Source organism: Rosa rugosa, chromosome 1, assembly GCF_958449725.1.
Source record: "Rosa rugosa chromosome 1, drRosRugo1.1, whole genome shotgun sequence".
Taxonomy (NCBI): domain Eukaryota; kingdom Viridiplantae; phylum Streptophyta; class Magnoliopsida; order Rosales; family Rosaceae; genus Rosa; species Rosa rugosa.
Genome location: NC_084820.1, coordinates 17,206,141 through 17,350,319, shown reverse-complemented (window position 1 = coordinate 17,350,319; position 144,179 = coordinate 17,206,141). Strand labels below are relative to the sequence as shown.

At 38.7% G+C, this 144,179-nt stretch overlaps 10 protein-coding genes across 13 annotated transcripts; 6 read left to right on the top strand and 4 right to left on the bottom strand.

The window, feature by feature from the left end:
- Positions 1 to 10,106: 10,106 nt before the first annotated feature.
- Positions 10,107 to 15,493, bottom strand: LOC133721735 (casein kinase II subunit alpha-like). 2 transcript variants are annotated; one of them, XR_009852328.1, is made up of 11 exons: positions 15,096 to 15,493; positions 14,887 to 15,016; positions 14,308 to 14,502; positions 13,281 to 13,438; positions 12,360 to 12,450; positions 11,928 to 11,993; positions 11,418 to 11,500; positions 11,252 to 11,315; positions 11,087 to 11,155; positions 10,656 to 10,772; positions 10,107 to 10,373 (listed from the first exon to the last, which is right to left on the bottom strand). XR_009852328.1 is itself a non-coding variant. In XM_062148430.1 (10 exons), exons 1-10 carry the CDS (start codon positions 15,416 to 15,418, stop codon positions 10,713 to 10,715), a joined length of 1,239 nt encoding a protein of 412 aa, XP_062004414.1. In that variant the 5' UTR covers positions 15,419 to 15,493; the 3' UTR covers positions 10,422 to 10,712. The 2 variants fall into 2 exon arrangements, 1 of the variants encoding a protein (XP_062004414.1); XM_062148430.1 differs by lacking the exon at positions 10,107 to 10,373 and having other exon boundaries at positions 10,422 to 10,772.
- Positions 15,494 to 17,169: 1,676 nt separating this feature from the next.
- LOC133727427 (uncharacterized) lies at positions 17,170 to 19,362 on the top strand. The gene is made up of 4 exons (XM_062155008.1): positions 17,170 to 17,822; positions 17,911 to 18,068; positions 18,552 to 18,909; positions 19,050 to 19,362. Exons 1-3 carry the CDS (start codon positions 17,754 to 17,756, stop codon positions 18,850 to 18,852), a joined length of 528 nt encoding a protein of 175 aa, XP_062010992.1. The 5' UTR covers positions 17,170 to 17,753; the 3' UTR covers positions 18,853 to 18,909; positions 19,050 to 19,362.
- A 384-nt stretch (positions 19,363 to 19,746) lies between these two features.
- On the top strand, positions 19,747 to 23,605 carry LOC133721724 (uncharacterized). The gene is made up of 7 exons (XM_062148419.1): positions 19,747 to 20,265; positions 20,359 to 20,499; positions 21,657 to 21,755; positions 22,083 to 22,159; positions 22,315 to 22,423; positions 22,524 to 22,852; positions 23,154 to 23,605. Exons 1-7 carry the CDS (start codon positions 20,196 to 20,198, stop codon positions 23,244 to 23,246), a joined length of 918 nt encoding a protein of 305 aa, XP_062004403.1. The 5' UTR covers positions 19,747 to 20,195; the 3' UTR covers positions 23,247 to 23,605.
- Positions 23,606 to 23,748: 143 nt separating this feature from the next.
- On the bottom strand, positions 23,749 to 27,189 carry LOC133721713 (uncharacterized). Of its 2 annotated transcripts, XM_062148401.1 has the most exons (8): positions 26,770 to 26,884; positions 26,082 to 26,458; positions 25,662 to 25,899; positions 25,350 to 25,540; positions 24,951 to 25,186; positions 24,537 to 24,780; positions 24,340 to 24,447; positions 23,749 to 24,109 (listed from the first exon to the last, which is right to left on the bottom strand). In XM_062148401.1, exons 2-8 carry the CDS (start codon positions 26,328 to 26,330, stop codon positions 23,987 to 23,989), a joined length of 1,389 nt encoding a protein of 462 aa, XP_062004385.1. In that variant the 5' UTR covers positions 26,331 to 26,458; positions 26,770 to 26,884; the 3' UTR covers positions 23,749 to 23,986. The 2 variants fall into 2 exon arrangements, with proteins under 2 accessions (XP_062004385.1, XP_062004392.1); XM_062148408.1 differs by lacking the exon at positions 26,082 to 26,458 and having other exon boundaries at positions 26,770 to 27,189.
- An 11,393-nt stretch (positions 27,190 to 38,582) lies between these two features.
- On the top strand, positions 38,583 to 40,034 carry LOC133721703 (LOB domain-containing protein 38-like). The gene is made up of 2 exons (XM_062148395.1): positions 38,583 to 39,061; positions 39,160 to 40,034. The coding sequence occupies exons 1-2, from the start codon at positions 38,878 to 38,880 to the stop codon at positions 39,717 to 39,719; spliced, it is 744 nt and encodes a 247-aa protein (XP_062004379.1). The 5' UTR covers positions 38,583 to 38,877; the 3' UTR covers positions 39,720 to 40,034.
- A 46,950-nt stretch (positions 40,035 to 86,984) lies between these two features.
- On the top strand, positions 86,985 to 89,312 carry LOC133727426 (scarecrow-like protein 32). The gene has a single exon (XM_062155007.1). The coding sequence runs from the start codon at positions 87,575 to 87,577 to the stop codon at positions 88,964 to 88,966; it is 1,392 nt and encodes a 463-aa protein (XP_062010991.1). The 5' UTR covers positions 86,985 to 87,574; the 3' UTR covers positions 88,967 to 89,312.
- A 1,660-nt stretch (positions 89,313 to 90,972) lies between these two features.
- On the top strand, positions 90,973 to 93,316 carry LOC133727425 (uncharacterized). 2 transcript variants are annotated; one of them, XM_062155006.1, is made up of 2 exons: positions 90,973 to 91,142; positions 91,900 to 93,316. In XM_062155006.1, the coding sequence occupies exon 2, from the start codon at positions 91,915 to 91,917 to the stop codon at positions 92,899 to 92,901; it is 987 nt and encodes a 328-aa protein (XP_062010990.1). In that variant the 5' UTR covers positions 90,973 to 91,142; positions 91,900 to 91,914; the 3' UTR covers positions 92,902 to 93,316. The 2 variants fall into 2 exon arrangements, with proteins under 2 accessions (XP_062010990.1, XP_062010989.1); XM_062155005.1 differs by having other exon boundaries at positions 90,974 to 91,142; positions 91,896 to 93,316.
- A 1,057-nt stretch (positions 93,317 to 94,373) lies between these two features.
- On the bottom strand, positions 94,374 to 96,461 carry LOC133727424 (peroxidase 73). The gene is made up of 4 exons (XM_062155004.1): positions 96,104 to 96,461; positions 95,818 to 96,018; positions 95,378 to 95,543; positions 94,374 to 94,982 (listed from the first exon to the last, which is right to left on the bottom strand). The coding sequence occupies exons 1-4, from the start codon at positions 96,317 to 96,319 to the stop codon at positions 94,591 to 94,593; spliced, it is 975 nt and encodes a 324-aa protein (XP_062010988.1). The 5' UTR covers positions 96,320 to 96,461; the 3' UTR covers positions 94,374 to 94,590.
- Positions 96,462 to 116,762: 20,301 nt separating this feature from the next.
- LOC133715484 (RING-H2 finger protein ATL1-like) lies at positions 116,763 to 117,482 on the bottom strand. The gene has a single exon (XM_062142024.1). It carries the CDS (start codon positions 117,480 to 117,482, stop codon positions 116,763 to 116,765), a length of 720 nt encoding a protein of 239 aa, XP_061998008.1.
- A 23,868-nt stretch (positions 117,483 to 141,350) lies between these two features.
- Positions 141,351 to 143,682, top strand: LOC133727423 (uncharacterized). The gene is made up of 3 exons (XM_062155003.1): positions 141,351 to 141,743; positions 142,702 to 142,843; positions 142,951 to 143,682. Exons 2-3 carry the CDS (start codon positions 142,763 to 142,765, stop codon positions 143,425 to 143,427), a joined length of 558 nt encoding a protein of 185 aa, XP_062010987.1. The 5' UTR covers positions 141,351 to 141,743; positions 142,702 to 142,762; the 3' UTR covers positions 143,428 to 143,682.
- The last annotated feature ends 497 nt before the right edge of the window (positions 143,683 to 144,179 follow it).

Genomic DNA, 144,179 nt, shown 5'->3' with positions numbered 1-144,179 from the left:
GTAGGGTACACCTGCACAAAAAAGTCAATTAACAAATAAAAGAATAAAATGGGGGGTTTTGAAATTTGATTCCTAATCTACTTAAAATAAAAACGAAACAAATAAAACTATCTACAATGATCGACTTCCCTAACCTAGACAAATACCACTCGGAAATTACTAAGTGTAAAAACAGAAAATCCATTTCAACATGCTACAAAAACATGCCCATCTTAAATGCCTAGATAAGAGCCCAAATGAAAAGCCTCAGCGGATCAATCCATTTATCTAATTCATTCTAATGTGGACTTGGATCGGAAAAGTCCTTATCAAGCCCAATACTACTAATTTTCAAAAACACTCAGCGTAATTTTCTTAACTAGTAGTATTATCTAACCCTCGAATCAACTCACACATGCAAATTAACCATTACACATAGCACTTATAACACGTAATTTTCAGAATCGTTTAATCATTAAAGCATGATTTTTACCACTCTTTAGAACTAATTACTACTTGTTTAACTCAGCGTCTTAACAAATAACAATTACTCTTGGCAAATTAAGCAAACACACAAGAACACTCAGCGTGATTCTAGCATGCAAACTTATTAACCTAACTCTAAAAATTACCTAAACACGTAAAAGGGCACAAGATTGTATGCATCATCAAAGAATTCTCGAAATCAACTCAATAATAAACTGAAAATCTCAAAAATATTAATAAAAATATTCTGAAAATTTCATGTCTCCAATTACACAACTAGCAAATCCAAACACACAAAACCGAAACAAAAATTGTAAGTAGCTAGAGTCATAGTTACACTTTGAAGCGTTTTCCCCAGCGGCTTGGCAACAATGTGATGAACTCGTCTCTGCTATGGTGGTGGAGCGTCCTTGACTCAGCTCTTAAGAGCTTCGTAGATTGATGGAAGGATGGTGGTCACGGTCTTGTAGGTGATGGAGGTTTGAGGAGTGAATTGGGCAGAATCATGGAATAGTTTTTGGCCAGGAAGTGATACTCTTGGTGTCAAGAATGGCTGCTATTTATAGAGAAATTCTCCTATCTTGTGATGCAATCATGACCATTCATCTAGAGGTGATTTCTCCTCCAGATTTCCTTGATTTTCTCATGACAGAGTCTTGATTTTTCTGATCTCTTTTCCCCTAAAAGGCTCACAATATATTCCTTGGATATCTCTTGAGTTAATCATGCAATGCTCCTTCTCTTTCCCTTGAATAGTGACCGGATACATCCCTTATTCATCTCTAGTATTTTCTGATTTTATTCCTTCCTCTTAAATTTCCTAGAATTTTGCACCGCAAACTCCACCTTTCCCTCCTTTCAATTGCACTAATTTTTTCTTCCAAGAGTTGTGCACACAACGAACTCCTATAATCAAGAAAATCAGAAATTAATTAGAGTCTATAATCAATAAGAAATAAGATAATTAGGAATAAATATTGACTGTAAACACTCCCCTTTTATCTCCACGAAATAAGAAGAATTTGTGTGAATAAAAACTCCTTGAATTTCTCCTGATTTATGCAAGTCTTCTTATCCTTCAAGTTTCCTTGATTTCATCACTCAAGAGTTCTCAATGGGATGAACTCTCTTTAAAACAAGAAAATCAGAAATAGGAAAGTTCAAAGGAAGAAAGTTTCCTAAAACAAAATAGGAAATATTTCCTAAAATGAAAGAGGAAAGTTTCTAAAATGACTTATCATTCATTTCTGCTCTTTTTCGCCTCTTTTCTCCATTTCCAACCTTGAAGTACTTAAAAACAGAAACTATGTTATAGTTAGTAATTTTAAGAGAATAACTTAGCCAAATGAGAGAAAATACATATTAAAAACGTCACACTTTGTGCTCCTATCAGGTGGCTGAATTCTGCTTCGAGTGAGTTTTATACCTTCCCTTGTCACTCTTCGATCACAACAACAAATTATTCATGTTGTGTTGCATGAGTCTATATGCCGTAAATACAAAAGCTATCATGTGCTAAATAATATTCCTCGAACGAATTGATGAAGGTTTGAGAATAATTGTAACGGAAAGTTTGCCCGGATAAAGAAAAATACAGCAACACATTTTCTCCCAGTACGTAAAATTAAGGTTAAATTTTTCACTTTGACGTCATGAATTCCTTTATAAGTTGAAGAACGATATAACTTCCTCTTCTTCTTTTTTCCGCATGGTCATTGTATTGGATTATAAACTGTGTTTCATGGTGGTTTTTCCAACTTTTTTTCGGAGATGTCAAAGATTCCAATCTGGTATTCTGGTATTTATCTATCATCTAATTAATTCTTAATAGTAGTTGTGCATTATTCTGTTCCACAATGAATAAATGACCAAACCTTGTTGGTGACGTAAAATTTTTAAAAAATCAGTCACCACATGAACAACGAGTTGTCGCTTGAAATAATATGAGACGCTCAAATTTTATTTCTTTCAAATGATTGTTAGTTATATATAACATATGCATATACTTTGAAAAGAAAAATGTGGGAGTAGAATAAAGTGACAATGATGTAATGTAAACAACCCATAATGAGATTATGAAGGCTTAATTAAGGTGATCCTAAGAATCCAAATCACGTACATTTACCGCCATATTATTCTGTCCATTTGGTTGTGGAGCTTCCTATTGGAATATAACGAATCATGGAAAATATTAGGACTGATTTTTATACTAATGAAAAGTGCAGAGACTTTGAATTATTGACTAAGTACTTGATCTAAGCATAATTCTCTGGGAGGGATTAAGGTCTTTTAATTGGATTTTATTCAGAATCTTATTATGTTAGTGAATAAGCGCGAATTAGCTTTTGATCCGATCTCGGTAAGTTGATCTCAGTGATAATAGAGATCATCATGCATGCATAAGCATATGCATATAAATATATAAAAATAACCATGTATAATATAGAACACATGATTCGTGCGAAATTTTTGGCTTTTGTTTGTTTGGTTGAGCATTAGGATTAAAATTTTGATTAGGTCGATGATGGATCAAAACTATTGTTCTAGTTTGTCCAATCAAACTATGAAATCCTAGCTAGGGCTTGCAGGACCACAATGTTCTCATGGCTTCATGCGCAAATTACAAAACCACTTTGTAAAGTCTGATGATAAAATAGTGCTGGTCAAAAAGAAGAACATGGGTACGCGACACGTATCATGTTTACATGTTTCACCTAGATGATAAAACAATTGGATGGGAGGAACAGTTAGGGACAAATGCCAAGACAAATGCCTCGAAAGTATTGTGTTTAGGGATCTTGTTCCCTTTCATTGTGATCAACCTAGGGCTCCGTACGTGCCTTTTACCCTATAATCATATATACAAATTTTGTGAAGCACAACCAGCATTGTAGGGCCGGTGCCAAACAAGTCCTATATAACAGTATTAGGTTATGTCTCATCCTGGATGTCACATGAGGAAATTAGAGGCTAAATCCGAAACCCTAAGTGATATAAAAAGGGAGTCAATTAGGAAAACGTACATGTTCACAATGATCTTGCAAATTTGTCTTGCCCAATGGGAACGACTAAATATTATCAGGGTTAATTAAAAGCTAAATATAACAGTTGGAAAAGAAGAATATTTTTGATGGTTTGACTCAACAACTTTAGTCTTTTTTAATTAAAAATAATATTAATATATTATGTATGATGAATTAATATTTCATGCGGCAATGTCTAATAATGTATTTGAAGATTGTTGTTTAACTTGTGACCAGTATATCACAATACATTGCAATGTAGCTTATATGTCCAATGATTACTCTTTAATTCGGAGTGTTTAAAGAATTAAATTAATAATGCAGGAGAGGAAATGAGTAGTGATAGTAGTGTGGCTCGAGGAACAGAAGTACGCCAGTTATGGGATTATTTGGTTGAGATTTTGCCATGCAGCTTCTTCGCACTCTCTTCGCTATTATTAGTACTGTTTGTGCTTCATTTGTGTGATAAAGAAAGCAAAGGTGGCCATGATTATTACTTTGATTCTTGGACAGGGTCAAGGTGCTCAACCTATCTAGCTAGCTAGGTTTCTTTGGCATCGAGACCTTAAATTGACCCCGGCAAAACTGGATTTCCTGGTCTAAAAGAGATACGAAAGTGCAAATTTTTTAAAGCCATATGAGCCTCCTTAAACAGACCCTTGTTCCCTTCTCGTTACATGCTTTTATGCTCGGTGACATGCAAGCTAGAGGCTTGACCTTGTGTACCCCATGATGACCTAGAATGATCTGTAAGAACAAAACCCGATAAGGAAAAAAAAATGAAATGGAAGCCCACTAGACCCAATTTTACAGAATATCATCCGAATTTTAGCTACTCATTTTTACTATATATGTTGATATTGCCGTAACTTCATATTTTTATGTTTGGAAAAAAAGAAAAAGAAAAAAAATACATATTCTAGGGTTGAAGGCATTAGCGAATCCATACAGCAAATTAAAGGTGAACTATTCAAGCAACAAAGTCGTTTATTAATTGCCCGAGTTACTCAATTCATCCATTCGTGCTTCAGTTAAAGGTCGTAGCAATATGATCGATGAAACTTCATAAAGTGCAAGAAAGTAACTTGGTAAATTATCTACTCCTTTTTGGTTCTGTCCTGCTAAAGTAAAATTTCAGACTAAACTCCGAGGTGATCCACTGATATAGGGTAAATCGTATTCTCGTCTTTTGTCTATCTAATAACAATTCCATACTAACCTAGCTGTCCAATTGTTTGTCTTACAGCTTTGATGTTGGGGGAGTTAATTGGCAGAAGAGGGAGACAATGAAGGCAGAGAGATAGGGTAGATTAGTAGTGATATTCGGGCAGAGAGGGCCGATATTTAGACATATGAGTGGAGGGGGGTGTATTTGAGGAGCTGTCATTTCGGGCATTTGTTTCATTAGGGCATGATTGTACGGTAAGAGTCCGACACTAGGGTACTGCCCTGGCTCAGCCAAATCCCTAAGATTATTGTACCATGTCTCCTCTCCTCTCATCTATGTTTTTTCTGATTCAGACGTGCCTTAATTTGACCCATCACCCATCTCGATCTCATCTCTCAATCTATCTATATCTGCTACGTCTACATCTTTTGACAAGACCTTTCATTCTGCCACAACCAAAACAATGAACTCTAATTATTTATGAACTCTAATTATTTATATATACTCAATCACAAGCTATCTAGGTTAAGTCGATATGCATATCTGACAAGAGAACAATATACAATCAAAGCATTGGTCGAATGCATCTCAAACCAAACTATTGTAAAAGCGATTGAGTTATAACGGCCTGTAGTGTGGACTTCTCAGGCTAGAAAACAACTTGTAGGGTTTACTTCTGTTTATATACTTCACGGGCATATATGCTAAAAACACTCATGGACTGTAGGGGGAGTCTGATTTTGATTGTGGGAGATTGAAAATGGGAGTCGAAAAAAGTGTTTGATAAAAAATCTGTTTTATTTTCTGTCCGAGTTATGAACTATGAAAATTAATAGAAAGAAATAGAGAAACTTTCTACACTTAGGCCATGTTTGGTTGGTGGAAAAGAAATGAATCAATTTCCTTTCCTTTGGGAAAGTGTTTCCGGAGGGGGGGGGGGGGGGAGGGAACTAATTTCCCTCACTTTTTCCTTTCCTTTGGGAAAGTGTTTCCCTTCCTTGGCTGTCCCAAACGCAGGAAAGGAAAGTGTTTCCTTTCCCAATGCCCACTTTCCGGGAAACAAACATGGCCTTACGGTAAGTGTAAAAATAATAGTCTCATTATGTCTCTTTTTTTTTTTTTTTTTTTTTTTTAAATGGGCTGGTGCGGCTGCCCTCAAGCTTTGATTAATGAAATTACAGAATACAAGGGGGGACGTAGAGCCTAAACCCCAGATTACAATAAGCATAGAGAGAACATCCTGAAATAATACCAGGACTCTCAATAAAATCTATGTATTCTAACAAGCACCAATTAGCAAAGGGTGCACAAATGACTACTCAATTTGCTTTGACATAGCGGTGACATACCGGAAAGATAACTCTATAACGAAGAAGCATAATTACAAATAGCACAGCTTTCCCACTATGTTGCCGCACGGAAATAAATCCGGCGACACTTAATGAAATAATAACCTCATTATGTCTTTTTTTTTTATAATACAAAGAAATTACAATTAAAACCCTCTAAAACAACCACCACCAAAATTTATAAAGCATAACTAGCAGAAAGAGGCAAGGCACTGGTCCAAGCTTGTGCTGCTGTGAGATGACCAGATTTAACAATTGCTCAGCAAGAAAACAGTCTCATTATGTTATTAAACCCTAAAACAACATAAGAATTAAAATCAAAATAATAAAATTTTAAATGAAGTTGAACCCTAGCTTGTTATGAACTGATGCCCATCCATATTTACTTGGCACTTTAGCAGCATCACAATCTCACTTCATAACTACAAATTAATCTCCAAACCTTTACCACAATCACAAATGCCCCTAGTCAAGATGTGGTTCACTAGCATTATATATAACCTATGTAGCCTGCTTCTTCCAAAAGCTGGGAGCATCTTAGAGAAACATATAATATCTTTAGCAGATAAAACAATTCATCGATTCAGTTTTTGCTAACCTCATGCAAAACATAACCAAGTTGGAATCGAGATTTAATTTGTCCTAGTCGGTCCACTGTTCAGCATACAGCTGGATATAAAAGGATGATCATCGATCATCTTTGACCCGTACGCAGTAAAGTAAAACAAAAACTTACCTTACAGACAAATGTTTGGTTAGTAGATTACTGCAACCTGCCAAATGACAGCTAATTGTTTTCCTTTCTTTACTGCATGTAAAGACTAAAAAACAGTAGTTAAAGTATTTGATCATTGGCGTTATCCCTGTAAGTATGAACAACTGTATATATCCCTTCGTATATTTTTCTGCATTTTTCATTTGATGATGTATAAGAAACAAGACAAAGCGAAACAAAACGTACCGAAACAAAAAGCTTGGGATTATAGAGACATTGATGCATATATATCTATTAGATAAAATAAAAAAGGCATATATATCTATTAGATAAAATAAAAAAGACATATATATCTATATCTGTCTATTTTCCAGATAAAAACAAATGAACTTGCATGAATAAAAGATGGTAATTCTAGTAAAAAAGAAAAAATTCATACAACACTTTACATTCTATATTGCCTTTTTTTTTTCTTTTTCTTTTCGTTTCCTAGCCCTTTTCTATTATAGTTCTGAACTTTCGTGAAAGAAAATGTAATAAATCTGTAACCTTCTGTTCACACAAAACACAGTCCTGCAGGTTATTATATTACAGAGTATTTTATTCAAAAGAAATAAAAGATGTCATGTTAATTAACTATCACATACGATTATTCATAATATATTAGGTCACAGAACGATTACATTCATATTATAGTACTGCTCCTGTATAGAATTGGGTTTAAACTATATATATAATATATGTATGTATGTGTTTATATATATATTGCTCTTGGACTCACTTGGATTCTACCATCCTCCTTTTTTCTATTTTTGTTTTTGGTTTTTGTTAAGCTCTACCATTCTCCTGTATTTTTTTTCGATGGAATCCTCCTTCTGTGTTATTAGATGCAAAAATGTATTGAATTATCATAAAACGAAGATGTTAAGCGACATTGCCTTGTAATTCCAACAAGCAAGCCTTCAACATTTGAAACATATATAAGAACCATGCATTACTTAATCCACATAAATATGACACAGTAGGTCGATCTTTACGTATTTTGACCTAATTCAAAATGAAATCTTTCAAATTGATAGTTTATTCCTCTGCCGTGTTAGTAATGTTATGTAATATCTAACACCTGGAAAATAAAAATAACATTAGCATCCAAGCACTATTTAATTATAGTGTAACATGAGGCTGTAATGGTCCCCTTTATACCAGTTCCCAATATCGGATTATATGCCAAATGTTTCATAACCTAAGCATAAGCTCAAGTCCTATGTCTTAACTTTGTCTCCAATTATTAGGCTACACTCCATCCCCAATCCCCACCTTCAGTCAAGGTAGGTGTTTATAATAAACCACAATTTTGTCTTGATGCACTCTACTAATTTTGTTATGTGGGTGAGATTGTGAAACAACGCTCTTAATAAGTGTGGGACTCATTGTGAAATCAAGGGAGTAAGGGAGAAAGATATCCTTGGATAACTTTAATCAGGACATATCCCTTAAGCTATTGTTTGTGGGAGGGTTGGACCCCAAAACCCTAGAAACAGTTGTAGGAAAGGAGAGCAGGGAGAAATGACAGAAGATCGAGCAAGCAAATAAACAAAGGCTTAATTCTGTTTTACTCTTTTTCTCTTGTGTGTGTGTTTTTTTTTTTTTGTGATGACATTTTTCTCTAGTGTGTTGGAAACTCTAGGAAAGGGCAAAGCACAAGGACCCTTCAAAACTGATAAGGCTAGGGACACCATGCCCCTAAATCTAAATTTGGGGTTTAGGTAGCTAGATATATATATATGATGATATGTCTTTCCACTTTCTATTTTACTTGGTGGGGATGTGGGGGATCTTTGTCGTTCCAGGGTCAATCATATCCCCCTTCTCTTTCTCTTTCCCTTTTCATATGTTGACCAGAATCATCTTAAAAATTGATGGGAGGAATATGTACCCTTTCATTTCATTCACTAGCTGGTGGAGCTACTATCACAAAAATGTGTACTGGCTCAAAACTTCAATTAGATAATGCAGAGGTAATTGGAGAAAAGGTCATTGAATATCAACTTGACCTAAAGAAAGTAGAAAAATTAAGTATTTGGTGACATAAAGAGCTTTTGCAAAGCTCTAGATTATAGCAACTTCCATAAATATAAAGTACGTTGTCAACTCTTCATTAGAACAACAACTACTTACTGCACAAGTATGGATTATGGTGTCATTAAGAAAAGTTAATAAATGTATATCTCGATTTTTTCCATAACACTAAATTCCACACAATGCAAACTACACGAATCTAATAAACTCAAATAAAATGATAAATATCGTTATAGATACAACCGTTTTCAGTTCATCACTAGATAAAAGACATAACGGCAAATTGACAGTCCCATAACAAAATTGTTGAATATTACGTCTGCAATTTTGTTCCAAGATGCTGGTCATCAAATTTTCAAGGAAACCTCCAACCCATATATTTGCTAATTGCCATGACTTTAAAAGCTTTGCCAAATATAATTTCATTATAAAGAAAGACGTGCATGATGCATTTACGTAATGAAATTTGGATCCTTCTAAGTTTCGGTTACAAAAAGTTTTTGTCTTTGCCGCAATCCATGGATTCATTCATGATTCATTTAAGTGGGAATTACGAAGTTTCTGTTTCAGAGGACGGTTGGTACCATCCTATGGATCCAGTTAAGGGGACACTTAACGAGAGACTTCTCAAAGTGATGTGGTCGATGATCCAAGAGTTCGGTTTTGATAACATTTCCAATTTAGCTGATTTTTTGTAGGAATTTTCTTAGTTGAGTGCAAAGTTTAAACCGTTGAGGAATCTGCATAATGGAAGAACTAAGCACTCCCTTAGCTATTCAATTAACGGAACCATCTTAATGTTCAACTCGACTGCAGTCATTTAACCGACAGTGAGTTCTAAAGATTTATGCAACACTTCACCTATCTTGGATCATTTAAGAGATCCATTTGAGAATCTACTCATTGTAGCATACTTTTTTGGGAGATAAACTAAGCAACCGTTTATCAAGCTCCCGACCTATCTTTCCAGAAGAAAAGGAGGATTATGACTAAATAGATGAAACGGAAAGGGATCCCAGTTGTATCCTTTACAATTTACATTAATACAAGCAACTAGGGAAGTAATAGTTAAGATGTGACATTCTAAGACTCACAGTCGACAATGTAATGCTCTGATACTTCATGCTGAGAATACTCAAATGTCAATGAATGTATCACCATTCTATTTTTCTTTGGAAAAATGGGGTTTGGAACCTAATTATTATTAGAAGACGAATAGTGGGGAATATATAATACCTGAAGTAAGTTGAAAGAAATATCATGTTCTATACAATCCCCAATTTAGATACTTATCAACATAACATAAAGGCTAAGAAAGTGGATGATAAAATTCCATAATTCAAGGAAACCACGACTGTTAGAACTAAAACATCACTGGATTTGGGGAAATTTGTCAACAAATAATATCATTAGGTAAATTTGGGGAAATTCAAAAGAAGCTTTGCTTCAAGCATAAAGAATATCACTATTGGATGATCGAAATTTGTCAACAATTCTTTTTTTTTTTGCAAGCACAATAACTACAAATCTCCCAATTGATTGTAGAAGAATGGCGGGAACCAAAGCACGTAAACCTGCCAAAATAACAATACAGATCTTTCATTGATTGACAAAAAATGGCGTTAACAAAGCACACGATGATCTTTCATTGATTGAAAAGGAATGGAGTTAAATCCTGCCTGAATCAGATAAATACTACATTCACAGTTTGGGGCACACAAAAATGAACTTGCAAGTACACAGAAATCTAACAACATTAAATTTTAACCAAAAACCGAGTTTTATGACAAACCAAACACTGGCAAACCCTATATCTGAACTCAACCACCACAAGAAAAACTGGGGGCAGAAATTACAGAGTGGACTCGACCACAAAGAAGACACCATGATTCAACAAGCATCTTGAACTCAATCTATTGGGTGCGAGTTCTGCTGCTTTCTGCATTTCTAATTGGGTAGAAGTAAGGATGGGCCTGCATGACATAAATACAATTTGCTTAATATTTTACAATCGAGTTTAAAATATATTACTACTACACAAAATTAGCAGAGTGCCATATTCTAAATCCAGACTGTTGAAAGCATGAGATTTGGACTGGCTCTTTCCACTTCATACAGAACTACAGAGCCAGAACCCCATGTTCATATCTACACCATCAAAAGCTTAGACTATAGAGCTACTGCTGTAGCATCCAAATAACAGTAACAAATCTATCAAAGACAAGTAGTGGATCAGAACAGAGGAAGAAGAGGTCCTTTATTTTGTGCACAAGGGCTAGAAGTTTACCATTGCTTCTTTTGCAGTTGGCCTTTCCTGGTGATCATAACGAAGCAACTTGTCTACAAAATCGATGGCCTACAGAAAGCACCCAACAAGTAAATAAAGGCTATTGATAACTCAAAAATCAAAGAAAACTAATGAACATTGTCAACACCATTACAGAGAATTTACCTCAGGAACCGTTAAATGCTGATTATCAACATTAATGAATTTTGTCCATGGTTTCCTGCTATGCCTTCAGAAATTTAAAGCAAAAAAAAAAAAGTAAAGATTCCTGATAACCAAAAAATAAAAAATAAAAAAAAGATAACTAGGGGGAAAACCGGAAAACCACTACCTCCCCACAAGAGCACCAAGATGTGGATCCAACTCTATGCGATACTTGTGTAGATAAGCATTTAATTCATCAGTTCCAAGTACCTGTTTTAAAAGAAGATTTTGACACCCCATTAAAACTTTGACTACTTTCTCTTGTATATATATAAAAATACAATAATAATAAATAAAAAAGCACATGCGTACACACAAGTGCTTTCTCTTTTCCTGAAATATGTGATATTTTTTACAAGATACAAATTAAAAAAAATCATATAGCCTCACGCGTATGCACACCTGCATACTGAGAAAAATAAGATACATGCAACACAACACACCAGTACATTTATTGGCAATTCAATTACTAAGGCCTATGGTAAAGTATTCCACTCACAGAAATCAACAAAACTACTGATTGCTGCTAGAAGAGTGATGGCACAGGAAGCAATTGAACAGGACAGAGGCAGAAGACTGACCATATAATATAAATAAAAGCAAATATACAAGACAGATTCGTGAACAGCATATATACCTTTGCTATTTTCACTAGCTGATCATAGTTATCATGTCCATAGAAGAATGGCTCCTTACGAAATATCTGTACAGAACAAGAACAAGGCTCAAGCATAAGCATCACAAGACAGCAGTTCAATTCTTGACATGGTATCAAATTATGAACCTCCTTGCCATCTGCCACCCATGGATGAAGGCAAAAAGATCAAGATCCATGGTCCATGCAATACAAAGAAATTTTTTTCCTTTGCATCTAAAGTACTAATTGTAGATAGAAAAGCCATTGCAGATATTGAAGCACCCCGACCAAAGTAAAGATCATAAGATCATACTGTCAGAAGTGGTTGGCGATTAGGGTTTAGGGTTTAATATACCAGCAGAAAACTACAACAATGCAGCAGTATCTGATATATTAGATGACTAAGAAAAAACAAAGTGGAGAAATGCCTACCATTCCAGCAAACATACAACCGAGACTCCACAAGTCCAAAGAATAGTCATAATCTTGTAAATCGACAAGAAGCTCAGGACCTTTGAAATACCTGCAAAGTGAGCAATCAGGGAACAGCATAAGGTAACTCTGAACAAAAACAAACTGCATAACCAAAATTGAAAGCCAAGAGGTTTCACAGTGCTAGTTCAAATGTAGGAGCTGTAGTCAAACCATAAACCCGAAACATGAACCTTTATACTAATGGCTGGTAGCTATATCATAATTTAAAGCCAGTAAAATAATATAGCACATAATTTATCTAAAGATAAAAGAAATTTATCTAAAGATAAAAGACATGTTGGACAATTCTTTACTAGCTCTGTCTAAAGAATCATTCCTCTTTTCCACATTGCTGCATGAAACCAGATATCAATCAGATTTATAAACAGAACTCAACTTGCACTACTATTTTGTACACATAAAACCATCACTTTCATAATATGTACAAGAAAGCATCCCCACCTCATCTTACATGGATTCCAATCTAAATCACAGCCTACCTATTTGCACTAGTGTAGCATAATTCCCAATACCACGTCCACCAATATAACCCCATAATCAAACTGAACTTTAACTATGGGGTTGAGAGCAAGATTAGAATAAAATACCATAAGTAGTTGTGACAAAATAACGCTGGGAATAGTATTGATAATTATCAGGTTTGACGTATTTGTGACTTCAGATATAGAATTGTAGTTTTTTACATTTCAGAACATTGAATCAAACTTTATCGGTTATCGGTACAACATGGCTCTGCACGAGCAATGCTTCAAAAGACAAATAACTGAAATAAGGCATATGGTAGTTTCAACAAATATTACAGCCACACAAACAAACTTAATGCTGTTTCGTGAAGTAAAAGAAGAAATGGAGAACGACCTTGAAGCAACCCGAACATTATATTCTTTCTCAGGATGGTAGAACTCTGCAAGGCCCCAATCTATAAGGCGAAGCTTACGCTGCTCATGATCAATCATAACATTATGGGGTTTCACATCTCGATGCATAATACCTTGCGAGTGGCAATAATCCAAAGCCTACACAGAAATCCATAGAAGACAGACTTGATGAATCTTAGAAGCTGAAGAACTGAAATTTTGAGTTGGAAAATGACGGCACATATGGGGAACTAAGGAACAGATATGCACACTGTAAGAACCAGTTGGTTCCAATACAAACTACAAAATAAAAAATTAAATGAAGACCGTACAGAAACCTCCTATATTAAATTGTAAAATCTAAATGCTTTAAATAAATGATTATTCCCTTCTCCTTTTTCGTTTGGATCTCCTATTTACTCCCAGTGTAATTGAGTTGTGCATATTTTGGAGACTCTTGGTACCATCTTATACATGAGAACATGGAAACTGGAATCTGACTAAATTCTTTTCTGGAGGAAAATGGATTTCAAAATAGATACAACGCTGAAGATAAGAATCAAGTTTTAAAAACAATGCTGCCTAAACTTTAATTCCTTTAACCGCCTCGGCCCCATTCTGCCTAAACCTTTTTCTCCTATCACACCACCATGTCCTTACCATATTTCAACATCACAAGCAGAAGGGTAGCCCTGTAATCCAAATTTCATGAAACATGTAAGGTTACACATGCTTATTAGTCCCGAAACTTTATGGGTGGAGGTGCATAGGCCATTTCCAAAGATAAGTAAACTAAGTAGCAGCCAGCCTAATGTTAAAATATACTCAAATCCATATTAAAAACCAAAAACTAGATACAACTTTGTCTATAACTAATACCATTATATTCCAAATTTGTGTTAGGCAGCAAAGTTTCATTCTCTCCAGAGTAAAGTGGGTAGAAAAGAACCAAAAAGAGTGGTGAAGATGCTTATTTTAAGTATTAATCACCAATGCTATCTGTTGCAGAGCAAGAATAGCAAGCTTACCTTGAGAAGTTCATAGATGTAGTATCGTATGTCATAGTCTGAAAGTGTTGGATACAGAACTTTAAAATCTGTATTATTCACATATTCAAAAATAAGACTTGGCGTCTTTGATTGCTGGTCTCTGACGATATCAAGCAACTTCACAATATTTGGGCCTCCACAAAGATTTTGCAATATTTTAATCTCCCTCTTAATCTGCGCTTAGCACACAATGAAATGTTAAGTATCACGGCAGTGTAAAAAGCCATTACACAAGAAGACAACTTGTAATCTTAAAACCATTTTTGCGAAAAGCATATCTCATAATTCTATAAGCAACTTATGAGTGCAGATTAAGTAGCATGACATAATTCTATTTACCTGTTAAAGTATTAAAGATTATACTGCACTAGACAACAAGATTTTTGGTTACAAACATATCTACACTGAGCTCAGTTCCAGCAACCAAGCACAATAAATGCGAGTTGAGCGCCAACACGATTACATATCAATCGATACTCATTAATATTAGGCAACCAAATGACAGGAAAAATATTCATCTCCAAATGGCAACAATACAAAAAAGGTTCAAACTCTCACCTTCTTCTTTTTAACAGGTTTGAGAATCTTGATGATACATTTCTCGTTATCTGTACAGTGAACCCCCTCGAACACCTCACTGTATTTTCCTCTCCCAACCTTCCTCACCACCTCGTAATCGTCCTGCTCCCTGCACAATCACAATTCCATTGCAAATTGAAAATCAAACACACTTGGGGCATCCAAACCAAACAAGAAAGGAGACTGACCCCCATTGGACGGTGAGGGCTTCGTAGTCCCAGTACTCCTTGGGGCGGATGACGTTGACATCGGAGTATATCCGGGCCTTCGAGGCGGCGCCGGGGCGGCGAATCGATTTACAGATCTTCTGCGCCAGGGTTTCGGTGGGCGGGTAGAGCGGCCGCTGAGGGCGCGTGACTGGAGTCGCCGACGAAGCGATGCGGCGGAGGAGCGGCTTGGAGTGAGAGGCCGGAAGAGGGAGAAAGGAGGAACAAGAAGGGCGGTTGAGGTATCGAGAGAGGAGCTTGTGGTGGTTGGAGACGGTGAATTCCAAGCAGGGCCTTATGGCCATCAATCAAATCGCCCCAACACAAAGAGAGAAGAGAAAAGTGGGAAAGAAGGACCGATGCCCCTAATAAGGTTTTGCCCTTTTCTTTCTCTCTCTTTTCTTTATTCTTTTATTATCCATCATTGTTTTTTTGGGAATTTACAAATTGGTTTTGTTTTGTAGGGTTGGATTTTCAGTTTTTAGAGTAAGTTCACCCGTAGTCAAGAAATGTTAAGGTCGAAAAGTCAAGAATTCGACCAGTCAAGTTACTGTTCACTGCCACTGGACATGGGTTAGCACCCGTTTTTTCCATGACCGGTCAAAACTTTCACACTTTCACTGTTCACACTTTATTGATTATTTTACTGTTCTTACTTTACTGTTCATTTTTACTCGTCTGACCCGACCCGCCTGTTTCTCCCTCCTCCGGCGTCCTCCGTCCACAGACCCGGCTCCCCCAAGGTCGCCTCACCTCGTCCGGCCACTCCGTGGCGTCAGCCGGCCCAGACGCTGCCCCCAGGCCGAGATCGAAGCAACCCCAGGCGGAGATCGAAGCAACTCCGTGGCGTCTGTTTCTCTTCTCTCTCCGCAAACGTCACCACGTTTGGGTGTGGGCCGAGCTGGCACAGGCCTTGGCTGGGCAAGGAAAATATCATCCTCTTGCCTTTTTTCTTGACCGAAGTCAAGAAAGTTCATCCTTTGCCCGGTCAAGCTTCTGTTGGTGGAAGAGAGTTTTTTTTCTTGCCCGGTCACCACCTCACCAAATCCATGCTTTGCCCTGTCAAAGAGGAACCGGTGGACTTGCTCTTATGTGTTTTAAACAGCTCATTGTGTGTTGAGGGTGATAGAGAACAAAAGAGATCGTAGGTGTTGATATCAGTTTTATACTACTCAAAACCCTAATCATTATGATGTTTGATGATAACATATGATGCTTTGATGATGATATTTATGATGTCAACCCCATTTGTGTTTTTAATTATAGGATAGCATTTCATTGTCTTGTTGAAATGATTATTGTATAAGATTAAATTGAGAAAGAGAAAGAGAAAATATAAATCTAACCGTAGATATTTATATTTTCAAGTTTGTTTTGTTTTTACTCTTGGATATAAATGTAAGGGTAATTGAACATAATTTCATTAGTCAGTTAGGTGAACACTGCTACACATATGGATTATGGAACTATATGAATATGCAGTAAGACCTCATTTGGTTCACATACTGAAATTTATGGCCGGAAATACTATTACTTGATTGTTTCCATGATGATAAAAAATAAAGATCAATACACTGTTCGGTAACGGTGAAAAAGTAATCAAAAAGTAAATAAACTATAGTATTTATGATATTTTTCCTAAAATGGTGTATTTAAAGTTGAATGTGTGATTAATGATTATTGTTGAAAATTGAAAGGAAAACCACTTGTTAAGCAAATAGAGGCACTCAATTTTCTACCTATTTTTCATTGCATGTGGAACCATCTTCCCTTCCTTATCCTTACCAAACATGAATGTAGCATTCTCTCATTCTCAAGTGAGTCAAGTCTTAAATCTGCGAATTAAATGACACCTAATGATTTTCTTAAAAAGTTATATATTTTTTTAAAATTCTTAACTCACCCCACCGTTTTCAAAAAGTTATACATCAAGTCTCAAATCTCAAGTCTGCAAATTAAATGACACCTAATGATTTTCTTAAAAAGTTTTTTTTTTTTTAAACCCTTAACCCACCCCACCATTTTCAAAATGTTATACATCAAGAAGACACCGAACTTGAACCCCCAAACTTTAGAGGCAATTTACAATAATTCTCTCTTCTAAAGATGCAACTCCCTTATGAACAGTAACTCCCTATCGTATGATTTCAATGACTTTATTTCAAACAAAATTATTGGTTCTTGGTTTCCTGCGTTTATCATTGTTCTGATTTATGTTTTTGCTTGGTTCTCTGTCATTTGTGTACTGTGATTTGTTGGAATTTTTGGTCAAATGGTTCTCTATCACTCTTACTCAATCACTCTGTGTTTGCATGCTTTTTGGGATCATTGAGTCCTTTCGGGTTTTTGAGTTTCCTGTGTTTGCATGCTTCCTAGCTTACTGCTATACACCCTTTCTGAATGTTTCCTTTCTCAGAAGATAGAGAAATCAATTGCAGAGGGAGTCTATATTGTTCTTCTCGGTGTTCAAGTATATTTTTGTTCATCGGTTGGCCCAAGTTATACTGCAAGCATTAGCTTTGAATCATAAATTTAATTTCAATTTTGTTTACTGCTTTTTGCATTCAGAAAGGGTGTATAGTAGTAAGGCCAGGTTTAGAAATGTGATAGTTGTTCACTCTTCAGGTTTAGAAACAGTTGATGGGCGTTCAAGATTTGGAAACTGTGGAAAATTCAGATTTAAACCTACTTGATACCACCAACAACAAGGTAAAGTGCCAGTCATTCAAAACATTTCACAATAGTTTAACTACATCTTCATTATTATGCACTAAACACCTCTGCAATTAAACTTCAGGAGCAGCTCAAATACTGCAGAGCTACTCTGAAAAAAATTGTAGAAGAAGATGGGTGGTACTACCTGGGATGCTCGATCTGCCACAAACAAATGAGGAAAAAACTGGACAGCGAATTGCTCATATGCCAGCAGCATGATATGCAGCACGACCAATATATGTAAGATACTAAAATGTTCTTTATGAAGTGTTCAGCAAACAGAATATTCCACTTGAATTTTCAATGTTTGTTTCCATTATTTTTAGTTGGTGTTTGTTTAGTTTAGGTAACAGTTCATTATATATCCTCAGGTGCTACTGATCATTTACTATAATGTTCTTTGGTATGTTGTTTGGTCTAAAGCCTATGTCGCTTTGAGGGAAACTGTCTTCTGATAATTGATGCAAAACATTGGTGATCTATTGGTTCTATTTGTAACCTGCAATATAGTCAATGCGTAATCCACGATTCCCTTCTGTTTTCTATACTGCTGACCATTGACTATAATGTAGTTATATCACTTCAACAATCGTCCTGAGATTCAGATTTTCTTACCTTTCAAATATTCCTACCCTTCAGTTTTGCTTCATGTCAGTATCATATCTACTTGGTTTCTGCAATTACTTCCCCACATCCCTAAATTTGATCCATGTCTTAATGCAGCTTCAGAGTCACTGTTCTCATTGAAGATGAGACTGATCAAGCACATGCAGTCTTAATGGGCAAAGAAGTAGAAGAAATCTGTGGAATCTCATGGGAGGACTTGATTATCAAGAAAAACTGCAGAAACCAAAGAATCATACCACAAGAAAATTTTCAATTAGAAGGAGAGATCAAACTGCTGAAATTGAAGACAGGAACAAAAAGAGATTTCCTTATAAAGGGGGTGGGTATACGAAGATGTTCACAAGTTCACACCAACCCAAGATATCGAACCAACAACTTCCACGCCAAATCCTCTTAGATTTGGGAAGAAGAGGAAGGAATTATTCAAAGCAAAACCAAGCAAGAACCCAAAAAGGCAAGTCTTAAAATCATCGCGACAGATTTTCTTTCCACGTATTTTCTGCATTTTATCTACTCTGTCCATTCAGTTTAGGCATCCCTTAATTAATGACACAATCTTTTATACAGAACCTTCATGTGATTTGTATATTTCAGTGACAACTTTGAACCATCAGATCAGACCAGCAAAAATACATCGGCTCAATCTGACAAAGAAGACCTTACCTAGCCACTTCTGCTTTGCAATCCTATGCTTTCCGCCTTTTTGTGATGAGCACCAATATCTATAGTTTTTTATAATGCTAATGGTCCTTGAAAAACAATGTCATGCTGTGACATATAAGCACTGGTTGTCAGGACCATTCTCTATGTTTTTTGTAATGCTAATGGTCCCTGAAAAACAATCAACCAAGACAGCAGACCTTCTGTACATCAACTGATCAATGTACATAAAAGCTTTTTGGCTGTTCTTCTTTGTTTCTCTTTTTTTGCAACAATCCACCAATTAGTATTGCGGCCTAAAGACCCGCAGCATCGTGCGGGCCTTTTTACCTAGTCATTACACATGTTATGAGCCAAAAGTACCTATTCATCCATAATGACACATTCAGCTACATAACAATCCTCTCAAAAATTAGGAAGAGACACAAATTCTAAATAAGATTTAATGAGCAAACACTACACGTTTTAAGAACAATGAGTGAGTTCAATTACCAAAACAAAGATGTCACATGTTTCTTGTTTCGTTACTACATCACGAAGAGGCGTTTACGAAAAAAAAAAACATCTTTTTCTTTTCTTTTCCGGAAAATACGATAAATGTGTGCATTTTAAGCCATCTCTCATGTAGAGAGAAACACCCTGTTTACTGTGCAACGACAACAACCCTACCATTGGAGCATGCAAAACCCTGTTTACAGAATCATGTATCTTGACCACAGTTGGTGGCAACAAAAAGGTGCAATAAAGAAAAGAAAAGGCTTCTGCAAGTTTTCGTGACCTCGCTACTTGTAGTAGTACAGTTGGGTCTTCTTCTCACGTGACCTCTGCTCTTTGCTACGGATGGAAAACTTGAGGTTCAGAAACAAGACGGGTCAGACTTCTTATATAGAAACACCAAGAAGTTGCCATTACTATCTTTCCTGCCAAGAAACCAACGAAAGCGGGAAGGAAACTTATTAGAACGCCTAAAAAAAAAAAAAAAAATTCCTGCACACTCGTCCACACAGCCACCACTGTTTATATAACTTGGCGTTAGGGTTCAAACACACAGTTGTCACAGTCCTTTTCAATTTCGCAGCCATGGACGATGTTAGGGGTACCTCTGCTTGGGTCGCCAACCACTCTTCTCACGTCGTCGTCGACTCCTCAGGTACGTTTCTCAGAGCCAATGTCGTGTTTGGTGTTTGAAATAGGGGTGTGTTGTTTTCTAATGTTGTTGATTTTGTGTTTTTGATATGGGAAGGGATTGAGAAGGTGGCGGAGACTATAGACGAAATTCCGAAGGTGAACTGGGATTTCGAAGGGATTCACTATTTTGACAATGGGCCGCTCACGGTTCAGTACCTCTTTGTGTTGGATGCTTTGAATTTCTGCTTTTGGCCAGGTACTCAGAGTTATTTGATAAATTCTCAATCTTTCATTATTTTGAGCTCTATTTATGGATGCCGGTGGTAGGGATTATTGTATTGGTTGTGGAGTATGGTTTTGCTAGTGTAAAGTATCATTATTTCCTGAATAATGGAGTACAAGAGGTCAATGGTGGACTCCATTTGGGCAATTATGAAGGTTTTCACACCGATTGGGGATGAGTGAGAGGAATAGAACAGAGGGCAATAGAGATGTTTGGGAAACAGAGGGACTTTATTACATTACACAACAAAAAAGGCTCTGTTTTCTGTTTTTACTCCATTGTGTCGCCTATTATCATTTAGTACCTTTTGCTTCCCGGTTTCTAAATTCCCTTTAAGCACCAGCTACCGCTGTATGATCAATTTGGAACTTTGACGTGCTGCCAATATTAGTACAAGGATTTGAATTCTTTTGTATCAAAGCAATATATCAATGTATGTATGTTGTTTTGTTGTTGCAGTGAAGTTTCATACAGTTACTCGTGGAACCTATAATAGTTAACTTAGTTCATAGAGTTAAAGCTGATTAGAATTTTTTTTATATCACTACCAGCAGCATACTAGAAGCACCAATTTCATAGACCTAAGCTTACATTTGACTTGTGTTTATCGACTGAACTGAAAGTAAAGTCGTTTGCTTTATGAAAGGGAAATTAGGAATGTAAAACAAAGAATTGGATCTTGAAGGCTAGGAAAGCAAATTATAAGAGAGGCATGATATATCCAATCACCTATATGTGGTGCGAAAGTTGATTTTCATTCAAGGCATAAAAGAATATATTCAAGGTGCATGTCTTTTCATAGAGCATTAAGAGAATATAGCATTGTATATGCTCAGTTTGGGAAGGCTCTACAAACACTTCTTCCCCCAGTATGCTAGGAGGCTCTACTGACTCAGAGGAAAAGGGGATAAAATAGGAAACTAGCATATACTTGCTTCAGCTATCAGCAACTTTCAGTAGTGCAAGGTTTTTCTACTTTTTCTAAAGAGATGTTTCATCCTAATCTTAAGTGAAAGTTGTCGACGCATTTTATGGTGTATCTTTCTTGCAAATTTCTGTAGTTTGATCCACTAAGTTCACTGTGCTGATTGTTTTCTTGCTTTATCTAACTTTTTTTTTTTTTTTAACAGATGAGGACTTAAATTACGACAATTTGGCAGCAGGTCTAAAGGAAGCTCTACTGAATGACAAATCTGCATTTGATGCTGATCGTCTGCAGAAGTACACTGGTAGTGATCCTTTTTTAACACATATCTCCATGTCTATAGAGATGTTATTACAAATGTGCAGTATCACGTGCACACCCATTGAGATATGTCTCAAGTTTACTTTTCTTGTCTGAATGGGTAGATTAGATATAGAGGAGAAAAATACTGATAATAAGAGGAGACAGAGTTCAAATATTGGGTAGACTTTGGACTCCCTACAGAAATTTTAGCCCATAGTTCAAATCTGAGCTTTCTATACATGTTTAGCACTTTATATGTCCTGCATTATTACTTAGGCTGTGCTCTTTTACTGAATACTAATTTAATCAAAATGGTTTGTGTTACAAGGTCCTGAACTAAGGGAGCTGTTAAAATGGCCTAGGCCACTACCTTTGGAGGATGAGAGAGTTCGCTTGTTACATGAGGTGAAACTTACCTTTTAACATTTACGGAAGTTTTAGTTCTTTCATCTTCTCTCATTTTTTTAAAGACTTGACTTTTGATTTCTTTATTACTTGAGACTGAAACTAATGACGTGCAGCTAATTATAGCCATTATATTGTTAACTTCTGTGCTCTAGGTTGGATTCGAGCTTGAGAGAAGCTTTGATGGGAAAGCATCCAATCTTGTGGAGTCCTGTGGAAAATCAGCTGTTAAGCTTGTAGCTATGGTTACTCGTCACTTTCCTGGTATCTTATTTAGGGTTGATCCTTTTTTATTGCTTTATAGTTTGCAGGGTTTATTCTCCTGGAAACAGGTACATTGACTACCAAAAATCAACTTTTCCAGGCTTTCGAGACCACTCGGTATACAAAGGCCACCAAGTATTCTTGTATAAAAGAGCTCAGATACTTGCTGCAGATTTATGGGGTGCATATGGTGGCAAAGGATATGGAGAATTTTATGACATTGGGTCGATCACTATTATGGCCGACTATATTGTTCCAGCTGTGCTTCGGCAGCTTGGTGTGCTCAAATATAGTGAAACCCTTGCCAGCATGATCGAGAAGAAAAGTGAAATAGATCCAGGCAGTGAGGAGGAAGTTGAACTACGAGCTTGCTCCATATATGCCGTGGAGAAAATGAAGGACCTGATCAGTATAAAATTAGGGAGGAAGGTATGGTTAAATACTATTACCTGGATTAGTTCCATTTAGCTTGTTTACCGTTGTGCTCGGTCTGTAATCATTTTCTTCACGAATTTTTAGAATATTCTCAGGACTAGATTTGTTTTCTAAAAATTCAAATAAGTTCTTACTTAAGTCCTGCGCGCATCGTGTCTGATCCCAGCAAGTGACTTTTTGTTCCTCTGCATTTGAAACTGGTTAAACATGTCTCATTTCCAATCTGTTGATTGTGATTATCCTTTCTGTACCCTCTTTAGCCAATCCCTTTCTCACTGTAGGATTTCTTTTTCAGGTTCTGAGTATTGAGTTAGACCTTTGGCTGTGGTCTTTTGGCATCCAATGTCCTGCTCTGCAACACCACCGAACGCTCTCTATTTATTATTGAGTGTGACTGCACCATATACCTAGGAAGTTGGATAACTTTTGGCTTTGAAGTTTCAGTTAGTCTTTGGAGGAGAAAGATAAACAATTTCTGGCATCCTGCTTTCATTTTCAGAAAGGTTGCGGCTTTTCAAATTTTGCAGAGTCCAATGTAGTTCCTAGCTGACTACTCTTTCTTCCATCTGTGTCACTTTTTATATGTTTTAGCAAACATATAAATTTTAATGGCTTTGGAAATGTGTCGGCAGTTTATTATCTCATTTCATGTTATCGTAGAATTGCTTTGGTGAGAGACCTGGTGTTGATTTGGAACAGACTTTTTATTGGTGTTTTATAAGGCAATGAAATTTGGTGTTAATAGTGTATGTATCTCCACTTGATTTATAATCAGTAAAATCTACATGTGGAAATTATTATCTATATTTAAAATTAAAGTGTCTGAAATCTGCCCCTTGAACATTAGTTCTATCACTTCTATGTTAACAATTTGGGTATCTGTTAAAAAATAAGCAAAAGAAATGGGGATGGATTATTATATTTTCATACAAGGTAGCTGTTAAGTATAAGATACGCAATATATGAGAATTATGTCTTGTTTGGCCAGCTATCAGCTCCATTCTATATGTTTACTTGTGTTGCTAGCTTTATGATTGACAATCTGAATTCATACATGCATGTCTTAGTAGACATAATCGATATGGGCTGAAATGTTTGCTTTATTTCTCTGAGGACCTTTGACAACACTTATGTTGCTGAGCTAGGGTTCCTTGTCGTTGGCAAATTTCCATCGTAAGTACATTTTAGGACATCTGGTGTCCTCACTATCCGGGGACCAACCGGGACCTTGTTCGTTTTTGGTCGAATATCCTGTGAACATGCAAGATTTTCATTTTCAGAGAAAATGAGGTACGCATATCAATAATTTATGACAACAGTTACTGTTTACTGGATTAATTCCTTGTGAGCTTAGTTTATTTAACATGGTATATTTATTCATAGAAACGTTGTTTGATCAATCAGAATTTAGCGTCTATAGATAGCTTAATTGATCAAAGTAATAGTATGTTTTTGTTGGAATCTTGGCCAGAAATATATACCTGGTCAAAGATAGCTATTGGGATTGCTAGGGTTGCAACAGCATTGGGAGCATCGACTATTCCAGAAATTCTTCCCTCGCATGGACAGCATGACAGCAGAAGGTAGATCTGATTGTTACATGGTAGGCAGATCCTAGATCAGCAACGAAGAAGACTACAAACATGGTTATTGACATATGGAGAAAGAAAAAAAAAACCTGTTCTTTTGAGTATCCAAATTTAGAGAGGTAGTCGATGGCATTCAGTACTGCACGCTTGTAAGCAACAGTTGCATCTAGGTAGTGCTGCTTCCCACTCTCATCAACACTGATGCCCTCAAATACCAACCATTCCGAGAATCTTGGCTCGACGGGACCTATTTCAAAGATTGGATTCACATGAAGAGGAGTTGGCCCCATCGGTGTTAGGTATTCTTTCATTCCATCCCTTATAATTTCACACCTAATAACAAGAAATGAAATTTTATAAGGGGAAAGCTGCATTTGAGTGTTAAGATATTCATATAGAAATTTACACCTAAACATATATAAATGGCTTGGTATGTGTTTCAAATTCGATCTGAATGTTGAAAGCTAGCTACAATAAAGGCTAAGATGAGTGGTGAAATTTACTTGAGCTCCAGGAAACCACTCATCTCAATCGCACCACAGAATGCGATTTCACCATCTCCCTGTGAAAAGTGCATGTCACCAGTGCTAAGATTTGCTCCTTCAATGAATACTGGAAGGTATACCTTTGAACCTCTACTAAGATTCTTGATGTCACAATTGCCACCATTTTCTCTTCCTGGAATTGTTCTTGCGGCCTCCACTGCTATCTTTTCCCATTCGGGAGTGCCCTCTTTGATCTATGTAGGATGTAGCATAACAACGACACGTTAGTATAACTTGAATTTAGGCTGCAGAATACTATAGCTTTCATGCAGCTCGCAATTCTCCTATAGGAATTTGGTCTTGTGGGAGGTTTTTCATTGTTAGTTTGCCTCCCTACAAGTTTTCAAAGTAACATACCCCTCCAAGGACGCAACCTTTTGTTGATGGTAGGCTAGCCAAGGGCCGTTGGTGCACAACCTCACATAGTTTCAGAGACTTGATTCCATTTTCCTCAAGTTCTCTCTCCCTCTTATTCCATATGTTCAAGAGTTCCGTCGATGGTGCTGTTCCAACTATTCCAGGGTGTGTTAACCCTGGGAATCTCACTCCTACGGTGCACATACAAGTATGTAAATAGCAAAAGTTATAGTAGTATGTGTCTGTCTTATAGGCTTAGCGAAACACTGGGGTAGAGAGTAGGAAAAGGAAATAGGGTGAGATCAAATTTACCTGGTATTTGAGGAGAGTAGGCATATATCCCTTCAAAATACCAAATAGCTTTGGTTGCACAAGGAAAATGGTCAGTCAGAAATCCCCCTCCATTTTCTCTGTCGAATGTTGCTGTGAAACCCCATTCATCTCCTGGAAGAGGGCCCAAGTTGCATATCTCAACTACCAGAAGATCACCTGGCTGTGCTGGAATTCCAGCCTTGTCTGAAATCCTAATCGGTCCGCTGAGATAATGAACCTGGAGCAGTTTCAAACATTGTTGACATCTGACATCGTATAATAACCATACAATGTTCTTGTTCTTACTAATAGAAGATTATACATAACATAGTATCTTGTGATCAGGACGATTTTTTTCATTGGTTTTAAAATTTAAGGTTAGCATTAACTTTGTTAAATAGGATAGAACCATATACTTACAGTTGAGAGGTCTATGGTTTTTATGTCTACTGCAGAGTCATCATCATTAATAGCACCTCCAGTCCAGTCTACCATCTCTACTCTAAATAACTCACCGGTTTTGACCTCAGCCACCGGGGGTATGTCTGGGTGCCAACGGTTGTGAAGAGGTAGCTTTTGCTGCCATGGTTTGCTGCTTAAGTCAATAGGAACTACTAATCTTGGAGTCCGAGGAGCCATGGATGATTTAGGTTGAGAATCAGGAAGCATAGGGATGTATGGTTTATACTTATGACCGGCATCTATTGAGGAATAGGAACGGCGTTGTTGATGTCCATACAAGTGTTAGATGACAAACTGGGATAGGGTGACGAATTTTTCCAAGGGTCCCCAACGACCTTTGAATAAAAGACAAATACAACATAACAAAGTTCGCTTAATTGATTGATCAAGCATTAGAAGTTTGCAGATTGATTATAAATGTTTCGATGTTTGTATGGAGATTGATCAAATTGCCTTGTTCATTTTCTTTCTCATATATTAAATAACTTGTGGTCGAAGTCTTGGTGCTTGGATGAAAAACTTGGAGAATATGTTGTGGACTACTATTGTACTACCTAGTACTGATGCTTCCTAGAGAATTGAAGTTGCAGCTGCTCGGTAGAACTACAAAACATGCAGAACACACCAAAAGAAATGGGGAACTCACAATTGAAGGATTGGCATTCTTGATGTCCTCGGCAGTGTATTCCTTTGTGATACCTCCCCCGCTGAAATCAACCATTTCAACTCGAAAAACCTCTCCCACCGTAGCTTCTGCCACAGGTGGTATATCCGGGTGCCACCGGTTGTGAAGTGGAAGCTCCTGCTCCCATGGCTTCTTTTTCACATCTATCGGCACAACCAGTCTTGCTCCATAAGAAGAAGCCATTTTTGGTCTTGTTGAAGATGAGCAATGGTAAGATGATGGGTTGAAGATTCCTTGTTGTGGTTGAAGTGATGATATGCAGCTTTCATCTTAGGATTGAAGTTTGACAGCCATGATAGGCACTCAACTTTTTAGTTTCACTTGAAGTGCGTGGTGGACCTTTGTGCAGTGATTGAAATTTTGTCACAACTTCTTTTGCTGGGAATAAAGTTTTTAGCCGAGGTTTCGGAGAAAATTTAGCCACTCGATTAGGAACTGTGCCTGTACTTAGGAAACTTTATCTTCATTAAATTCGTTCACCATCTTAGACTCTAATCCAAGTATCTAACATCTAAAAATATTGAAATTCTGTACTTTAGATGCTAATAATATGACTGTTTTATGGTCAGAATGCTTTAGAGTCCAAAAGTAAGAACCATTTTGATTTGAGTAGCAAAGGGGATTCTATCTCAATTCTGCGGATGCTAATTGCGCTTATATTCTGTGATGGTCTAATATGGTTGCTTATTCATCGGCTAAGTTTGCGTCTGAACTGTACGTACTGATCTACTATATGAGAATATAAGCTGCTCTTATAGCTTGAATCCATCTTTTGATGAAATTGCTTCTGCTATAAAAGAAGTGCTGATCCCATCATCATTTTGAGATTGGAATTGGAATTGGCTTTCAAGCCAACCGCAAGTTGCATTCTGAGGACCCTACAAATCGGAATCTTTAGGATTTTGCCCACAATTTTCTTTATGATGACCTGAGCTTCTGTTTGTTCTGATAGGGAAATTGTTACCACCCTTTTACCCGGGGATGGTCCCAATTACAGCTGTTTGTAGGGTTTTTGTAATAATTTCATTAGGATTATGATGTGTCCACCATCTTGATTATGAAACCAGTGATGGTATCATTGGCATGACTAGTTTCATTAATTAGACTGATCATAAAGTTACTCCGATAAACATGGTAAAGTGAATACTGTAAAATAATTGTCAACATCAGAGCATAAGATAGGTGCAGTTATTATAAATTGCATGTATTTGGTGAAATCAAGTATTATGTTCACGTGAAGATTTAAAATTAAGACGTTTGAGTTTACAGATTCTATGTAGTCACTATCTTGTGATCATCATCTCATTTTATCAAAATTCGTTCTCAAAAGATTATACTTTCCCAAAACTCCACCATACTATTCTAGAGGATGAAGTACCAAAATTCGCCAAACTAACGGCCAGAGAGTGCCGACCTCCGAAGATGAGATAGTGAAATGCATCTGACCCTTGGTAGTTGTGAATTGCCTAGATGCACCTCCCGGATGAAATACAATTAAATTTCAATAGAATATATATTGGAGATTAACCTTATCTCCAAAAGTCCAAAGGTTATTGATCACCACCAACTACTCCATGGACGTACGGAATTGGAGTTTTTGTCATCAAATGGACCTTGTATCTATCTATCAGAGCTGAAACGATTGCAGAGCTTCTTTGTTTTGTAGTGGCGAGTTGCGACTGACGAACATACAGAGACTATATGTATGTGTAGGATAGGTATAGCTCAGTCCCCACCTCAAAAGCCACTATTTTGTTGCGGCTGTCGGCTGACCAGATCAAATATGGGAGACGCGTTAGTTCTAATTGGTCCCCTGATATCACCATTCACAGATCTCCAAACCCAGCAAGCTCTTATATGATGTGCTAGATAAGTTGAACGATGTATAGTTTTAGTTTTAGTTGAGACCTTGGGAGAAACCATGATAAAGCCGAGTCGAGCTTGAATTTGAGAATAATCGTTCCAGTATGAGAATTGTTGAGCTCATAAAATTTGAGAAAAACCATTAATTGCAGCCGAACTCGACCGTGTAAGTATTCATTTCAGCTCGGCTTATTTGTGATTTTTACTATGTCACTTGTACTTACATAAGTATTTGCCTAACCATTAACCGTGTTAGTATTTGCTACCGCTAAATCTCAGACATTAACATCACTCAAGATGTAGCCTGATTAGACGAATAGTTCAAAAGCCGAAAGAAAAGATAAACGTGATTAGATACAGTCATCTACACACTGTTTCCAAGTCAGGCTGAAAATGACCCTATCCAATGGCTGAGGAAACGTCGATCAATTACATAAACCTACGTACAGAGCACAATTATGTACAGCCACTCAGCTGGGTCCAGCTTATAGTATAAGTAATCCAATAAAAACGATCCAACGATAGTAGGGAGTTAGCTAGAGTTTCGGGTTTCAGACATAAACGGTTTGGATAATGAAATATAAACTGACAACATATTAATACAAAAAAGTGAATGAAATAAATAAATATCCACCCAAGAAGTTAACCGAAACATGCATTATCAAAATACGATAATCTCCCACTGGCTATTAATCTGGTGAAGAATGATGTTTAGAAACTGAAGGGCTTGCTATGGAAGAGGTGAAGCAGCTAATGGGTTTACTCTCGTTCATAATTTTTCTCATTGACCGCACAATGATAACTGCACTGCTTATTTCACTTGCTCAGTTTGCAACCTAAAATAATGGTAATTAGAGGCCAAGCCTCATTGGCTCATAAATCATATTAAAGAGGATACACTTATAACCGATTATATCCTCCTCGGTATAATAATATCATGCGCGTGAGAGGGATTGATGTTCCGAGTTTGAATTTGATCGGGCTTCAAATTACCTTTCAAAAACATTATCAAAAGTTCAAAACACGATAATCCCCCGTATAACAGGTTAGAGGGTCAATGGTCTCTCTGTTGCTCTTGTTCTGTGGGTTTGCTTGGAAATTGTCGGCACTTGCAAGTTGGAGGGTGACAAGTTTCATGCTAGTACTAGTGGATAAGGACTCCACCTCTTCACGTCTGCCCAGACTAGGACAATCCCTCACATTACTTCCCTAATTCTCACGCTTCTAATTATTAATTTCTTCACTAATGATCCGTATGAACAAGTGAATTACATTGCATATACAGGTAAATCATATCTGGGCATGTCTTATACTTAAAGTATCATACATCACTTAATTATAAATATCTAATTGAATGTGACACACAATTAAAACTTTCAGTATGTCGATATGAAAATTTTAAATGTTTCACAAATATTGTTGCAATCTTAATATTTGGAGGATAATGTCCAAAATTATCAATCAAACTATACATACATGTAAAAGCATTCACATGGCCTACTTGTCCATTTGTGTAACACGTCTCCTTCATTCACTCATATATGGTGACAGGGACGGAACCAAAAATTTAAGTTGAGTGGGGCTAATTTTACCTTATGTTTTCCTAAGTTCATATAAAGTTTATTTGTCGTATTTTGACTTCGATGAGTTCGTATGGATTTAATGGCTTCGTGCAGCAAAACTATTATGTTAGCTTCTACATCTACTCAGTACCCAGGGCATCGGTGCCGGTAGCATCAAGATTTGACTGAAATTTCAGTTTGATTGATTTTTCGTTAGTAGTTTGGGACTTGCGGCTTAGCTTCTTTTAATTTTTTTTGTGATTGGTCACAGTTTTCAAAATATACGTTTTGTCATTTCAAGAAGTACAAGGTTTTGCTTGTATCAATCTTTTAATATTTTTGTATTAGCATGTACTTACTCATATATAGTTGTTTTTCTCATGCAACTCTAATCTTCCATCTATCTTCATGCATTTACTTGTTTGTATACACTAAATATATATAAGATATTTTTTTCTCTAAAAAAAATGGGGGGTGCTGCAACACATCCCAGCACCCCCTTGGTTCCGTGCCAATGGTGATGTAATGTGGACATGTTGGTATACACAACTGGTAGAGTGGTCGGTTATCAAAATTGCATGTCTTTGCCTACATTTGCTCGTACTATTGATGCATCTGGTGTTTGGTGTCTATAGTGCATGAAACGCATCTCGATATATACCAGATATAGATAAACAAGGCTATGTAATCTCCACCAATCTACCATTATGGATTATATGATGACAGGGTAAAATCTTTATATTGTACTCGAATTATTACAAAATTCATTTTTTAGTACTTACAAATTTTTAGAGAGTCTAATAATACATGTAGTATCCATCCCTTAGCCCTTTATATACTTTTTTATATAAATATATACGTAATTGGTTTATATAATTAGCGAGCCGAGATACTTGCAGTTGAAAAAAAATCTGCTTCAATATCTTATGTAAGAAGGATATATTAATTCTGATTTAATAGTTTTGGAATCAGATGGTTTCTTCTAGCAGCCAAGTGAAATGAACCTTCTTTGCTTCTCCTATATTTTAAGGAAAGAACTGTATGTTATGTTTTCAAACCAGTACTATAATTTGATACCATTACCTTTTCTGTGGGTAAAGTACTTGTATGCGGCGACGATAAGATTCCACAATCAACTTCTGATTAGTTGCTAACTTCCGTTGTAGAATCAATAATTGATAACATCAGCTCCAAAGTCTTTGTTTTTGTTTAGCTGCAAAATGGCATTACAAAATTCTAAGCATCTCCAACAGTAGGAATTATTTTTTAGTTAAATTTAGCTAAAATTGTGAAATATAGCTATTGATTTAACAATGTTGCTCCAGCAGTAGTAGCTATTTATAAATAATATACTATATTTTATCGAATCATAAACTGACATGTCGACAAAAGAAGAGAGAGAAATATAACTTTTGTTTTAGCCATGCATGATTCTCTAGCTAAATATAGCTAGCCAATTTAGCTAAAGCTAAATTTAACTTAGTTATAGCTAGTCTATTGGAGTTGAATTTTGCTTTAAAAAATAGTTATATAGAACTAAAATTTGAATTTAACTAGTCTGTTGGAGATATGCGATACATAGGACTGATAGGAGTAATCACACCGTCCCGATATTTGTGCAAAAAAGTTTGAGATGCTTCGACTAAAATTATTATATATTGAAAATACATATTAATCTACTTCAAAAGAGATGTTGAAAGTAATTGAGTCGACCTCAATCGTAATTTTTTATTTTATTTTATATCCATTAAGCTAGATAAATGGTGAATAACTCAAAGCTAGCTCAAGCACTTATTACTACCTTATTGGCATCAAACAGTAACCTGAGAATAATTGCAAGTCAAGTCCATGATACTAAACTCTTAAACCTAGCTGCTCTTTCGCTCTGCTAGGGTTTTCAAAGACCTCCTTATCTTCGTAATACCTGCATCCTTCCACCATGACGGATCCTATCTCCAATCTCGCGACTGCCTTTGCTCTCAATAACAATGCTTACGTTGACCTCGAACTGGCCGGGGAGGCGGCTTTGCACGACAACCACCATTACATGGTGAGACAGTTACTCACACGGCGGTCAGATCTTGCCGGTTTCATTGGTTCGATGTCAACCATATGGCGTATGCATGGAGGCTTATCAATCAGATTTGTTGGGAATCGATTAATGTTTCAATTTGATAGTGAAACAGATTGTAATCGTTACCTACATGGAGGATCATGGTTTTATCGTAACATCATGTTGCTGCTAGCTCTGTATGACAGAATCTCGAATGTTGAAACAATTCCGATCCATTCCCTCGAACTCTGTATCACGCTACTTTACGTAATAAGCTCTCTCTCTATCTATCTATCTATATGATTGGATCTGCAATAAGTAGGGTTATGAGGCTTGACAATCTGGCGTTGAAACGCAAAGATGAGGAGCAGAGAATCAGGTTGATTGTTGATACCAGAAGAAGGTTTAGGATTTTCAGAAGCTTTTCTTTATCTGCACCTATTGAAATGGATGTTTCGATTGTGTATGAGAAATTAGAGGTTTGTATCGTGATTGTGTGCTGTTTGAGCACCCAACTGAGGGATGTGATTGGCTCTTTGTGAAAGAAGAGGAAGCGCTCAAGTCTGCAGCTCAGTTGAATGCCATGGCAGATCTGACCGTATTTACAGTTGCAGGCCCATCTAGGGTTCCATTTGGTAGCAGCAGAGCTGATGCAAGCAGCTCTCAGCTAGGGCTTCGACTGGTACAGGTTTTCTGTCTCTAGAGGCAACTGAGCGTGATCCACAACATCAAGGCCAAGAGGCCTTTATTTTGGAGCATCTCAACCAACTTGCAAGCTATCGGGCTATTGCAGAAACTGGTGAAACCCGGGCCTCCTCCTATGGAGCCTAAATGAAGCTTGGTTAGCAGTATATTGCATGGTTCACCAAGTGAGAAGTTTATTTAAGCCTGCTAACATGGTGGTTTTACATGCCGGACTTTGGGATTAATAATGCCAAGGAAGCTGCTATCATAGTTAGTGGGCAGAAGAGAACTGCAGAGCTGTCACTCATGCGTCCTGGTAAGAAACTGTTAGCATTACCAGCCCTGCTATGACTGGGGTTGATGAGCTCTCTTTGGCTTTACCTCAAAAGGATGATTGTTTGATCATCTCTCCCCAAAAGAGGAAGCTACGCCGCCCTAAGGGTTCAAAAAAATAAGGCCAAAGTTTCTACTATGGAACCTGAGAAAATTGCTTGAGTCAAAGTCAAAGGTCGGAAGAGATTTTTCAAGCTTCTTAAAGAAGAAGAGGTGAGTGACACCTCTCTTGTGAGAGAAAATATTGATCAAGATGAAGAAATGATGCCTTTAGCTGCTGAGAATGCACCAATTGAAGAAGTGATGACTTCAATTGTCAATATGGGGATGCCTGAGGTTGTGAAGGACTCAAAGGATATGGTGGAGGAGTCATCTGCGGTTGAAAAGGGCTTGATTCTAGTTGAGGAGATGATTACCTCAACAATGGAAAGCGAGGCTATTTTATCTTTTGCATGAGTGGGAAAGATTGACAAGTAGCTAGTAGCTTCGTAGGTAGTTTTATTTAAATTCGGAGTTATATAGTTACTTGTTTTTGCGCTTCATTTCGAAAGGTAGGTGTGCTTAGAGGTCACTTCTCTTTAGTGTGCTTGTGTGGTGTACTTTGTGTCATGGCTTTTTTCTGACAGTCCTATGGATAGGCCATTATTGTACTACTTGCTGAAATGCATAATGAGATTGACTTTTTCAACTCAAAAAAATCTTTCATTCCTCCTCGAGCTTTAATAGCATCTAATTATATTTTTGTAGGCATCGACATTTAATTTAACCCGATCATCCACATAAACCCTTTAGATACACATGCAACTAATATCATAGCTAGAACTCACTTAGTAGTTGGTACTTTAAATTTAATAACGCATTAGTCACTTCCAACCTACCCAATACCAAATTTAAGTCAGAGTTCATATGCTCCAAATCCTTCATATGTTTTAACAAATTTGTTAATGATATTAATATATATCCTTTATATATAATATAAAAAAATGAGGATTTCTATTGGGATTTCCAAACCTCTATATCTTTTAAATTATTGAATTACATATATATCCTCTTGCAAAATGACAATTATAGACAATGAATTATAATCAACTAGTATTTTCTTTACAACCCTTTCCGCCTAGTTTCAACACAAATTACATACTAAGAAATTGTTCCAAAACTTTTATTGAGTTCCTAGTCTAGACTTCGTTCAAGGTTTGGTTGGAGGATGAGAGTTTTGGGTGGGAGACGATGGTTTTTTTTTTCCCCTGCCTTGATGAGCTGTGTGTTTCTTTCTTTGCTTTTTTTTTTTTGTTCCGGGTTTTTTTATTTATATCAATTTCTGTAACGTTTCATTTTTCAGAAGGGTTAGAAACATAGGAATCATTGTCTAACCGTTTGATTTATGACCTTTTGATCAATTTCTAAGTTATGACAGTTTGATTCATGATTTAAAGTTCTAGAAATCTATTTTGGGCATTTTTCAGGTTTGCATGTAAAAAAAAAAAGAAGAAGCAAGGAATGGAGGTGTAGTGAGTGAATTAGAGGTATAATGAGTATTTTATTGTCTTGTATGTGAATAGTATAACTAAGGTTATTTGAGGAATTCAAACGGAGGTTTAGTGAGCAAAATTTTTTATTTAAAAGCAAAAAGGAGGTGTAGAGAGTATGAGAGGTCAAATATGAAAATTTGGAGGTCTCAATAGAAACTCTCTAAAAGAATCCCCACTTATAGAATCTTACTAGAAATTACTCCACTTAATATTAAGAAACTAAGGGTTGGCCATATTTAAAAATGGTCATAATCATGGGGAAATACATTGTGAACCACTTCTTTAGGGTTTAAATTATTTGTATGGCCGAAAAAGAAAAAAGAAAAAACATATGCCACAACTTTCTTTTGCCAAGAATTATATGCTACTACTTGAAACCTCAAAGAGAATAACATCTTTTAAAAATGTGGAGGAATTAACAAGCTTTTCCAAAGTTCTAAAGAATCTAAACCCTATGCCACCCCCTCCATGTTACTCCATGTTTGGTAGCATGACATATATAATCAAAATATGTATTATAAAAAAAAAAAATCCCCCTATACATAAATTAAAAACATAGGCAACATGAACCCCATACCACCCCACCCCAAGCAATCACTTACATGCTTAGTTTTAATTGCACCTCAGAATCCCAGCCCATAATATTCATCTATCTACAAAATTTTTATCTAATTTCAAAGCTCCTTCTGCTCCTACAAAATTTGCTCCTACTTGGCTAGAAATGCCAATGGCTTGTGTTTCCCGATCTCGCACCAAGAAGAAGAGCCCTGGCTCAATGATTAAGAGGGCTTAAAGTATCATATCCTTTCAACCTTTCCCCACTAGCAAATACTATATATCTGTACTATAGTTTATGAACCCTAATTAACTAATCATGATGTGAATATTTGCCCTTCATGTGCACGCCATACCATACAAATACAATATAGTCATGGACAATTAATAGTAATATTAATACCAAAAATTTTCTATTTGATGAATGACATATATTAGACGGAATCCAAATTTTTAATTATCAAATATACTCATTAAATAATGTGTCAGTACAAGTTATCTGTATTCCTGGAATATAATTTGAATGGTGAATGTGTAACTTCTAAAATTAATCTTTTTTGACTTTGTCAAGGAGAACTCAAATGCTTCCTAGGCCCAAGATAAACCCCTTCGGCGCATGTGAAAGTAATCTAGAGTTTGAGATTTTTTTATCAGATTGGATGTACCTGAATGGTCATTTGAGATATTTTTTTTTAAATAAGCGAAAATTACAATATAGCTGAAATCAGTTATGATATGAGCCTATGAGGTCTGCTCAAATAAAATGGCGCAGTATATCTTGGTCAAGGTTAATTACTACAGATTTAGATAAGTGAATCATTACGACGCACGTCATTGATGTAAGGAGTACGACAGTGTTTTGCATGCGTTATCTAATCAGCTTAAGTTTACGATAAAGATTGACAGAGTGTGGTAAGACATCACTTTGTGATAATATATATATTTTTTTTTGAGTTGAAAATATTATTCATTATGCAATTCAGCAAACAGTACAATGATGACTTGCCCGTAAGGGTAATCAGAATAAGTCATCACATAGAGTACATATCAAAGTACACCCCTAAACGAGCATACAACTACACACACACACACACACACCTAGCACACCCACCTTTTAGGATTAAACGCAAAAACAAGAGAATAAAACTACCCCAAGAAAGAATAAAGTAACCAAGAAGTAGTCCATCTCTCGTCGACCTTTCTCACTTAAGCATAAATTAAATCATTGGACGTGTCCTCAGAAGAGGTAGTCACATCCTCAACCAGAACAGAAGCAGAAGCCTCCACATTTGGGTTAAGAAGATCACTCAAATCTTCCATTGCCACCATGTCATCCTTTTCAGCAAACCCATTATTCAAAACCATCAGATCAGTAGCTCCCATTGGAACCTCCAATTGGCGAGCTTCTCCCTTAGCATCTTCCTCAAGCATTTTAAGGAATCTTTTCCAACCTTTCACCTTAGAATGAAGCTTTGCCACGGCCTCCTCCTTCTTTGCAGCTTTGTGTTTGTTCTTAGACCCTTTAGGGCAACCAAGCTTAGTCTTCTTAGGAGAGATCAACAAACAACCTTGCTCTTGGGGTAATGAGAGTTCAATGTCTTCATTCACCAAAAACTTGGGTGCAGGAAGGGGCAGGAGACGTTTTCCCAGTTTCAACAGGGTAACCTCTGTGTTCCCTTTTGTGGCCACTGAGCTCCACAACTGCATGAGTCGCCGATACCAGGATCAACATAGATCCTTTCTTCAGCAGCCCCGAAGCCTGAAAGCCAGAATTCAAATGGGAGAAGAAAACAGCCTGGTTCTTATGCTTGAGGGCTTGTGCTGCTGCAGCTTGGGACAGAAACCCCAGGTCACTTAGGATTCTAGGGTTGCTAGGAGCCCTAGGAATGTCGGAAACCCTAGCTACAGAATCAGGGCGAGGGTCTTCCACCGCTGTCACAAGTGACAGCCCTGCCATCTCACCAACCGGAGCCCCTACCAGCAGATCTTCCTGCTCTAACAAAGAGAAGACCGCATCCTCCACATCATGGATGAACAACCCACAACTTTGGCATAGTCCTTTCACCCTTTCATAAACAAAGGATAAGTCAACCACCACAGTAAGAGAAAGAAAACTTACAGTAGAACCGGAGGCGACGCCTTGTATCAATCACTAGCCGGATGCGCTGTTCTTCATCCGTGCGACGGAGAGCCACCTGGTCAAACCTCTCCATTCCCGATAGAGGATCCAATCATGGACAAGGCCAGTTTGTTGCGCAGCTTCGATGGCAAACCTCTTACTGCCATCCAGATTTCCATGGAATTATGAAGAGGAACAGAGTCGATGGCCGACACACGGTCGTACGACGCAACAACGAGCATGGTGCTGCGATAAAACCAAGGATTGCCATTGAGATATTTGTTCCGATCTGATTCACGATCAAATTGGAACACGAATCTCTCCTCCACAGCATGCACTGAGAGCCCTTGTCGCATCCTCCAGATGGTAGTGATGGAACCAACCAAACCAGTGACATTAGGGTTTCGAGTGAGAAGTTTCCCCACCATATAGTGGTGGTTATCCTGCAGAGCCGTCGCACCGGCTGCCCCGAGATCGATATGCGCCTCATCAGACAAGGCGAAGGCTACAACCAAGGTGGAGATGGAATCCGCCACGGAGAATTGTCAAAGACGTAGCCCGTCAACGATAAACCCTTGCAGAGAGGATGCTAGGTATCACTATGTGATAACTTTATTTACTTTCGAATAATACCAATGCTTTTATTTTTCATCTAAATTCATCCCGTTAAAAGATTAAGAATTTACTTTTGAGATAAAACTTTTTTCACTAACTTTTTTATCTGAATTCATCTGATGTGAATGAGTGATCATTCTGATTAGTTATGATTATATTAAGAGCTTTAGGTAAAACAAAGCATCTAATCTAACCACAATTGTTTGATTGATTAGTGGGTGTGACGCAACCCCCCCCCCCCCCCCCCCTCACAAGTTGAGGTACTTGAGGATAGCAAAAAAGCAAAAGAAAAATGAAAAAATTTATATGAAAAGGAAAGCCCACATCAAATATTCAATATATCCACAATCCAACGGTGGAGGAACATCCTGCGCGGAAACACGGAGCCGCTCCTCGCCCTAACTCCTTGGAATCTCCTCATCTCCAACAATCAATCCAAAACCCACCTCATTCCCCATTCTCCATTCCCAACTCAACCCCACTCCTCCTCTCTCCTCTAGTTAAATAAAAACCCGAAACCCACCTTCCTTCTTATCTTTGTTCCCATTTATATACCACCTTCCTCCTCATCTTTTGCACCTTAGCTTTTCTCAGCTCTCTCTCTCCCTCTCAAACCTCTCCCTTGACTCCTCCTCTTTCTTGGGCCAAAAGAAATCCCACTCCCAATTCTCTTCTCTCTTTTTTCATGTAATTCGATTCCCCGGTTTCGACTACCCCGTAAGTTTTGATATCACTTTCTAGGTCACCATCATCATGAGCTGCAACGGCTGCCGAGTTCTGCGCAAGGGCTGCAGCGAGTCCTGCATCTTACGTCCTTGTCTGCAGTGGATCGAAACGCCCGAAGCCCAGGGCCACGCTACTGTTTTCGTCGCCAAGTTCTTCGGCCGTGCCGGCCTCATGTCCTTCATCTCCGCCGTACCTGAACCCCAGCGACCCGGTTCGTACTCCTAAACAAATACAAACTCCGACCCATTTCCCCCCTTTTCATGGTCTCTAACACATCTGCTTTTGATTTGATTTGGAAATGTTTCTCAGTTCTGTTTCAATCTCTGCTATTCGAGGCTTGTGGCCGTACGGTCAACCCGGTCAACGGAGCGGTGGGGCTGCTCTGGACCGGGAACTGGCAGGTGTGTCAGGCCGCGGTCGAGACGGTTCTCCGGGGCGGGACTCTGCGGCCGATTCCGGAGCTGGTTTCGGGTTCCGGGTCGGGTTTGACTCCGGACGAGGCATCCGAGGCTGACGGGACCGCCTGTACGGACATGTGGAGGCTCCGAGATCCGACTCACAATTCGGGTTCTTCTTCCCGGTTCACCAACTCCCGCTCCAAGGCAGCTTCTTGTTCTCCGACGACCAAGCGCAAGAGACCGGACGACGAGTCGTTGAAGGTGCTGCAGCACGCGGATCTGGACCTCAGGTTGACTCCCACCCTCGCTTTCAGACCGAAGCCCAAACCCGAGACCCGACGACCCGGCTCCCCGTCCATGAACTCCGAGGAGTCGGTGGTCACCACGTGCTTCGAGTCTACCGGGTTCGCGGAGCAGTACCCGAACCGGAACGGAGGATCCGAGATAAAGCTACTCAGCCTGTTCCCTTGAGCCCTTAAAAACCAGACAAATTGGTTTCTTTGTTTTTGTTTTTGGTGAATCTGACGTTCACGTAGTGATCAATCCCATGTAAAATCCTCCTCGAGTTTCCTCCTTTTCCTGGGGTCTTTTTCTTTTTTTCCCGGAATCCATCTCCGGCGAGTTTTGCTTAGTTGCCCGACGGCACAGGATTTCTCTATTTTCATCTTACAGTTTATAGAGATCGAAGAGAGAAAGATGAAGAGCTTTGTCGGTGGTTCTTTTGTTTAGCTTCAAGCTAGCTATGAATTAATGAGTAGTACTATGTTGTTCTTGTGTGACATGAAATTACTGCTAATGTTTTCTATTTCTAGAAACTTTCTTCTAGAATTGTTTCCATTTCCAGAACTACTTAGATGGTGGCTTGCATCCATCGGAAAACTTATGAAAATGCAGATAATTTTCTGGTTTTGGACTTTTGGTTAGCTTCTTCCTCAGCTAACTCTTATCTTCAACTGCCAAAATGTGCTGTTGCTGAGTCAGAACATTACCCATTAAAACACTACCCACTTCTTTTCCATTTTTTTTTTTTTGTTTACTTTTTTCATCTTAATTCTTAATAGCAAAGCAATGACAATTTGAGCTTTTTGGAGACAAATTGGTACCGTGAACTAATTCATGCTCACATTAAACTACTCGCATTAATTTTATGGGCATGAGTAATTAGACAATGCAAATTAGTCCGTGAACTTCTATCTCTCTCGCCGTTGGATTTTTAAATATTTGTGTTTGTACGGGTAAAGTTGGGTTGAGCTCATCTCAACTTCAATTTCAATGTGTATAAATTTGTCACCTTTTGTAGTGAATCAAATAGTGCATATACATTATTACAATTTGGAATAGTCGTGTGTTGGAGTAAATTATACTTTCTAAGTGCGGGGGTTAATTTAATAGTCAAACAACACTTAAAAGCAAACTTACGTGCAAATTACGTCTCACCAACTTTTATAATTAAGATATTGTGAAAAGTAAAAAAACCATGCAATACGAATGTTTTATCATGTTATCTACGATTCTACATTATGTTAGTTAAAGCACATGCACTTACGTGCAAACTGCAAAGTACTTATATATTACAGAAAATAGCAAAATGGCTCCAATACACTAAGATAAGCGGACGAAACCTTCTCGTCGGCGATCGCGGCGGCGCATACTAGCTAGCAAAACTTCGTTGGTCCATAGACCCTTTCAGTATACCCATGAGGTTGCTTGTTGATTAAGCATATGTATTTATGAATTGTTGCATAGTTGGAGACAACTCAGAGGTACCTTCTCAGGTTGCTTGGATGATTCAAACTCTTAACCCAGGATACTGGAACACAACACTTGCCAAATACATCGACACATTTTACTGGCGCCAAAGTAAAACGGTGAAAACGACATGCACATCGGAGATGGGGGGCACAACGGACATTTCGCCGCAGAATTTACAATGATGAACAGGCAATAATACTGCAGCGGACCTTTCGGCAGTAAGCGGCCTTTGGAGACCGGATAGAGGCGTACTGGCGCGTAGGGAATTAGGGGCAACATTGTAAATCCGACCCCCGGTTGAGAAGGAATCAAAATTTTCAGGGGAAAGGGGGGCCCACCGCTTACGAGGGGGAGGTGTAGTTTGTGCGTCTCTTTCATCCAATGGGGGAGCCAAGACAGTACGGACCATTATCAGCGTCGATTTTGGCTGTCCTGTCTTATAGTTTTAATGGGAATTTTTATTTTATTTTGCCTTATTTAGATTTTAGGTTTGGTTTTCGTTTAGCCTCCCACTTGACCACTAACCTCCTCCTATCTTGGGAGAATGGGAATGGTTGGTACCCACTTCATCGGCATCACTTAAATTTCATTTTGAATGCTTTTTGTGAGCAAAATTTAAGTGCGCTGCGGACCACTTAGAGTTGAAGAGTTATACGTTTAGTTTTCTTTTTTTAAATGCAGAAAGACAAGATTGTTTTTTAAAATGTTCGGAAGAAGTTAGATAAAAGATGTTACGAGCGAGTGTTGTTGGGTGTAAGCAAAAATCAAGATATTGTGTAAGAAGAATTGCTCTAGATCAAAAAGTTCAAATCGACAATTATATCTAGTTTTGTGATCAGATTTGTTCATTATCTAAGTATCGTCATTGAGAAAACTCATAAAATCTAGATTGTTAGTATTAGTAGATCCGTAAATCGTTCATCATGATAGTGTAGGGAATACTCACAAAATATCATAAATATATGTGTGTGTGTCTATATATATATAATATCCGGTTGACAAAGTGAATTATAAGTTGATTAAGTACAAGATCGGAGATCAGTGACGAAGTCATGAGTTCGAGTCACCATAGGGGTAGGAGTGAAATCCTTTGATCTTCTTTTTTTTTTTTAAAAAAAAAAAAAATACAAGATTGGAGACAGAATTTTTAAAGTCGAATAGTTTTAAAAAATTAAAAAAATAGAGAAAAATATTGCTACTTGCTTTAGATTTATTCTGTTGGTAAGGAATTTGACACGCCAGCCCAAAATTTTAAGGGAAATTCGTCCAAACAGTGTCTGAACTTTTCCAGACTATTAATTTTCGTACCTAAACTTTGAAAAATGTCACAATGGTACCTGACGTTTTGGCCCCGACCCAATTTCCATATCTGGAAACAGTAAAATCGTCTACGGTGTTAAATTTTGAAGGATATTTTCGTCATTTTACTATTCATCTTCTCTGAAATCGACGGGCCACCACTCGATCGTCTCCATCCTCTTCTTCTCCTCCACTGAAACCATCACCAACACCTCTCTTAGCTATCAATGTTTTTCCTCCACCAACTCGATTCCTTTCCAACCATGTGAATACATTAATCTTTGGAAAGAACTACCGGAGCTACGAGACCACGATGGCGAAGCGGTGACTCAGCACGCCGGTGTTGTAGATTTCCGAGAGGCTTCCGGAGGGTTGGTCTGGTTCTTAGCCTCGACTGTTGCTCTGCTCTTCTTCCCCCATTGTGGTTGTCTCACTGGTTCTTGAGAGAACCCATTAACCGGCTGCGAGGTGGGTCGGATTCCGGCGAGGTGGGTGCGAATATTCCTGCCAATTTGATTGAAATTTTGTAACAGAATATGGAATCTTATCGTCATGAACAGAGAAGAAGATGTTCAGAACTTCAGATTGCTCCTAGGCAGCGCCCAAATTCCCTCCACCGCTCAACTTCAGTTTACCACCGGAACCGCCGCACCTTCCTTTGAACTTGGGCACTTCCTCATCATCATGCTCATCCTCCAATTCCATAACCTCGTCTTCCTCCTCTGGCTCAACCACCTTCCTTTCCACACTCTTTCCCCATTCCTCATCGCCGGAATCATCATCATCATCATCATTACTGTCTTCCTCGTCCTCCTCCGCCACCGGAGCCTCGAGAGTGGGCAAAGGACCTCGCTGCAAGCGCTTAAAGGTCTGGACGGTCTGTTGAAGCAATTCGATTTTCTCGGTGGCCAAATCCAAAGTCTCTTCGTCACCATCGTACTGAAGTAAGTGCTTGCCACTCTCCTTATTGAACAACTTGACACAGCCTTCGTACTAGGCCTTATCACTCGCCCAGTACACCTTAATCCTCTTGCCGACGACCTCTTGGCCGTACAACAATTTCTTGGGATTGAGATTGGGCTTGGATTGGAGAGGCGAAGGCATGGTGGAGCTGTTTGGACCCAAAATGAGCATTTTGGCCTGACAAGGCGTGTCTTGGAGAAATTGAGCAAAAGTCAGTGGCTCAAGCTATATATTGTCGACAAGTTCGAAATATATTATTTAGAGGCTCAATAAAGCCTACTATGGAAGATTATCCTAGCTGCAAGAAAAGGAAATGATGGAAGAATGGAAATGAAAAGTCAACTTTAGCACATTTTCCTACTTCGGCTAGGAGAAACCGAGCTAAATAAGGAAGGAGGGGTGGAAGACTGACCAAATTAACTCGAAATGAGCTGAAACTCTGCAGATCCATTCTAGACAGCCCAAGAATCATTTCGTATGAAGAGTGCCAGAGCTAGTTTTGAGTGGAAGGCCTTCAAACAATCAGTCCAATTTTCTGCAGAAGCAAAACTGGAAAACTGGACCTGTAAGAGGTCCAGGTCCAGCAGCATTTCCGGCCCAACCACATGGAAATAAATTCTGAAATTTTACCACAACAATCTACATTCATGGTGGATCATTTCATATGAAGAAGTAATGGTCAAAATCTGAATGCTTGGTGGAGATATAGCTGCAGCAAAATTGGTGCAGTAAGTGCTTAAACCTAACATTCCATTAGTGTTTAAGTGCTTGAACCTAACAATTCCATAAACTCATAAGTGCTCCATCATGATCCCATTAAGTGCTCCATTATTATTTGTTTAAATGCCAAATAGTGTTGCTTGGTAGCCTATAAATAGAGGCTACAACATAGAACAATGGACTCATTCATACATCAAAACATCTCTAAGATGATCTAAGTTCTCTCTAGAGCAAACCTCTCAAAGAGCAACTCCTTTCCTTCTCTTTCTCTTATAGGTGATCACACTCTAAGTCCTAGTCTCCTCAGGAGCCGACTATCAGTGCCACCAAACCCTCTGTCAAAGTGCTTCGGTCCTAGTCTCCTCGGGAGCCGACTGTAGTACCGCGACCACAACGGTTACGGAACCAGCCAAGCAAGGGTAACGCCCTAGCAACCCAGCCAAGCTAAAGTCACGCTTTAGCAAGTACTTCTCTCTACTTCCCGGTGATTTCGCTCTGCTTAACCTACAACGTTAAGTATCGACTTGGTGACACAAGACAAAGTCCTCCAGCACGAGGCACAAAGAATCCTGCGACGAGGTTGGTGCTCTCCTCGTCTACAGTCGCTCAAAAGAAGTCAGGTCAAGGGACACCCCCAACGACCGCACCCAAACGGTGCTGGCACGCCCGCGCAGAAAAGAGACTATTGACCAGCTCAAGAAAAACTGGAGCCAAACATTTTGGCACGCCCAGTGGGACAATCTGGATAACACTAGAGTCTTTTTGTGTTCGCCATCATTGGGATGTCAGGGGAAAATCTTTACCAAAAGAAATTCCTAAAGTGACAAGATGGCCAATGTTGCCACCATTGGCAATATTGACATTGATGACGAGTTCGAACCACTCATCATTCCACCAGATGCTAGCCTGGATGAGAGGCTTCACATCCTTACAGTGCATAGTGAAAATTATGGGAAGCATTTGGCAGCTTCGATCGCGAAAAGGGAACAACGAATTCGCGAGTTGGAGCAGCGAATGAATCAGAATGCTCGGAAAGCTAAAGAGCAGTCACAAAAGCTTTTCTCGAGCAGAGACAAACAGACTGCCCAACCTGCCGCAAACATAACATCTGAGTTCACAACCTTGCGCAAGGAGGGTTCCATCTTGGCTACCCAAGTCGGTTCACAGCAAGGAGAATTGAAAAGTCAAGAATCTGCTCGCGAAGAGGTGGTTTCTGAGGTTGAATTGCCTACAGATGACGATAAACCTAAACGCCTCACTGGAGAATCACAGCCTTACACAGAGGCTGCTTTTGGAGAAGATGATCCACAAGATTGTTCTTCTGACAATAAAGTTGTCTCTGAACAAATATCTGAATTCTCCACTGACCCAGCCATATATGTGGCTACTGATCAGATTCTTGGGGGGCAAGATGGAGCTCATGTTCATTCTGTTGATCACCAAAATGAATTTCTTAAAAATTCTAATAGCCAAGCGGTGATTAAATATGATCTAGGCGACCAAATTGTCGTTTTTGAGGCTCTTGATCATGAGAATTCAAACCAACAAGTGGTCGTCTATAATGGCCAATCTGTGGCTAATTCTATGCCAACAAAGATACTTGGGGGGCAAGATTACTCCTCCTACGAGCTAAATTTCTTCCAATTTTGGCACGCGAAGTATCTTTGTTGCTTTCCTTCAAGCTCTCACAAGGGGGGTTTTCATGCTATAAATTTTTACGCATCTGAGCTTGGAGTGAAGCATAGATGGCCTCCCCCGTGGCCTTTCTGGAGGTTAGCTAAACATAGTGCTGCTAACTTCTTTCTTTGTTTTTAATTTCCTGTCAATTTTCAGTTTTTTACTTTTATTTTCGTCATTTATCCAAAAAAAAAAAAAATAGAAAAAGAAAAATACAAAAAGAGTTTCTAATTTGTGTGTCGCGGAGGATGCAAAAGTTGTGTTCTTGCCTAAACAGTGGCTTGAACTTTCTGATATAATTAGAGGGCATTGGTTTTGGCCTGGGCACATATACAAGAGGCATTTAATATGCCTAATATGGAATCAGTCAAGTAATTTCAGTCAAGCTAATAAAAGTGGCTTTTGGAGCAACAACATTATAAGAGCAGTGCTGATTCAAGACCTCTTCAGTCAAGACGGAGACCTTTGACTTCGAGGTCTGGGGGGCAATGTTTGGACCCAAAATGAGCATTTTGGCCTGACAAGGCGTGTCTTGGAGAAATTGAGCAAAAGTCAGTGGCTCAAGCTATATATTGTCGACAAGTTCGAAATATATTATTTAGAGGCTCAATAAAGCCTACTATGGAAGATTATCCGAGCTGCAAGAAAAGGAAATGATGGAAGCATGGAAATGAAAAGTCAACTTTGGCACATTTTCCTACTTCGGCTAGGAGAAACCGAGCTAAATAAGGAAGGAGGGGTGGAAGACTGACCAAATTAACTCGAAATGAGCTGAAACTCTGCAGATCCATTCTAGACAGCCCAAGAATCATTTCGTATGAAGAGTGCCAGAGCTAGTTTTGAGTGGAAGGCCTTCAAACAATCAGTCCAATTTTCTGCAGAAGCAAAACTGGAAAACTGGACCTGTAAGAGGTCCAGCAGCATTTCCGGCCCAACCACATGGAAATAAATTCTGAAATTTTACCACAACAATCTACATTCATGGTGGATCATTTCATATGAAGAAGTCATGGTCAAAATCTGAATGCTTGGTGGAGATATAGCTGCAGCAAAATTGGTGCAGTAAGTGCTTAAACCTAACATTCCATTAGTGTTTAAGTGATTGAACCTAACAATTCCATAAACTCATAAGTGCTCCATAAACTCATAAGTGCTCCATCATGATCCCATTAAGTGCTCCATTATGATTTGTTTAAATGCCAAATAGTGTTGCTTGGTAGCCTATAAATAGAGGCTACAACATAGAACAATGGACTCATTCATACATCAAAACATCTCTAAGATGATCTAAGTTCTCTCTAGAGCAAACCTCTCTAAGAGCAACTCCTTTCCTTCTCTTTCTCTTATAGGTGATCACACTCTAAGTCCTAGTCTCCTCAGGAGCCGACTATCAGTGCCACCAAACCCTCTGTCAAAGTGCTTCGGTCCTAGTCTCCTCGGGAGCCGACTGTAGTACCGCGACCACAACGGTTACGGAACCAGCCAAGCAAGGGTAACGCCCTAGCAACCCAGCCAAGCTAAAGTCACGCTTTAGCAAGTACTTCTCTCTACTTCCCGGTGATTTCGCTCTGCTTAACCTACAACGTTAAGTATCGACTTGGTGACACAAGACAAAGTCCTCCAGCACGAGGCACAAAGAATCCTGCGACGAGGTTGGTGCTCTCCTCGTCTACAGTCGCTCAAAAGAAGTCAGGTCAAGGGACACCCCCAACGACCGCACCCAAACGGTGCTGGCACACCCGCGCAGAAAAGAGACTGTTGACCAGCTCAAGAAAAACTGGAGCTAAACAGGAGCTAGGGCTGGAACCTGGGCTGGGATTAGATTTAGGGACGGGAGTTGGAGAAGAAGGAAGTGATTTGGCGCTGTGGGTTGATCAATGGGGACGCGCCGTCGATAGCTAAGAGAGGTGTTGGTGATGGTTTCGGTGGAGGAGAAGAAGAGGATGGAGACGAGTGGTGGCCCGTCGATTTCAGAGAAGATGAATAGTAAAATGACGAAAATATCCTTCGAAATTTAACACCGTAGACGATTTTACTGTTTCCAGGTATGGAAATTGGGTCGGGGCCAAAACGTCAGGTACCATTGTGACATTTTTCAAAGTTTTGGTACGAAAATTAATAGTCTGGAAAAGTTCAGACACTGTTTGGACGAATTTCCCAAATTTTAAACATTTTCTATTCAAAAAGAAAATAAACAAAGAAAAGAGTGAGTCAGTGAGTGACTCGGGGGAGGATTGAAAATAAGGTGTTTTGTTTCTGTGTGCGTCTCTCGCTCGCCGCATTTGGCCGCAGTTGGCGTGGACCCTACGGAAGCCATGGCTGCCCCCAACAATATGGGTCGAGCTCCACTACTCCTCCCTCCACTTGGTCTTCTTGGGTGTGTTGGTCTTTGGTGTCCTCACCAAGGAAGCACCGATTCCCTATTCGACCTTCCTCAGATGAGACTACTGTGTATGACTATTCCACCAGGAGAGCCAATGGCCTACCACACTTGACCCATACGGCTATACCTAACGGTGTCTTTTACGGTTTTACTATTGGAGCAGCCCTTTGATTGGTATGACAAAAAACCAAGGGAAATTATAATACATGGATGGTCGAAATTGAGTTGTAATTTCAATGAAATTCTCTTGAGAAAACTTGCGTGTTTAGCAGCTTGTTTACAGATATGATGTGTAAGATAACCTCGATTTTTTTTTTTTTTTTTTTTTTGAGAATGTGTTGATCCAATGCATTAAAATGATAGGATTGGTGGAATGTTTGAAACGAAAATGGAAGACAGAATAGGGATGAGAATGTATGCAATATGAAGTATGTTTCAACGTTTTGCGTATTTATTGCTCTTGTACTTAAGTCGGGTATAACATAATTTTAGTCTTCAATGAACAAAGTCAACAAATTGATTAGCAATACATATATATGGTAGAAATCAGAAGTGATATAAAATCTCGAAAAGTTCAATTGTTTTCCTCATAAATTAGGAGGTATTTGTGCTTTAACTTAACTCTATTGGCAACATTTTGGTATCAATAACAACGGCAACAACAATATCAGTTAAGGCTCATTTCCAAAAAGATGTCTGTAGAGCGGTTCCAGTTTCTTTTTCAAGACTTGTAGGGTTAGTAGGGTCACCTTCCACTTCTCAACCAAATAAAACATGATTTTGTATACTCGAAAGTCATCTTGCGCATTTGTGCACCATCTTGGTTACTACATCTTATGATTCTTCATATTCGATGTATCAATTAATGAGTGCTTTTATTCTAAAAATGATGTATTTTTATAGAATTCGATTATTTTTCTAAATGATTACTAAATCACACATTTTTAACATAACATTGTCAATAGTACGAGCATTATAACCTTAATATTCAAAACGTTCATTTCTCGTCTTCTCGATCACAATTGTGGAAAACTATAACTATCCCAGAGTTTAGTTTTCAGTTTTTCACATAGAATATCTAAAGAAGTTGTGAGAAATTGGAAGTTAATTGACAAGGATAAGTGCCGCTAGATAGGCTAGGCTAGCTTAAAGAAGAGAATATACAGGACACGTGGAGCCGAATAGAAAATTATTGGTGGGAAGCTAAATAATTGTGCACCAGACAAAACGAAGAGGAAGAAGAAGAAAGAGTGACGCAGATTTCTTTTTTTTTTGGATAGAAGAGTGACGCGGATTTCACCACCGCTATCTTCTTGTAATCTCCTCTTCCATCGAATTAATTCACGACAAATTTCAAATTCCAAGCTTCTTGGTGCAGCTGCACTGCAATATTGGAATCCCCCCATTATTTTAAACACACCGGCCACCTTTGCTATTTGGCCAAACTCATATCCAAACAAAAAGAAAACCAATATATTCTCATAAAAAGTTAAACAAATAAAAGCAAACTATATATATAATACTGGAACTGCATTGTCTATGCTGAATCTTCTGGGTTGTTCCTTCTCGACGTTTTCTTGCGCAACAAATTAAATCTATGCGACTTGGCCAATGGCCAGGTCATTGGTGACATTAACTAATTGGTTCTTCTAATAAACAATTTCCATTCTTTGCAAGTTCCTCATAGTTTAATCTCAGAAACTTGATTATAAGATTGGTTATTTGGTGTTGACACTAACAAAGGTGGAAAATGGTAGCAGCGAATATATGAGTAAGCTGCTCGATCTGATAAACCTCTTTATCTATAAATGGAATTTTCAAAGCAAGTTGCCAGGGCAAGTTGGAGACTTTGAGGCCCTCTGCAGAAAGTTAACCGAATGGGATGACGTAGGTCTGGTTATGCCCTATTATAATTTGCTACTCATGCTGGCTCTTCTCAGATTCTCTGAATACTGCATCTTTGGCTTTGAAAAGAAAAGAAAAGATTAACAACTAAACTAATTGACAACCTAGTTGTTACAGGTACTAATTCTTTGCTTCTATATCACTCGCTATTGTATTCTTTGCTTCTGAGTTGTGTCTGATTTTTTCTCTAATTGTTCAAATTTTAACAACAAAAAATTGTACCACAATCTAAAGCAAAGAATTAATCAGGCCCTGAGACAGCGTTAAGTCCAAGATTATTAAGCTTCCAAAGCTGAGAACTTTACACGGAACAATTAACCAATTTCTGCTTCATCAGCTTCGTACAAAGTTAGCCACTTTCATCGAAATTTGTTTTTTTTTTTTTCCAATCTAACAGAGCAAACAATTGGTATCGATCATCTCTAGGTAATGATTGAGACACACTTTCAAGAAAGAAAGAAAGATTAATTTGTATATACATCACTTGTGGAAATCTAATATTGTTAACAATTCCAGGAAGTTGCTCTACACTTGTCGTCCCCATGTTACCAGGGTATAAAAATCAATAATGTTGGACTATATATAAATGATTTCCATAGTGCTAAGCTCTCTAATCTATTACTATTGATCTACAAGCAATAACCACATACACTTGCCATATATTTCTTTTCTTATAGTTTTGTTCAGCATTTGATGTTTAACCTAACTGCGGAGAAAAATTTATGGCCTATTTAATCTTTTCATGAAAAATTATGTGTCATATTTACAATGAAAATGCTTCGTTGAAAATTATACATCGCTGGGTTCAAGGAAAAACTGCAAAACAACCTCAAGTATCACTCATAGGTAATTTCAGCGACTTCAAATCACATTGAAGATTACCTGTCGTTGGACATCAAACATCAATGCCATATAATTAAGCTTGTACATTCGATCAGTTAATACCTCTGTAATCAGCTGTCCACCAAAGGAGGAGGGAGTAACTTCTTCCGTACGTAGCTGGTGCGATTCTTTATCGAAGAAAGCATCAATGTCAGTTGAATGCATACAACGATCAACCGCACTGAGTGTCATCAATCCTGGTCGTTCAAATATTTATTTACAGCGTTAATTTCTTGTCCATTTTTGGATTCTTACATACATTTCTGGCCGCTCTTCTTGTTAACTAAAGCAGTAAAACCAGCACGGAATTGCTTTGTGATCGTAATTATTTGCAAAAAGAAAATGCAGAATACGCAGGATTTAATTTTCTGCAGCTGCAGCAATACGATTCAGTGTTCCCGATCTGCAACTTTATTAATATGACATGGCCGGGTTACATAACCACTCTCAACTTCTCATGGTAACCTAACAGCGAAGGAAAGCAGAAAGCAGAAAGCAGAAGCAGAAAGACAAAAGCAAAGAAGACAAGCCATGAATGCTAGTCCAAAGCATGCAATAATCACACTTGAGTCATCAAGCTTGGTTATTCAAATATATATCAAATTACTGCAGGGTTACTTTCTTGTCTATTTTTGGCTCTTACATAGGTACATTATTCCTGAAACAGTAATTAAAAACGGGAAACAAAAGACCCAGACGACTCAGTAGGCTTAAATCTCCAACTGTGGCAGCAATTCGGTTTCATTGTGTGTTTCCCGGCCATCTGCAACTCCATTTATGACATTGTTAACACAACCACTCTCAACTTCTCAAGGTAAAGCTAACAATGAAGGGAAGCAGAAAAGTGAAAAACAAAAGGCAAATAAGAAAAGCCATGAAAGAAAAATAGTGGTAAAAAAGAGTATCGAAGAAACACTACCCGGCCGGGCTGGAAAGTTGGAGCATCCGGATGAAGTTGAGCCGACATAGAACACTGTTAGGACATGGGACGTCACGTGGACCTTTCTCTAAAGCTCCGGAAGGTACAAAACCTAGAGGCTCAACCTCATCCACGCGCCGGTTTCGTTGACCGGACTTCCATCGGTGGTTGTCGTAAACCCGTGTCCGTGGGGGATGAATGGTGACGTCACAGAATGTTTACTGTTCGATGATTCTTTCCACAGCCTAAATGGTCCACTGGCCCAGCCCGTTTGACCACGGCACTAGTTAGGGTATGGCGGCCGAAATACGGAAATAAAGAATGGAGTCGGCCTATATTTCATTTAGGTCTTTCAGCCTTTGGAGCTTCATTTTCCATCAAAAGGTGAAAGACCTATTTCGACTACAAGCACTTGACGATGTCTTCTATTTATGTAAATATTTTGAAGAAATTTAAAAGACCGATCACCATTTTGAAAACAAAAACTATTTTGAATTCATTAAAATGAAGTCGATGTCTTCTATTTATATAAGGGTGGCTGACCCAAAGTGCCAAAATAAGCCAAATTTATCCTACTTACCCCAGCAACAGATTTTTATTCCCACTAACCCAATTTATAGTACAATGACAAATATACCCTCAGCCTAATTAAACAATCTCAAACTATGCCACTCTCTCATCTCTCTGTGCAAAATCACCGACCACTCACTCTCTCATCTTTCTCCCCTCTCTCTGTGCAAAATCACCGGCCACTCACTCACTCTCTCTGTCTCTCTCTCTCACAAAAACAGTTCCTCATGTCATCAGAATCGAACGCAACCCAGTCATGTCATCGGAATAGCTCGCTAAGGCAGTGGGACTGACGGACGTCGTAGATCGTGACCTTGTTGGGCGGGCAGAACGGGTCGGCTCCGCCGTTGAGGACGACGAAGTAGTGGCAGTGGAAGAGCATCTGGACGAATCCGACGCCGTGTCGTGGATCGGAGGGGTCGCAGTGGCAGCGGCGGAAGGGGTTGCAAGTGTAGACGCGGAAGCCGGAGTCGGTGGCGGCGGAGAAGCAGGTGTGGTCCTAGTCAGTGGCGGAGCCAGGAATTTAGATTCACTGGGGCACAAAAAAAAAACAAAATATTTAAATGTAATTTCTATCTATTACAATGGTAATTGCCCTCGATGAGATTTCATATTTTGAAATCCTTGCATGATAGTCTCATTATCTATGCTAGTAAAATTGTCTTTGTCAATATATGAAATCAAGCAATCATCAGGAAACTTGTGAGCTCTAGGTTGACAATGACCTTTTTGAAGATAATATCTGGGTACTTCATTTTGAACATTAGGATGATAAGTTGAAATTGGAGGACGATTTCCATGATTAGAAGAATATTTTTCATTAATTTCGGGACAAGGATTCTCTAAATTACTATCATTCTTTTTTTTTTTTTTTTTTTGCGGGAGATGAATCTAATAAGGTATTTATACCCGACAACTCCTCTGCACCAGAATTTTCTTTTCTTTTAAAGTATCTTAATATATTTGAATGATCAAAAGAAGTGACTACAACAATATTCTTCACAAAAAAATTGATTGAGAATTGTCAAGCGACGAGATATATATATATATATATATATATATATATATATATATATATATATATATATATATATATACATGTTATTGATGTAATAGAATATTTTTTTAATCCTTTTTCTATTAGACTTAAAAATCTATAAATAATGAGGAAATAAAAATCATTAATTGTAATCAGTTTTATTGTTGAGGTCAAAAAAATTGGGAAAAGAAAAATATCATATAAATCAAACGTGGGAGCCCACGTTTTCTTCCTAAAACAATCCCAACAAAGAAAACAAAGAAGAGCACGTGAAGTGCTCTCTCAAGTTGAAAAAAATAATATAAAAATATATATTAAAAACCGGAATATTATATTAATATTAATACTATATATATATATATTAACTTTTTGGTTAAAATGTGAGTGGGGCACGGGACCCACTGGGCCCCTGCCTCCCTCCGCCTCTCCTAGTTGAAAGCCAGATGGAGGAGAGTGGTGGGGGATTGGGTCGGGTTTGGGGTTTCTGGTCCGTGCTTTGCTCCGGATCGGAGCTCACGAAAATTTTGGTATGCCTTTTTTTTTTTTAAAGGTAAAATGGGGCAGAAGGCCCCAAAAGAGAGAAAAAAAGTTTTATCCGGGGGGTAATACAGGACTATTGGGGGGCAATAGAGGTCTATTGCCCTTTTATTGCGGGGCAATAGATGTCTATTGGAGGTAATAAACCTTTCCGGTGAGATTTTCATAAAATTCCGGTGGGCGGCAGCTGGTGACCGGAATCCGGCGGCCAGTGACAGGATTCCGGCGACCGGTGATAGGAATCAGGTGATCGGTGACCGAATTCTGGCGACCGGTGACGGGGTTCCGATGAAGTCTCTATGGTTTCTCTCTCTTTCATTATCTCTCTCTCTCTAAGTAATAAAGGGGTGAGGGTAAAATGGTATTAAAAAAAAAATTTAAAAAAAAAAAAAATTAATGGAGTATTAGGGAAGACCTCCTTAGAGTGTTTTAGGTAAAAGGGAATTAAAAAAACTTAATGGGGTAGGTGGAAAAAAAATCTCTAAAAATGGGGTAAATGGACAAAAACCCTTTATATAATTCTATAAATGTGCTACGTGCTTGTCAAAGTTTTTTTTTCTTTTAAATTTCTAATTTACCAAACTTAAAATAATTATAAAGACAATTTCTATATTAAATGTGGGTTTATTTTTATTTAATTATAAAACTGATCTTTTTAATGATTTTCCAAACAATTCAACTAAGGGCTTTTTGGGCAGTTCAGATTTTGGGTAAAACCATTTGACACCAAACTCGAGTCTCTCTTTACAGTAGTAAGGATTGGTGACTCCCTCTAAGTCTCCATTTGGTATTGTGGCTTGGGATTAATTTTTGCTTATTTTTAACATTTTGGGCTTTCAGCCCGTTTAGTAAATTTTTCAAACCTGAGTTTTTTTTTTTAAATTGCGGCACAAAACCTTAAATATTAAAAGCAGGTCGCGACTTGTTTTTTCTTATCAGCGTTTACAGAACGCTTATGAAGACACGCTAACTTAAATGAATTATTCTGAAATGCTAAAACACCCTCGTTGTTTCAACCCAAATCCAATTCTGATGAGCGCGCTTATTGATCTAAAAATCTTTAGTTGTATTTCGATGTTTGTAATTGTATGTTAATAATTCCAGAGGGATGGATCTAGTTTATTTATGTTCTTTCAACTATCAAAACTAAAAAACAGCACTTTTATCATGTAATTTGTTATGTTTATATAATAACGCAGGTTCATTAAGAAACCCCAACTATAGAAGGTACTAAATGGCGCTAAAGATGTCTTGACATTCAATGAGGATGTATATTAATTGTTTCTCACAGAAGTGGGACATTTCCAGATCGAAATATGATGTATAAGATGTATGACAATAGAGAAAGAGAAAGGGCATTGAGACTTTGAGAGGATGATACTAGAGTGGAAAGTGAATCTCAGATCATGAATTTATATACTTTTGAGCTGTGTATGGCCCAGCTCATCGAACCGGATTACCAAATGGTTTGGATCTATTACTTCAATATCCAATTTCAGCCCAAGTTAGCTAATAAGTTGTAACTTGGGTTAGGCCGACTCGAATCATCCTAGATTTCCAGCTCGCTCCCGCATACATTTATCGAGGAAAATGCGTTATCTGTTCAAAAATAATTTAGGTGAATCAATACACCAACATATATTTCGATCGCAAAGGTGATCGGTCTATTAAGAAAATAGGTCAACTACTATACCAATGAGTATTTCCTCGGAAAAAGTGATCAATCTGTCATAAATAATTTTTTATTATTTTTTAGAGTGGACCACAAATACCAAAAAATATTTGGTCACAAAGATGATTAGTCTGTTTAACCACTTAGAGCATCTCCAATGACAATGTCTTTTGGCTTTGGGCAAATTTAAATTTGACATATGACAACTCCAATGGAGATGTCAAATTTGAAAGAATGTTTCTGGGAGCATACCAAGAATGTTTCCCTGGATCCCTGGATCCCACGACCAGTACGTATCTGGGAGCATCCCTGGATCCCACGACCTTTCTTGTTCAGGCCATTACGACTCCATGAGGTACCTTATTTTCAGGTTAGTGAATTGATTCAAAATGGGGAATGGAACAAAGAGGTGGTGTTAGCAAGTTTTAGTCCCGAGGATGCTCTTTTAATCTTTTCGCTGCCATTAAGTAATAACAGGGTGGCTGATCGGGTTATTTGGCATTATGATTCCAAAGGTCGTTTTACGACCAAGAGTGCTTATCATCTAGCTTTTGGTTCTTTACACTCTGCATTGGTGGAGGCATCTAGCTCATCTGAGCCTTCTAGTCTCTGGAAAGGTGTTTGGTCTGTAAAGGTGCCAGGAAAGGTCAAAGTGCATGTCTGGAAGGTTTGTCAGTCTATACTGCCTACGTTATCTCAGCTTCGTGGCAGGCGGGTTCCTCTATTGGGAGGTTGTTATATATTTTTGCAATGAGGAAGATGAATCTATCGCTCATATTACATTGGACTGTCCATTTGTAAGGGATTTGATTACTAAGGTGCCCTCGTTGCAAGCGGTATTATCAGTGTCGCCCTCTGATTCACTCGTAACCTGGTTGCAGGCATGTATTTCCTCTCTTACTAGTGAGAATTTGTCCCTTCTCTTAATTCTTATATGGTCAGTCTGGAAAGAAAGAAATAAGCGAGTGTGGAATAACAAGTTTCAATCCCTTCCTCAAGTTTATTTTCAAGCTATGAGCTTGTTTCAGAGTGTGAAAATGGCTTTTCCTGCTAAAGTCAAGAAGACAGGACGTTGTTCTAGACCGTGGACTCCTCCCCTAGTTGGTTGGCTTAAGATCAATATGGATGGCGCTTTTGATGCAGTAGCTCATAGAGGTGGGATGGGGGTGATAGCCCGAGATGATGATGGTCAGATTGTAGCGGGCGCTTGTGCGAGGGTAGGTGTGGTTCTCTCCCCTGCTCTGGTGGAAGCTTTTGCTGGGCGTCTCGCTTGTCGGTTGGTGGAGGAATTACGTCTGTCTCCGGTGGTATTTGAATCCGATTGTCTTCAGTTGATCCATGCTATTCAAGCTGAGGCGGAAGACACTTCGGAGTTTGGTAGGGTGGTGGACGACATCTCTTACTCTCTCTCTGGTTTCCAGAATTGTTTCTTTACTCATGTGGCTAGGGAAGCAAATGTCTTAGCCCATAAGTTGGCAAAGTGTGCTTTAGGTACTAGATTGGATTTCTTTTGGTGTGGCTCTGTTCCCACATCTTTAGAGGAACTCCTCTGCATCTAATGTACTCTTATTGATTCATTAATATAGTCGATCGTTTTGCGCTCAAAAAAAAAAAAAAAAAAAAAAGAATGTTGCCAGTAAGAGAGATGCAATTGAGATTATGAGAATTTGAGATGAAGGAATACATAGCAGGAAATCGAAACAGATGAAAACATAGACATATAGTATTTCACTGGAAACCAAACGAACTGATACAAACTAAAAAAAATAGAAAGCTTTGCAATCCCCCATATAGACTTATGATACACATTACATAAGCAACTAGTCTTCAAAAACCATTGGAGGAATAAATTCCAGAAACTTCATATATCTCCTTGCAAAAATTTTATCTGAAGTTTGGAATAATATGCCCTCTGCTTAGGATTCATAGTAGATGTATCCAGAGACATAATGTGCCCTCTGCAATCAATGTGATTAAAAATTCTACTTCAGTGGATTGTAAAGCTTAGACCACAACACAACTGTCTTAAAATATTATTACTATAAGAACAATCTTCTGATGTTTTCCCAAGTACACCATGAGGCCATTGTGGTTCATATAAAAATGTCATGGTGAAATGTCATGGTAAAAGTTATTAAGAGTTTCTGCGAGTCAATCTCAGAGTTATTGTCAAGACTTATTCTGAGCCTTGCCCTCTCTCATCTCAATTTTGTTCCTACATGTCTAACTTCTCTGCTACCAATCCTAAATCTTTTTATTTTCTCTAAACTTATTACTACATCATCTACAACTCACCCTAATCATTGTAGCAATCACCTTGTTTTATCCTATATCAGAATTGTGAAAACTGAAAGTATTGTTCTGTCAACTATTTAAGAGGTACAATTTCCTACACATCATGAAGAAGTAAATATAGACAATAGTTCATAACCAGTTCAGATAAAAACCACAAGCATCACTACAACATTTACAATTATTGTTGAAAGTTAATACATGTCTGATGACATCATTAAGACTAGGACAGAGCCCTCCGCATGTTACAATTGCTACTTTCACTTCTTCGGGTTTAAAATATATCTTTTCTCATGGCCCAGCACTATGAACCCTGCAAAATTTCAGCTCATATTCATCACAAGTTTCTTTGTCCAGCTGGAAATGAAGTAAGGAAATGAAGATGATTAAATCATTAAATCTAAGTACCAGTGTACCTTCCAATTCTATTTGCAACAAGTAATTGCTAAAAAGAAAATGAGGCAATTTTATTGGCATGTTGAGGGTCATTTTACACAAAATGGTACATTCTATATGAATGCATAAATTTAACTCCTACAGTCTGATAATATGTTACTTAGAAGCTGGTATTGCTTTTATCTAGACATCGGATTATGAATTTCATTTGGAGCATATATGGTTCTGCTTCAGGACGTGTCTGATATGTTTTTCCTGTCCTCTATCTCTTTAGTTTCAGCAAGCATCCAGCAGCAAAATCTACTGACAACCAACAATCAAACTAACAATGATGCTATAAGCATGATGCTTATCTACTTAAAACCAACAATCAAACTAAGAATTGGACTGTTAACAACCAAAAACTAAACTTAAGAAAATTTGGAAGGAACTTACTTTTGTCATAGAGGAAGTTCAGTTCCACTCCTATTAGAGCAACTCCAACCATGGAGTCAAAAGCCAAAATGGCTCCCCCAATCAAAATCCACCATCTCCAACAATAGCCAAGATAGAGTCATTTTGGCTCAAAATTTTGGCTTATGAGCCAAAAGGGAAGTCAAAATGACTACAGATTGTAGAACGAAAGCCATATGTGGTGAGGCATGAATTCAAGTGGGCTCCAGCAGCATGTGATGAATTTATGAAATGACTTTGGCTTTTGACTAAAGATGGTTGGAGATGCAAAATATGAATGAATAGGAATGACACTAGGGGAGCCAAATTTTGCAAATGACTTTGGCTTTTGACTCCATTGTTGGAGATGCTCTTAGAGATATGTTCACAAAATAACTAGAAGGAACCGACTTTGTTAACTATTCTCAAAACTAAACATGTCATAGGATGTTCAGTTCCACTCTTGAGATTAGGGATGCTAGAACTCCACTAGCATATCATCTACTTAATCCCAATAGAAGATAAAGTATCTTAGGGTGCGTTTGAATGAGAAAATTATAAAATCCGTAGGAATTTATAAATGATGGAATCTTTAACTCCATCAATCTAAAATTCCATTAATTGCAATTTCTATTGTTTGGTTGCATCTATTTAGGATTTGAAATGTGTCAAAAAACCCTAAGCGCCGCCTAGATAGCTACGTCGCCACCAAGCCTAGTGCAACCATTCCTCCGTCCGGCCATGCTTCAAGGAAATATCCTTGTATGGAACTGTCGTGGGATTGTAAACTTTGAATCACAGAGAGCCCTAATTGATATTGTCCAAGCACGAAGACCCAGCATCATCTTTCTCGCTGAAACCCTAGCCCAAAAAGACCATATCAACGCTCTCACGAGAAAGCTTGGCTTCCAGGACAACATTTGTTACCCACAAGAACGGGAATCACAAGGAGTTGCTTTGATCTGGAATCAAGATACACATGTTGATTTACGATCTCGATCGGCCAACCATATTGATGTCATAATAGGCAAAGTGGAAGATGCCCAAAAATGGCGTTTTACTGGAATATATGGTATTGCTGCGAGAGGAGGGAGACACAGAACATGGTCACTTATCAGATCATTGGCATCTGAACACTGCCCTCTTCCTTGGCTCGTGGCAGGGGATTTCAATGAAATCATGTCTAACCGAGACAAATCTGGAGGCCATCTGAGAGCAGCTGCACCCATGGCTACTTTTCGAAGAACAATGGCTGATTGTGATCTTCTTGACATGGGATTTGTTGGTAGTCGCTTCACTTGGAGTAATCGGTATACAAAAGAGCGTCTTGATCGAGGTTTTCACACGCCACAATGGCGAGCTCTATTCCCATACAGCAGAGTCATCACCCTCAACCCTAGTGAGTCGGATCATAACCCTCTTCTTATCGTGGTCAGTGCATCCAAACTAACAGGAAGGAAAACTGCTAAACTTTTTCGGTTTGAGGAGTGTTGGCACGACAGCCCTTCATGTGGAAACATTATCAAGCAATTTTGGGCCACTCCTACTACTGGTAATGCCCTACAGCAAGTACTACTGAAGATCAAGAAAACAGGCAATGAGTTAATGCAGTGGCACAAGACTGAGTTTGATCATCAAAAGGCTGAACTTCGAATCATTCAAGAGAAGTTAAATGATCTTATGCGCTTACCATACTCCTCCGAGCAATATGAGGAACAGCGAGTATTACATATCAAACATAGTCAACTGTTAACTCAACAGGAAAAATATTGGAGACAAAGGTCTAGGGCTATTTGGCTTAAGGATGGAGATCGCAATTCTGCTTACTTTCACAGGAAAGCCACCAATCGGCTAAGCAAAAATTTAATTCGTGGTCTAAATGATGAAAGCAATCAATGGCAGTCTGAACCGCAAGAAATTGACAGACTCTTACTCTCATACTTCTCCCAAGTCTTCTCAACTGATGGTTGTGAGACAGATGCACTTTCTTCAATAATAGCGGCAACACCACAGAAAGTCACACCTGAAATGAATCGCGCACTCATGCAGCCTTATACCGAAGAGGAGATCAAGTTAGCTCTCTTCCAGATGCACCCCTCCAAAAGCCCTGGACCAGATGGTATGTCCCCTTTTTTCTATCAAAAATATTGGAGCATTGTTTGCAATGATGTTTACTTGGCAGTATGTAGCTTTCTGGAATCTGGAGAACTTGGTACCAACATCAACTATACTTATCTATGCCTCATACCAAAGATTAATGATCCTAAGGAGGCAGCACATTTCCGACCAATAGCTCTCAGCAATGTTATTTGTCGGATTGCATCAAAAGTTGTAGCAAACAGACTTAAACGATGGCTTCCTCATATAATCTCTCCTCTTCAGAGTGCGTATGTTCCAGGCCGAATCATCTCTGACAATACCTTGGTTGCAAATGAAGTAGCACACTTCCTGCACAAATTAAGGCATCAAGACACTGGTTTCTTCTCTTTAAAGTTAGATATCAGTAAGGCATATGACCGCCTTGAGTGGGCTTACATCCAGGCAATCCTGACAAAGCTTGGTTTCCATCCTATCTGGATCAATATGATAATGGCTAATGTTAAATCTGTGACCTACTCTATTCTAAAACAGGGTGAGCCTACTCCTTCCATCACACCTTCCCGAGGAATCAGGCAAGGTGATCCGTTGTCACCATACATTTTTATTCTCTGTGCTGAGGGCCTCTCTGCACTTATTACCCATGCGGTTCAATCCCACTGCATCACTGGCCTCAAAATGTGTCCTCTAGCGCCCACACTACATCACATTTTCTTTGCTGATGACAGCCTACTCTTTGGTACTGCCACAATGGAAGAGTGTGTTGCCTTCAAACAAATTCTGTTGACTTATGAGAAGGCTTCTGGTCAAAAAGTTAATTTCCAAAAAAGTAGTATGGTTTTTAGCAGGAATGTCAACCTGGAGCTTCAACATCATTTGGCATCCATCCTTGCAGTCCGCAGAGTGGAAGAGCATGATAAGTACCTCGGACTACCATTGAGAGTTGGCAAGTCTAAAACTGCAAAGTTCGCCTACATCAAAGAAAAATTGTCCAAAAGGCTAATAAGCTGGAAAGGCAAAATTCTTAGCTGTGCCGGGAAAGAAATTCTCATCAAGGCCATTGCTCAAACAATGCCACTGTATGCAATGAACTGCTACTTACTTCCTAAAAGCCTTTGTGATGACATTCATCAACTATGTGCCTCGTTTTTTTGGGGTGATAATGATGGAAAAAAGAAAATTCATTGGCGGAGTTGGGAGAGGCTGTGCTTAACTAAACAGGAGGGAGGTATGGGTTTTAAGAATCTGTATGCTTATAATATTGCTATGCTTGCCAAGCAAGGGTGGAGACTTATCTCCAACCCTCAGTCTCTCATTTCCAGGCTATATAAAGCAAAGTATTTTCCAAACTGCTCCTTTTGGAATGCAGACATTGGGGACTCCCCATCCTTCTCTTGGAGGAGCATTTTACAGGGCAGACAAGTGCTGCAAGCAGGAGTTCAATGGAAGATTGGGGATGGAACTCAAGTAGATATATGGAATGATAAGTGGCTCCCGTTAACAATACCAAACTCATTGATTAGGCCACCCAATACGGAGTGCAGTATGGTGGCTGATCTAATTGATGCTTCAAGTAGGCAATGGAAGGCTCCCCTCATTTATCGACTCTTTCCTAACCATGTTGCAGAACGCATTCTATGCATTCCACTTGGGAGAAACCCTAGCCCTGATAGACTTATATGGAGCCCCGAAAAGAAAGGATACTACTCTGTGAAAAGTGCTTATTGGATTGCTCGTATGGAAGTAATGCAACATGTTTTAGCAACTCCTTCATCAGGAGACCCTTATACTGCACTGTGGAAAAGCATTTGGAAGGCGAAGGTCCCTGGCAAGGTCAGTATTTGTGTATGGAGGGCCTGCAACAACTTGCTTGCCACACGAGACAGATTACTTCTTAAGGGCTACACTGGGGAAGTACACTGTTTATTATGCCCGCATGGCATAGAGGATGCACGTCACTTATTCTGCCAATGCCCCACGGCTACAACAATTCTAGCTGCACCTCCTTTCAACCTACAAACTGACTTAATCTCTGGTGGCACTTTCAAAGAGTGGATGTTGGACAGAGCCCTTACGTTGAGTGGGGAGGTATTTGCCAAACTAATGATTATTCTCTGGGCTCTCTGGAAAAACAGAAACAATGTTCTTTGGAACGGTACACAACAAACAGCTCAAGATATTACCCTTGGCAGTTTTGCTTGGTTGGAGGAATTTCAGAAAGCTCGGGCTACCACCTCTCAAACCATAAAGCAACCTCGCCGCTTTTGGAAACCGGCTGCTTCTGGGGGACTCAAGTTGAACGTAGATGCATCGTACTTGCCTAACCAAACCCGAGGTGGGGTAGGAGGAGTACTGCGTAATGCAGCTGGACAGGTAGTCGCTGCTTTTGCTGGCCCCATTCTGCACGCTGCCTCTCCTAAACAGAGTGAACTATATGCTCTACGAGCCGGTCTCGACCTCCTGATTTCCTTACAGATACAGAACGTCACTGTTGAAAGTGACTGTACTGAAGCACTTGCAGAAATCTCTTGTGTGGATCATAGTCTGCTGGCTAATGGTGGCTTGGTTGATGATATTAAGAGAGCTATATCTCTTATTCCTCGAGTTCAAGTGCAGCATGCACCTCGTTCATGCACCTCGGTTGCGCATCGCCTAGCGGGAATAGGTTTTGAAACCACCCATCACTGGGTATGGATAGACCAAACCCCTGAGTGTATTCAGGATGTTGTAACCTATGATTGTAATCACCTCACTTGAGGCCTATTTCAATTGAAAGTTCGTTCGTTGATTCAAAAAAAAAAAAAAAAATTCAGGATTTGAAATGTGTAATAAATTAAGAAAGTTTAAAACAAATAAAAAGATAAAATAGAAAAAAGTCTTGTTTTGGAAATAAAAATTGAATACTGCAAAGGAATTCGTAAATGACACCTGTTTTGGTGGAAATTGAAGTGAAGAATTTAAATAACAATTCCTTCGTTTTTTTCCACTGAGAAATTTAAAATTTCCAATCTGATAATGCCAAACGAGAGAATTGGCTTTTAGGAATTATGAAATCCTCACTTTCAATTAAATTCCATCATTTTTTCCCTCATCCAAACACACTCTTAAGGATTGGATTGAAAGAAAAAGGAACTAACTTTCAGCATAGAGAAGAAAGCAAAATATACTACTAACAACCAGTAACTGAAATCTCAAGCCAGTCCAGCAACATATACAAAGATATCTATACACCCTATAAATCTATAATCAATATGAACCAACCATCAAACACTAAACGCTACAATCAGATAAAGAGTTGAGAAAAATATTTACCATTGCTCATTTCACATTCTAAACAACTCAATTTCTCACAACAAGTTATTGGAAATAAAAGCAACTCAGTTTCTCACCTAATTGGATTGTTAACAACCAAATAGTTGCTCATAACAAATAAAGGAACCAAACTTGATCATAATTTTTTTGACTTCGCCTCTCATTGCTGTACACCCTCAATTATCTATGCCAATATAAAAATAAATGTGAAACCGAGCAATAATCTACAGATTCATCAATTTTTCGTCTGATGATGAATTGGCAAGATTCCAAAATTCCTCATTTGCAACATCTGAAGATGAATTTGAAAATTTTTGATCCATGTTCCTAGTATTCAAGAAGAGAAAAGAAACTTGAAGAGAAGAAGCTTGAAGTTCTGGGTGAGAAGAGAGGAAGAAAGACGAGAGAGAGAGAGAGAGAGAGAGAGAGAGAATAAAAAAATAAAAGATAGAAAGAGAAGAAGCTGTCAAATTTGACAGAGGAGAGGCTTATGTCAAATCCACTTGTAAAAGGCATATCGGTTGGAGAATAGTTTGGTTGGTCAAAAGTAATCGTTGGGTGTCCATCTAGCAAAATACCTATCCGTTGGAGATGGTCTTATGCTTGCCAGACCCAAACCTAACATGAGGCGCGTGACGTGGCCATTTCAGGCCCGATGTCTTGTTGGACCTAATTTTTCTTTTTTGGGGGTATTTAACAAATATTAATGATATAAAATGTAAATTTTTCATTAAGAAATAAGGTTGGTCAGTTGGCGCGCTGCATTTCTTTTTCTTAAATTACCCTTAGCTTAGGTTCGAAGCCCCTTAGGAGCAAGATGTCATCCTTTTCTCTCCTCTGGGTTATTCTAGGATTTCTTACCGTGGTGATTCATGGCGGCTTTGCAACTTCGACCAGCATGGGCGGGCATCTCGTCCCTTCTGGTTTTGTTGATGATGGCGGCGTGGGAGCAATTCCTCGCCTTTTAATCTCGACTCTCGCAAGAGAAACTTCTCGACCGCGATTGACTATAGTTAGTGGTGGTCTTGTATCTTGGAATAGGAAGGGGGGCGACGCTCTCTTTTCTACTCCCCTTCTCGGTGGCGGCTAGTATGACAACGCCGATGTTGATGTTGTATCTTGTGCCTTCGGATCAAGATCAGAGTGGTGGAGCTGTGTTATGGAGGGAGGCTTCTCTACTGGAGGTGGTTGTGCATCCAACCTAGGCTTCCTTCTCCATGACGTCGTCATGGTTGGTGACCCTAGTGTTGAGGAAGATGTTGGGGCTACATCAATTGGTGCATGGGCGACGACGCCAGGTTTTAGATTTGCAAGCTGTGGTAAAGGTCTGGTCCCTTACGATGTCTATGATGATTTTGATATGCCCTTGTGTTATACTTCGCAGTACAAGGACGGTGGTGGCTATGGTGTTATTATTGGCGGAGGCTTTGCTGGCTACGGCGGCGGCAATGGTTTGGAGGCCACCAAAGTTGTAATTGATCTTGGTGGCTTTGGGCTTTTTCTAGGGTTTCTCATAATTGGGCCTTTTGGGCTAGTGTGGGCTGGATTAGCTTGAGTTCATAACATTTTATTTTAACTTTGGGTTCCTATCATTTTTCACGTAAGGATGATTGGTCTATCTTTTTCTTTATTTGAGTGGGGAAGATTGACAAGAAACAAGTAGCCTCGTAGGTAGTTTATTGATTTCCGGGTTACTTAGTTTCTTATTTTTGCACTTAATCAAGTGTGCTAAGTAGTATGCTCGTGTGAGGGGTATGCTAGGGTTGTATGCTATATGTAATGGCTTATACTGACGGCCCTCTGGGTAAGTCATTATTGTACTACCTACTGAAATGCTTAATGAGATTGACATTTTCAGATCAAAAAAGGTTCGAATCCACTTACTGTTGTGTATTTATTTTTCTTTTTCAATTTATTTTTGGCTATTTTTTTCCCTTCTCCATAAAAGGTGCAGGCCCATTTTTATTTTTTCACCTCAAACCTCAAAATCTCAGGTCCGGCCCTAATGCCTACGACTCGTTGGCAATAGTGATTAAAATGTTCATAAAAAGAAAGTAGGCCAACTACCTATGCCGCCAAATGTTTGTCAGCAAAAGTCATTGCTATAGGTAAGGTGTAAAGGGCCAGTCTTACTGTTACCCCTCTACTACTATAGTAGAGGGTTTAGAGCTTGACCATCGGGAGAATGAGGACTTGCTTGACTGAAAGGAGTTTATATATAGTCCAAACTAGGGGTCAACATTTGGCCATTCGACCCTAATTAGGGTAGGGTATGAGCCATGCAAATGAAGCCCGCCCGGCCCGACCATTTTTCAAATAGAGTAGGGTATGAGCCATGCAAATGAAGCCCGACCAGGCCCGTTTGAGCCTGTCAGTGCCAAGCCTGGCCCGACCTTTTAAGCCCGCCCAATTAAGCCCTAATAATTTTTTATTTTTTTATTTTTTAAATATGTTTTTCTTTTTTCTATAGAGAAATTTTAAATACACACCCCAAACTACTTAATACACATCCTTATGATTTTATATTTCAAATCAGGATTTATAGGTAGATTAAAAGACCAAAATAGACATCTATGTCTTAGAACAAAAATAATAATAATCATATCTTCCTTATATGATTCTATAATTATAAACACAATAAATTTCTATACATGCATCCCCATTTAAAACAACAATAAAGTTAGAAACCATCTAATTTAAATTTTCCTTAAATAAATTGTAATTAAATGGGGTGAGAAACCATATAATTTAGAATTTCAAAATCAATGGCATTAAATGTTTTTAAAACAAATCGCTTTACTCCCACTTTTAGTTTTTTTCTAAAAGTTATGATTAGTCAATTTATTATCTAATATAAAACATCAGAGGTATAAAACTTTGTAATTATTAATTTGTTTGACCATATCCAATGACAATTTCGTAGTTCCGACATTATAGAGAAACTACTGATACAGTTTTAGTTGAATGTTCGACTCAAAATTTTATACTTGATCAATATGGTTTTTGGTGGATGAGAACTCAAATAATACAAAACCTATTTCTAACACAAGTGATTAATATGGTCAATTATAAAACACTAATATGTTAATATATACTAATCAAATTAAATAGTAGCCTTAATGTAGTTAAATAATAGTGTATTTCATGATTTTTTAGGTTAAGGATATTTTAGGTAATTTGGTTGTGTATTTAGTAAAATATTATAATGATAAATTAAATGGTAGGTGTATTGAGTAAGCAGTGTGTAACTGTGTATTAAGTAATTAAGGGTGTGTATATACAACTTATCTCTTTTTTTGTAAGAGAAGTTTTAAATACACACCCCTAATTACTTAATACACACTCCTTACTCAATACACCTCCCATTTAATTTTTTATTCTAATATTTTACTAAATACACAACCCAAATTACCTAAAATATCCTTAAACTAAAAAACCATGAAATACACTATTATTTAACTACATTAAGGCTACTATTTAATTTGATTAGTATATATAATTGACCATATTGATTATTTGTGTTAGTTATTGGGAAATTCATAAGGATTCATTATTGTTCCCTTCAAATAGATGCTTAGAAATAGGTTTTGTATTATTTGAGTTCTCATTCACCAAACACCCTATTGATCAAGTAAAAAATTTTAAGTCGAACATTCAACCAAAACTGTATAAGTCGTTTCTCCATAATTGCGGAACTACGAAATTGTCATTGGATGATCAAACAAATTAACAATTACAAAGTTTTATACCTGTGATGTTTTATATTAGATAATAAATTGACTAATCATAACTTTTAGAAAGAAAAAAATTAACTAAAAAGTGGGAGTAAAGCAATATGTTTAAAAACATTTAATGCCATTGATTTTGAAATTCTAAATTATATGGTCTCTCACCCCATTTAATTACAATTTATTTAAGGAAAATTTAAATTAGATGGTTTCTAACCTTTTTTTTTTTTTTTTAAATGAGGATGCCATGAATAGAAATTCATGGTGTTTATAATTATAGAATAATATAAGGAAGATATGATTATTATTATTTTTGTTCTAATACAGAGATGTCTATTTTGGTAATTTAATCTACCTATAAAATCTGATTTGAAATATAAAATAATAGGGATGTGTATTAAGTAGTTTGGGGTGTGTATTTAAAATTTCTCTTTTTGTAATTGATTTCCTAAGAGCAACTCCAACAGCTTCCCTATATTTTGATTTTTCTCTACTTTAGGGAAAAATGAGCCTCTTTTGCTCCAACAGATTCCCTATAACTATCCCTATTTTAGGGAAAGTGAGGAAAGAGAAAATCAAATTCCCTATATTTACAGCAATCTCTAAAATTTTAAGGAAGAATATGGAGATTTTAGAGATTGCTGTAAAATAGAGAATCTGTTGGAGTTAGAGAAGAAAAAGATGCTAAAGTTTTGACTTTTGCTTCCCTATTATACAGAAATTATAGGGAAGCTGTTGGAGTTGCTCTAAGCTTTATTTTCTTTAAATTTTGTTTCCTTTGTTAAATAACAATTAATTTTGGGAGATTTAGAGAGATAGTTAATTGAATATAACCACCTTAACTAATATTTATAAATGTTATAACTTATAAGTTAATTCTAATATATGGGTGTGTGTGTTTGGTGGGGTGGTAAGGCTTTGGTCTCATATATAAGAGGTCAGGAGTTCGAGCCCCATCAAGGGTGGGAATGGGGTGGGGTTTAAAAAAAAAAAAAAAAAAAAAAAGAAGTTAATTCTAATATATATATATATATATATTAAATATGATCAACAAAAAACAATGAGTTTTGTATTACCTATATAACCATTGAGCCACATTTTGAGGAAAAAAAAACATGTATTTCTCTTTGTTAAACAAATTAAGGCCCATTTAGGCCCTATTTGGCCCTATTCGGAAGGTCGGCCCGACTCGGGCCTTTCGGGCGGGTAATATTTAGCATATTTAAGCTCCGACCCAACTTTATCCGGTCTTAAATTTTGTTGACTTTGACTAGGCCCAGCCCGACCCAACCCTAAGCCCTATAATTTAGGATAGGGCCGGCCCTAGCCTAGCCCATGATGACCCCTAGTCCAAACTTGAGCACCTCAAGTCTTGAAGTCTTTAGTCAGTTCAATGAGGAGGTGATGTTTACAAGGACGGTGTGTAGAATTGTGATCTAGCTATTAATTCCTATTCTGAAACTGCAGGTAGCTCTTAGGCTTTAGTTTATGGTAGAACATAAGGCCGTAGATATGATCCACTTTTTTTTTTTTCTTTTTTTTCGGCAATTAGAACCATAAACAGAAAGCAAGGGGAAAAGATCCCAAGCAAAACAACAGAACAGGCCAGATCCACACCTAAACAAAAGGAGGAGCTGGTAAACCATCAAACAGCAGTAAAATTACTAAGGGGGAAGGTGGACTTGAAGACCTGAACAAAACCTCATCTGGTCAAGTGGATCCCTTACACTTCATCTCAACAAGACCTGGTTAACCACTTAACCTTCATTCATCCATATATACTTCTTTCACATCATTGAATGTCCTAGGATCCCACAAGATCAATCGGAAGGAAATGACATGCATAGGTCGCACTCAGTTATTTTACTTTTTCATTGTTATTGTTATTCAATTGTTAATTAAATAAGGAAAAATGTATATCATTTCACGATTATTGTTGGGCATAAACTAAGCTACACAAACAAAATAAGAATGCACAGGTCAATATCTTCTTCAATTAAAGCTCGGGATGGAGTTTATCCAAATTAATCTTGAAGCCGAATGGATTAGAGTTGGATAGATCTAAAGTTCTCAATCTGTCCCCAACCGACCAAGTTGCAACCTGTTATGTTGTAGCTGTGCAGATCCATCCGATATAGCTTGTTGAATATTCAAATTGCTGAAAGCGTGCGAATCAAATGCAATCAGTGTCTCATATCGCATAAGTAATGGTTTATGGGGTATAATGAATGTGATATCCTCGATCAAGTTCTACCGATATCTTCTGAGATAAAGCTTCACGATTGTTGTTATTATAGATTTATAGGTGATCGAAACTCTTTGAACTAAAGGTACCAATACTTTGAAAAAGAAAGAAAAGAATAGCAGTCTTTTATATGAGAACTATCATTCCTTTGTTCCAAAAGGGGAGGGCTAGGGCTACCTGATGTTCCGATTTAGAACGATATACGAAAGGTGGATCAATAGACTCGTGGTCTGATAGTCAAGCGATATAGGAGTAATCTACAATCGCAAAACCAGCATATGGGGAAATCTAATAATGTTAATTAATTAGGTGTACATAAAAATAACTATGGTTTAGGAGACAAACTATGGTGCTGTAATATTATTTATCATACATTCATTTTACATTTGTTTGAAAAAAAATTATAATTATTTGAATTAAAATTATAATATTGAGAACAAAGTTACCATATTTATTACATTATTTACATATAATTAAACAAAAATTACAACATTGACAACAAATTTTTTAAAAAACTTGTAACAAGGTCGTATATGGTGTAATTACCATTATTAGAACTAAGATTACACAAAATAGGTCTCAACATTACTATTCTGACAACAAATTTGTTGTCACATTTATAAATGTGTGTATGAGATACGAGTATGTATTATAGAATTTTCACGAGTATGTATTATAGAATTTTCCATGGTTTACTACTTCAAGTATACCACGAGTCCACAACGGTACAACATGCACCAACCGATATCTGTAACAGATATGCATGCCTTAACAAAATGCCAGATCCTAATCCCTAATTATTAATATCAGTACAAGCTTTACAAGATGCATGCCTGGACATTTCTAATTAAACTAGACTTCTAATTATTCCAAAACCCATTAGATGCCAACACGTAATTCATACTAGCCTGCTTTGGCAATTTTTAAAATCCATCCCACACAGGTCATGATACCAAGTTCTTAGTAATCATTGGGTTGCACCATGCACTAATTTAACTTAGTCTCCAAGTTTAATTAATCTATTAAAAGTGGTAATACCAATTGTCCTTTCTCCAAAGCTCAACATCCGAAGAAGCTGATGTCCTTATTCCTTTGTCTTTGATATGTTTTTGGGCAACAGTTCTTACTGGTTGAGCTAGTATAATATACAAAACCCTAACTCTAACCCCAGTGTGCTTATAATACAGGTTTTTTAATTATTTGTTTATTTTTATTTTTTTTTAAAGAAAGGAGATCTCTTATAAATAGCGGTATCTCAAGCACATGGTTACGTTCCTATATTCATGCTTACACCTTTTGTTTTATGTGTTGTCTAAAACTATGAAAGAAGACCAAAGAGAGCACATAGGTGTCAAAGAGAATTCCCTGATTAATGAGAAATTTCCAAAAATAAATGCTTCATGAGTTCATGTATTTGCTTTGGCCAATATGTCGCCGAGTCTTTGTTTTCTCAGGTTTTAGGAATCCTCCTCAAAACTCCAACAACCCAATTATTTAAAATTGAACGTCCTTAACTTACATCATTCTCCTTATGTGCTTCTTGGAATATTCTTCTCATGCTCTTCTTTAGATGCATTGCCATTATGAAAAAAGCCTGGAAAATTAGATAACTTAAAGAAAGGTGGTTCACTTTTTGTCCAACTAGATTCGATACTCCTCGTTTTCAATTGGAAATGCAGCCAGTTCAAGTTTCAAGTTTGGTAGCATAAAAACCATGGGACCTAGCTAGGGAAAGAACACGATGAACCCTTTTTGCGACCTTTTGAGAGCTTGATTTGGTAACAAAATATTTGCATGATTTGTTGTCTTTATCATGCTATTGGAATGGATTAGAAAATGGAACATGGGACTAATAAACACTTCAAAATATCAAGAAAGGTTAAGGTTAGTAGGCCTTCACAGTCATCATGATCTTTTGGTAAGGAAAAGGAATTAAAAAAATGCCTAAAAAAAACACTAAAATGAGAAAATTAATATACATATAGGGTAACGTTTGCTTGCTTCGTAGTTTCGTAACATATTCATAGTATACTTATACAAATTCCATATTGTGTATTTGGAATTCATTCAAATTCGATTATACGAAGCTATATATTTAGTTAATGATGCATATTTACATTTTTTTGGGTCAAATTTACAGTTCCGTTTATGTTGGTAACTAACTTGTCTTATATATTGGGGAAAAAAAAAAGAGAAGAAGAAGAAGAAGAAGAAGAAGAAGAAGAAGAAGAAGAAGAAAAGGATAGATGATTGTGTTTTCGAGCTGTGACTGATTTGTCTGTGGTTCTCAAGGTTGAGTAGTCAATTTAGGGTGGGGTTAGAGTTAGAAGGAATAGCAGTGACTAGTCCTTGAATAAGGAACAAAATCGGGTTGTGTTATCACGTGTCCATTGCAGCAAAGCCAGGTATTATTATGAGCAAACATATATAAATGGACGAGCTCTTCACATGCATGATATTTTACCTCTATTAGATTCCATTCTTCCCCTACTTATACATACATGATATCGCTTTGCCTTGCTACATTCAAATTCCCGAGTGAGAGTATCTGAAACTGGTCCATGGATAAGATCCTCACACATCTGTTTGCAAAATTGAGAGAGACAGAGAGCTTGGAAAAGCCAATGTATTTCCTGGAGAGCACCGAGCTCGTGGGGAAGAGAAAGCTGACGATAATTCGGGTATCAGTTTTATAAAAAGGAGTGCTGCATATATAAGAATAAGACTAAGAATAGATAATTCTAATCTATAAAATTGGGGAAGATGAATCATCTAATGGCTAGAAGGAGACAGAAGTAGGGATAAAATGACTTATGTTTCTTTCATGAATTAATATGATCAGCATGGGATTAATTAATCAACTCAGTCTTAATTTGTGTGGTGACAGCTAACTTGCTGATCAGTACATATTATATTTGTTAGAACATGACGAAAACAAGGTCCGACTATAAGGTCTTGTTTTAGACGCTGGATTAGAGTGCAGGATGGAATTAGTTTATTAGGTTGAACTGAATTTAGATTGATGAGAGTACTTGGTCCACTGTGAGATTTAATAATTATTTAATAGTTGATCCATGGCAACTACTACTTGAGAGTAATTCAATCCTCTATGTTAATCATTTTTAGGCCACCAAACCATGTGTATATTTGATTTTTCGATCAGATAAATTTAGGAATAGACAGTATTCATTTATGAATATGTGTAATGCTTAATTACCTTCTCCGAAATAAGAAGGAACTATTACGTTTGAAAATCCATTAACATCTTTTAAAACTTTCATTAACTAAAAAAAAAAATCAACTTGAATCTGGAAGCAAAACTGATTATATCTAAAAATCCAGATATATCGAAATTCCAAATATTCTATAAACTCCACCAATCCTATATTAATTAGTCAAGTTAGCAAACATTTTATCACATTTAATAAGTTAGCATTATGTCGAGTTTTCCCTAACGAGCGAGGAGGTTAACTTATTACGATCTTACTAGAAACTAGTGAGCAAATGCGGTTCTTAATGAACTTAAACTTGGGGCTAAGATATATGCATGTCTTGGGTGTGTCTTGACTTTATTTATATATGTACTATTTTAAGCTTCCGTAATTAAATATATATGTATGACCATTTTCTTTATAAAAAGAGATCAATGAGTAAATAAATATTGGGAAAAAAATGATTTACAAAAAAGAAGAACAAATGCTGCATGATTTAATAACTTCTCATATGATTCCCGTGCTCCACGTACCTAAACACCCTAATAAAGTAATAATACAGATTATGCATATTGTTAGAGTAAAACCCTAATTTGTGTTTAGCCCAAACTCTAGGTTACTTGACCTAGTTTGACCTAGTGGTAATAGGGTTTAATTAGAAGAATCTAGAGATTATCTTTCCTTATATGATTCAGACTCTATGTATTGTAATCCTCTATATAAAGAAGCCCCTATTATCAATGAGTATACACAGCGATTTTCTCTCAATTTCTTATTCTCTAAAACACGTTATCAGCACAAAGCCCTAACCCTGAAACCCTAATTCATAGCCTTCAAATCCCAGATACCACCGCCGCCCACCTTGAAGATCCAAATCCCATGAAGCCAGAACCGGCGGTGCCACCGTCAAAACCGGCCGGAAAAGACCCAAACCGGCCACCGAAAATACCGAAAGACTCTCTGCCTGGTTCGAAGCTTTTCTCCCAGCCTCTGACAACCATACTCCGCCACCAAAAACAGCTTGGTTCCAGATCCCCGGAACCGGAAAGCCCTTCCCCAGAACCGGCCTAAAGCTACCTGAACCGTCCATCAGAATCTACCCTGCCCTGAACCGTCGCCTGATCTTCATCCTTGCTTCAGTCAACCCAGAAGCAGACGAAGCCCAACCCTAGAAGCAGACGAAGCCAGGCCCAAAGGCAGAAGGAGCAGCCGAGCCCAAGAAGCAAAGAAGCAGGCCCAAAAGCCCACTGACGTCAACCCAGAAACTTATCCACATCAGCGCCCACGTCAGCACCAGAGACGTCAGCATCAGTGCCACGTCAGCACCAGTCAACGATCCGGTCAACGCCAGTCAACCCTCATGTCAACGCAAGTCAACGACTTTTCTGACAACTTTTCGGGTCAAGAATTCCGGCATTTTCCAAGGTAAACTTTTCTAAAAGTTCCCGTTTTTTGAAGTTTTTATTACTTTTCTATTCTTTTCCTCGGGGACTTCCAACATCTCTTCTCCTACCCCCCCTTTCTTCTTCATAGGAGAGACCAAAAGCCGAACTATGGGGGTTCGTGCTCACTCCAAGCTTGGAGCTTGTAGAGTCCTCCAAACTTAGAGTTTGTTGAGATAAAACGATCGACCACAAACATCATTGTTTTGATCTAATCCAACCCCTCTTGGAATCGAATTTCTTGGAAGCGACTATGCTCAGAAATTTTATTTGTTTTCATGGTAGCCTTTTTTGCTCCCAAACTAACCCTAATTTCTTGTTCTTTTTCAGGATGAGTAACCTGAACAAATTGGACTTTGCTCTATTGGGAACAACTGGCTCTGGATATCACAGGTGGGTTCGTGATATCCGCCAGCATCTCAAGGCCGATGAAATCCTGGATATGATTCTCGAGCCTAGCCAGGACGTGCTAACTGTTGAGCAAGCTCAAGCTTTGGAAGCAAATAGAGCAGCCTTAGAGGCAAATAAGGCGAAAGCCATCATCCTAATGACTCGTCATATGGATGATTCGCTCCAGTACGAGTGTATGAATGAAGAAGACCCCAGAAGGCTGTGGGTTTCACTCGAAGATAGATTTGGTAATAAGGTCCGTGACTCCCTACTTCCTGACCTAGAAGTGAGATGGCATAGCCTCCGCTTCTGTGATTTCAAGCCAGTTCTTGACTAGAACTCGGAAGCACTTCGCATTAAATCCTTAATGGAATTTTGTGGTAAAGAGATCACAAATGCGATGTTGATTGAGAAGACTTTCTCTACCTTCCTCGTCTCTTCATTGATGGTTGCTAAGAACTATCGAATCGATGTTGCTGCAGGACGGATCACAAGGTTTCATGAGCTCATTGGAGCTATGAATGTCGCTGAAAAGCATGACAACATCCTTGTGAAGAACCATAATTCGAGATCTGTGGAAATAGAGCATATTCCGGAATCCAATTATAGTCGTGCCCCTAAGAGAAGGCGCCAAGAGTGAAACCCTAACCTTAGGGATACTTTTAGACGTTCTGGTCCATATAATCGCTCTACTTGGGAAGGTAACTTCCAATATAGGCGAACACGAAACCGAAGAGGTCAACGTGGAAAGAGAGAGGGAGGCAACGCCTCTGGCCATGTTGGTGGCCCCTTCAACACTAAGAGCCATCTAAATGATGCTTTCAAAGCGCCTCAATCAATGGAGTTTGAGCAAAGAGATGTATGTTCTCGATGTGGAGTGTCTGATCATTGGGCACACATTTGTAGAGCTCGTGAAGAAATTGTCACCGCCTACAAAGCATATTGTGAAGCAAGAGAAGCTCACTATGTGGAACAAGTAGATCAAAAAGATGATCTAGAGTGAAGGGTTGAAGACTACAAATCTGGCTGGGATCGATAGATCGCCAATTCTGTTTAAGTCTTTATTTTTTTAAGAGATGTAATAGGCAATTGCCATATACTTTGTAGTAAATGCCATTGGTTTCGTTTTTCCTCACATAAGTTCATCCAAAATGAGTATGATGTCTAGGAAGGTTTTGAGATAAGTGGTACTTAAGCGAGCTTTGCTCCACCGACATCTCTCTACTCACCTGGTCATACTTACTTTGGAGTTACCGAAAGAAGTCAAACGACTACCTTTGTTTTGCATTAACTAGCATTTGGATTAGATTCTCCTAATGGTTAAGAGACAATGATGTACTCCGTTGGCTTATGAATAAAATTTCGAGTTCTTTTCATTATGACTCAATTTTGATTATGAGCATATTACTTTGTGACTATGATGGTTGGGCCATCAATATTAATTCAAGGACATGGAATAGCCCAAGTTCCACTTGCCAAATGGCACTTTGATTACTGTCACAGAAACTCTCTACACTAGTAGGGCAAATTGCACCGATGAATAGCCAACGGATTTCATACGAAAACGCATGTAGAGAACGAAAATGAGTTCCTTTGCAATGCCTCTAATGATTGCGAACAAAGACACATCTTAGAGAAGTTTATGTGTCTCTCTAGTGAACTCTATGTCACTATTCGAGCCATTAAATCAAATAAAGTTATGAGAGAAGATCTCTTGGATTTAGACACATATGGCTTTGTCACGACAGGATAGATCATCCTAGTCATGACATGATGATCCGTCTACTGAAGACTTCACACGGACATCCATCCTTTTGAGCAAAACGAAGCAAGAATCTGATGACGCCATAAATGACGCCAACCATGAGCATAACGCCATGGTTGTTCCTCCTAGTGGCCATGACGCCATACATGCTAATTTCCATGGCTCCAATGCCATGATGGGAGATGTAGTCACACTTTTTGCTTCTAATAGCGCTACAGACGCTCAAGCCCAACCAAAATCCTCATTGGTTGCTTCTAAGGCATCTCGCTCATTTTGCAAAGCCTGTTCCTTCGGGAAATTAGGACTGAGACCGTCCTACGCAAATGATATGAAAATACTCATTCTGTTCTTACATCGAATCCGTGGGGATTCTATGGACTGATTCAACCAACTTGCGGACGTTTAAATATCTCACGATATTGGTTGATACGGAAACACGCTGGTCACGTGTGGTGCCATTGTCCACCTGTAAATGCTGCTTATGCTACACTCCTAGCAAATATCATATGACAACGGGCTCACTCCCCGGATCATCCTAATTCCGTCAATTGGACTTGACTATGCTAGAGAGTTTACATCGAAAACTTTCGATGGTTATTGCATTGGGACTAATGTTGGACATTATATTCCCATAAACACACCCAATTGGTCTCACGGAAACAACTACGATGGTAGTCTGGATATTGGTAATGCGCACTAATTTCCTTATATCCGCTTGGGATGATGCAATATCGCATGCAGCTATGCTAATTTGTCTACGACCCACCGCCACTCAACCTACCTCTGCGTTACAGCTAGTGACTAGGTACAAGTATCGTACTTACACATATTTGAGTGTATCTTTATGTGCCAGTTGCGCCGCCACAACGCACTATGATAGGTCCTTACAGACGAATAGGCAACTCAGTTAGATTTAAGACTCCAACAATCGTCCGCCACTTAATGCCATTGCACGGCGATCTCCTAGATTTGCGAATGTCACTTTGATGAGACAGTCTTCCCGTCATTAGGGGGAGATAAGAACACAGATGTTCAGCAGGAACGACAGGAATTGTCGTGGTCTGTCCCCACTATGTCTCATCTCGATCCCTATTAAAGTGACGAGATCACACAAATATGCTGCAAACATGCCTGCAAGAAAGGATGTCCCTACGAGAAGACGTAGCGCCACCCTACACGGAGGTAGGCATGGCGCCAACGCCAAAGTGAGTGGCACTCTGGTGTTACAGGCCATGACCCCAGCTAGGATGCGTGGGAGGCCCGTGGGTTCGAAGGATACCTTGGCACAAACCAATCCTTGGATCATCGACACTCAAAATCCGTCTCATGAGTATCTTCCGGGTTATGGTTATCGTTGGGGGACGCCTCAACGTCAGAACCTATTCCTGAGAATATAGAGCTCTATGAAACTTACACTAGTGTACATGAGACGTGGGATAGAAACTCCATCATAATTGATGATGTAGTTGCGCATTTCGTTGCGCATGAGTTTGTTGAGTCAGATGATATCGAACAACGCTCCGTTGATGAATGAATGTCAACGTAGAGAGATTTGGCCTAAATGGAAAGATGCGATCCAGGTTAAGCTCTAACGAAGAGGAATGTTTTCGAGCCAGTGATGCCAACACCTCCTAACATAAAACCTATTGACTAATGGGTCTTCGTTAGAAAGCGTGATGAGAAAAAGAGATAGCAATCTCGCCTTATGGCGCAAGGCTTCTCACAAAACGCCCTGTAATCGACTACGATGAGACATATTCTCTCGTAATGGATGACATTGCACTCCACTACCTTGTCAGTTTGGTAGTTTCCGAATAACTGATCATGCAGCTTACAACTATGGTCACTACGTATCTCTATGGGGATCTAGATACGGAATATACATGAAGGTTCATGGTGAACTTCACTTACCCAAGTCAAGTGGCTCTAGACCACGGAGCGTGTTTACAATAAGGTTGTAACGCTCACTAAAGTGACTACTTGATTGGGAAGGGATATGCCCAGGCGTTTCTATAACAAGTTTCGGATTCTATCGCGGTTCATGTTGGACATGATCTTCATTGGAAGCCCTTAAAGACTTAAGGGAAACCGCTAAACACTTGAAATCCGACTTTGAAATGAAGGATTTTGGGAGAACATGATTATGTCTCGGTTTGGAACTTGAGCATCGTATTGATAGATGCTTAGGCATTTTGACAAGGTCAAGCCTTCAAGCACCCCCATGATCGTCTGTAGTCTTGATTCTGAAAAGGATCCTCTTCGTCCGGAGGATGATGGCGAAGATGTGTTAGAGGTAGAAGTGCCTTACTTAGTACAACAGGCGCATTATTGTACTTAGCTAAATGCACAAGACCGGACATCTCATTTTCCATGAACTTGTTAGCTAGATATAGCTCTGCGCCAACGCGACGCCATTGGATTGGTGTAAAAGATATCTTTCGATACTTGAGATGTGTGATTGATATGGGCTTGTTCTATCCCTACAAAGAGATGATGGATTCGGACCCATTACACTCCAGGAACGCCGCCAACACTGGCCTGGTGTAAAAGATATCTTTCGATACTTGAGATGTATGATTGATATGGGCTTGTTCTATCCCTACAAAGAGATGATGGATTCGGACCCATCACACTCCAGGAACGCCGCCAACACTGGCCTGCGTCCACTATCCCCATCCCAAAACGACATGTGTTTTGGAAGGTTTGCTGATGTTGGGTATCTCTCTGACCCACACAAAGGTCATTCCCAATCCAGTTAAGTGTTCACCATGGGAAAAGACCGTGATATCTTGGAGGTCTACAGAATAGACCCTACTCGCTATATCTTCGAACAATGCAGAGATCATTGCTCTTCACGAAGTGATTCGTGAATGTATATGGATTGGATCCATAATTACGCATGTTCGAACAATTGTGATTTGAAGTCTACCACAGATAAGCCTACGAGCATTTAGGATAATGCTGCTTGTTTTGAACAAATGAGGCAAGGCTACATCAAAAGCGACAACACCAAGCATAATCAGCAACAACAGACTCTCCTCGAGATCAAAGTAAACTAGGTTCGATCTGAGGACAATGTGGCAGACTTGCTCACTAAGTCATTGCCTAAATTTCACTTTCGAGAGACATGTTGGTAGCATCGTTTGCGGAAGTTACCCGAACTCCCATGACCGTAGTCATCAGGGGGAGATGCAGACATCAGGGGGAGATGTCTACATGTATGGTCTCGAAACATGAAGGGTGTGTTGTGCTCTTTTTCCCCTTCGACCGAGGTTATTTTTGTCCCAATGGGTTTTTGTTACTCGACAAGGTTTTTAGCGAGGCAATGAGAGAAGCACCGCGTTTGGGCAACACAAGGGGGAGTGTTCAAGTAAAACCCTAATTTGTGTTGAGCCTAAACTCTAGGTTACTTGACCTAGTGGTAATGGGTTTTAATTAGAAGAATCTAGAGATTATATTTCCTTGTATGATTCAGACTCTATGTATTGTAATCCTCTATATAAAGAGGCCCCTATTATCAATGAGTATACACAGCGATTTTCTCTCAATTTCTAATTCCCTAAAACACATATCAAATTTCAAGTAATTAGTCCAAAATCTCTAACCATGTCTATTTTATGCATTTTCTCTCTTCCAATACGCCGTCTAAGGATATATGTTTTGACAAAGGAATGTAATTCACCTTAATAAAGACCCTACAAGTTCCACAGTAAACGAGTGAAGTATCTAATAAAGCTCTATAAACATATTATTAAGCTCTCAACCTAACAGTGGATCCATTAAAAATTGGACAATGCCACGTGCATAATTGTAATGTTAAAAGCACGACAGGATTGACAAAATTTCATACACATTTTTAAAAGGTTAATTAACGATGTACATGGCGCAGAGACTAGAGAAAGAAATGTTTTGTCGGCCAAAATTTTCATGCATCGATGAGACAAAGCAATATGGTCATTGTCGAGGACAATGAGGTATACCTTCTGCTTTCACGTTATATATATTTGCTCTCTTAATTTCTAAATTAGAGTTAACCGATCAAGTAGCCAGATCCATGATAACACACATGTCAATATTATACTTTAGATCATGATTCTTTCCAAATATATTCGCACAAATTAAGTTCAATATTAGTAAACTATTACATAGTTTAGGGCACATTTTCAATTATTTATATATTTTACCAAAAAAATCTTTAAAGGAAGACTAAATCTATTTTTTTTTTTAATATGATTGATTTCATTAGTAATCAAGCTATGAAAATAGGCCAGAGTCTAATATAATTTACATAAGAAAATCCGGAAAACCCCGAAAACCAGATAACCTATCTAAGCCAAACTAAACTCATTAAAGTCTAAAGGGACACTCGCTGAACAACAAGCCTAAGCTAAGCAAGAACAATCTCGCTTTCTAAGGAAAAGTCATTCATCTAGTCTAACATGCCAACACGCATTTGTGGTACAAATATCAACTAGAAACGTCTTAGATAAGCTTATAGAAATTACTCCTACTTTATAAGACTTGAGTTCAGAATGTTTATGGATGACTAAATCTAATTGTGTGTGCTTTGTTGTACAATTTTTTAAATTTTCTCACAAAAAATATGTTAAATTGTTCAACAAATGATATGAAGTGAGTTTATTCTAGGGCTGTCACTCGGTCGGTTCGATTCGATTATAGGTATTACCAACTTCAAAACCAAAGCTTTCGGTTTCAAAATTGAGTTACCAATTACCAACCAAAATTTTTAGTTTTTAATCATATCTACCAAATTCGGTATTTCGGTTTTCGCTATTACTAACTTTCAAACAACTAATTTTTTGTAATAAAAATTAGAATGAACAAAAATAGGTTCTTCAATTTTATAGTCGTAAACTTTGTATTCATCTCCTAATTATAGCTTTTTTTTGTATATATGACATCAAGTTTTAGTCATTTTCAATAAAACTAGGTTATTTAACCATCTTTGACTAGGTTACTTAAATTATATGTACTATTAATGTAGTATATATATGTAGTAATGTTCATACTATTATGAAATTTTTTATGTTTATTTCTTAATATACATGTATGTGTATTGAAAACTATAGTAGTATAAGCTAATATTTAGATAATTGGTAGATTCGGTATTTACCAAAATCAAACCAATTTTTTCGGTAATTTTCGATTTCGGTTTTATCAGTCTTGGTTACCAAAAAATTGGTTTATCAAACTTAAAACATCGGTTGGTATTCGGTCGATTCGGTAATTACCAAACCAAGTGGTAGCCCTAGTTTATTCTAACGCCAAACCAACCGTATTGATTAAGCATTTTTAATAATTATTGCCGGTTTATCCAACATGTTTTCTTTTTTTTGTTTGGTTGAATACCCAAGTGTTCGATTTAGGTTGGTATGTCTCTGCGCTTTGCGTTAGAGGCATTCACATGATAACATGTAGTAAAATTTTTGCAACCTCGTAGGGGTGGTTTCGCCTTGGAGAATTTGATTTCATTAAGCCGGTTTGATCCTGAGTTTTAGTTTTAAATTTTTTAATACTATTATTCTTATTGTTTTAATCCTTTTTTATGTTTTTTCCATTGATGGAATAATAATCAACTATAGACCAGTTTGATCTTCTCTCAAACTAGAAAATGTCTCCCCTAATTGCGATTTAGTTAGATCTAGACTTAGAGTGACAAACAGGCTGGGACGGGACGTCCCGTTTCTTAACGGGCTCGGGCCTTCTCATATACTAACATTAGGCCCAACCCAGTCCACGACCCAATCCCACAATGTGTTGGGCCGTGCTTGTGCCGGTATGGGTCCTGCCGTGCTCATTTCGTGCTAAAAATTAAAATTAGTCGAGGCTAATATTATTAATATAAGTTGCAACTCATATATCACCAGTTCCACTCTCAAAACCTCAAGTCTCAACTATACACAACCCAATCCACAAACCAAGACTAATTCCTACACTCTATTGATCATTTTTTTTTGTAAACAAAATAGATAAATTAGTGACAAATGCTCATTGTTTACAAACCTGCAGCTAACTTTGTCATTGTTTACAAAGTAATAAACTTTCAGCAAAAATGTCTAAAGGGAATCCAAATTTACACTCAAATATATATTATCTTTATAGGGGACCCTGCTAATGAGGACCACTAAAATGAGGACTAGTTGAGGACTTTCTAATAAATGGTTTGGAAGACTCACTTTTCGATTACATTATGGCAAATCAGCCATTAGATGTTTATATATAGGGAAAAATGCACCAACAGTGTCCGGACACTGTGAGGACTGTCAAAATGATACCCGAACTTACAAAGTTATCAAAGTAATACCCAGACTCAATTTTTCTTATCAACGCAGTACCTGCGGCCGATTTCCGTCACGTCGCCGTTAATCTTGATCACGTGTGACGCACGTGGGTCGCAAAATAAGGGCAAAAAAGACTTTTTCACTCCATCAAACTCTAAATAAATAAATTCAAAATTAAAAATAACTGGTTTTTCTCTCTCCTCCCGAAACTCCATGTTCATCATTTTTTTTTATCAACCATGTTCATCATCTTAAATGCAGCAAAAAAGCAACAAAACAAAAAAAACAAAAAAAATCCCAGCAAACGTTGATGTTCTTGAACCCATTCAAGTTCATCTTCTTAAACCCAGCAAACCATTATGATGCCATCTTTCTCTCTCTAGAGTTCCAATCAATTGATACAAACTTAAAGAACAACAAAAGAAGAAAATTTGATTAACAGTACAAACTCAAACAACAAAATCAAGTAATAATGATCAACAGATCTGCTATAATTCCATTAAAGGCTACCACATCAGCAGATTCATGTTCATGTTCTTGAACCCAGCAAAAAAAGAATCATAACAATGTTGATTCATTCATGTTCTTGAACCCAGCAGAAAAAAATCTGGCCTTGACTTCAATCTTGGCCTTGACTTCTGAGGGCAAAGTTTGCTCAATTGATTCTTTTGATCTTATCTCCTCTTCCAACCCCAAGGACTTGAGGACACTAACAAATTCAGAGTCCAACTCTTCCTTCAATTCCAAAACCTTCCCCTTCAGGCTATCATCCAAATTATCAAGGCTAGACACCCCCAACATCAAGGTTAGACACAAAAACAAACATTCGAGATTCAAAGAACAAGAAAATAACTAGATTGCAACACTTGAACCCATAAATTCATCATATTTATGTTCTTGAACCCGGCTAAAAAGCAAAAGAAAAAAATTTCAGCAATCCTTGATTCGTTCATGTTCTTGAACCCAGAACGAATTTCTAACACGTGCCCTCCACCATTTTCTCTCTCAAGAGGTATCCGCAGCGGCCTTTGACTAGGTTGAGGTGGGGTTCCACCTCGTCGGCACCGTCGATAGCGAGATCGAGGATCGGGTAGTCATCGAGGTTGGATAATGGAATTCTAAGAGAGATGACTTGTTGGTGGGTGTTCTCGGAAATTCCAATGATGTTGTGAACTTTTCCCGGTTGTAAAAGCTCGCCCAAGCGATCCACGGCGTGTTTGACGGTGGAGCCGGAGCCGAGGTCGACGATCATGCCGGACTCGACGACCTTGTAGGCGGCGATTTTCTTCAACTCGTCTTGGGTTAGAATTGAAGAGCTGAAAGCAGAAATTGGGAAAGAGAGGAAGCAAGAAAAGGGTCTTACTAGCTAGTTTGATCCATTTGTGCGCCACTAAAACTCTTGGTCAGATCAAAAGAAAAAGTTGAAAAGAGGAAGTTGAAGGGAGGGGGACTGGGCGAGAGTGCAGAGGAAGAAGACGAGAGATAGAGAGGATAAAAAAAAAAAGTAAATAGGTATATATTATTAATAATAAGTAAAATGTCAAATAAAGGGTAAATCAGTCTTTTTGCCCTCATTTTGCGACTCACGTGCGTCACATGTGGTAAAGTTAATGGCTCCGTGACTGAAATCGACCGCAGGTACTACGTTGATAAGAAAAATTGAGTCTGGATATTACTTTGATAACTTTGTAAGTTCGGGTATCATTTTGACAATCCCACAGTGTCCGGACACTGTTGGTGTATTTTTCCCTTATATATACATGAGTAGATCATTTCTGAAATTTTTTTTTCCAAATTGCTAATTGTTAAGGTACTAAACTAGGTCAAATCAATAGACAAACCAAATATGTCAAACATGAACAGTTCATGTTCATAACTGATAAATCACGATTATGAATGTCTCAACGATTTTCAATTTGGTTGAAAAATTGCATAAATGATCTACACATAAATATCTAAGCATCTAATGGTTGATTTGCAAAAATGTGATAGAAAAGTGGGTCTAATACAAAAGTCTTCAACTGGTCCTCATTTAGTGGTGTGGGTCTAATACAAAAGTCTTCAACTAGTCCTCATTTTAGTGGTCCTCATTAGAAGAGCTCCCTATCTTTATATGTAAGTTTATTGTTTACACGATCAAATATAAGTTTATTGTTTATAAATGTATATTATCTTTATATTATAAAGGAAAAAAATTTATATTATAAAAACAAGTCGGATTGTGGACTGCAATATGTCGTGTTCGGGCCGTGCCGGGCCTATAACAAACTCGGGCCACTGGGCTCACATTCCTCAGCTTAGCCGACCTGTTAGAATAACGTGTTTGGGTCACTAACTAGTTTGGGCCAGACCTGACTGCTTTTAAACGTGCCGGGCTCGTGTTGTGCTCGGGCCTAGTCGCCCATTTGCCACCTCTAGACTAGACCCCTATATATATTCAAGACCCTTCCACTAAGGGATCTTTTTTTTTTTGCCATTTTAAGGGATCCCTTGTGGGACCAACTTTTCAATCGTATTTTGACTTGACCGTTCAGTTTTTAAGTTCTAATGCATAGTTCACTTATGCAAATTTTCAGCCAAATTGATGATCGTTAAGGTATCGAACTAGACTAAATCAATGGACGTACCGAATCTGTCCAACTTGAATTGTTCGTGTTCATAATTATAAATCGCAGTTATGAATGCCTTAATGATTATCAATTTGGCTGAAAATTTGTAGAGATAATCTATTCATATATACCTAATAATTGAACAGTTAAGATGTGAATATGTGATCGAAAAGTAGGTCTAATGAGCGAGCCCTTAAAATGGCCAAAAAAGGAATCCCTCACTAGAAGGGCCATATATATATATATATTGAATCTTTCATGGGGTTCGCTTTTCGATCACATATGGGCATCTTGACTGTTTAGTTCTTAGGACTCTATGAATAGACTACTTATGCAAATTTTCAGCTAAATTAATGACCGTTAAGTCATCAAACTAGATTAAATCAATGGATGAATCAAATCTATTCAACCCGAAATGTTCATGCTTATAATTATAAATCACAGTTATGAATGTCTTAACGATTATTAATTTGGCTGCAAAATTTGCTCCAGAAGTGATTACTTATGAAGATTTTCAGTCAAATATATATATATATATATATATATATATATATATATATATATATATTATATTCTTCTATAAGCCTGAATCATATAAATATTCGGTTGTGTTAACACAGCGAAATTCTTGATATACATCCTTTACGTACAATATAATGCTAGTTGTTAGATTGGAAAAAACTTCGTCTTTTGTGTCCAATAAGATAATGACTTGTTAAGCTAATTAACATGCAAAGATGACAAATATGAATATGATCATTAACACCGGTTAAGACAAACCTAATTTTGAGTCTTTGACTTCTTAAAATTATATTTTTCTACCCAATTTTGTCACATCTACTAGTTACCACAGCTTTGCACCAAAGCGTCAGTGCTGATGAAACGAGTTTGGTACATACATTATATGGTAACAAAACAAAACAAGAAAGAATTAAAACCTGTGGCAGAAAAAATGATTTGTTGATGATATATATGTGTGGAAGCAGCTGGTGTGATATGCATGATGTCTGTCCGATAATGATCGTACCATCCATATATATCAAATATGATAGCCCGTGATCATGAATATTACAAAGTGAAACAAAAACATTATTATTATTAACTGCCTCCGATCCCCACCACATTCCCATTCCATGACAAAATCCCAACCCCACATACAAACAACTCCATGGCCGGCTATCCTCACATGCCACCAAAACTCTGAACATACATTTTAAGCCACCACACAACTCCTCCTCCTCCTCCTTATATCATCATCATCATATATGATTCGTCACTCTCTCTCTCTCTAGCCTGTCTTACCTGATCAAGAAAAGCATAAGGGATCAGACTCTTTTTGTAGCTTGAAAAAGGTTTTTGAACTGTTCAATCATACCAGTCCTGTAACCTTATTGCACTCGCTACCTAGCTCACTAGCTCCCGCATGTTACCTGCAGAGTTCACAGACTTATCGTCGCAGAAAAAAGCCTGAAGAGACTGTTAGCACGATTCCCTTTTGCTCAATTTTGACTTCAAATCCAGCTATCGGTTCTTGGGATTAGCGCAATATTTTCACTCTCATCATCATCCTTGACCAGTCCCTTTTCTGCTTCCCCCCAAAAAAGCTGAAGTGTCTATTTTCTTCGATTCATTTGCAGAACCACCTGCTATGGGAAATTTTTACAGCTCTTTATGGATCGCTTCCCAATGCCTAGCTAGCTAAGGTAATACCCACTACTAGTCTCTCTCGTCTCTTTCCTTGCATCAGATTTTCTGACTAGCTAGCGTCGATTTCTCTCACTCCCAAATGATGCAATTTACTGAAACACCACCGCAACCCTTACACCAAATTGTGACCACACCACCGTTCTCTCCAAATCTCCCAATCATGAACAAAAACCAGACACACCGGACGCGTCCGTGGCCTGGCTTCCCCACGTCGTCGAAGCTCACCAACTTCGGCGACGCCAACTGCATGGAGCAGCTACTAGTCCACTGCGCCAACGCCATCGAGACCAACGACGCCACGTTGGCGCAGCAGATCTTGTGGGTTCTCAACAACATTGCTCCCCCGGACGGTGACTCGAACCAGCGCCTCACGTGCGCTTTTCTTCGAGCACTCATCGCTCGTGCGGCCAGGAGCGGAAGTCTTAAGCTCCTTGCAGCAATGAACGCCGCCCAGGCTAACCTCGCCATCCACACTCATAAATTCTCCGTCATCGAGCTCGCGGGGTTTATTGACCTCACGCCGTGGCACCGGTTCGGCTTCACCGCCGCAAACGCCGCCATTCTGGAAGCGGTGGAAGGCTACTCCGTTATCCACATCGTTGACTTGAGTTTGACTCACTGCATGCAAATTCCAACTCTGGTCGATGCCATTGCTTCTCGTCAGGACGGGTTAACTACTCCTCCGCTGCTGAAGCTCACTGTGGCCGGAACAACAGAGGACGTGCCGCCGATGCTGGATCTTTCCTACGAGGAGCTGGGGTCGAAATTGGTCAATTTCGCAAGATCCCGGAACATAATCCTAGAGTTTAGAGTCATCCCTTCGAGTTATACAGACGGATATGCAAACTTAATTGAGCAGCTTCGGGTCCAGAACTTGGTGTACCCAGAGAGTGGACATGAGGCTCTAGTCATAAACTGTCACATGATGCTCCATTACATTCCGGAAGAGACGTTTCAGAATTTCGAGCCTTGTTCTTCGTCCTCAACATCCATCACTACTTCTTCCACTTCACTGAGGTCGATGTTTTTGAAAGCCGTTCGGGGTTTGGACCCAACCGTCGTCGTTGTGGTGGACGAGGACGCTGACTTGACTTCCAACGATTTGGTGGGGAGGCTGAGGTCGGCGTTCAACTATCTGTGGATTCCTTATGATACTGTTGACACGTTTCTGCCGAGGGGGAGCAAGCAGAGGCAGTGGTACGAGGCCGATATGTGCTGGAAAATCGAGAATGTGATTGCCTACGAGGGATTTCAGAGGGTCGAGAGGCTGGAGCCCAAATGCCGGTGGGTGCAGCGGATGAGGAGCGCCGGGTTTCGAAGCGTTTCGTTCGGAGAGGAGGCTGTGAATGAGGTGAAAGCTATGCTGGATGAGCACGCGGCGGGGTGGGGGTTGAAGAGGGAAGAAGAAGATCTTGTGCTTACTTGGAAGGGACACAATGTTGTTTTTGCCACTGCTTGGATGCCTGCTTGAATTGAGTTAATTTTCTGATGATGATGATGATCTGACAACTGAATTAATATAGAATTGATCTTCATTTTGTTCTAAAGTATTAGCTCTGCTGATTTGTTTGGTCTGTCATTAGAGTTAGCGAATGGATTTAGTTAGTCTTCTTCTACTACTGTTTTTAATAGTAGATGTAAGAGTGAGAGAGCTTTAACGTGATGATGAAGGCTTCAGTTCTTATGTCGAACGAATAAATTGTTTCTTTGCATTATGCGTTTTCTTCTGGGTCACCACTCGTTATGTAATTAAGGAGTGACCTGAATCATGTTTCATTCGTTAAGTTTTTTGCATGATATTTAAGTACATTTTTCATTTCCAGTCTTAAATTCAAGAAACAAAATTTCTTAATTTCCTGCTTTGTTTGCTGAGTTTGACAGTAGCGGGAGTCCAAAATTTATGCTAATTAATGGGGCATGGGGTCATAAACCAGAACTTCATTTGCACTGATTACAGCGGAGGTGGTGTAGTGGTGCTGGAAGAGAGTGGGAGTGAAGAATGATAAATGTTACTTGGAGTGAATAATACCAACATGACTAAAACATTAGTCTAAAAGGTTTAAAGAGGTGTTTTATCAGAAAAAATGAAGACCAATATATATGGGTTAAAGTAGAAGAATGATAATGTTATTGGGAACTATAGCTCTGTAGTTGCTCCGGCCAATATTGAATACAAAGGCAGGAGTAAATGCGTTCAACTAATTTGTTAGCATGATGGTGAGACATGTCATTTTTTCTACTCAAATTTGGCAAGTCCAACATTTTCCACTAGTTAATTTATTGCAGTACTATGCGCTATGATTACCAAGAAATGAAAGGGAAAAAAAAAAGTTGAACAGCATAATGCATAGAACACGTAGGACTTCGCAAGTATATGTTGAGTTGAGAACGTGTGATTAATGTAATCACTTCTCCAGAGCTTTATGATCTTATGTGTTGTATTGCTGATAGTTTAATTCACTTGAATATAGGACAGGCCTCTAACCTCACGTAAAGCGATGATTTTAGTTATACCTTGAGAAAGATCCGACAAAATATAGCATTCTTAGTGATTTAAGTGACAAAGAGCTATAATTGCTCAATAAGTCAATTTTGAACTAAATTATCGAGAACTTTGATTTGTTTTATAAGTTTTACAAATAAGACATTTCGAGCTAAATCTCTCATTTGTGGAACATTAATTAAAATTCCTTTTACGTATATAAGTCTATTTTAATTGAATTTGGCTCCTCTAAAGTTAATAACTGTGAAGTTCAGTAAAATTCATAAAATCTTTCATGTAAACACATTACCTAAATTCACGGTTACTAACTTTTAAAGATACCAGGGCTATTCAATTGGAAAAACAATATAAAGCCATTTGAACAACAAATTATTTTTTTTCACTCATCCCAATGATCCATTAGGCCATTTGGGTACCTTTTAGTTAGACTGTAGATATCAACTCATTGTACGATATCCATAGTGTATGAATTAAAAAGAAATAAACGGAAGGTAAATTATAACTTCCATCATCCAAATTAAAGAAAATAGATAGATTAGTTATAAGAAGTCGATATCTATATGAAAAAATTAAGTGTTCTTTAGAAAATAGTTCATCTCATTCATTCAACTAATACAAGAGTTAAAGCGTGTATATCTAGTTGAATCGACTCTTTATAAGTATTATCCTACAAATATATTGTTATGATCCATTTGGAAACTGTTTGTTTCAAATTACAACAATTTGAAGATTTAAAACTTAAAACCCAAGCTCAAGCTCCAAGTTGCTTCACAACCTAAAGTTCTCATCCCCATTACAAGCACTCCAAAATACTGGTATTTGGTTTGGTCGGGTTCGGAACCCGTTCAGAGTTCAAACCCGACCCGCTGGCTTCGTTGACGACTAGGCAAGTCCGTACGTGTGAGTGTGACTTCGAGTAAACGAAGTATGTAATCAACTCATCATATGATTGGCAGTTTGGCTTCGCTCCAGCCTTAAACGCACGTGTGTTTGACCCCCCAAAATTAACCTAAGAACTAAGAAGCTTCTGAAAAAGTGTCTTCCCTAATCTCTCTCTTCCTTGCTATCAAAGCAAGTCAATGGCCAAGTGATCCAACAATCATGCTCCTGCAGTGAAATTGTGCTTCATAGTATCAAAATTAAGGTTGGTTTTCGTTTCTTTACACTTCTGGATTTTTTTTCCTGTTCGTTTCAGTGTCTGAATTACTTTGTGGTTGGGATTTATAGTTCTTGGTCAAATCCTGAACTGGGTCTGGGATTGAACTCGAATTTGTTTACTTGGAAGTCTTTAAAGCTTGAATCCTTCATGGGTTTGTTGTTTATTCTGTACTCTTCAATGAGATTGATTGAAAACTGTGTGTATTGCCTATCGTGGTTTTGCTCTCAATTTTAGTGTGTGATTCGTAGAATTAAGTGTTCTGGTAGTTGAATGAACTTGAAAGATTCCCTTTTTAGCTTAAACAGTGTCTGGGTTTTGTACCATTTGTTTAAATTTTCAGTATTTAGATAGTGTGAGCAGTTCACTGCTGTTAAAATCAGACGAAATTTGGATTTGAGATGTATATTTCTAAAATACCTGCGATTTTTTGGTGTTTTAGTTCACAATTCTTTTACTTTATATCACAGTGATGTTTGAAGATTTAGTTTTTGATTGAGATGCTTGGTTTTGATGTGAAAATTAGTGGCTATATTCGAGTTTTTGCTGAATTCTGCTGTAGGAATTTGTCTCTTTTTCTTATATAATCGTGCATATATCAATCAGTACTGTTGACGTTTTAGCTTAAATTCACTGAAGACTGTACAAAATAGAATTTTCAAAAAATGATGAGGAATTCGTGGTTGTTTTGAATTTCTGTTGGTATTGATTTAGTTCAGTGGATTTTGATTTTGATGATAGTCAGGAATTTGAAACCAGAATGCCAGCAATTAGGCAATTTTCTCGGATAGACACTTCAGAACTAAAAGATCAGATTGAGAGGAAGGTTGGGAGCCTGAAGGCGGAAAAGTATTTCAGTCTTCTCACAGGATACTTGAGTCTCAAGATTCGCAAATCCGATTTTGATAGGCTCTGCATTGAAACAATAGGAAAAGAAAATGTCTGTCTTCATAATCATCTTATCCGTTCCATACTGAGAAATGCAAGCCTTTCGAAGACTCCCCCATCGAGCAAAAGCAGCTTTGCAGGTTCTCTTAGTGTAAAAGTGGCAAATGGATATCAAAAAACTAGTCTTCAATTGTTATGCAGAGATTTCCCCAAATCACCTAAGAAAGAGAGGACTCCCAATCTTCGTGATCGAAGGGCAAGGAATCGTTTGACCTATTCTGAGGCTCCTATTGCAAAAATTCAAGTACAAGAAAGGGCAACCGAGCTTCTTTCTTTGGGGGGCAGACCCCCCGGCTCAGATGAAGACGGGGAAGAGGTTGATCAGGCTGCTGAATGTCCAAGCATCCACAGTATAAGACCTCTTAGTGCTCCTCTCGGAATCCCAATATGCACTGGAAGGACAAAAAAACTGTTAATCAAAGGATCAGCACCTGCTATTTACAACGAGACTTGTCTGAACAGTGGGGAGTTACCTGATACTAGTTCTTTAAGAAAGAGGTTGAAGCAGAAGTTGGAGATGGAGGGAATGGAACTGTCCGAGGATTGTGCGAACTTGTTGAATAATGGACTTGATGTTTTCTTAAAGAGATTAATAAAGCCCTGTTTGGATTTAGCTGGTTCAAGGTCTAAGGACAAACACATAGATAGAGAACATAGCGATGATATGAGAAACGTACAAAGACCAAGCAGGCCTTATTCAGCATCTGTACTAGACTTTCGGGCTGCGATGGATTTGAACCCTCAAATACTTGGAGAAGATTGGCCAACAAAACTTGAGAAGGTTTGCTTGCATGCATAGAAGACATAACTGGCATACTACTATATGTTTTGGCTCAAACCATAAGTTTTTGCTTGTTTTATTGAACACATTCTAGTACTGATCTGACATTGTTGTTCCGGTAACCACCTCCACAGTACATAAGTAGATTTGATGGAAAATTTTGGGTTGAAGGCGTTAGATTGTACAAAAAAAAACTTTAGAGCTGATTATATCTTGACAATGTAAGGTATTAAACTCATTGGCCGCTAGAATGTAGCTGTAACAAATAGGTCAGTAGCACTCCTTTGACAGATATTTATTCTTGCATATTAAAGCTTATCTTCAAAGTCTCCAGTACTGTAATAGTTGAGTTTCCTGTTACATTTGATTCTGGGTTTTAATATAAGACAGCATTCTCCATTCTCTAAAAAAAAAAAAGAGATACCATTCTACTTGTTTGGTGTTTGAATGATATGGTAGTTGCTGCAGCATTTTCAACAATCAATTCAACTGTTTTTGCCTAGTACAATTTTACTAGGCAAAAATCTCTGAGTCATATGCATTTTGTTTTATACAGAAAATGATCATAATGATCATTAGGTGTGATTGGAAATGTGGCCCAGAGGGAGACATGAAGTAGTTAACCTGACAAGATTTTGAGTTCAATAACAACTTAACACCTTGCATACCCTTCATTTCATATTGGGGACAATATCTCATCACCTGATTAGGATGAAGATTAGCAAACGATAATTTAAAAAAAAATAATAATAAATAAATAAAACCCTTTTGTGCACTCTTTTCACCTGTTAAAGTTTTGGAATACAAAACATTTCTGAACGAATGAGATGATGAATATTGACTGCCAAAGTCGTTAGTCTTTGTGTAGCTGTACGCGGGTGCATGCACATCACCTCACCATAAATCAGTGCAAGTCTTGGAAGAAAATGACAAGCTATAAGCATCTTGAATAATCAAACCTCGCGTGTCAATGACTAGGATTTGGGGTCTACAAGAGTGCAATTATAAAGAAAGACTTCTGAAAAATAATGCAAGACATAGTCAAACTGGAAATTGTTAAGAGTTTTATGCTGCAACAAGACAATTGTAGTAACAGAAACAATCAGGCTAAAACTCAAATGAACATTTTTGATCAAGAGTAATGTCTTCGTGGTCGGATAGTGACCGGACAAACTTTGTTAGGTTATCGTTAAGTTTGATTTGATTCGTTTAATTTCCACCCTTAGATCTAAGTAATGTCTAACTAAAATTGTTGTCGGTTAATTACTGACCAATTAACACCACTGTTTTGGCAGGAGCAGTGTTCTTCTTATGCAAACCTTGGTCAGTCACTGTTAGAATGGATTTGGTTAAGTCCTAGCAAGAACTTTCGAGTCTAGTTTTAACGGCCTAACAAGACATTTCAAAGCCCTTATTAAAAGTGAAGACAAACCAATGATGGGAAAATGCTAAAACTCATAAACAGAAAAGAAATGAGAAAAAACCAAATGGATCAGGCATTGAAACTCAAATCCAATTTTGCTTTGAAACAGTCTCACTCATTATTTTATCACTTTGACCCTTTGTTCATTATTCAATTTACACCGCCCACCTCCATAATTTGGATTATTGAGATTACAAAACCTCATTGTATGAGTTAAATCTCCTATCTTCACTTCATTTTTCTGGTCAACATTCACTTTGACCTTCTTTTTTCATTATTTTCTGTCAATTAAAAACGGCACAATCCCGACGGATATTACCATTATTGCCGGTCTTGACTCCGACCCGGCCTAACTTTGTCATAGCAGTAATAAAGGCTTGTTGGAAAGCTGCATTGTTTGAGGCCCATGTATTGACAGTGGGCCGGGTCCTAGTGTCGGTGAAAAGGACCTGATCGGAGGTGAACAAGCCTTTGCCCTCCTGAAGATTCTTGTAGTACATATTGTCAAAAGTTCTGGGCGTGTTTGGGTCCATGTTGATGGCTATGTTGGGATCAACGTTCTTCGGACACTGTTGTTGCAGCTCTGCAGCATAGGTTTTGTTTAGCGTGGTGTCCACCGGGTTTCCTATCCGACTAGCGAACTTGCTGCAATGAGAGAATCCGACGGTGTGCGCCGCTGCAAAACACAATGAACTTGTTTCGTCGGACAACTAGTTTTGCGCTCGAAGAATAGTGTGTGTCATATACATCACGAAGAAAAATAATGCTAGATCATATGTTATGAATCGGCAAAATGTATATAATTTTCCGAATAAGTCATAGAAGTGTTACCTGTCCAAAACTCACTATTGTTGATTTTAACTAAAAAGTTATATAAACAGAAATTTCAAGCCATCACAAACACATTCAGTGGACTACAGATACAATCCAAAAAACATACTATAGATATAATATATCCAATATATGACGTGTCATCTAACAAACTTCAATTATGGTCTGTCCCAATCACGAGAAAACAGTCAAACAGTGTACATGTTTGTTTTCAAAAAAATGGTGAATGAATTAATGTACCTGAAAGAGCAACCATGTCTGACTGAGTTAACTCATTTGCACTGAACATGGAATTGAGCTGGTTCACATTGAAGGTTGGCTGGGGAAGCTTCCCATTTACACTTGAAGAAGTTGAGCTCAGTCCATCCAATCTTCCCAATTCAACTTGATATGAAGGCCCCCCAGACTGCATTGTATTAGTATAACAATTAGCAACGACCCAATCGAAACTTAAATTGTTCGAGAGTGAGTTAATAATGTACAAGAAAATTAGAAGTTCTATTTGCATGCCACGATTGAGACACAAAAGAATATATATATATATATATATATATATATATATATATATATATATAATTTGGAATGAACTCAAAAACTCGATTTGTTAAAGAATGAGTCGAGAATTTATAATAAGAAAAGGTCAATTAATTACTAAAAGGATTTAATAGTGAACAGATTACCAGAACAATAGCGTCTCTGGTAGCTAAAGCAAGAATATCAGCACAAGAGACTTTGTTTGTGCATTGTGCAACTGCATCAACGGCTGCTTTTGCTTTGATCACAGTATCGAACCCATCTCCGGCCAATGACAGATTATCAGGGTGGTCTTTCTCTGCTTTATTGCTTCCTGTTGAAGCAATAATTACTGAAGCATCACAACCCTGTACACAAAGCTCAGATTTTGATTGATTCCTTCGAAAAAAAAAAAGCCGGTAAGCTTTGAGCTTCGACAGAATTTTGAGTTACCTGGACAAAGCAATCGTGGAAAAAGAGACGAATAGTGGCGGGAACCGTCACAAATGTTTGTTGGAACTTCTTAGTGACAGCATTTTTGACAATGGATTCGACATTGGGGCAGATATTGGCGTAGAAGTTTGTTTTCAACTGCGCCGATGTGGGTTTAGAGAACATGCACAAAGAAAGGCAAAGTGACCAAACCAGAACAAGACTGAATCGACCCATTTTAGCAGAAATGGATTCTGAAACACACAGAGGAGGAAGAGAAAGTTGTAGAGAGCTTATATAGGACTAAGTTTGAGTTGTGGGCTTGACAGGAAAACTAATATATAAAGAAGTGGGTGATGGAGCTACATGACTAACGTGCCAGTTGGTCTAGAATCTTTTTGTGGAGGAAGCATATGTAGTGTTTGAAAGAGACTTGGATTTGGTTATGTGAAATTATCACAATGCCGCCTTTGTCTTCTTGTTATTGCTTCGCAGCACTTTGTCCGATTCTTCTTGTTATGATAAAAATGAGAAAAATTAGAAAACGTGGTCCAAGTGAGAAAGAAACCTCAAAATAAAGATAGAAGAAAAGCTTAGAACGTAGCATCCACGTTAAGTTTCCTGTGGGTTTTTTGGTTTACCGGCACAACATGAATAATGAATTACTGGACCAGCTACTTCACAGAGATTTTGGATAATTAAAAACATAATAATGTATGCATGAAAATGATTTTTGGAGTTTTTAGGGCCATAAGGTGAGATTACAATATTTTAAGAATCCTTCTTAACTTCATATATTGATAAGGGAAAACATCACTAACCATGCACCAACTATTGGCATTTCTACACTTTGGTATACAAACTTTCATATATATCACAATGGTATACCAAGTTTGCTCAAATATTCCACTTTAGTGTACGCCGTTAACTTTTCCGTTAAATATCCTCTATAACAGTTAAATTTTTTTTTTTAACTTTTCCGTTAACTTTTGCATGATATCTTTTATTTTATTGTCCAACTTAACAGCAAAAACTTAACGGTGTTAACCTGATATACCAAAATGATGTTGAAATGCAAAGCTCATACACCAATATGATAGTTTTCAAAGTTCACACACCAAAGTGTATAATCATCCATACTTCATACACTATTTGTGAAAATATCCCTATTGATAATGAGATTTTAGGGTGGAATTTGTCAACCAAGATGGACCATGCTGTAGCTAGCTAGTCATATTGTGCTTATTAGGATAATTAGAAAATGGACAAGAGAAAAGTTTCTGCAATTAATTGACTAGTAGATAAATTACTTATGCAAAATGTCTAGTTAAAGTAATTCTGGTATACTACCAACAATGCACCAAATTAAGTAACCATGCATAAACAAAATATACCTACAAAATTTATGCATTTGCCACTAATTATGATAATAAATATAAGTTCTTTTAGAGAGTAAAAAATCTTCTACTTGTATATGTCAGCTGCCTTATAAGTTTCTAATTGATGAATATCAAACTGTAAATGACAAGACCTAATGAGGGTTGGACTTGGAAGTATTAAACATTGTAGATGGTATTCCCTTCCCATTTGATTATTGGACTTTGCTGGGTATATAATTATCTATAGGAAGTAAGATTTGATTGTTGGACCAACAGAGTATATATTATAGTTGTCAACTTATTAGGCACTTGGGATAACCATGGTGATTGGCCTCTCATTCACGTAACCTGTATCCTTAATTAATAATATGTATCAATCAATCTAGGTGTTCACTGGAATATTCTTGTCTGATTCAGGGCAGGTTGTTTAGATGGGTTTGGAACTTTGGATTACTATACTTCCACTTACTACCCAGAAGAAACTTAACTGGAAATTACAAGAGTGGTTAGTTACAGATGGAAAAGTTAAAAGGAATCCTATTTTTCTATAAACCAGTAAGCATATTATTCGAGTGCATGTGGACCGAATTTGAATATTGCATGGAAAAGATATAACTTTGAGCATGAGTCATATAAAGTTAATTTGTACGTTCTTTTCTCTTTGATCAAAAATCTCAAAAGTCTTGCTCGATCATGAATGTGTACTATTATTGGGGTTATAGTGGTACTCTTTCCTTTAATGTTGTCCATCTCTTCTTTAATTACTTGAGTTATATATAGCGGTACTGTTTTTTTTTTTTTTTTTGAGTAAAGCCACGAGGGCGAAATCATATATTTATTACAAGTCAGAATAGACTGTTACATACCCTTCCGCTGCCTTTTATAGACAGACAAGAAGCTAGTGGTAGTACCCACAAGTGGTACGTACATATAGTCATACTCATTAGACATTTAAATACGTAGAGGTAGCGGATACCCTCTTTCGGTACTACTCCAGAGGCGCTAGAAGTACATAGAGTGTTCCTAATACAAGGTACCTTATTGTAATTAGACAAACTAAACATAGGGATGGGCTGAGAGCAAAACTCTAGCCCATCATAGAAGCCCAAAGAGGAGTGATCCACAAGGCCCAACAGGATGATGTGACCCAAGCCCAAAGTTCACCTCAGCCTCCCAAGTTGCACACAGCACTGAAGCAGCCGCCGGATCCCATCGCTGCATCCCACTGTCTCAACCCTTGACGCCGGATTCCACCGCTGCATCCCACCACCTCACCCCGCTATGCCGCATCCCATAGCTGCAACCCCACGCCTCAAACCTAGACACCACGTCCCTCGCCGCCACCTTGCTGCAAGTCGCGCCGCCACGGTCAAAAACGCAGTTATGGAGTCTCGACCCTGATCTAGTGCAGATCCACCGTCCAGCCCTGCCATCGTCGATGACCTACCGTGTATAGACGCTCACCTTGTCCAAGTCGTCATCTGGTACTCGCCATCAACATCATCAGCCAAACCTTGAGCCAACCCCCCTTTCAAAGCTCCGGATCATTCAAAGTTCTAAGACGATCGTAGTCTATCATTGTTTTCTTTAGTCAGAGTAGTTTTGTTTTATTTGACTTCTTCGTTTAAAGTTCTAAGACGATCGTAGTCTATCACAATTTATTTTTAAGATGCCTATTCAGCTTACAGTTTTAATTTACGTCATCTTTTACACTTCTTCATGTTTGATTGAAAGTTTGTCCCTTTTAACGATAGTTGTAGACAAAAAATTTAGTTAGTAAAAATTAGCTATTGCCCTTACTTTTATTTTAAATTTTGGGTGAGTCATTCTTTAGCTCTTTTATATTTATATCTTTTGTACACTTATCTCCGAACTTAATAAATCTTCTAAAATCTTAACTTTAATTTCCTTGACGGACTGTAGGATATTAACTTTACAAGTTGAAATTGATAAATGAATTAATTAGTTTGGTCATGGTATATATTGTATTATATATATATATGCATGCATGACTGTTCTGGCTCAATTATATAAGATCGAGGTGTACGTACAGCTACAGCTGCGAACATGCATGTGGTCAGAATTCTGGAATCAAAATCTGCATTATCGTTCCCATGGCATTTGTCACGTGCTCGATCTGGACTTGGACATAATCATATGCATCGTTGAAAACTTGACATAGTACTGAATATAGAAATGTTCAGAAACTCGATCGAGAAGCTAAGAGGGAAGGTGCGTGCATGAAAAGTACATACCTGTAGGTGTTAATCGATCTCTCTATAGCGACTTCCACTTTAGTTTTTTTTTTTTTGAAAGGTAGTATTTGAAGTTTGAGGAACATAGATGCTCAAAGTATAAAAAATTTCTTATTTTTGAAGGGCTGGCTATATGCAGCATCCGTTACCTTTTGTTCTTGGAACTCTTTGAGACATTATTGAATAACTTATTTACTGTTGTTAGAAGGAAAAAAAAAAGAAGAAGAAGAAGAAGAGGCTAAAACAATAATAAGCGAATTATTGATGCTTCATTATATAATGAACAGATATTTAAGATGATTATCTCTTTCATATATTGTACGTAAAGATCAGTTATTCTATTTTTGTATACAGATCGACATCTATATTAAACTAAACCTTATGTGCGTGGATTATATTGTAAAATGTCATTCTACTATTATATGTAACCGTTTGACACCAACGCAAATCTTTGGCTTTTAGCTTTTGTCTTTCTTTCTTTTTCTTTAATAAAAAAAATATTGTACCATCTCTTGTGACTTTTGTGAATCTGTGATTTAGTTTTGGCTCAAGTTCTCAAAGAAATGTCATTCCATATTTGTTCGTATGCTTATCTTCTCTGTGTCACTCCCTGGTAAGTGTTTTTGTAATATTGTAATTAAGTCTGAGTTAATGAAGTATTATCATTTCTTCAAAAAAGAAAAACAATGTAATAATAAAATACATTTTGAATACTTCGAAATTCTACAAAAACATAAACTTAAAATATATATATATCTTTTGTTACATTAATTGGAGAGGTATATATATTGAATAAAAACTTAGCCAGTTTTACCCCGCCCAATCACTTTCCTCACAACTATAGCCACTTTTTTTTTTTTTTGAAGGAAGGACGACAAACTATATTAAATAAGAAGGAAAATGGTTCATACGGTACCCCGCCTTTACATCCTTATAACTTTTGGTACCTCAGCTTTGAAAAATATCAATATGGTACCTGAGGTTCTTGGCCCAACTGAAGATTGGTACATATCGCCGTTAGTTCCGTTACGGAAGTTGTCAAGTGACAATTTTTGAAGGGTATTTTTGTCATTTCATGCCTCTTTTTTATTTTTATTATATATATATATATATATATATATATATATATATATATATATATCTCTCTCTCTCTCTCTCTCTCTTTCTCTCTCTCTCTCTCTCCTCCTCTCGCCTTCTTCTTATGCACATTTGGTCAAACACATGCCAAAAATTGCAACACCAAGGTGTGTGCTTGAGGGGAAGCAGATCCGTTACAGATCGCCTTCGTCCGCCGAACCCCTCGAGTCTCAGACCAATTCTCCGCCCTCCGATCTCAGGGAGCTCCGACTCCCTCTCCGACAAGCTCTACAAGTATCGCAGCCTCCTCCTTTCAGTTAAATACAATTTTTTTTTCTTTTCTCAAAGGGATAACAGCTATCAGTTGCCTCTTTGCTTCACTGACCTTACAACCTTATCTCCATCACATCGTTCTTCTTCCAGGCGCCCAAAACCTCCTGAAACAGCGCCTATTTTTGTAAAAGAATGAAATTTTGATTTGGGAAGAGATCTGCATTTTTGGTTTTGATTTTCATGTTGGGTTTACATGCATCTTGATTTGAAATTTGTTCAGATTTGGTTTTTCTGCATCTTGGTTGAATCTAGAGAACTCATGTCAACCAAATTGGTACACCCAAATACGTAAAAGCGATGGATAACAGAGGATGCATATGGGGCAATTGTGAATTGAAGATTAGACCGAGAAGTTGCATATTTTGGCACTAATGGTTCTGCCAATTAATTTAGATTTTCTGGGTTTGCCTTGAGCATGATCTTGGCTCCATTAGCGATCTCAGACTCCCTCCATTAGAGACCTTTGGAGATGAGCTTTTGGCCGCGAGAGAGGACATTGGTGAAAGGTTGAAGAAGGACCTTCAGATTCTACCCATACCCAACACCCTTCTTGTTTTTCAGTCTCTCTCATCTTCTTCTGGCCACGTTGATCGGTGGAGGATCCATAACCAAGAGCTGAGAAGAAGAGGAGCTCTGAGAAGAAGAGAAGATTCTAAAAGAAGTTAAAAGACAGGTGTTTAGCTATAGGGAAGCCACGTCAAACATGGTTAGGAATGGCTGACCACAAGTATTGTCCAGTTGGGACATGACTGGAATTAGTGAGGATTAAGACATAAAATGACAAAAATACCCTTAAAAAATTGTCACTTGACAACTTTCGTAATGGAGCTAACGGCCATATGTACCAATCCTCGGTCGGGCAGAGAACTTCAGGTACCGTATTGATTTTTTTTTTTTGTCAGGTACCAAAAGTTATAAGGAGCCAAAGGCGGGGTACCGTACGGACCATTTTCCCTAAATAAGAACTAAAGAGTACATGGAGTGATGCAACAACATCTAAAGAAAGCAATAAAATATAGCAAGATGCACAAACGCATCTATAACATAGAAAAATAATAAAGGATAACAAGATGCACAGACGCATCTAGAATGAAAGGTAACCAGGATGTGACTAGAGGTGGCAAACGGGCCACTAAGCACGAGCACGGCACGCTTAAAAGCGGCCCGGCACGGCCCAAGCCCGTTAGTGGCCCGACACGACCCGAGCACGTTAGAATAACGGGTCGGGCTGGGCCTAAGAATATTGGCCCATTGGCCCGGCCCGGCCCGAGCCCGTAATGGGCCCGGCACGGCCCGAGCGCGACATATTGTGGGCCGGCCCGTTACAAACACAAAATTTCATTTAAAAAAAAAAATATATATTTAAAAACTACAATGATGAGATTTGAATATGAGATCTTTTTATTTAAAATCTCATGACAATTCCACCAATGCTTTCTTTTATATTGTCAAAATAATGAAACAAAACATTATATCCTTGTTTTGACATAAGTATATTTTCTAAATATTAAATATATGTTTATTAATAAAAACTAATCTCATAATAATACAACTATAGAATGAAGGAAAGAATAATAGATACTAAATCTTAATTATATTAATAAAGATTAATTTCACAATAATATACTAAAAACAATATATTTTAAGTTTTTTCTTTCTTTCTTTCTTATAGTGAAATATAAAAAATTATTAGAAATCTAATCTTAAAAAGCTAAGATTAAGAAAAACGTTGTAGAACTTAATTTATTTTAATTTTCTAAATAGTTAAATAAAATTAATTTTTATTTGTTCAAATTAAGATTTTAAAATCGTGCTTTATAGTGGGTAGGCACGAGCACGACCCGGCATGATATGGGCTCGGGCCATGGGCCGGGCCGGGCTTAATGTTTAAGTAAATGGGCCGGCACAAGCCCGACACGATAATAAATGGGCCGGCCCAAGGACGGCACGAAACATGACTAGGCCCGCTTAAAATGGGCCGGCCTGGCCCGTTTGCCACCTCTAGATGTGACTTGATGACGAACTCCATCGCTGCACTGCATATGTCACGAGAGCAGTGTAAATATTATAGTAACCGTAACTGTAACCAGTGATATGATCACCTAGGAGAGGTAATTCACTCACTTGGAGTTCGAAAGTAACCGAGGGTGTCAAAAACTCAAGAATTAGCAAACGAACTCCCAAGAACCAGAACCAATACTAGATCAATATGAGCAGCTGTCTCAGATTCAAGATCCGAATTTGAAAGCGACCAGGGTCCTAAATACGGATCCAAAACCGACGTGAGACTAAAATCAAATCTGCCAAAGCAGACTTGACCCAAACCCAGGCCCGTTTGAATCTGATTTGGGCACCCAAGCACATGAGCCCCCTGACATCAACCCATCTCTGAACACCCGTGCGTCTGGGAACCCATTCTGACCTACGCCGCTGTCCCACCGAGCCTCCCCGTCGTGCTGCTAAGAAAGTTAGGCCAACACCGGATCGAGCAACCCATAGGCAGAGCCCCCAACCATCAGGCACCACCCATTGCAATCGGGCACCACAAAATCGCCACTGGGGAGCCGAACGCAAAATTGCCATCCACCGCCGAAGCACTGCAGCGGCACCCCAAAGTCTGATCGCCCAAATCGGAGAGGATCCGAACTCAAATCCTTTTTCCATGATAGAACCAGGATCCCATGTTTGGTTTGGATCCACCAGATCACGCCGCCGCCCTCCACCACCATCATTGAAGCAGAGTGCAACCGCATCAACAAGAGCAAAGCCTGCAGGGGGTGAATCCCATAGACAAAAAGATGAGATTAGAGAGCAGCAACCCAAAGGTTGAAGAGGTGAGATTCTCGAGTCCAAAGGACTCGACAGCCAATGGCCACGGACGCCGACGTCGCAAGCCAAAGATATCGAACGGCCAAACCCTAGGGTTAGCCGCCGCAAAGAGGAGAGAGCGAGAACTCTCATATTTTTTTAACTTTTTGATGTTGTTAGAACTATAGCCACTTAGATCCGAGGGCATCGATCATTTATTTACCTTTAGTTACTTATATAAGGGAAGTGGTGTTCTATAAGCAATATTTAAGCATATATATTATTCAATCCATTAACCTCCATATGACCTCTTATTAGCTATATAAGCTTTTAGAATTCAGACTACATAGTCCTCCATCAACGAAACTTAGTTGCAGGGATTCGACTGATTCTACGGCTGCATTGCAAAGTCACATCATATATATCCTCGACAATAACAGTAACAGGCCGCTCGTGCACGTTTTCCAGCTCATGATAATCTATAGGGAAGGCCCCAAGTACTTTTCTAAGAATAGTTTCCTGCTCATCTTTAGAGCAAGGTCACCCGTTGGGTCACCGGGTCACCCACTATTCACTATTTTTTAGTGTTTATTTCCATTATCTGGGTCACCGGCACAGTTTCCAAACTGACCTGAGTCACCGGGTCAGTTTGCAGGTCACGAAAGTGATTTTGGTGACCCAGGTCAGTTTAGAAACTGTGCCTGTGACCCAGAAGGTGAAAATAAACACTAAAAAGCAGTTAATAGTGGGTGACCCGGTGACCCAATAGGTGAATTTGCTCTTAGGGATTTTCATGTCGCTGTGCACCTCAGTCACCAGCACTGAACACGTACTAGTATTGACACAGGTCTCTGATGAGTTTCTTATCTTCAAGGCCAGTTGCTAGCTATTTCTTTATGAATAACTCCAATATCAGCATCATTTGAAATAAACATGCTTTCGATTGACTTGTAGAGCCTAAATAGAATCTGAAGCACATTGTTGTCCTCATTGCTTCGATAATAATGTACGTCTCTCCGTAATTGACGTCATGTTTGCAGAACTAAAGGGTCAGGGAATAGTATATAATGCCTAATGGGTAGGTATGTATGTATGTAACTGCCTACCTTGGTAGGGTAATAGTTTGGTATTGCTTTGCTTTTATAAAAATCAACTTTTTTCTAAAATTTTAGGTTTAAGATGTTTGGTAAATTAAAAAAAAAAAAAACAGCTTTCATAAAAAATTATATATGGATCATTCACAGCAGATTATATAAGCTACTCAAACTAGGCTAAATCTTTATCAAGATGTATTTTTTTTTATTGGGAGAGATCTTCGGAATATTTACTTCCCTTTAATTTTCTTCCTAATGTTTACATACGTGATCGAATACCTAATTGCAAATTCAATCCTAATGAAACCGGAAAAGGCAGTCCATGAAAAGCTACCTCGTTTGACACACATACTTGCAATCTTGTGGATACAAGAACAAACATATTTTTGATTTTGCAGGAATCTAACTGTTTTTACTTAATTAAAACAGGGTTTGTTCTTTACAAAGGTTCGTGGGATAAAGTAACGTTGCACTCTAGCTAATCATCATTCGTTGGAGACGGTAATTCTTTTCCTCAGTTGGCAATGTATGATGTTTTCTCTATCCCTTTTATCTGAATTGTCGGATGTTCTGGAGACTTGGGTGATTGACAATATGATACCCGAACTTACAAAGTTATCAAAGTAATACCCAGACTCAATTTTTCATTTCTCCGTCATACCCGCGGTAATTTTCGTCACGGAGCTGTTAACTTTACCACGTGAGTCATAAAATGAAGATAAAAAGACTGATTTACCCTATATCTGGCTTTTTTATTTTTTTCATTGAGCCCTCTGGGTTCATGAATAAAATTGGGGAAGAATCTTGACTGCGTTCGGAGGCTTCCCTGGTAGTGTCAGGTTCCTGTGGTCTTGGAGCCTTATTTTTAAGGTTACATTACGTTTGATTAGTCTAGGGTTCTGCTTTAGGTTTTTCATTCATGGCTCAATATTGTCGCAACCCGGCTATTCGGGTGAGTCATTTTGTAATTAATGTTCCTTACTTTACATTTAATGGATTGACACCCCCTTTTGATATATAAAAAGAAAAAAGAAAAAAAAAAGAAAAAAGAAACGTATATTTGTAAAAGTAAATTGGAATTGGAATTGGTCTACTAATTTCATTTCATAGTCCCTTTATATAGGGATACAATTACAATGGAAACATCAATTAACATCAATTACAATAATGATAGTAAATGCTGATTGTGATGTGATTGCGATTCCTTGATTCCCTCTTCGTAAGTTACTTTGACGAAGGAACATAATGTGTTTTTCCTTTAACACTCCCCCTTGTGCCAAGTCAAAGATGAAATGGTGCATGAGTTGTTGCCTCACTAAAAACCTTGCCAAGTAACAATAAAAACCCTGTGGGACAAAAAATACACCTTGGTCGAAGGAAAAGAGCACAACGCACCTTTTACATTTGAGGATGACACGTGTGTTAGACTCCCCCTGACGTCTACACCTCCCCCTGATCCTTACATTAATTAAGGGAACTTGGAAAGTCTTCGCATTCCTATGTTTTTCACATGTTTCTCAAATGTGGCCTTAGGCAATGATTTGGTGAACAAATCTGCCACATTCTCCTCATACCTTACTTGATTCACTTGAATCTTGAGGAGAGCCTGTTGTTACTGATTATAGAAAGACTTTGGCGATATGTGTTTTGTATTATCACCCTTGATATAACCTAGTTTCATTTGTTCGATGCAAGCTGCATTATCTTCATAAATGCAAGTAGGCTCTTCAGTGGTAGAACTCAAACCACTAGCCTCTCGAATATGTGTAATGATAGCTCTTAACCATATAGACATATACACTCACGAACTGCCTTCTGTAGAGCAATGATCTCTGAGTGGTTTGAGGAGGTAGCCACAAGGGTTTGCTTGGCTGATCTCCAAGATATCGCCGTGTTCCCAATGGTAAATACATAACCAGTTTGGGAACGACCTTTATGTGGGTCAGAGAGGTACCCAGCATCAGTAAAACCAACCAAAACATCATTTGGGGTTTTGGTGTAGTGAGTGGCGCTTTCGCCATCAACATTTCCTTTAGGGATTACAGTTCCATCTGCGGTCCGTCTGTAGGGAAAGAATAGTCCCAAGTCAATGGCTCCTTTTAGGTATCGAAAAATGTTCTTGATACCATTCCAATGACGCTGCGTTGACGCTGGGCTAAATCTAGCTAACAAGTTCACTGAGAATACAATGTCTGGTCGAGTACATTGGGCTAAGTACAATAATGCCCTATTGCACTTAGATAGGGAATTTCAGCTCCCAACACCTCTTCGTCATATTCCTTTGGACGAAATGGATCTTTCTTTGCATCCAAACTTCGATCGATCATGGGAGTGCTAGCAGGATGCGCTTTGTCCATGTTAAATCGCCTGAGCATCTTTTGGACATACGCAGACTGGTGGATTAGTATTCCACAAACTCGGTGTTCTTATTCATGGCCTAGACAGAATCGAGTTTTCCCAAGATCCTTCATCTCAAATTCAGATTTCAAGTAGGTCGCAGTTTCTCTTATTTCATCAAGAGTACCTATTATGTTCATATCATTGACATATACAGCTACAATTGCAAATCTGGAACTTGTTTTCTTTATGAATACACAGGGACATAATTCATCGTTCTTATATCTCTTCCCAATCAAGTAGTCACTTAGACGGGTATACCACATCCGCCCAGATTGTTTCAATCAGTAAAGTGAGCGTTTCAACCTAATTGCAAACGCACTCCGTGGTTTAGAGTCACTTGATTTGGGTAATGTAAGGCCATCAGACACTTTTATATATATCTCTGAATCTAGATCCCCATAGAGATATGTAGTAACCACATCCATGAGCTGCATTTCCAGTCCTTCGGAAACTACCAAGCTAACTAAGTAGCGGAACGTTATAACGTCCATTACGGGAGAGTATGTCTCCTCGTAGTCAATTCCAGGGCGTTGTGAGAAACCTTGGGCCACAAGGCGAGCCTTGTACCTCAGGACTTCATTCTTCTCATTACGCTTTCTGACAAAGACCTTTTTATGTCCTACAAGCTTTACACTTGGTGGGGTTAGCACTACCGGACCAAATATCTGTCTCTTTGCCAGAGAATCTAATTCTGCCTGGATTGCTTCTTTCCATTTAGGCCAATCTGCTCTTTGTTGACATTCTGCAATAGAGAGTGGTTCGATATCATTGTGCTCTATGATTTCTTGAGCAACAGTGTATGCAAATACATCATCAATGTGTATGGAAGATCTTTCTATCAACTCGTTCGCACTCTCATAATCCATTGAGATTTCTTTGTTCTCTGGAATCATTTCAAACATCGGAGCGTCCTCCAGTATTGATTCATGGACATAACTATAGTTAGAGACAATCTCATGAGAGAGATTCTCTACATTGATGATTAATGGATTGGTTTGTGCCTTACTCGCCCTCTTCTTCCTTGGGTAAGTGTCAATCAAACCAAGTGGCCTCCCCCTCTTCCTTTGGGGAGCCACGGCCTCAACCACACCTCCACTAAGTGTGGTTGCAGTGCCTTTATCTGCTGCACCGTGCCCCTTGTTGGGGAATTCTAACCTTGCAGGCACATTTGCAGCTGGTATATGTGATCTCGTCACTTTTGAGATATCAGTAAACGCATCAGGCATCGAATCTGCTACGTTTTGAAGATCGATTATTCTTTTCACTTCACTTTCACATTGAGAAGTGCGGGGATCAAAATGAGACAAAGTGGGGACAAACCACGACAATTCCTGTCGTTCTTTTAGAAAATCCTTTTTCCTATCTCCCCCTAACGACAGGAAGACTGCTTCATCAAAGTGACAATCCTCAAATCTAGCGGTAAAGAGATCACCTGTCAAGGGTTCCAAGTAGCGGATAATTGTTGGAGATTCGTATCCAACATAAGTACTTAATCGTCTCTGATGACCCATTTTGGTGCGCTGTGGGGGCGCAATAGGCACATATACTGCGCAACCAAATATGCGTAAGTATGAAATGTCAGGCTCATATCCAGTTACCAACTGGTACACAGAAAATGGTTGGCTAGCAGTGGGTCTGAAACGAATAAGTAAAGCTGCATGCAATATTGCATAACCTCATGCAGATATAGGCAGGTTAGTGTGCATAACCAGTGCCCTAGCCACCATATGTAGCCTTTTGATGGTGGCTTCTGTGAGACCATTTTGTGTATGCACATGGGGTACATGATGCTCTACATCGATCCCAATAGACATGTAATAATCATCAAATGCTTTTGATGTAAACTCTCCAGCGTTATCAAGCCTTATAGACTTGATATGGTGATCAGGGTGGTGAGCCCTTAAACGTATAATCTATGCCACGAGTTTTGCAAATGCAGCATTTCTTGTGGACAATAAAGCGACATGTGACCAGCGTGTCGAAGCATCCACAATAAAGTATTTGAATGGTCCGCATTCTGGATGGATAGGTCTATAGATATCCTTGTATCCTTAGTAAGAATGGAATATTTTGTTTTGTATCTTTAGCATAGGAATGTCTTGATCCTGTTTTTGCTAAAGAGCAGGCTTTGCAAAACGAGTGATGTGCGTTTGAAATAGTCAATGAGGCATAATGGGAGGGAGGTAGTGCTTCTGGTACTTCAGAAGGCAATGGCTGCATTTGAGCAGTACTAGGACCGACACCTTGCAGTGTGGTGGATTTTTGTCCCATGTTATTTTTCACTCGAAAGAAGGGATGTCCTTGTGAGTTCTTTAAAATACAGATCATCATGTCACGACCGGTAGGGGTTTCAATGATCCGAATCCTAGTGAGATACAGTCCACTAGATTGACTCATAAGTTTCTCTAAGGGCTAAATACTAACTACTACCCTGTAGTTTGGGTCTAAAATCAATTCAGTCCCTAAACTTCTAATTTCATCAAGAACACCCCTGCACTTTCAATTTTGATCTAATAGGTCCAATTTGTTAGTCTTCCGACAATTGAGTCATTTAACTTGTTGACGTGGCTCATATATGACCTATGTTTTATGATGTGGTGTTGAGGTGGCCTGCATAGTCAATTTTGGAGTGAGTCCCACTATCAGAAATCTATCAAATAAATAGTTTTTCAACAAATAATCCAACTATAACTTGCACTCATAACATAATATTAATGAATTGGACCTATTAGATCAAAATTGAAAGAAAATGGGTGTTTTTGATGAAATTAGAAGTCCATGGATTGAATTGATTTTGGACCTAAACCACAGGGTAGTAACCAGTATTTAGCCCTTTCTCTAAAATGAGTTTCCTTCCACATTCATTATAGGTAATATAAAGGTATTCAGTTCCATTCTCACACGTGTTTCTACATGATAACCGTTGGCACGAATATCTTTGAAACTTAACAAGGTTCGATTAGCTCTTGGTGCATACATAGCATTTGTGACTTTAAATGTTGTGCCGTTAGGCAGCAAAATTTTAGCAATTCCTCGCCCTTTTATTACTTGTGATGATCCAATCATCGTAGTCACAGAGGAATTACAGGCTATTAATTCAATGAATAATTGCATATTCCTTAATATGGTGTGGGTAGTCCCACTATCAACTAAACACTCAAGTTCTCCTCGATTCATTCCTACAAATAAATGGGAGGTATTATTAATTAACTCGAAAATATATCTCATATTCTTTAGAGTATTTCTATTTTAGGTAGAATGATAATCTTTTCATTCTTATAATTTTTCTCTAGATGTATTGCTTTACATCTTTATAGTGCTATTTCGAACCATGTAAATATGTGTGGTAAATAAAATCGAATAAATTCAATGCTTCAGAATAAAATCTCATATTTATTAATAAGCCAACAATAATCAAATCAAGGTCTTGTTCATAAATCTAATTCATCAAACCATTATTTAAATAAACTTTAAGACCAAGCAATAGTCTAATTAAAAATGAGGCATTATGCCTTCACAACTGTCTTTGGAAAATCAAATAAATAAAGTAGATCAGTCAAAATCTAGTGCATCCATTAACTAAGCAAGTTCCTCGTTGCCATTAAAGTCTGCAATTGTGAGGTTGATGTCTGGATCATGGCCTCCTTCTTCCATATAGTGAGCCTCTTGTTCTTTAGACTCCCTATACCTCTTGTAATTGGTTGCTACTCTGTTGCTTGGTTGGCAATTCTTGTACCAATACCCAATGACTCCACACCTATAGCATGGTTCATTGCCAACTCCTTCTTGTTTGACTGAAGGGTTCTTAGGTGCCCTTTGCACCTTGTTTCCATGACCACTAGGGCCAGCACCACCATCTCTGCGCCATACATTGGGAGGGCCTCCACGGCCCATACCACGACCCCCACGTCCCTTGCCACGTGGTGCATTGTTGCCACGTGGGTAGGGATCAGCACGTCCAACCCCCTCTACATTGGGGTTCTTTCCACCTTTCACTTTGCCATAATTAGCCTCTGAAATTTTCTTTGTCCCAACAGGCCTGGCATTGTTGTTCAAAAGAACCTCATTATGCCTCTCAGCCACTTGCAGTAGGTTGATCAGCTTATTGAAAGTTGTGATTCTTTTGTTGTCATACTCCAGCCGATACTGGTTCGCTAGTATAAGTGCTGAAGTAGGAAAGGTGGAAAGAGTCTTTTCGATCCTATCATTTTCTATGAGTTCTCTTCCACAGAAATTGAGACGTGCCTTTAGGCACAACATGTCTTTGTTGAAGTCATTGACCATTTTGTAGTCAAATTAGCGGATTTCATTCCACTGAACGGTCAGTTCTGGGAGCAAAGTGTCATGAATGTTCCCAAAACGTCCCTTAAGGGCATCCCACAGTTCTTTGGGTGTCTTCAACTGAAGGTACTTCCAGCGTAGGCTAGGATCAATATGTCGCCTGAGAAACATTAAGGCTCTTGCTTTCACCTTATTAGACGGTACATCGTCTTTGGGGTCGGTAATGGTGGCAGTGTAGTCTTTTGCCACAAAGGCAGTTTCTACATCGGAAACCCAACGGTGGTACTCAAGTCCTTTTGAGTCCAAAATGTCAAATTCAGGTTGAGTTGGATCAGTCATCTACATAAACAAGAGAGAAGAAATAAATTACGCAGTCATAAAGACATCCACGTGAATTATTTTCTAAAAATATGAATTAGATTTCAAGACCAAGATTCGTAATGGTCACATTTTTTTTTTCCGATGCTATGTGAAAATGTTTTATCACTGTAAGTATGTATTTATAATGCGCATGAATTTTCATTATCATGGCAAAACACAATTTTTGTATTGCATTCTAAATAAGTAATAATCATAGCACGTAATAAAGAATAAAACATAGCATATATAAAACTAAATTACTTACTCAAAAAAAAAAAATTACATGGCATGCTCAAATTTCACAAATATACCACAAAATATATGCTACATATAATAATAGCAATAATATATCATGCGTAAAAATAAAATATAAACAATAGCATAATATAAAGGCATGCTTAGGAATAATTATATCAAGGTAAATAAAATAAAACATGCTCAAAATTTCATGATAAAAACGTAAAAAATAAAATATAAGGCATGTTAAAAATAGTAAACATAAAATTCACATGCTTTAGGTTCCATGAATATATATAACACATATAATAAGATATATGAAAAATGGAATATAAACAAGGCAGCTAAAAAAATAAAAATAAAATAAAATAAAACATACTTGGTTTCGAGAAACAAAACAATCCTAGCACACGCGCGAGTTGATGCAGGCGTGCGTATTGTTTTTTTGGGTTGAGAAAAACTGGACCGTTTCCTCTTTCTTTTCAGCAGTGGGCCTTGTTTTTTATTTTTTTTTTTTTTTTTCTTTTTTCTGGGCCGGGTCTGTTCTTTGGGCCTTCTCTTTTTTTTTCTTTCTGGGCCAGGTCCCTTCTCTTTTTTTTTTCTACATTCTTTTTTTTTTTTTTTTTTTTTTTTTTGAATAAAGGGTGGTGCGGCTGCCCTCAAGCCTTCATTAAAGAAACTGTCGAATACAAGGGGGGGACAAAGAACCAAAACCCCTTATTACAATGCGCATCTAGAGAATATCCTGAAATACTATCATGAGTCTCTACTGAATAACTGTATTCAACTAAGCACCAACTAGCAAAGAGCGCTCGGATGGCGACTCTATTTGCTTTGACATAGGTCACACAGCGGTGACACAACGGAAAGATAACTAGATCTGCAACTCGATTACAGCTAAGCATAATATCCATATGACCAGCTTTCCCATCATGTTGCCACTGGACAAAACATCCAGTGACACTAAGTTTCACCCTACCACTAGGCGGCAACGACCATTTGACCACGCAAGGAACTCGCCGTTTGCCTAGAGCAGACATTTTGCTGTCATTGGGAAGTTGCGACCATTTGCTAATGCAAGGAACTCGCCGCCTACCCAGAGCAGACAAGGCACATAGAGTGCAAAAACAGACACCAAGCCCGACTATCCCTACACAACTACTGTAGAGACTTATTTTCAACAAAGCAACAACCATAAACAACCAACAGGAAATAAAGCAACTAGAAATGAAAGACCACCAGCAAGGCCCAAAAGCAAAAACTCGGCCCACCCACCATCTCCCCCGAGGACCCAACGCTGCAGTCCACCAAGCCTGCAGCCGACGCCATCCGCCGGAACCAGGCCGCCTCCTTGGAGCAAAATACCGCCGCGCCGCCTCCCTGCGCCGCCTCACCACCACGACCCATCGTCGGCCACCCAATAACCCGAGCAACGACCGAAACCAGATCCAAGAACGAGCGAAGCCAACGCCAGGCTCATCTCTGCCTTGAGATCGAGATCTCAGCCGCCACACAGATCCCAGTTGCCGCTGTGACGCTCGGCTTCGCTTCCGGCAAGTCGCATCCCAGAGCTGCACCGCGTTTGCCCTCACCCACGATCCCGGAAGGACAGATCGACATCGATCTCCCCACACCGAGATCGGCCCTTCTTTCTCCAGCCGTGGACCACGCTTCAACCCAAGAACCCCGCTGCAGTCCCAAACCAACATCCTCTCCCGGACCGAAACGCAGCGGCGGGAGTGCCGGCGGCGTTCGGCTGGGAGAGATCTCACCAACCAAACTTTTCTCTTCTCTCTCGCGCGTGGGGCGCGTTCAAGCACTGCTCTGTTCAGATCTAGCTACTTTATTTTCTACCTTCTTTTCTTTGTTTTTTGTTTTTTTCTTTTCTCTCTTCTTTTTCGCGTCTTCTTTCTTCCTTCTGGTTCTCTCTTCTCCTTCCTTCTGGATTGCAGATGGGTGTCTGCAACGATGTGTGCAGCAGTTCGTGCGGCTGGGCAGTGGGGGCGTGCAGTAGGTCGTGCGACTGGGCAGCGGGGGCGTGCAGCAGGTCGTGCGACTGGGCAGCGACGGTGTACGGCTAGGTAGGGGCTGGGCTGCAGTGCGTTGAGAGGCAGTGTAGGCCGAGGTGAGGCCGCGGCTAGGCGGGATCGGTGGACTGCTGGGGGCTCTCCTTGCAGGGATCGCGCTGCTCGCGGTGGACTGCTGGAATCGGTGTGCGCGAGGGTGCTGGGCTGCTGCAGGAGGGTGGGTTGCTGGAGGGCGCGTGGGGCTGGGATGCAAGCGCAGGGCGATGCGTGCGGGGCAGTGGGCTGGAGGCCCGTGTGGTCTGCTAGGCGCTGGGCTGCAGATCTGTTGGTGGTCTGCTAAGCGTGAGGATGGCTGGATCGAAGGCGGCGCGGGGTGAGGCCTGTGTGTTGCTGGCGGCAGAAAAGAAAAAGTTTTTTTTTTTTTTTTTCAAAGCTAGGGTTTTTTCTTTTTTCAACGGGAAGAAGAAAGAAACTAGAAAACTAGGGTTTTTTTTTTCTTGGCTATTGGCTCTGAGCGTGCTGATCACGTGTAAAAGTAAATTGGAATTGGTCTACTCATTTCATTTCATAGTCCCTTTATATAGGGATAGAATTACAATGGAAACATCAATTAACATCAATTACAATAATGATAGTAAATGCTGATTGTGATGTGATTGCAATTCCTTGATTCCCTCTTCGTCAGTTACTTTGACGAAGACATATAATGTGCTTTTCCTTTAACAATATTTGCCTAATTGCAAATTCGATTCAAATCACATCAATTTTGGAAAAGTCCAAAACAAGTGTTCGCTTGTTGACACACATTGGTTACAACACACACACACACACACTAGCATCAATGAAACATTAGGGATAGAGAAACATTAGGGGAAATCTGGGAATGGAAAGATACTTTTGATCGGAACAGTAGATTTTAAGTTGAATTACATCCCTCATGAAAAAAAAAAAAAAGAGTACTAGTACTCCTTATGGCTACTTGGCTAGTAAAATAAGTAGAATATATAAGGATTAAATACTTGTTACTCCCTCACTTTTTATTTTTATTATTTTTTTATTGTTCTCTTTTTTTTTCTTTTTCTTTTTTGCTGCTTCTCTCTCTCAGCTCTCACTCTCTTTCTCCCCTCCTAAAAACAATCCCTAGACTCCATGAAATCATAGTGATTCTATCAGAATCTCTAGAAAAAGATCAATACCAAGAAGAGGCCTTCTTCATATCCATCTCATCAGTAAGTTCAATTCCCCCAATTTTGGGTTAAATTTTGTTTCTTTACTCGAATCAAAATCGCTCAAAGTTTCGATTGTCGTTACCGAAGATCAGGAACCAATATCTCTCTTTCACTTCACCTTCCGCTCCGTCCTAAAACCCCACCAGCACCACCACGACGTCAGCCACAGAACCTTCATGGATGCCAGCATAAACTGGGTTCGCGACCACGTCCTCGACCACCTGGTCGAGAGAGAGAGAGAGAGGAAGAGAGAGAGAGCTCTGGCCAATCATCAACATCAAGAACCTCATCAAATCAGAGCCTTCCAAATCCCTCCCCATTTCCATCCTCACCAAAACCCGACACTCCCTCATGATCGATTTCCACGCGCCCTGTCGAGTTTGTCTGCCAATACCCCTCTATTTTCGAGGAGTTCCTACTCGCCGGCATCGTTGTTCAGCTTCATGTCCGCCTCACCCCGCAAGTCCTCGATTTGTTATCGTCGATTGAGAAAGACTCAGATCCTCTGCCGGCTTCAGATGAAAATAAAATTTAAAAACAAGATCTCAACAAAAATTAATTTGTTTTATAGATACAGACAAAACATTTCAAATAAAACTATAAAAAAAAAAAAAAATTGGATAAACTATAAAACATTTAAAACCTTTTATCAAAACTTTCGTAATTCTTTTTTTTTTCCTGTCATTCATATTTTTAATTGAAGTTGAAAGTTTTTCCTTTTAATAGTCTCATTTTTTATAGCCACAATATAAGTGAAAATAAATGATATTACAAAAAAGAAGATGGTAATTTTACAAATTTATCCTTGAAAAATGAGTCACATGTTTGGCACATGTCAGTTTTTAACGGAACATTAACGAAAGTTAGTGATAGGTACTATTTGAAATAAATCGAAAAGTTCAGGTACTGGTTGTAATCAAAATTGAAGTATAGACATCGATAAGATAGAGAATAAGTTCAGGTACCATTTGTGATAATTACCCATCTGTTTAATTTAAAATTTTTGGATTAAACTGTTTTATGGAGAAAAGTACAGGGAGTAACAAGTATTTAATCTAATATATAACAAACAGAAGAATACTAAATTTACAGGAAAGCTAGGAAGTAAGAGCAAACCAGCGATCAATGGATATAAATTGATTTTGATCTGCAGTATTCTTTGATGGAAGATAACAACGATTTATAACCTATACAAAAATATCAATGTCCAAGCAAATCTTCTTCACAAGGCATTGGGTATCGGCACAAAGGACACAAGTGACTGGTCATTAGCCACTGGACACTGCAATTTTCATGGAAAATGTGTGAACAAGGCAGGCGAACAGCTTGAACGCCACCCTCAAAACACTCCATACAAATAACACACGACTCTTTTACATCTTCCGAATCATCAAGGCTCACTCTCTCCAAATCTTTAATGAATGATTTAGCTGCTGGAATAGGCCTGACCTCATATGTATCCATGGATTCATTTGTAACCCTCGGAATCATCCGATCGGATCGATCCCTCATATATTGAAGTCGGCAAGTAACACGTTTGATGTCCACACAGATAGGCAGCATGGTATTGGCCGATTCGAGCACCAGAAATATTTTTTCTATGATGACTGGTCGCTCATCTTCTGGGACATCCATCCGCGAAAGAACCTCATACATGAGCACAGTGGATGCACTCCTATCAGACAATAGCTCGGCACGAGAGACCTCTGTAATGGTTTCTTGAGCTCTTAAAACTTTTGGATTTGGAATAACTATCATTGGGACATCATTATCTTCTGAGTCCCAACCGCTTATTGATAAGTTGTAGCGTTTGAATTTGATGGGTAGAACTGCGTCTTGTGGAAGTTGGGACTGAATATTGTTGATCAAGGGTTGCCTAGTTTGTCGTACACGACTGATATAGTAGTTTTCGACTAACATGCTTGAGCTTAGCAATAATAAGGTAGATAATTGAATGAGGGTGGTTTATATATATTATATATACACACACACACACTCCAGATAAGTGGACCTAAACCGAGTTGGAGAAGGATTTCAATTCCAACTGAAATAATGATTTCTACCCGTCAGAAATTATTGGTAACACGAGATTATAATTTCCGAAATTCCACCACTGTACTTTTCCTTAATTAGTGCTTTCTATAGAAAGAAGGATTAAATAATTTTTTTCCCTTGACAAAATCACAAATTGGAGTTTTCTCTCTCTCTAGAGAAACCCTAAAGAAGCCGCCGACTTCTACAACCTCGTTCTCGTCTGGTGGCGATCCGACGTCACTTCATCGACAACGGAATATAGTACTTGGTCCTTTGGATTGTTGTGCCCGTGGATTTGACAGGTTTGGTTTGGCGTGGTTTTCCCAGATTGCTCTACGACGGGGCAGCCATGAACACTGATTCAAGGCATGAGTAGGTTGTGCAGGGGTGACTGGATCATAATCCAGATCTTCTCCAAGCGGGGTGATGGCGACGTCAAGTTTGGCCGGGACTTCGAATCTGTTTTGGGGTCGGGTTTTTTTCGATGTGGCTTCGCAAGTCTTCTTGGTGTCCTTGAGTCATGGTGGCGTTGATCGACTTGCAGTGAGTTGCATGTGGCGGGTTTGCCTGCAGCTGATTGTGGCGGTAGCGGTGGCCGGGGTGTGGCTGCTTTGCACAAGGAGGAGAAGGGTCTGGGTTGGACCAAGTGTGTCGGGTCTAGGGTTTCAGCCGTTCTTTGGGCTTTGGGCTTATATTTAGCTTTAACTCCTTTTGTTTTGGGAGTACTAGGTTAATAGCTAGTCTATTTTCAATAATTCTCTTTTTGTTAGAGAGCTATGCATTTTGTTGTGCTTCAAGCGAATCTTCTGGAGTAGTACCGAAGGAAGATTCATGTTATTTCGATGTATTTAATGTCAAATTAGTGCCCTAGTTTTTACGTACCACTGTGGGTACTAGCACAACTTCTTGCTTACCCCTAATTGGTAGCAGGACGTCATTCTGGTTTGTGATCAATATATTGGCTTCTGCCTTGATTCGAAAAAAAATTTCAGGGTTGAAAAGATATTTTAGCACTATAATGTAACAATATATATATATATATATATATATATATATATATATATATATATATGTATTTTTGTTTTAGGGAAACGATTTTTGAGAGAGAATTGCTGTGTGTTCTAATTGATAATAGAGGCCTCTTTATATAGAGGATTACAATGCATAGAATCTGAATCATACAAGGAAAGGTAATCATACAATGAATGAATATCTCTAATATATTCCCCGAGATTATCTCTAATTAAAACCCTATTACCACTAGGTCAAGTAACCTAGAGTTTGGGCCAGACACAATTTGGATTTACTTAAACACTCCCCCTTGTATCGCCCAAACGTGGTGCTCCTCTCATTGCCTCATTAAAAACCTTGCCGAGTAACAAAAACCTTGTGGGACAAAAATAACCTTGGTCGAAGGGGAAAAAGAGCACAACACACCCTTCACGTTTGGAGACCATACATGTAGACATCTCCCCCTGATGTCTGCATCTCCCCCTGATGACTACGGTCATGGGATTTCGGATAACTTCCGCAAATGATGCTACCAACATGTTTCTCGAAAGTGGAATTTAGGCAATGACTTAGTGAGCAAGCCTGCCGCCAGCACTATCCTCAAATTGAACCTAATTCAATTTGATCTTGAGGAGAGTCTGTTGTTGCAGATTATCCTTGGTGTTGTCGCTTTTGATGTAGCCTTGCTTCACTTGATAAGCAGCATTATCCTAAATGCTCGTAGGCTCATATGTGGTAGACTTCAAACCATAATTGTTCGAACATGCGTAATTATGGATCCAATCCATATACATTCACGAACCTCTTCGTGAAGAGCAATAATCTCTGCATTGTTCGAAGATATAGCGACTAGGGTCTATTCTGTAGACCTCGAAGATATCACGGTCTTTACCCAGGGTGAACACTTCAGCAGTTTGGGAAGACTTTTGTGTGGATCAGAGAGATACCTAACATCAACAAAACCTTCCAAAACACATGTCATTTTGGGATGGGGATAGAGGACACAGGCCAGTGTTGGCGGCGTTCCTGGTGTGTGATGGATTCGAATCCATCGTCTCTCTGTAGGGATAGAACAAGCCAATATCAATCGTACATCTCAAGTACCGAAAGATATCTTTTACACCAATCAAATGGCGTCGCGTTGGCGCAGAGCTATACCTTAGCTAACAAGTTTACTGCAAATGAGATGTCCGGTCTTGTGCATTGAGCAAAGTACAATAATGCGCCTATTGTACTCAAGTAAGGCACTTCTGCCTCTAACACATCTTCATCATCATCCTTTGGACGAAGAAGATCCTTTTCAGGATCAAGACTGTAGACGATCATGGAGGTGCTAGAAGGCTTGACCTTGTCAAAATGCCTAAGCATTTATCATCAACACGATGCTCAAGTTCTAAACTGAGACATAATCGTGTTCTCCCAAAATCCTTCATCTCAAACTCGGATTTCAAGTGTTCAGCGGTTTCCCTTAACTCTATAAGGGCTTCCAATGAAGATCATATCCAACATGAACCGCGATAGAATCCGAAACTTGTTATGGAAACGTGCGGGCATATCTCTTCCCAATCAAGTAGTCACTTTAGTGAGCGTTTCAATCTTATTGCAAACGCGCTCCGTGGTCTAGAGCCACTTGACTTAGGTAAATGAAGTTCACCATGAACCTTCATGTATATTTCGTATCTAGATCCCCATAGAGGTACGTAGTGACCACATTTGTAAGCTGCATGTTCAGTTATTCGGAAACTACCAAACTAACAGGGTAGTGGAGTGCAATGACATCCATTACGAGAGAATATGTCTCATCGTAGTCGATTCCAGGGCATTTTGTGAGAAGCCTTGCGCTATAAGGCGAGATTGCCATCTATTTTTCTCATCACGCTTTCTAACGAAGACCCATTAGTCAATAGATTTTATGTTAGGAGGTGTTGACATCACTGGCTCAAAAACCTTCTTCTTCGTTAGAGAATCCAACTTAACCTGGATCGCATCTTTCCATTTACGCCAGATTTCTCTACGTTGGTATTCATTCATCAATGGAGCGTGGTTCGATATCATCTGACTCAACAAACTCATGCACAACGAAATGCGCAACTACATCATCAATTATGATGGAGTTTCTATCCCACGTCTCATGTACTCTAGTGTAATTTTCATAGAGCTCTATATTCTCAGGAATAGGTTCTGATGTTGAGGCGTCCCCCAACAATAACCATAATCCGGAAGATACTCATGAGACGGATTTTGAGTCTTGATGATCAAAGGATTGGGTTGTGCCAAAATATCCTTCGAACCCACAGACCTCCCACGCATCCTAGCTGGGGCCATGGCCTATAACGCCAGAGTGCCACTCTCTTTGGCGTTGGCGCCATGCCTACCTCCATGTAGGGTGGCGCTACGTCCTCTCGTAGGGATGTCCTCTCTAACCCACAGACAATTCCTGTCGTTCCTGCTGAACATCCGTGTTCTTATCTCCCCCTAACGACGGGAAGACTGTCTTATCAAAGTGACAACCCGCAAATCTAGCAGTAATGAGATTGCCTTGCAAGGGCATTAAGTGGCGGACGATTGTCGGAGTCTCAAAGCCAATGTAGTTGCCCATTCGTCTGTAAGGACCTGTCATAGTGCGATGTGGCGGCGCAATTGACACATAAATGGTACACTCAAATATGCGTAAGTACGATACTTGTACCCAGTCACTAGCTGTAACACAGAGGTAGATTGAGTGGCGGTGGGTAGTAGACGAATTAGCATAGTTGCATGCGATATTGCATCACCCCAAGCGGATATAAGGAGGTTGGTGCGTATTACCAAATCCTGACGACCATCGTAGTCGTTTCCGCGAGACCATTTGGGTGTGTACATGGGAATATGATGTCCAACATCAGTCCCATTGCAATAACCATCGAAAGTCTTCGATGTAAACTCTCTAGCATAGTCAAATTCAATTGACTGAATAGGATGATTCGGGGAGTGAGCCCGTTGTCATTTGATATGTGCTAGGAGTGTAGCATAAGCATCATTACAAGTAGACAATGGCACAACATGTGACCAGCGTGTTTACGTGTCAACCAACATCATGAGATATTTAAACGTCCGCAAGTTGGTTGAATCAGTCCATAGAATCCCCATAGGTTCTATGTAAGAACAAAATGAGTATTTTCATATCTTTTGCATAGGACGGTCTCAGTCCTAATTTCCCTAAGGAACGGCTTTGTAAAACGAGCGAGAGGCTTTAGAAGCAACCAATGAGGATTTTGGTTGGGCCTGAGTGTCTGAAACGCTATTTGAAGCAAAGTTGGTAATTGCAACATTACCTGGGGCATCATCACCATGATGTACGCTATCCATGGCGTCATTGATAAGGACTATGACAGCTCTAGGCTGGTGGTGGAAGGCGGCGGCGGTCACACTTAGTCCAAGAATCAACTTTTGATTCATGCTTCGTTTCGCTCGAGAAAATAGATGTCCGTGTGAAGTCTTTAGTAAACGGATCATCATGACTAGGATGACCTATCCTTTCATGACAAAGCCATTATGTGTCTAAATCCAAGAGATCTTCTCTCATAACTTTTATTGGATTTAATAGCTCGAATAGTGACATAGAGTCCACTAGAGACACACATAAACTTCTCTAAGATGCGTCTTTGTTCGCAATCATTAGAGGTATTACAAAGGAACTCATCTCAGTTCTCTACATGCGATTTCGCATGGAATCCGTTGGCTATTCATAGGTGCGATTTGCCTTAGGAGCGTAGAGAGTTTCTGTGACAGTAATCAAGGTGTCATTTGGCAGGGGAACTTGGGCTATTCTATGTCCTTGAATTAATACTGATGGCCCAGCCATCGTAGTCACAAAGTAATATGCTCAGAATCAAAATGGAGTCATAATGAAAAGAACTCGAAATTTTATTCATAAGCCTACATCATTGTCTCTTAACCATTAGGAGAATCTAATCCAAATGCTAGCTAATGCAAAACAAAGGTAGTCGTTTGACTTCTTTCGGTAACTCTAAAATAAATATGACCAGGTGAGTAGAGAGATGTCGGTGGAGCAAAGCTCGCTTAAGTACCACTTATCTTAAAACCTTCCTAGACATCATACTCATTTTGGATGAGCCTATGTGAAGAAAAACTAAACCATTGGCATCTACTACAAAAATATATGGCAATTGCCTATTACATCTCTTGGAAAATAAAAAGACTTAATCAAAATCGCCAGTCTTTGGATCTTGGCCTTTGAAGTCTTCAACACTTAGAGCGAGATCGTCATCTTGATCTTCTTGATCCATGTAATTTGCTTCCCTTGCTTGACGATATGTCTTGTACGCGTTAGCAACATTTTGGGGTGCATTACATGCTTTAGCCCAATGTCCGGACGCTCCACACCGAAGACAAGCATCATCATGGTCAGCTCCCTTGTTCGAGGCGCGCCTAGAGCGCGTTAGGGACGGCTATGATCCTTGGTGGCGCCATCACCATAGCCGGAGGCTCTGCCTCTCTCTCTCTTCACACGTTGACCTCTACGGTTCCGTGCACGCCTATCTTGGCGGTTTCCTTCCTCTTTGGGGCGAGAATATGGACCAGAACTTCCAGAATAATCCCTTTCCTTAGGGTTTCGCTCCTGGCGCCCTCCCATAGGGGCACGACTATAATTAGACTCCGGAATTGGCTTTTCTCCCACGGGTCTAGAGTTATAGTTCTTCACAAGTATGTTGTCGTGCTTTTCAGCTACGTTCATGGCACCAATAAACTCATGAAATCTTGTGATGCGTCCAGCATTAACATCAATCCGATAGTTCTTGGCTATCATCAATGCAGAGACGGGGAAGGTAAAGAGAGTCTTCTCGATCAACATCGTATCAGTGATTTTCTGCCCACAGAATTCCATCAAAGACTTGATACGAAGTGCTTCCGAATTGTAGTCAAGTACAGACTTGAAATCACAAAAGTGGAGGCTATGCCATCTCACTTCTAAATTAGGAAGCAAGGAGTCACGAACGTTGCCAAAACGCTGCTCGAGTTCTACCCATAGTTTTCTGGGGTCTTCCTCATTGAGGTACTCATTCTGGAGTGCGTCATTCATGTGCCTTGTCATGAGAATTATGGCTTTAGCTTCATTGGCCTCTCTCGTAGCTCTATTCGCTACAAAAGCGGTAGCTTGTTGAGGAGTAAGCACATTCTGACTTGGCTCTTGGATCATACTTAGGATCCCATCAGCCTTAAGATGCTGGCGCACATCACGGACCCACTTGTGGTATCCTGCGCCTGTTGTCTCTAGTGGAGCGAAGCTCAACTTGTTCAGGTTACTCATCTTGAAAAACAACAAAAGATTAGGGTTAGTTTAGGAGCGAAAAAGGCTATCACGAAAACAATAAAAATTTCTGAGCGTAGTCGCTTCCAAGAAATTAGGAATTTTCGAGCGTAGTCGCTTCCAAGAAATTCTTTTCCAAGAGGAGTTGGATTAGATCGAAACAATAATGTTTGTGGTCGATCGTTTTATCTCAACAAACTCTAAGTTTAGAGGACTCTACAAGCTCCAAGCTTGGAGTGAGCACAAACCCCCACAGTTCGGCTTAATTTGGTCTCCCCTATGATGAAGAATGGGGGTTAGAAGAAGGGAGGTTGCAAGTCCCCGAAAAAGAAGAGAAAATGAATTAAAAAAAAAAGGGAAATGATCATTTACCTAATTTTAGCTTTAAAATTTCCCACTTACCCAAACACTCTAAGAGATTGCCCACTTACCCAAACACTCTAAGAGATTATTTCTCTAATACCCAATTAAGTATTTTTTAATTCATTTTTATTTATTTTTGGGACAATTTTGCCCTCTCCTTTTTTGTCACTTAGAGAAATAAGTCATTGGAGACCTTGCTTGACTTCGGTGGTGGACTCCGGCGACTGGTGACCCGACTCCGGCTACCGGACTGGTGACCGGATTCCGGCGTCTAAATTTACTGTCCCCTAATAATACCCAGTAACCATATTATTCCCCCCAGTAATCATATTATTACCCTCCAGTGAATTGTATAAACTCCTAAAACCAAAATGAATACACTACATGCACAATTGATCAATTTATATGCATATTATTGCCCCCCAATACTCATATTATTGCCCCCCAATAATCATATTATTGCCTCCCAATAATCATATTATTTCCCCCAATAATCATATTATTTCCCTCAAGTGAATTGCATAAACTCCTAAAACCAAAATGAATACACTACAGACACAATTGATCAATTTATATGTTCAATTCCGCAGACACCACTGTACACGCGTCAACCTAATTCCCTTTAAATTAAAAACATTCAAACCAGACCTTCTTCTTTTATCATATCTCAGATTCCAAACACCAGCTACTTCCCTGACGTTACGCTTTTATATTATAATATTATAGAATAACAATGAATTTTTTATTCGCCGGAGTTGCTATAGCTGTCAGCCTGGGATGGATTTCTCACTCAAGAAATCCTTCAAATCTCTTGGCTCCAGTAAACACATCTCTGCCGAAGCAGACCACAGCAGCCACGATAAGCTCCCCATTCTACTGGATCACCACAACGAACAGCACGCAATGAGCGTCGTCGATTCCTCTGACCGCCGCGAGGTCATCGTCAAGATCGACGAGGGCGGCGCTTCCTCCACCACTACAGAAGCCGACCCCGCGAAACTCGGCGCCGGGATTTGGCGGGAGTCCAGTATCGATTTCTGGAAGGACGACGGGAGCAATGTCTGCTCCGGCGGGGAATTTGAGTTTGCTCGGCAGAAGAAGACGGCGGTGAAGACTGAGGAGGAGGAGGAGGAGGAGGATCCGTCGTCGAAGCTGATAGGGAGGTTCCTGCACAAGCAGAGAGCGTCCGGCGACTCGTCGTTGGACATGGATTTGGAGATGGACGAGCTACGGCCGCAGGATTTGCCGCCACTGGCGGAGTCTCCGAGGAACTCACGCACGTCGAGGGAGATCAAGGTGTCGTCGGTGAAGAGACGGCGGTGGTCTGGGTGAGGAGACGGTGGTCTGGGTGAGGAGGCGAATGTGTGTGTGTGTGTGAGAGAGAGAGAGAGAGAGAGAGAGAGATGAGTGTAAATTAATAATTAAAATAAGGTCAAAACTATCAATAGATGTTAGATTGGGTAAATGGGGTTAAAAAACTCTTAGTGGAGTAAGTGGGCAATTTTTAAGCAGAAATTGGGTAAGTGGTCACGGCCCCTAAAAAAAACTCTAAAAAAATGGGAACTTTTAGAAAAAACTACCTTGAAATAGGTCGCCGGAAAATTTGGTCGGAAAAAATCGCTAGAAAAGTGCTCGGAAAAGTCGCCGGAAAATGGCCGTAATTTCACCGGTTCCTAGCTTCTGGGTTTTGGGCGCCTCTAGTGGTAGAAATTCATTGTAGAAGGCAGACTGGAAGAGTGTGAACCGGTCAGGGGACTCTCGTTATCTTCTTGAGGCCGGTTCTGGCGTTTTTCAGCCGGTTCTAGGGGTGGCGCCGCCGGTTCTGGACTCCTGAGATTGAGGACTTCAATATATGCTGCGGTGGTTGCTAGGATTTGAAGGCTACGATTTTAGGGTTTCAGGGTTAGGGCTTCGTGCTGATAACGTGTTTTAGGGAAACAATATTTGAGAGAGAATTGCTGTGTGTTTTCATTGATAATAGGGGCCTCTTTATATAGAGGATTACAATGCATAGAATCTGAATCATACAAGGAAATGTAATCATACAAGGAAAGGTAATCATACAATGAATGAATATCTCTAAGATATTCTCCGAGATTATCTCTAATTAAAACCCTATTACCACTAGGTCAAGTAACTTAGAGTTTGGGCAAGACACAATTTGAATTTACTTAAACAATTTTTTGTTTGTTTTTGTAGGATTTCAAAGTATTCTTAATATGCACGTTATTAATTTCTTCAAAAATATTTGATGATGAGGTCCCAATGTTATTAATTTCTTCAAAAATAATCAGCACTATGAGCCATGAGGGAATATCCGAAGGTCCTCGAAAAAATTAAACATGCATCCTGTCAATCTACTAGCAGCTTGTATAAATCGACCTTAATGTTAACGATCACAAATAGTACCAGAATAAATTAGCATTGGCATCATGAAGAGTTCTTATCCCACCAAAAAAAAAAAAATTCATCAAGATAATTAAATTTGTTTGTTACAAAAATTAATTGGAGGAAGAATTCCAAGAAAATTACGAAGGAACCGGTAGTTTTCTTTAAGCATATATGTGTGTAGATATCATTTGATCCGTCAACCTCACATGACCTAGCTAGCTTGTTGAATTCAGACTACATAGCTCCATCAACGAAATCTAGTTGCAGGGATACGGCTCATTCTGCGCCGGCGTTGCAAAGTCACCACATATATATCCACCATAACAATAACAGGAAGCTCATGATGATCTCTGGGGCACGCCTGAAACACTTTTCCAAGAATTGTTTCCTGCTCATCTTCGGGGACATTCATGTCGTTGAGTACCTCAATCACCAGCATTGAACACAAATTGGTATCTGCACGGGGTACTCTTATGAGTTTCTTAGCTTCGAGTTCAGTTGTTATTTCATCATGAATAACTCCAGCATCAGCATCGTCTGAAATTAGCGCGCTTTCGATTGACTTGTACAACCTAAATAGGATTGGAAGCACATCGACGTCCTCGTTGCTTCGAAGGTGAGACAAGTTCATATACATGGGTGCAATCTCATGTGCCAGAATATCGCTACGATAGTAGTGTCTCTCCATAATTGATGTCATGCTTGAAGAACTAAAGAGTTAGGGAGAAAGGACTCGAGGGTTATGCCGTATATAATGCCTTAAGGATATTTATGTATATAACCCCATACCTTGCTAGTTCTAGATAGTGTAGGAGAAAGATTAGGGTAAATCTTTATCAAGATGCATTTATTTTCTTCTTTGGAGTGATCTTCAAGATATTTACTTTCCCTTTGTTTCTTTTATCTTACATTGTCCAATCTGAAGCATATCGAGTGAAATCGGGAAAAGCCTTGGGCTGCCTCGTTTGACACACATACTTGCAAATTGCAATACCCACAAGAAACATATAAATTTCCCTTTTTGGGTTTTGCAGGAATCCAACTCTTTCACTTGATTAAACTCGGTTTGTTTCTACAAAGGTTCTTGGGAAAAAGTAACGTTGCACCCCGGCTACATCATCATTCATCGGAGACGGAATTCTTTTACTCAGTTGGCTATGTACGATGTATTCTCTATCCCTTTTATCTGAGTTGCCGATGTCTGCTGTAACGTTTTATTTCTCTTTACTGTATTGACCCCTACTGCATTGGCTTTAGTTTGCTCTTCCTGATAAGATGTTTTTAAAACTGATTTTTCCTGCACTTCGTTTTTTTTTTAATTAGTGTTTTAAGAAACTCTTTGTATTAAGCGAGTGAATTTCCATAATTTCTATGGGGATTTCCCTGCTCAAGAAGTTATGCTTTGACATCGAGTTCCTGCAAGGAGAAATGTTGATGTGAGAAATATGCTGGGAGGTGGTCAAAACTAAAATCGCCTGTTTCATGTTGTGCCCAAGAGACAAAAGATATTGCTGCAGAGTTGAGATAAGTACCCGTGTTTGGTTCTCCGGCTAGCAGAGTTATGTCCGGGATCGTCTTTTGATTTCTTAGCTGCTTGACCCGAGGTTTGAGCTTCAGCGTTTCTCTTTGGATCGATGTTTCTCCCTAACCCGCTCAGACGTACGTGATGCCTGCATTGCCTTCGGCTTTCTTCGCCTTGGACTTCTTCTTCCCCAGAGACACCGTATATTCATCATAAATATCCTTTAATTCATTGCTACTGGCAACAATTGGATTATTCCCTATATCCTGAAAGGGAATCACTCAACTTCTATGCTTTGTCATGAAGAGGGTTAATAACCCATTCTAGAGCTCGAAACTTAGAATGCAACTTAAACTCTGATAAGTTTCCCCATGTAAGAGTATTGAGAGCTAGTGTGTAAGTTAGAACGCGCCCCACGCGCGCGAAGAGAGAGAGAGGAAAACAGTCGATTCGTGCGATCTCTCCCGGCCGAACGCCACCGGCCCTCCCGCCGTAGCGTTCCGGCCCGGGAGAGGATGTTGATATGGGTCTGCAGCGTGTTTCCTTGGCAAGTGGGAGACGAGTCATGCACGGCGTGGACAGATCGCTTCCGATCTGTCCTTCCTGGATCGGGGATGAGGGTAGGCGACGTACAGAACGGGACTGCGGCTTGTCGGCGTTGGAGATCGGTGTGGAGGTTGCGATCTCTTTCTTCTGACCGAGCTGTGGATGGTGAGGGCCGGGCTCCTTTTGAGATCCGGTTTGGGTTCTGGGGTGGCCTGGGAAGGGAGGCGGTGGTGCGACGACGCTTGGCTCCGGCACGGCGGCGTGGCGATCCTGGGAGGCAGTCGGTTGCCGGTGTTGTATCCCAGATGTCTGGGCATGGGCTCCCGTTGCCGAGTTTGCTGCAATCTCTGCCTGGGTTGTTATTGTTGGTTATAATTTTGTTGTTTGTAGGTTTTCATGTTTTTTGTTGTTGTCACCGATTTTCTACTTCTCTAGTCCAGGTCTACCTTCGAAACTGTCCATGTCCTCTTTGGATGGCATTTGTTGCTAGTGCTACTGGTTTTGCTTCGTTCTCCACCACCCTTAAACGAACTTACGCCCGTTGGTGTATTTTCGCTCCCAAACAGCGAGTGGATCGATTTCCGCAATCACACTCTGCTAGGTTACTTGGTGTTACTTGGGCATTCTTGAGCCCTGTGTGTTGTGTCCCAACCGGTGTTGAAGGAAGCAAGACGGTGCTTTGGTGGCTGATACTGTTCAAGCTTGGACATGGTGGCGGCGGGGGTAGTCTTGGGATGGAGCTGTTTTTCCCTTGGTGGCTGCTAGCATTTGTATTAGGGTTTTTCATTTTTATGGTTGGGCTTACAAATTGTATTTGGGCCAAGCCTATTAGAAGCTTTATTTCTATTTTGCTGGGCCTGTGTGCCTTATTTGCTGGGGCTATATGCCTCTTTTCGCTGGGGTCGTTTGTACCTCTTGTATTGTGGTGTATCTTTGGACACATCTAATACAAATTTTATTTTCTTCGACTAAAAAAAAAAAAAAAAAAAAAAAAAAAAAAAAAAAAGAGCTCGAAACTTCTCTGGAATAGAATAAAACGCGTTAATCAAAATGGACGCAAACCACACCCACTTTGTTTAGGGCGTCTTCATTTTGCTCATGTCTCCAATCGATTGAAACTGGGAACTGGTCGTTTGGGTCCTCCCATCTGCCAGACATGATAACTACATCAAGGCTCCAATCTCTGTCCGATTTAACGGCCTCCACGAACGGGTGAAGAGTCCATTTTCCAGTAGCATGAAAGGACAAGTATTGTCGGAGAGTGGTTTGACGAGTTACACGAAATAAGGCTCTGAATTCATTAAGTCCCATGCCAATATTGTACCAATTGTTCCAATCTCTCGAAGGCTAGAACAAGCCTATAGCTCTCTGGAGTCCACTGGCATGGTGCTTAATTGTAGAAGGATAAATATTCTCGCTGAAAATCAAAGAACGGAAAGGTAATACCCACTGAAAAGTAGAATGGGTGGAATTTGAAAGCTCTGGCAGGTGTAGTAACTAGTAACATCCTTTCTAGCGTTTTGAGCCTGGGTCCATCGAGCGAGCCGCAGTAGAATCCCTTTATATATTCTGAGAGTTTCTCATTAGTAGTCACGCGGGCCAGTGCACGCACATGATTGTTGGGCAATATATTCTGGGTTCCCTGTTTGTGAAATTGTCGAAAATTGAGAAGTTGGCGCAGGAGAATTGAGATGTGGCAGGCTTTGTTGTGGTTGGAATGGTGATTCCATGGGGGATGGATTTTGAGTCAATCGTGAAGCAGCCGGGGATAATCCCAGTTCTGCGCCAAAGACGACGGTGCTCTTGTTCTGCATGTTTGGCGTTGTGCTCGACGTCGGCTGTGAAGCAGACTCAGGGTCTCTTTGATTTTGTGTGGGAGGCGCTGACATCTTGAGTAGTTGATTGAGGGTTTAATTCAGTGATTAAAGACGACAGTGTGATTTTAGTTCAAGAATCAAGATGAGTTTGGAGGACTTTGAGTTTGAGTGTTAAAGGACCAGTAACGTTTTGGTATATATAGATATGGCTGAGAAATTACCTACGGAGGCTTTTGAATTGCGCCACTTTAGTATCATTGATACCGTTGATGATTAATGGCACCTTTCTTAGTTTGGGAATTGCCAGCAATTGGGACTGAAGAACTTGGTTGATGGAAAAGAGAGTTTTTGTCTGGTCGATCAACATTATGATGTCATTTAATAGTCATATGTAGAAAGTCCATGTATACTTTGTCCTTGAAGTACACTGGAACAATACAAGGCATAATTGATCACTACACCCAATCCTACATATGAGCCCGCCGGCGGGAGTGGGGCTATTGTACCGGCACAATTTAATCGCTTTCCGGATATGATAATATTACTCCAAGATATCAGCATTGTTTCTAAAGACAACTAAAGAGGTTCTAAGAGAGTCGGAGCGATGATAGTTATAAAGACACGTCAACATTAAATCCGAAGTTATTTGCTTCAAACCTAATGGGTTGATCCGTAATGACTCATATGAGTCATATCCACTATGAGACTGAGATACAAAACACAAATATGAACTGTAGGGCCATGACAATATGGAATTGGGCTTATGGTGCCCCATCATGCTGGCCTAATGTGAGAAAGCTCCTAGAAGTCTTTCTCCGTAAGAGCAAGTTCACCCGTTGGGTCACCAGGTCACGGTCACCAGGGCAGGAAACTATTCACTACCACTGGATCTTTGCTTCCACCCGTTGGGTCAGGGTCACCAGTCAGTTACTGTTCATCAAATATTTTATTATTATTTTTTTAGAAAATGAGAAATGTTTCTTTTTGAGGAAGATAGGAGGTGAGGTATTTATAGGAAATTTTGGTTATATTTTTTTTGTTACCGTTGTAAATGTAACCGTTAATAATTTTTTTTTTTTAAATCACCGTAGCAAATGATGTAAATATCTCCTTAATTATATACCATAGGATCCCTCATATAATTAGAACCAATGGTCCAGATCTGTGGACCATTGCATTTAAATTGCAAAGCACCCAACGGCTAATTGCCACGTCACTTCTCCACTTGCCACTAGCCGACAGCTTCTGGGCTTCCACGCGTGAGCAGCCTACACGACAAGAAACTGCAGCTCACCTCCATTGCCAGGCGCGTCTATCCTCAGTCACCATGCTGCCCGAGCTCTTGACTTGGCTCACCCACTGCTCTCTTGCCCCAGCCCCGGTGGAAGGAACAACAGTGGAATTATGGTGACTTGGGTCACCGTTTGACGTGGTGCCCGGGCACCAGGGCGCCCGGGCCTCCGCTGAACTTGCTCTAAGAGATAGGTAAACTGATTACTGTTTTACCTGTCATCCAAGAATTTAATGTCAATCTGGCACAACAATTCCTACCTTGCAAGGACCTTAGTTACACCTTATATAAATCAAGCTTCACGCCATGAGGAGGTAAGTCGTTCATACCGGTCTAAGTTATGTTGGGGAACAATCATATATATGATGTTTAATCATAACAAAAATTTCAATAAACATTGTAAGAAATAGATCAATCCTCAATGAATAAATACTGTTCGCAAACAACTATATATGTACGACAAGGATTGTAAGTAATGCTTCGATCCTCAAAAAACAAAAGTAGATTGTAGACAAATGAATGTACGATAAGAATTGCAAGTATGAGTGCAATCTTTAAAAAAATAAAAACAATATAAGAAAAGGAAATTTTTGACTTGATTTTCCGATGGAGGCTTGCAAAAAGCAATAGACTAAAGACATATTTTATTCGTCTTTGCTCTTATCTTATGCTTGCAATTCGGTGGGTGTCCATCTTCTAGAATACGACAATTGATAATCCAAAATTAAAGCACTTGTTGATTGGCATGATGTATACATGTATTAATTTGATTGGATGGGAGTTGCTGCATGGGCTGCAGCCCGGTTAGACTTTAACCATGCTCCGTCCTTGTTTCGTCCGAATTACTATAGTGAAAATGGAGCAAGAAGCATGCACCGCATGTTAACTTATATATATTATCTTCTTGATAACCACGACCGGACAGAAAGGCCGGCTGACGTTCTGACGATCAATCTCATTTCACTTGTTTTATTTTAGTAATTGACTTAACATGAAACATAATCCATCCATTCGTTATAGATTTCAAAATTAATTTCCTTGGCCCAGCTTGTAGTTAATTGGATTACATCTTCTTCTCTTCCAATCTCTCTTCGCCACATTATAATCAAGTGAGAAACAGTCGTTCATGACCCGAATGGTGATACTCCAGATTGGTCGGTGGAGTTAGGGTACGGTAAGTGAGAGCATTTGTCTACTTCTTTCATTTAGTTAATTATGTATACTCATATTCATAGGAATGTTACTAGGCAACTCTTTTAATTATTAGTTAGAACGTGCTTATGTATTTTACATTTCAAGTATGGTTGAGGATGGTTACAATAGCTATCTAAAATAGTTATCTGATGTAAATATCTCATATGCTGATATGCTCAATCTAGTACAATTTCTTTTAAAAAAAATGAAATAAAAACACTCAAAATATTTCTTATTTTGTTGGTTTCTGTCCATTTCTACCATTTTTTCATCTTCATAATAAGTAGGCATGCAACAAACTAGTTTTCTACCTTCACAATCAATTTTTTTTTTTAATTTGTGTCATTTTATGTCAATGAGCCTATTAACTAATTAGTAGTAAATTTCCACGTTGACATGCATCATGGTAGAAGTTCTACATAATCGACATAATTAAGCTTTGGATTAAATTATGTTTAGTCCCTGTACTCTGACCATTTTTTCGTTTCAGTCCCTGACATTCTCATTTAATCTGAAAAGTCCATGAGGTCATAATTTCCGTCTAATAGGTCCTCACCGTTAAGATTCCGTCAAGTTGGGCCGTTAAATTGCTGATGTGGCACTCAATTAAGGTTGTGTCACGTCAGCCTGTTAACGGAATAATTGGACGGCGAGGACCTATTAGACGGAAATTGTGACCTCAGGGACTTTTTAGATTAAATTAGAATGTCAGGGACTGAAACGATGACAGAGTCATAGTACAGGGACTAAACAAAATTTAATCCTTAAGCTTTTAACCTTTTGTTTAGTATATACGTCAGACTGTTGCACACAAAAATAGAATGACTCTACAATATGAGAGCCAATAAAGATAATCGTCTCAGACATTCGTTCATTATATAGTTAAGCATCAATAGTTAATTCATTCTTCTTTTAATTTTTCTTTTTGGCAACAGTAATAAGTTCGCAGAGCTCCTAATAAGAAACTATATGCATCAGAGAGCTCCATGCAGGTATCACCAATTCACCACTAACTACACAAATCACGAACTGCTTTCTACGGTAAACCAACGAAACAAAAACCTAGTAGTTTGACATTATACTTCAATACATCATCATTAGCATTTGTAATTATTTTACAAGATTGTTTGTGTTTGGTTCCCGGAATATGGCTAAGTGAAATTATTGCTGTATAGTTTTATAATTCTTTTACACTTTAGTCTTATAATACAGCCCGTGATATATAATAGAACGGAGAACCAATAATTTGCATTGACAGAGGGTCGTGACAGTACTACTTAATCTAGATGAGGAATAATTAACATGAAAACCATGACATGCCCACGTCTCAAGAAGAATCGTCATTATCTAATGATTCTAATCCCCTATACAACTACACGAAACTAAAGTAGACAAACATATTTATATATATTCACATGTGCTACTTTCTAGTATGCATAATAACTTTGAGGAAAAAGTTAGCTAGAGTAGAAATTAGGAAACAAAAGGAGAAGAGATGATGATCATGTAGAAAAATTTGCATCTTAATTAGCACATTTAACTTTTGTCTTCACCAAAGACATAAACATTTGTGTATAATGTGTTTCTTTGGCGTCTTTAGTCAACACTCATAGAGTATATGTGTTTGTTTCTATACATAATCGGTGTTGTTATTGACACAACTTAAATGGTATTTACACAGCTTTACATGCATTTAAAAAAATAATTTTTCTAAACAATGATTGGGTACGTCGGATAATTTATATAATAAAAATGAATTAAAAAAAAAAAAAAAAAAAAGGGTTATAACAACACCCTACATAATTTGTCTTCACCATCTCTGCATCCCCTACTTGCACCCTTGATCTATAAGCTTAAAAAAAAATTTGGTGTAGAAAGGTAATTCATTAGAAGTTCAAGGGTACATTAATATAAGGTTGCGAAAATGTCACGCCCCGAATTTCAAATAAAAAAATTCAAATTGGAAACGTGATCATTTAACAACTCGCCCAAAATACTTAGAATTTTTTTTCATTTAATCTCAACAACAAATCACACCGAGTCCACAAATGTCAATACAATTAATATGATTTTGTCACTGTGGTGAAACGTTTTATCCTTAAGAGGTAAGGATGTTGAGTTTTGAAAAGAAACATTTTGTGATTATTTTACTTGAGCATGAAGGGTAATTTTATGGGCTCGGTGTGTTTTGTTGCTTAGATTAAATGAAAAAAATATATAAGTATTTTGGGCGAGTTGTTGAGTTGTTGAGTTATCACGTTTCAGATTTAAATTTCTTTATTTGAAATTCAGGGCGTAACAAAAAATGAGTGCTTTAGCTTCCTTAAAATCTTGTCAAAAGAAAACTCATTAAAAATATCTTCAGAGTGCAATGTTAAAGAAGGATAGAGCACCAAAAACGAATATGTTCCTACAAGTCCATAATAATTTCTATTGAATACAGTTATAATCCTATATAATCAATTAAACAGAAAACCATCCCGTGATAGAATGTCGTAGAAGCTGGTGCATATATATTTGCAATAGTCATCACTAAGAGCATATTTAGCAGACTCTCTATTTTGGCTCATTAGCTATTTTGGAGAGCATGTTTAGCCTTTTATATATTTCAACAGTTGCACTAGACTCCTCAGTGGCTCTCCATTATAACTTTTAGCTATCTCGCTCCTAAATATAGAGAGCGAGATGAGGCTCTCTATAATTTATAACATTCATTTTGAGTTATTTTATGTAATTTTTAAATACATTTAAACTATTTAACCTTCCTTTAAAAAATAATATAAATTCAAAACTCACTATAATAGATAGCATTGATGCAGAAGTATTTCTAAAGTGGCTAGCCAAAATGACTTTTTAGCTACTTTGGCTAAAATTTGACTAAAAAATAGCTAGCATTGCTAAAGATGCTCTAAGGGGGGTGTATTCATTTAAGAGTCTACAAGATTTTTTTGTATATTAAAAGTCTATGGGTATTTAACTGAGATTTTAAACAATCCTTTAAAATCTTAGTGTATTCAATTAAGATTTAAAATTATCCATTCAAATCTGACGATATTCAAAAGCATACAGATTTTTAAGGATTTCATTAAATGATGGATTCTTGAGGTTTTATAGTGCTTTTTATATATATCAAAACTCAAAAACAATCCAGCCACTTCCCAAGAGATTTTGATGGATTCTTTCTCACTAAAAAAAAAAATGAAGCAGCAGCCGTCAATAGATGACACTCACCCATTTTGTCTTAGACCTATTTTCCCACTATCCTCCTCTGTCTTTGCTCTCATCTAATAATTTTTGTTATTTTTATCACTATAGCTCTAGAAGCCTTAATCCTCCTAGCTAATTAAGTTATGGTATTGTTAAGATGATACATACACACATGTTTCTTTTGTAAATTAGATATGAAATAAATTATGTCATTAGTTCACTACTTTAATTTTTGTGTAATATTTTGGCCGATTAGTTTTCTCTTATTGTTCTTATATCATTAGACACAACATAAACAATGGTAGTTTGCCATACTTTTTTGTCATTGATATAGCATTATAGTTGGATCCATACATCCATTGCTTAATTAAAGAAGAAGAAAAATTAACCTACCAAAAACATCATAACAACTTGTAAAATCTAAACAAATACTAGTAAATCAATCCACTATAATCAATCAGAGTAAATATGGAATTTAAACAATCCGTGGATTAAGTAAATCCATGGATTATAAAAACTCAAACAAAATCTTTTAAAATCTGAATTGAATACACCCCCCTAAATTTTGAAACGTGATTACAATTTTTATTTAGAAGACAGAATCTGATGGAAAATCTTCAAAATCATTAATACTATTTGAAATGACTATTTTTATTTAAGAGAAATACAAACTAGAGTTAGGATTGGCTTGACATAACCATCACAGGTGGTCGAGTTGGTAAGAACATCCAGGTGTGGAACCCCCACACTTGAGTTCAAATCCCGCCGACGCTTATTGGAGTTATATCTCAATATATTCTTGGTGGTCAGGGGGAGAAAGCGTTCTGACATGACCCTCCCGCACGGACTAGTTTTTGGGCCTAGAAAACTTTTGAGGAACCACGTGATCTCGATAAAAAAAAGAATTGGTTTGACATGACAAAATTAGTTAAAAATCCACTCGACAATGACATGACAACCATTCATTTTAAATGTCAAATCTTGAAATTTGGGACACACTCTTGAGTATTAAATAGGGGAAATGATCATTTACCCAATTTCAGCTTAACAATTGCCCACTTGCACAACGAAGAGTTTAAAAACCCCATTTACCCAAAACACTCTAAGGGATTATTTCCCCTTTACCCAATTAATTCTTTTTATTTATTTTTGAGACTTTTTTGCCATTTCCTTCTTCTCTCTAAGTGAGAAAAGTCATCCTCCACCTTTCTGTGCTCCGGTGATTAGTGGTCGGCAGCGGACTCCGGCGACCGGTGATCGGAATCAGGCGACCGGCGATCGGAATCCGGCGATCGATTACCGGAATCAGGCGATTGGTGACCGGAATCCCGAATCCGGCTACCGGACCGGTGACCGGATTCCGAAATCTGATTTTATTACCCCCCCAATAATACCTAGTAATCATATTATTGCCCCCCAATAAACATATTATTGCCTCCCCAATACTCTTATTATTGTCCCAATAAATATTTTATTACCCCTCAGTAATCTTATTATTGCCCCCTAATAATACCCGGTAACTATATTATTGCCCCCCAATAATCATATTATTGTCTTCAAATAATCATATTATTTCCTCTAATAATCATATTATTGCCATCCAATAATCATATTATTGCCCATCGGTGAATTGCATAAACTCCCAAAATCAAAATAAATACACTTCAGGCACAATTGATCCATTTATATGTTATATATATATATAATAATTAAAAAAATTTCTTCCCGGCGGCCTCCCCTTCACCGGAGTCATCTGCAGCACCGATCCCAACAGCCTGCATTCCGGCCTTCGATCCAGCCTCCTCACTGCAGCACCGCCTCCCCTTCACCGGAGTCATCTGCAGCACCGATCCCAACCGCCTGCAGCACCGATCCCAACCGCTTGCATTCCGGCCTTCGATCCAGTCTCCTCACCGGAGCCTCCCAGCGTCCTCCTACCCACGCGGCCAGCACACCAGCGCCGGCCAACCCGCGCAGCCCACAGCGCCGCCTGCCCAACACAGATCGCTGCAGAATTCGGCAACCCTGCCCCGCCGCCTGCGCAACACAGCACATCCACGTCTTGTGCAGTCCAACGCCTGCCCATCCCAGCACGCTGCCACAGAGAGGGAGAGAGAGAGAGAGATCGGAGAATGGGGATGAGAGAGAGAGAGAGAGCAGATCGGGAGAGAGAGAGAGAGGACTGAGAATGGGGGATGAGAGAGCAATACCAGATCGGGGGGAGAGAGAAATAGCAGATGCACATGTAATTAATTAATTGAGTTAAGGGCAAAACTGTCATCAAATATTAGATTGGGTAAATGAGGTTAAAAAACTCTTGGTGGAGCAAGTGGGCAATTGTTAGACTAAAATTGGGTAAGTGATCACGGCCCCTATTAAATATGCTAACACGATTACGATTATGATTGTTGACTAGCAGAGAACCATTCAAAAATTTCATCATTAATCCAAGATTTTGATACCAGTCTATTAAATAGTCTTAAGAAAATAAATTAATAATAATACATAAACAAATTGTGTCAAAATGTTATACTCGCCTCACTGTCCGGTAATGATCGATCGATCAAAACACATATACACCAAGTTATAGTAGTGTTAAAAACTTTTCACCCCCATGTGAAACTGTCAATCACCCTAGATTGTTCGTTATTCAATACCTCTCAATAGAGAGAAGTTTAGGGTTTATAGCTACCAATCAATTGCTAGCTGAAAAATCAAAACCTACCTCCGGCATGGAATCAAGTGGAGGTCGTGGGTCCGATCGAGGAGGGACCAAAGAAACAGCGCAAGGGGCCTTGTGGCTGATCACTCTTCAAGTCTGCAGGCTTTTTCGGTTAGCAAACCCAATGGACCCACCGCCCCATACGGCTGCTCCTCCGAGCACCGGCAACGCGTGCTTCCATGTCCACTCACCCACCCACCCAGACCCACCTTCTCTCTCTCTCTCTCGGATATTAAATAATTCCACATTTCCACGATGGATCACGAGATGACAACATAGTTTTGTATAAAATACCTAGAGCTGGAGATCGATGATCACGAAACTCCACACAAGCTAACACTAACTAAACACAACTACAGCAGCAGCCTAACAAGAACAAGAACAAGAAGCATGCACTGCATATATATATATATATATATATATATATATATATATATCATCTTCTTGATAACCACGACTGGACAGAAAGGCCGGCTGACGTACTGAACCATCAATCTCCTAGCACATGTTTTATTCTAGTAATTAACTTAACATGAAACCTAATCCATCCATTCATTTCTAGATTTCAAAACTAATTTCCATGGCGTAGCAAGCTAACTTGTATAGTTAATTTGAGGGTTAGATCTTCTTCTCTTCCCTTCTGTCTCCTCACCACATTTAAGGCTTAATTAAGCAAGTGAGAAACCCACTCCACCAAAAACAGGGAAAGCGTTTTATCTATATGACTATATAGCTTTGCACTTATACAGTTATATGTGGCTAAAATAATCACTGGTTAGGTCTTGCTTATAATTGGATAAAGTATTTAGATCTAATAACCTTGAAGTTAATGTATGTATTGCTACTTTAGATTGTCAATCTGAATCAGTATTTTAAGAAATATACCTTAAGCGTCTTTTAAATGCAATGTGAAGCGAAATGCTGTTAAAATATTCAGAGACATCATTTTGAAATTTATGTTACCAAAAGCATACATTAAGACTGATTTTGTAGCTGGTGCTTGTTGTCGTTGTGATAATGTGACTTCTCCTTATATGGTGGAGGCTTTGGTTGGTCGTTTGGCTTGCAAGATAGCTTTAGAGTTTTATTTGTGACCTATTACTATTGAGACTGATTGCTTACAGTTGGTCCAGACTATTCAAGCAGAGGTTGAGGATACTTCTGTGATTGGGAGAGTTATTGGTGATATATCTCTGGCTTTAACCTCTTTGGCGGGTTCTTTCTTTTGTCATGTTTATAGGGAATCTAATAAGATTGCTCATAGGCTAGCTAACAGTGCTCTTATTTCAGAGTTGCAAGTTTCTTAGAATGGGGATGTCCCTCCGGCACTTGATTGAAATCCTTTGTAACAATTAGTTTTCATTAATAAAGTTTGTCGTATTTCCTTTCAATGAAAAAAAAGAAGAAGCATACATTAAGGGTGAGGAAAGACAAATAGCTGAATGCATGACCTCCCGTCTCCTCCAACTTTTTTCATGTTTGTCAATGTATCACTTAACTATTTAATTTCGATAAATGGAATCCTATCTTTTCAAGTTCTACCGATTCACCTAATTTTAGTTTTGTTAGTTTTACTTTACTACTTAACTGTCTTTTGTTGGGATTTATTGGTCGGGAGTGTTACAGTTTCCCCGCTCCGGATCTTCATTTTTCTTTCTTGAGGAGGTCCCTATTAATTCAATACATTTTTACATACTATTAACAAACTTTATTAGAGATATAGTTGGATTCTCCCAACTATTTTTCTGTCTATTATTGTGAAACGAGCATTTTGAAAGAATATTAACAACTCATCACAACCCACCATGATCTAACATTACAATGTACGCATACAAAGAATGCGTGATTTCTTAAACTCTACTTCTTCAATTGAAATAAAGAAATGAGAAAATCTAGGATAACACTAAAGAGAGAAGATCCCAATTGATCCTCTGTAAGTCTGTATGTGTAATTGGATTTTTAGATCCTCTGGAATCTGGACAGTCTAGGCTTGTTTGATGCTGTTTCAAAGGTACCCACTTATTGTAACGTCCTGATCTATTTGTCGGCGGGCCAGGCCATGCCACTATATCTATCATTTTTTTTTTCGGCAAAAAGCTAATTTTCATATAATTACTTAATTAGCATGCCTCGTATGTACTGTTGTACAAATTATAGAAATCAATATCTAAAACCAAGACAACTGTTGTTAGGGATATATAATTCTTGGGTGCATGTGATTCACTAGGCTGTTATTCTAATCATTGTCTTGAGTTGAGCAATGTTCCTTGTGATCATCCTTAACAATTATACACTAATGCATACAGTTAAAATATAATCTTAATTAAGTTTCCTTAGTGCTTTAAATATATTGGCTTTGCTGGACTTGTCTGAGCTAGGCATCTCTTTCACAAACCTTGAATCACATTGGCTTAGAGCACTGGGATTTCAGAGTTGGTTTGGCATGCCCCAAACCTCCAAGTCAAACAGAAACAACATCAACAAACACTTCGGTTTCTGAGTGAAGGAGATATTCTTAAATTCTTCCAAGTTATATTATTTTATATCTATGATGTGTTGCTTGCAGTATATATACTGATGGGGAATGTGAAGGCAAGCTAGATCATATTCCATCAAACAAAGCTGTTGCCTATACTTGAAACACTACTTTCCTTTTTCTCTTTTTGGGTTTTTGCTTCTCCTCCTCCTCCTCCTCCTTCTTCTTCTTATTCAAAAGGAACACAAGCTGTAATCTTCTCAACAGCTCTGAAGACTTTGAATCTCTTACTTCAGGTCAGAAATTCAAACTTGAATGTTCTCTTTCTTTGTGACTTCATTGTTTAAATTCTACTTGTGTGTGTACTGTCTTGATTTTCAAGTTGAAGTCTTAGATATGCAAAATCATGCATTTCATTTGGGTTTTGAAAGTTTTGGAATTTGATTAGTTCTGAGATTTGGGTTTTGATCTATAAGCCTGTTTTTCGAAAGGTTTCAGTTTGCAGTTCTTTAATGACTACAGGAAATCTCTGTGTTAAAATTCTCAGATTTTGAAACCAGTATCTGCTATATCTATGCAGATAAGGCAATGACATGACAAGACAGTAATATTGTAGTTCTTTTCTTAATGAGAATGTGAGCTTACTTTGACAACAAAGGAAGGGACTATTTTTCTTCCAAGTTGACAATTAAGCTGCACAAATAAGACAAATTGACCTATACTGGAAATTGTGATCTCAATGTATGAGAAAAGGCTGTATAATAGTAAGACCAGGTTTAGAAACGTGGTTTCCAAATAATTATCAATCAATATATTTCTAACTGTACATGACACCATCTCCGGAAAGTAGGGGAATACAATCAGAAAAGAATGTTCAATTACTTGTTAAAATATTATCTAGGGGGGAAAGAAACAAAATGAATTTCCAAAATGGGTAGCGAGATGTAAGCAAGATCATAAGGACCTGAACAATACCACTAAGAATTAGCCACATATTATAGGGTAGTACTGTACTGGAAGATATTTTGTATAAGACATTATTACTGTGGTCCAGAACTGTTAGAAGCAGACAAGCTATCTGCTAAAAAGCAGTTTTCCATGTTAAATCATCCATTTGTAATGATCTGTTTCAAACTCATAGTGCCAGTATATATTACTCTCTGTCTCTCTTTGCTTCTAGGCAAGAATATAAACCAAAAAAAATATTGATGGTAAGCTGTCTTAAAGCTTTTCCTACTTTTCTTCATTTGGCAGCTGATAGACCATTGTCAGATAGAGTTCAGGTAGTACAGCAAGCCAAGTTAATTAAGCTTCAATGGAGAAGCTTCTTAATCCATATGATAAGGAGTGCATGAGAATGGCCATTTTAAAGCACGAAGAAACATTCAAGGAGCAGGTAATACATAATTCTCACTAGCTTTTCCACTGTTTATCATTTTTTTTCACTGTATATGTACAGTGGTTAATGAATATTGATTTTCTGTAGCATTCATGGTGTTGCAGGTATATGAACTTCATAGGCTATACCATATCCAGAAATTATTGATGAACAGTTCAATAGGTAAAAGCAGGCCTAAAGGAAACAAAAGAGAGAGTTGGGATTTACACAATGAAATCAGTTTCAGTCACCAACTGAAGTATGAGCTGCAAAGAAAGCTAGATTTAGAACAGCCTGCAGAAGCAGCAGCAGCAGAAGAGTTGGAGGTCATAGATGAGAGTGAGATTGAGTTGACTCTGGGACCCACAAGATACAACAAAAACAGAAGGAAGAAATCAGAAGCACAACTAACTTCAGATTCAGGGCCAAGTTTCTCTTCTTCTTCTACTGGATCAAGCCATGTGAACAGGACAGGTTCAGGGACTCATTATCAGAGGAGGAGTAAAGAGCAATTGGGTGGGTGTGAAGAGCAATTGAGACAGGATGAGAGGCTCAAACTGCCTCCTTGGCTTTTCCAAGTTTTGAGCTTGAACATGACTTGATCCAAAGTATCATGATCATATAGGTTGATATGATGTGATTTTAGACCTCTTCTTATTGACTAATTTGTGATGATGTTGTGGATTCTAAGTTAGTGGATTTCTAGTGTGATGATGGATGAAGTTTTGTATAAAGATTAGTAATTTGTCTCCCTTGCTTTGTTCTTGTTTCTAGAGGAGCGAAAGAGGGTTTTAGATTAAATTAATAGATTAAAAGTGTGTTTTCTGAGTTACGGAAGCACATCCACATATGCTACACTACATTATTCTCGTGTTCTTCTAACACTAGCATTACTCAAACAATAAGTGCTTCTTACATAAGCACTTTCAAAGAAGGCCTAGATGCAATAAAGTTGACAAGATAAACTAATAAAAAAAGATTGAAGAGAAGAATCTCATGCACAAACAAGTAGCAGTGGATGTCTATCATGACTCAAAGACAATTTCAGTTGTATACCAACAAGAAGTTTCATTGTCTCTTAAGATAAGAATCTTTTCATCTCAATGTGATGTGTGCAAACAGCTTATGATGACAAAATAAAATTGTCTTGTAGCTAAAGGCTGTCAAGTGTAAGAGAAGTTATCTCTTCATCAATATCTTGCTGTCAAAAGAAAATTATCTTGTAAAACTTTTTCATTTGCTATCAAGACACGAGGAACAACACCTTAAAACACAAGCTCATATATTTTGCAAGAACTTTGTTAACTTTCAATTCTGGTCCTAAGCGTTTCAGCTGTCCATATATCAACCACAA

Bases quoted from the DNA above. Each gene is read 5' to 3' on its own strand.
- LOC133721724 (XM_062148419.1), top strand. From the start codon at position 20,196: ATGGACGATGTTAGGGGTACCTCTGCTTGGGTCGCCAACCACTCTTCT. The intron at 21,756-22,082 runs GTAGTGATCCTT...TTGTGTTACAAG, and splicing joins TCGTCTGCAGAAGTACACTG to GTCCTGAACTAAGGGAGCTG. The intron at 22,160-22,314 runs GTGAAACTTACC...TCTGTGCTCTAG, and splicing joins GAGTTCGCTTGTTACATGAG to GTTGGATTCGAGCTTGAGAG.
- LOC133727426 (XM_062155007.1), top strand. From the start codon at position 87,575: ATGATGCAATTTACTGAAACACCACCGCAACCCTTACACCAAATTGTG.
- LOC133721713 (XM_062148401.1), bottom strand. From the start codon at position 26,330: ATGCTTCCTGATTCTCAACCTAAATCATCCATGGCTCCTCGGACTCCA. The intron at 25,900-26,081 runs GTAAGTATATGG...AAACTGCTCCAG, and splicing joins AAACCATAGACCTCTCAACT to GTTCATTATCTCAGCGGACC. The intron at 24,110-24,339 runs GTATATATTTCT...GCATGTTCACAG, and splicing joins CAATAGCTATCTTTGACCAG to GATATTCGACCAAAAACGAA.
- LOC133721735 (XM_062148430.1), bottom strand. From the start codon at position 15,418: ATGGCCATAAGGCCCTGCTTGGAATTCACCGTCTCCAACCACCACAAG. The intron at 11,156-11,251 runs GTAAATTCTCTG...TGCTTTCTGTAG, and splicing joins AGCATTTAACGGTTCCTGAG to GCCATCGATTTTGTAGACAA. The intron at 10,773-11,086 runs GTAAACTTCTAG...TATGTCATGCAG, and splicing joins CAACTGCAAAAGAAGCAATG to GCCCATCCTTACTTCTACCC.
- LOC133727425 (XM_062155006.1), top strand. From the start codon at position 91,915: ATGCCAGCAATTAGGCAATTTTCTCGGATAGACACTTCAGAACTAAAA.
- LOC133715484 (XM_062142024.1), bottom strand. From the start codon at position 117,482: ATGTTAGTCGAAAACTACTATATCAGTCGTGTACGACAAACTAGGCAA.
- LOC133721703 (XM_062148395.1), top strand. From the start codon at position 38,878: ATGAGCTGCAACGGCTGCCGAGTTCTGCGCAAGGGCTGCAGCGAGTCC. The intron at 39,062-39,159 runs GTTCGTACTCCT...AATGTTTCTCAG, and splicing joins ACCTGAACCCCAGCGACCCG to TTCTGTTTCAATCTCTGCTA.
- LOC133727427 (XM_062155008.1), top strand. From the start codon at position 17,754: ATGGGCGTTCAAGATTTGGAAACTGTGGAAAATTCAGATTTAAACCTA. The intron at 17,823-17,910 runs GTAAAGTGCCAG...ATTAAACTTCAG, and splicing joins TTGATACCACCAACAACAAG to GAGCAGCTCAAATACTGCAG. The intron at 18,069-18,551 runs GTAAGATACTAA...GTCTTAATGCAG, and splicing joins ATGCAGCACGACCAATATAT to CTTCAGAGTCACTGTTCTCA.
- LOC133727423 (XM_062155003.1), top strand. From the start codon at position 142,763: ATGGAGAAGCTTCTTAATCCATATGATAAGGAGTGCATGAGAATGGCC. The intron at 142,844-142,950 runs GTAATACATAAT...ATGGTGTTGCAG, and splicing joins AAGAAACATTCAAGGAGCAG to GTATATGAACTTCATAGGCT.
- LOC133727424 (XM_062155004.1), bottom strand. From the start codon at position 96,319: ATGGGTCGATTCAGTCTTGTTCTGGTTTGGTCACTTTGCCTTTCTTTG. The intron at 96,019-96,103 runs GTAACTCAAAAT...CTTTGTGTACAG, and splicing joins TCCACGATTGCTTTGTCCAG to GGTTGTGATGCTTCAGTAAT. The intron at 94,983-95,377 runs GTACATTAATTC...TGTGTTTTGCAG, and splicing joins AGACATGGTTGCTCTTTCAG to CGGCGCACACCGTCGGATTC.